This window comes from Misgurnus anguillicaudatus, chromosome 10 (genome assembly GCF_027580225.2).
Source record: "Misgurnus anguillicaudatus chromosome 10, ASM2758022v2, whole genome shotgun sequence".
Lineage (NCBI taxonomy): Eukaryota > Metazoa > Chordata > Actinopteri > Cypriniformes > Cobitidae > Misgurnus > Misgurnus anguillicaudatus.
In genome coordinates, this window is record NC_073346.2 from 25393155 (window position 1) to 25508571 (window position 115417).

The following is a 115417-nucleotide window of genomic DNA, read 5'->3' on the forward strand; positions in this document are numbered from 1 at the left end:
TGCTTTATGGTGAAGCATTATTTAAATACAGTTTTAAATGCATGTTAGTCCAACTTTTGACATTCACTCTTGTACTGTATATAATGTAAATGTGTGTTTGATAGCAGGGAACATTTTATAATGATATCAAAACAGAGCACTTGTTTCTGTTATGTTGTTGTTTTATCAGTCTGCTGGAAAAAATCTGTATTAAATCTTCTAACTTTTCAATGTGATTCAAATTTCAAATCATTTTTTAGTTATTATTTGCAGTAAGTGCTTTAATTCGTAACTTTTACAGACTTTTTCATGTGTTTGATTTAAGCAGGGCTGTTATTCTAAGCTGTTAAAAGGTCAGAATTGCAAATAAATAAGCACAAAGCAAAAAAATCTTTCCACACAACATGATCAGATTTTACATTTATAACCGGTAGGAAATACAAAGTAACAATACCAGTATAGTGAAGTACAGAGATACTAGCACAAACACATCCTAATCCAATCCAGGGTTGTTTCATTTGCCAGAGGAAAACTAAATGATGGTAGAAGAGCTTCTGGCCTAATGATACAGCACAAAGCAACAGTGCAAGTGGCTTTTAAAAAACATTTGCTCGAGAACCATGTTTTGCACACAAAAGCTTGTGTATATATTTGCTTCATTCCATTTATCATTTGCCAGCATCATTTGTGAGCTGTTTTCTCACAACTGTCCTTTTTGTACTCTTCTTCCTTCATTCTCTTTCCCTGTGTCTAGTTCCTCTACTCCCTGTCCTCCATCGGTGCTCCACCTGACTGGTCCCCTCCCTTCTTCTTATGACCAGAAACAATGTCATCAATGCGGAGTAACAGGACGGCCGTCTAAAGAAAGAATAAATGAACACAAACATTTACAACAAAAACAGAGACGACCTTCTTATCAAAATACAGTCACCATATATACGGATACATATATAAACCCTCCTACCTCCACTGCTGTCTTGTACGTTTGGGCTTTAACTGCCAGAGGTTCCCAGATCCCCAGTTGCGCCATATCAGCAAGGGTTCCTGTCTCTCCATTGACCCCCCATGAAGTGCTTCCCTCCTGGGTGTGCTTGGCCTGAAAAAGGAGTCGAGACGCTTAAACATTGAGAAATACAACCTTTTCAAATTGCTTCAATAAAAAAATAACCCTCTTACTCTGAGAGCCGTGAGCACACGTATTGCGGAGGCTCCACAGTTTTGGATGAGTGTACGTGGGACAACCTCCAGCGCCTGTGCTACAGCCCGGTACGGCCACTGCTCTACACCCGTCATTGTTCGTGAACGCTCTGTCAGCCGGTGAGACACTGCCATCTCCACTGCTCCGCCACCTGGCAAGAGATTAGGGTCCAGCAGGACGTTACGACACACCTGCATGGCATCCTGTAAGTTCCGCTCCACTTCCTAATAGAGAAGAGAAAGATCATATTTCAAACTGAGACACAAGTCAATTACTCGCAGTAAGATCTACTAAAATCTGCCTAAAGCCAAAGCAAACTATGGCTAAGTCTATCAAATGTTTAATAAAAGTGACCTGTAATAAAAATTAATACATCTCTTTTCTCCACTTCCGCTAAGATCTCCTTGCTGGCTCCTCTCAGAAGGATGGTACAGGCTTTTGGGTCTTTACACTCTGTCACAAAGGTAAAATACTCATCACCAATCTTCTTCACTTCAAACAGTCCAGCTCCTGTACCTACATCCTCTTCACGGAGCTCATCTGTCCTGCTGGCAATGCGTGCCCCGCATGCTCTGAAGGGCACAAAAACAAACTAAATTAGGTATTGATCACATTATGTGCATACGTTTAGACATCAGATCTTGTTATAAGATGCACCAAGCACACAAGAATATATGGAAATATGATGTTTCTGCACCTTGCAATACGGTTGTTGTCAGTCTTTCTGATGCGACGGATTGCAGTAATGTTCGCTTTCACCAGATAGTGCTGAGCCAGATCTACAAACAGTACAAATATGAAACTCCCATTCTGATCTCACCACCATCATAAACACAACTGTGCTACTTCTTATTTGTACCTGAGATGCCCTTCTCCGTGAAGACCAGGTCAGGTTTGAGACGGATAATGTCCTCACAGATGTGCTGAATGTACTCTTCTTCCATTTGCAGGATGCGGGAAAAGTCTTCCTCACGAGTGATCTCAATATCAGTCTGTGAAAAGCGAATTTGAAGTTCTTGGTTTTAAGTCTGGATGATCCGCATTCACAGAAGCATTCTGGTTTCAGACAACTCACCTGACTTTCACCCTTCTTGTACTCCAAAGAGCAGTCCAGCAGAACAATTCGGGGGTTCTTGATGAGCCTTCGCATACGGGGATGCGTTACATCCTTATTTACCATCACGCCCCTTAGCACGCACGAGTCCTCGATAAAGCCACCAGGTACCTATATAAATGTATCAAATTAGTTATTTGTGTGCCTAAGAACTTGACAAAACAAACAAACAACTAGTGGGTTTTGGTCTATAATGTTTAAGTTGATACTGTCTGTGATTGGAGCTTAAAAACAGCATACAATGGCCAAAGACGCAACTTCTCTAAAGTAAGAGAACAAATAAGAATGAAGTCTACACACAAAGTCCTATTCCCATCTGTCTCCTACCTTTTCAACTTTGGCGTAGTTCTTAATGTCAATCTCCTTGCGCCCGTTCTCCTCCATCTCAACAGTACGAACTGCATCCAGAGCAATGTTACAAGCCAGGGTGGACCAGCGGCTCAGAGCTTTGGTGTTGATGGCTGAGTTTATGATCATCAGCATCATATCCCGATTATTCACATCTACTGGAGTGCTGTAGGGGACAGAAGATATACTTCCTGACTCCAAAACAATCACAGCTAAAGTCCAAAATCAAATTTAATAGATACAATGGATAAACTCCTTCCTTAAAGGGGACATATAATAAAAATCTGACTTTTTCAATGTTAAAGTAATATAATTGGGTCCCCAGTGCTTCTATCAACCTAAATAGGTCATTGAAATTTGGCTCCCCTTGTGATGTCAGAAGGGGATCATCTTATAATAAAACCGCCTCTTAATCTGCACTATCCAACCATGGCACTTCCATTTAGTGCAGAGATCAGATAATTTGCATTTTAAAGGGCACACCCAAAATGGCAAATTTTTGCTCCCCTACAATAATGGCAATGCTATAATAAATGATCTATTTGGTATTTTGAACTAGAACTTCACATACGTACTCTGGGGACACTAAAGATGTATTTTACATCTTAAAAAGTCTTGTGAAATGTCCCCTTTAATGGTAAACGCATCAAATCTTTAGTGATAACTCAAACTTTTAAAACTTTGTGTGTGGGATTACCTTATTTCTTTGAGCATGTTCAACATGTCATCCAGAGCCTGTCTGTATGCACTGATCACCACAGTAGGATGCATCTGCTGTTCCAAAAACTGCTCAGCCACTGACAGCATCTCACCCGCTGCACACACACAATAAACCATCACAACATCTTGAATATGAAGACTCTAACAATAGTCGAGCAGTGAAAGTCACACATTTGTCCACTAAAACTGAATCCCCGTTTTCAAAAACCTAGTGAGCTGACTACAGAGACACAATGTTGAAGGATTAGTCAATTTTCTTAAAAAAATCCAGATAATTCACTCACCACCATGTCATCCAAAATGCCGATGTCTTTCTCCGCTCAGTCAAGAAGAAACCACGTTTTCCGAGAAAAACATTCCAAGAACTTTCTCATTTTAATGGGACTTTAATGGACCCCAATACTTTAAAATTGCAGTTTCAACATAGCTTCAAAGGACTCCCAACGATCCCAAATGAGGCATAAGGGTCCCATCTAGCGAAACGATTGTCATTTTTGACAAGAAAAATAAAAAATATGCACTTCCAAACCACAACTTCTCATCTTCCTCCGGCTGTGTGAGGCGCCCGCGCGACCTCTCATAATTGCATAATGACATCGAAAGGTCACATGTTACATATAAGAAAAGTATATTTGCGGATCATTTTAAACAATAAACTGACACGAAAACATTCATTAGTATCATTCGACATACAACAACGTCGGAACGATCCTCTTTCTCCATATTTGTAAACACTGGGGCGTAGTTTTGATGTGTCATCCGTGACCTTTTTGACGTGATGACATATTACATGAGGTTGCGCTGGCGCGTCACAGTACCGGAAGACGACGAGAAGTTGTGGTTCAAAAGTGCACACTTTTAATTTTTCTTGCCAAAAATGACAATCGTTTCGCCAGATAAGACCCTTATGCCTCGTTTGGGATCGTTCAGAGTCCCTCGAAACTGCAATTTTAAACTGCATTAAAACTGTTAAGTGTTGGGGTCCATCAAAATGAGAAAAATCCTGGAATGCTTTCCTCAAAAAACACAACTTCCTCTCGACCGAACAAAGAAAGACATCAACATTTTGGATGCAGGGCTTAAAGTGAAAAAAAATCCTGAGCCTGAACTTTCTGTGGCTCAACCAGGACTTTTACCAAGCCCATTTTTTCTATAAACTAATTCTATGAGCAACAGCACAGTCATATTTTCAACGCATTAACAACTTATTATGCCAAAAAACTATGCAAAAACAAGCCTCAGGTTTCGGAAGTTTACTGCACCAAGTGCCTAAAGCAGGGGGCTCAAACTGGCTTTGGGCCATTTCTGAGATGGACATCTTGTTGGAGGGACATTTTAACATAAAAACACAATATTTCTGTATATGTACTGCATTTAAATTCTATTATTTAACATATAATAATACATACAAATATAAACAGTGCTTTCAATCTATTTTATAATTTATTTTAAGAGTAAGTAAATCTTTTCTAAACCTTATCTTAAATTAATAATAATAATAATAATAATAATAATAATAATAATAATAATAAATACAAACCTTTTCTATTAAAACCTTGCACTAAATTAACAAATTAAATTCCTGAATACATTTATGAACTATTATAGCCTATACATTTATTTTGGACTTGAATATGTTCGATCTCTGTAAAAATTAATATTACTGCTTCATGTGTAACTGCATAGCAAGCAACATAATGATACATATACTTTATTATTCACTTATATTGAGTTGAGTGAGCTGCATACATAGACTACTGTAGTCTACTTTTATCTTTTGCACGTTTCTCCTAATCTTTCCTCTTTTCAAAACCTGGGCACTTGGCTTTTTCCGCATCCGTAGTTTAATATGCGTTGCATTACATCTCCCGCTTGCACTGCTTATGACGTTTCGCCAATGAAAGCTGTGACTTGAACAAACAAACCCCATGCAGCTTTTCTCTGAGTAACAGTTGGGTAACCCCGAGTTACAGTACAGCTCTTCTCTGGACGAACACTCCCGACCAGATTAACTGATCGCATGGAGACAATGATATGATTAACGTGAGGTTCAGATGAGCAATAAAATCTAATCACGTTTTTTGTTATGCTCGCTGGAGTGAGAGCCGCTCATGGTTGCGTAGCAACGGAGGACGCCCACCCTCTCACGCGCTTAGGAATGAAAAAAAATCGCATTGACTCGCGTTTAACACACGTTTTAGACGCGACATGTGAACGGCCCCTAAAAAGTTTACATCAATAATTTAAAAAATATAAAACAAAGTAAATGAAAATCTTTCTGCGGGGCAGATTATATTATATTTTTGAAAGCAGAACCGGCCCGCATAGAGGGGGAGAGACGACAGCGGGCCGGGAGTTTGAGACTACTGGCCTAAAGCCTTACCGTGTCTTGTCCTCTTTATTCAAGGCATGTCAAGCGTCACTTGTTTTTATACTTTCTCCTCCGAAGCAGATGTATTTTCTTCTGGTTTGATAAACGTCATTCTCCACAGCGTGTGTAGCCTGCAAACTAACTGCGAACTGGTTCACTTTCTGCACAAGACCCACCCACCTCTCAAGCAATTGGCTAAGACAACCTAATATCATGCTCCCATTGGCTGTGACCGCTGACTCGTGAATCAAGGTGGTAGGTTGAAGGGGACCGGTTATTGTTGCCAGTTCGTTAATTCAAATTTAGCCGCGTGGTATGCGCGCTCATAATGAAAGTGACGCGCTCGTTTTTTCCAAGCGCGTCCGTGCCGAAAGTGACTCATTTGCATGTTTTGCCTCCGCCGGAGTCCGGACCTGCCCTCAAGCCGGAAATCCGGCCCCCGGCCGGAGTACTTTAAGCCCTGTGGATGACATAGTGGTGAGTAAATTATCTGGATTAATCCTTTAAGACATCATGCGTGCAACATGAAAGTTGGTCCAAAACATATGCACCTTTATTGTGCTGCCTCCAAAGATCCTAAAAGATTGATGCATAACAAACTTTTCTGTCCTTATTTAAGAGATCTTTCAGTCTTTGCTTTGGTTCATGTGATGCGTGTCAGCTTTAAAAAAGCACATTATCTGCAGCTTGCTTAATACGGATTTAAAGTCACATAATTCAGATCCATAAAATCTATATATTTTTAGTATTATACGGTTAAACACATTACTGACACACAGTAAAACACAGATGACTCTCACCCGCCAGAATAATTACAGAGGTGGTCCCATCTCCAACCTCTTCATCCTGTGTACGACTAATTTCAATCATGGATTTGGCAGCAGGATGCTGGACTTGGATCTGAATGTAACAAACAGCACAGAAAATTTAAATAATCAATAAATCCAGAAGTTATTACAGTTCAGAGACTATAAAGTAGTGTTATAGATTACCTCTCTCAGAATGGCATTGCCATCATTGGTCATGACGATACCACCCATGGGATCCAGAAGCATCTGCACACAAAGAATAAACCATTTGATAAAACATTTTACATAGTATTGCATACTTGCAATACAAAAATCAGAAACAAACCTTCATCATAGCCCTTGGTCCCAGACATGTTCTGATGACATCTGCGATGGTCTAGAATAAAAAAGAGGAAGAAAAAGGTGAGCGATTTTGCTCCTTCTGACACGTCTGTCAAATTTAAAATAAAAAAGCTGACCCACCTTAGCAGCACTGATGTTTCCAACCTGGACCTTCCGCCCAGACTCTCTCTTGACGTTTTGACCTGTTATGATCATCATCACATGTGCATTAAATTAATCTCTTACCAGCAATAATTATTTTTAGTGATCGACCGATATATCGGCCGGCCGATACATCGGGCCGATTTTACTAGGTTTTAGGTGTATCGGCATCGGCCGATTCGCGGCTTGCGTTCGCCGATAGTTTTTCCCCGGCATTAATTACAGACAGGCGCCCACAGGCAGCTCTGTGTTGCTGGAGGCTGCCTGCAGCACGTGCAGTCCCCCTCCCCCCACTAGCAGAGCGGAGCGCTCCAAGCCTGCGCTGGTAAGTTTTAAACTTCAAAGCATCTTTTAACTGTTTGACTGAAATATTGCCATATACCTTGAAAGTGTAAACACGTTGCTCTATATGTGCGTGCAACCATAGCTAAGAAAGTTTGGTGGTCATAATGGAAAACGCGAATGCTTATAAAACTGCTTGCCATTGTATTTAGGGAGCTTCAAATAGCTTTTAGGCTAACCGTATACATACGGCAGCTGTTACGAAAACTGGTCATAGGATTAAATAATGCTGACGTTGTTCCGTGGTATTTGTAGGAGTTTTATTCAGCGACCACCAGTCTGACATTTGGACGCGACGCGTGCTCATAATGCCGCAAGCAAACGCAGGTCATCAGCCGAACAGCTGATCATAGCTGGACATGCTGGGTTTTTAATTCTCATCTCCATAAATATATGTAGTAGTAAAAGGCTAAAAATCAATATCCATTGCTGATAGTTTCTCGTCATTGTGGATAGCGCAGTTCATGGTTGCATACGTTTATGGTTGTTAACGCGGAGTTTCGCGGAATGTTCGTCAGCGAAAAAAAAAATAAGGAATTCGACCCAAAGCACTTAGTTCCGAGCAGTTCCCACATGACTTTTATGTGACCTGAGAAGTGTTATTTTGTAAGTTTTGTCAACATTTCCGTTCACTGGGAGCGCAAAGATACATGCACTCTCTCATCCATGTCTCTCTCACTGCACCTCTCCCACGTGCACGCGCTCTACTATCTGACCGAAGTCCGTACACAAATCCTCATGTGTTTGTTCAGTTTTATGCATTTCAAGCGAGCTGAGGCAAACTAACTATCCCTCGCATTTATTATAGGGCAAGAGGGTGTGTGAGATACAGAAGTGGGGCAATCCGCATGTTATTCAGAATTCTTTTTAAGTTGTTTTTTGATCAGTATTGCTGTTTACATTTTCCTTGTCTTCTTATGAAAGACATTTGCTCTACAAAAGATTAAGTTAAGTGCACTAAAACTTAAGACCTAAGCATTAAATAGGTTGTAAATAGTTGGTTACTTTCATGGATAAAGTAAAGTGTTCCCCTTGTTATGCTGCTTGGTTGCTGCTACTGTGTGCAATGGTGTAATTATTTTATTTATATATTTTAAGCAGCCCTGAATTTTCTTACTTGTTCTACCTCACCTGTTTTTACTATTTGTTAAATATAGTTCAATAAATGTTCCTTTTTTAAATGTAAAATCATTGTGTCATTTTTATGATAAAAACTGAATGAGCAAAAGCAGTATCGGCTCCAAATATCGGCTAAAGAAAATCGGCAGACTGTATCGGTCATCGGCTAAGGCTGATGGGAAAAAATCGGTATCGGCATCGGCACAAAAAAATCCATATCGGTCGATCCCTAATTATTTTGTTTTGAGACAGGTTTATTGACGTAATACGTAAAAACCTAATTTTTAATACAAAATCTATGGTTTAAAAACTATTAAATACATCGTTATCTTCCAGTCTATTCTAATTGTATGGGCAGGGTGCAGCCTTGGTCAGCATTTAGCCTACTGCTAGCTAACACATAATCTTAAAACTGGCATTAAACAAAACCTGCTGCACAAACAGATGGCTGAGAATAAAACAGTGCTAATTTAATTATTCACTGTGTTACTTGTGACGCAACATTAGAATCAATATCAGAGTTAACGAGCAACATTAGCTACGAAGCTAACACAATGACTAATCTCCACACTGACATGAGTTTGTCAGACACGCGAGGCCACCGTGCCACACTAGTTAGCCTAGCATTTCATCACTGAGGCTTTACAAACTCTTTCATTTTAACAGCAAACAAATCCGTCAGCTTGCCACAAGAAATTAGGAGTTACGCATTTATCAATATTATGATAAAATCAGCACTCACTAAGCACGAGAACCGGTCGGCCCATCATCTTTGCTGCGTGGTTTAGCTCACCGGCACCGGACAACGCGCACAACGGTAGAAGGGAGGATGCACGAGGCGTAACTGGGTGTTCCGTCATACAGCGGACCAATAAGCAAACGAGAAATGTTTGACATGCATCCCAATCCACCAATCATAAAGAGGTTGCGCACTCCGTAGAGGCGGGACTACAATGGGCCGCTCTGAAAAGTTCTCGAAAGAAGCCTTATTTGAGCAATGAAGAGAGCGCTTCCACATCCACCACAATGGCTTCAGTTTATCATGTTTTTGTGTGATAAATATCTAAACGAGTTATTTTAGAGATAGAAAGACTTATATTATATTGTATAAAATATACAGTCTACGCTAAGGATAAATTATCCGATTTATGCAAATAAAAAAAATGCTCAACACGTCAGATGTGTTTATTCTCCTTTATTGTGGGTGCAAACATAAAAAACTCATTTAAATACAGAAACACAATTTCAGAAATAAGTGCTAAAAGATTTACTAGCCTGAAAGTTGTTAACTTCCACCTCCACACATGAATGAACGGAGGATCTGATCTGAGATCAGCCTTTAAAGCGTAACTAAACCCCTGGTCAGAGCCTGACTCCACCCACTGGCAATACTTGAAAAAATGCTAGAAAAGTGGGCAGATCCTAACAGATAGAGGGGACGAACTAAGCTCGTACCAAGTGTGTGGTGAGATCGTAACAAGGGCGTGGTAAGCTTGAACCTGCTTACGTCACGAGTCATTTTTTGGACCCAACATCCAATAGGAAAATTCAACTGCAGTAGCCACCGTTCAACCTGAAGAGGGCAGCACTCCATATATTGTAGTATTGAAACACTTTATATCCAAATGTCAAAAAGTTACTAAAACCAATGAACAGCACTAATAAACCATCATTCTTACAGATCAGTAACTAAAAAAAGTTGGATTAGGGTTTAGTTACTCATTAATGGATGTTTTTACTTGACAAGACAAATATGAAGTTGAAAGTAACGTTTACCATTTTTTATTCTTTTCACAGGCTGTTACTGCACAGTTATAAAAACCCAACATAGTCGTACAGATTTGAAACAAATAATTTTATGGGACTAAATGGACCATAAACATAATTACTTAAAATGACAATGTACATTGCAGTAACGTTCACACAGATTGTAAACTAAACATGAAGATGTTTCTAATGTTGTAAAACTGATTCTTATTTTAAACAAAAGCATTCAGACAAAACTACTGTATGATACACCTGTGATCTTGGCACATACATTTTTGACCTATAAATTTAACTAATACTATTGTAAGTGAATGTAAACGCTGTGCAAACATTTGGTGTAATCCATACCCCATCCCAAAATAAATATAAAAACAGCATAAATGTTGGTGAAATGGTATTAAGCAGTGATATACATTAGCATATGGTTTGCATACGGTTTTAGGATGCTACAATAACATGTATAACCTATGAATTTAAATAAACGTTGTAAACACAGTAGGAAATCTGAAAATTGTCTTATATGCAGTGAATTTGCAAATGACTTGAACAAAAATTGTGGCTGAAAACTGAAAAAAAGGCAGCAGATTGATAAATAACTGATTTTTAAAAGACATCAGCACTGAACCTTTTAAACAACAATCCTTAAAGGGATAGTTCACCAAAAAACGAAAACTCTGTCATCATCCACCCACTCTCATGTTGTTACAAACCTGTATACAACTCTTTGCTCTGATGAACACAAAGGAAGATACCCTAAGAAATGCCTGCAAACAAACCGTGGACCCCATTTACTTCCACAATATTATTTTTTCCTAATATAGAAGTAAATTGGGTCCACGAATTGTTTGGTTACAAGCATTTCTCAAAATATCCTCATTTGTGTTCATCAGAACAAAGAAATCTATAAAGGTTTGTAACAACACGAGAGTGAGCAAATGACCACAGAACCCTCGCCTTTGGGTGAACTATCCCTTTAACATATAACCAGTTTCAGTTTACAGTCACTAACACTTTACAAGTGAATACCAGCTTTAGCAGTGGGCCAAATGGGCATCAATAATCCCATTCAATTTCATACTAAATAGCTGCTTTGAGGCTGTGAATAAATTGTTGTACTGACGATCAAATGATCTCTTCAGTGTGGCTCTGTACATATCTCTACCTTAAAGTCAGTCTCTCTATGTTTGTTTACAGTTCCTCCCTTGAGTCGCTAAGGACGAGTGGATTTGTGGCTTCTTTCTTTAAGTAGCTGATGAAGTCATTAACCTCCCGACCACCCTGGAAAACAATGATGTTTTAGTACATAGCAGTATATGCCTTCAATCGAAGTACAATATCTGTGAGTTTTACCTCATATCGCTGTGGCTGCTCTTTTTGTCCAGAGGGTACGAAGTAAATTGTTGGAAATCTATAGTTTAGACAAAATAAGTGATGAATCAACGAAAAAAAAGCAGAATGCCAATATCTGATGCAATTGATTATATATGGAGATTAACAACAGATATATAGAAAGATACCCTTGGACGTCATAATTAGGAGGAACATCATTAGCAGTGGCATCCATTTTGGCTATAACAATGCTGGGGTCCCCAGAAAGCTGGGATACAAAAAACAAAAACATGAATTCTATCACAATAACATTGTTAAAAAAAATATTTTACAAATGCTTGCAAGCACAAAGATACTTGGGATACTATGTTTTATAATATTGATTGATTTCTTAATGCAATGCACATGTTAATGCAAAAAGATGTGCAACCAACAAAACTTGGCTTTAAAGGAATAGTTCACCCAAAATGAAAATAATGTCATTAATGAATGACTCATCCTCATGTCTTTCCAAACTCGCAAGACCTTCGTTTATCTTCAGAACACAGTTTAAGATGTTTTATATTTAGTCCGAGAGCTTGTTGACCCTTTAATGAAATCTACGGAATCCTGTCCATGTCCAGAAAGGTAATAAAAACAATATCAAAGTAGTCCATGTGACATCAGTGGGTCAGTTAGAATGTGTTGAAGCATCGAAAATACATTTTGGTCCAAAAATAAAGATTTTATTCAGCGTTGTCTTCTCTTCCACGTATGTTGTGAAGCGCATGCACAAGACTAAAGTCACGTGACTGCAAGTGATGGTGCAAGGATGGTGCGCCCCAGCTGTTTTTTTTGTGTGCCCGGGCGTCGTTTACAGTCTGAGGGAGACTCACGCTGTAAGTTTGAAAAAAAAACTTTGCAAACATGTCTGAGGATAACACGTCATCCACGTCACTGCAGTCACATCACTGCGCTTCACAACAGACGCGAAGGAGAAGACAATGCTAAATAAAGTCATACTTTTTGTTATTTTTGGACCAAAATGTATTTTCAATGCTTCAACACATTCTTACTGACCCACTGATGTCACATGAACTACTTTGATGATGTTTTATTACCTTTCTGGACATGGACAGTATACCATACATAGATTTTCAATGAAGGGTCAACAAGCTTTTGGACTAAATATAAAACATTCTAAACTGTGTTCTGAAGACGAACGGAGGTCTTACAAGTTTGGAACGACATGAGGGTGAGTCATTAATGACATTATTTTCATTTTGGGTGAACTATCCCTTTAAGAACAACAGATCAATCTGCCAAACCTTTTCTCCAAGCTCCTTGTATATGGGCTCCAGGTTCTTGCAATGGCCACACCAGGGAGCATAAAACTCAACCAACACATCCTTCTGTGGATCGTTTACAATCTCATCGAATGTGTCAGCCACAACAACCTGTGGTGAATTCAAGATTTTTTTTATTTCAAGAAATGTATTAATTTACAAGGCAAACAAGCCTATTCAACCTAAAATGTTGATTTCTCTCAAAAATTATATTCATTTGAAATATAAATTTGTATACAAAAAGATGATACTATTTGAACATGTTCAAAATCAATGACAGACAGAAAGTTCAATTTTGAGTCATATACAAAGTGTTTGATGTACCTTGACAGGGCCATCATTAGAGTCTGGAACAGGCTCACTCTTAACATATCTCTTCAATTTATTATCAAAGTAATCCTCCAAGAACCTCTCCAAGGACTTCCCATCTCTCCTAAAAAACAAATAGAAGGGCTAATTAAACACACAGACTAAAGTTCGGAAGATTTTTGGACTTAGTTTTCAAATGTGAAATCGGACAAACAGTAAGCAATATGTATGGCGGGAGCATTAGCTGTGTTGCAAGACTCTCGTGAATTCCTCCTGCATGCTGTACTTGTGTCCCGCACTGGTCCGGATGGTGATGAGGGGAACGTCTCCTTCCTCTGACAGACCCAAACCAAACTCCTCCTCAAGTTCATCCTGGAACTCCTGTCTATCTGCCACCGCAAAATTCAAACCTCGACCCTGGAATTGTGTCGCCACCTTCATTATTCTGAGATAAAAAGAAAAGTAAAGCTTCAATACTGGTCTGAAATGAGTGATGTTGCACTGAATGGCTCCTCACCTGTTTCTCCAATAGTTTGTGCCTTTAATATTCCGTATATAATCTACATTGTAGTATGCTGTAAGCAGGTCACTTCCCCTCAGACTCTCCCTGTTCTCAGTGGTCAGATGTGGACAGAGCCCTAATCTATGAGCAGAACAAGAGAAATTGGAAAGATATGAGGACATAAACAACAATGAAACAAAAACGTACTGATACATGGAGTAGCGCTTACACATTGTCTCTGATGAATGTACGCAGAGAGGACAATGAAACCGGTTTAGTGTATTTCACCACACTGTCCTCAAACTTGCTGTTCAAGCGTGGAGGACGAAACAGCAGAACACACCTAAATGAATCCGAACAAGAGGGAAGCGTACTCAGAATAACATGTGAAAAACAATATAACAGGTATTTAAACAAAACATACGGTTTTAATATTTTAGATCATACATACTCTTCAACTACACCGTATTTCAGACCTGTTCCCATATCAGTAGAATGAGCAAATCGATAGCTGTCACTCATGGCACTAGATGCCTTCAGAAACTCTGCAAGCTGCTCACTGTCCTCCCCAGAGAAAAAACCTGAGCCATAGGAAAAAAGAGAGAGGAACAAAAGAAAAGAAAGAATTTCAGCCACATGCTGTTGTAAGAGATTTATTCTGTTATTTATTATTTTACTTTTTCTATCACACTGAAGAAAAGATTTATACAAAGATGTATTACAAATTCAACTTACCCACCACACTGGCCTCAAAGTTGTCAACAAAAGAATCCAAATCAACCTCACTGACCAGAGCCACAGAACTCGGCCCTGAATGCTTTTTCATATAGCTGACAATTCCAGCTGTGAAAGATATCACAAAGAAAAAAACAATGTTATGCATGAAATCTATATGTCTGTCTCTCTCTACATATCAAAATGAATTCTTTACATACATATGCAATCATATAAAAGAAACAAAGCACATACCTGCTGTTCTGGGCCCATCATAGGATCCAGCTTCCTCTCCACTGCGAAAGATTTTAAGTGTGGGGTATCCATTTACTCCAAATCGTTCACAGATCTCAGAGTTTGTTGTGCAGTCCACCTGATGAAACACAAGTCATTTAATACATATGTGTATGCTAAAGTTTGAAAATAACACACTTGATATAGGGCTGATGATGAAAACTAAAACTAAGACAAAGTCTCTCTCTCAACTATGAAGTGTTAAAAAGGCAGGATATACAACTTTAACAGGAACTGACAGTGTTACATCTAACCTTTGCTAGAGGCACTGTCCCTTTCAGCTTTGTTGCAGCAGTCTCATATTCAGGAGCCAGCCTCTGGCAGTGACCACACCTGTAACATTATAAACATTAATGTAAATGATACTTTATGATACACAAAACCAGGCAGACAGTTTTAGGTTTAACACACCAGAATATAATTAAAAGCATGCACATGCAGCAAAGATACTTAGACCTAAGGGTTTTATTACTGTTTTTAATGACAGAATCATGCATCATTACATTTAACGACCCGTAATGCATAACGTAGATCTATGCATTGGCAGAATTACGCAGCATGCAGAATACGAATAGTTAATTGCACTTTGCGTGCACAGTACTAACTGAAGTATGCAGGATAAGCCAAGTTCATTCTAACTTACAGACAGCCCCATTCAAATACTAAGAAACACAGGTTCAGTTAACAAGCCCTAGTAGTTAGTTGTCTAACCAAATAGCAAAACAGACCGCTGTTAAACGGACATCGGTTTAGGGTTTATTAAGCATCATATTTGGTACACACCAAGGTGCGAAAAACTCTACCAGCATAGTCTCGTGCATGGCTGCAGTGCGATCAAAGTCTGAGTCTCCAAGCTCGAGCACATCGCTGCCCTCTGAAGATCCAATGATCAGTATGAGACTGATAACAACAGAGCACGCTAAACGCATTTTCACCACACCGACTATGAGCTCAACCTCTGGCAGAAGTGGCACTGAAACTGAGCCGAAGTCAAAGTTAGCAACTCTGCTGCTACGAGTACACTCGAGACTTGAGAAAAGAGTGAGTGGCAGTACGGGAAGCTAGGTGGTCCAGAAAGACAAAAGAGCCGCTCTACTGGCAAAAAGCGTTTGATACATGTTAAAGCGGTATATCACACCGACTAAGTAACGCCATATTACCATCTTTTTTTTATTATATAAAAGTATATAGTTAAAGTAAATGTATTATATACCAAAGTAAATACACATGTTTCTATTTCACAAAAAACACAACTTTTGTTTCGACAAAGTAACCAGTAAAAAATAAAACAAACTAAACACTGCTAGGGGGGTAATATTCCCTACAATAAAACATAAAAAAGGAAAAATGTCTTTAGTCCTTCTTTTATTATTCTTGTGATTTTAGCCATGATTTTAGCAAGCGAGGCACCATTACGTCATACTGATTCGAAACTCCGATGATTCCCCGCTAGGGGGCGTTGATCACATTGGAGGTGGAAATTTGTAAAATTGCATTTTTAGGCATCTTATGGCCAAAATGTATTATCCCCCGAAACCATAAAAAGCTATGCATACTATAAATAACATTAAATACAACTTTAAAAAGTATACATTAATAAATAAATTTTATTTTTAGTAGTTATGATCATCATAAATTCACAGCCATTCAGGACTTCAGGTCTTTGTAAAGATGCTTGACCCAGCATGTGTGCTTATAAATCATGGACTGAAAAACATGTTGCTGCAAAGTACAAAACAACAAGAGAAGATGCTAAAGTTTTCTGAAACAAAGCACATTATCAACAACATTGTGATAATCAGTAATCGACACAGTAATTAGAATTGTAGTGACCCATTCAAGCACTAGGGGGCAGCATTATATATGCTTAAAAAAATAGTGTCTAACTGGGTTTCCAAAACTGTTGACTACTCGTGGCCATCAGTCCAATAATAGAAATATAGAAATGTTATTTTTCTGTACCCTTGTCAAAATAGCCAGAGTAACTTAATTGTACTTTATTGTACTTTAAAGCAGTTCTCTTAATATATGCAAATAAATATAAATAGACCTACATGTGATACAAATAAATGTGTAAACATTGGGATATGGTATATGATAGATATGTAATAGAACAGTTTTATGCATTTGGCCCTTGAAGAAGTACAGTGCACATAAGAAAGATTTCTGTTTAATTTCTTAGAAAAAGATGGTATACAAAGAAACACAAATCATCCAGGGATTGTCAAGACCTACAACATGCAAGTGCAACTCTGGTCTTTTTGATAAAGTGATGCCAAAACTGACTCATCCCATCTTTTGCTGAGTGTCTGAGAGAAACCAGAACTCTGTTTTCCTTCATTCTTTATTATTTCCCATGTCATATAGGGTTATCTGTTAATATGATGTGTGAAGGGAAAATACGCACTGGAACGTCACTTATCATTAAACCCAGCAGGAAACCATAACAGTCACAGACCCTTCAGAACAGTGACTAACCAATGGTCGTTACCCTTTCTTTAGCACAAATGCTATTTTAAGAGGGCATTCTAAATAGTAATTTAGAAAGAGGTCTGCTTTGTTGATGTTTCAGATCCATCTTATTTGACATAACTATTTTTAACTCACTAAAAATAGTTGTGTATAGTAATTTACTTTCAAGATACAGCCTAAAAGAGATGCAAAGGGAGACATTTTAGTTTTATATATTTACACCACCAAATATTATTTGATCTTAAATTGTAAATGTAATAATGGGAAAATAATATCTCTCTTGATTTTTGCAGTGTAAAAGAGCGTTTAAGGTGGAATATTGTTGTTCATTAATAAGGGCAACACAATAATTAATACTACTAATATTTTGCAAATGTGCCTCATTTTTATGAGTATGAGTATTAATGTATTTAAAAGTATTTGTTAAACATACGCTAGCTCAAAAGGGCATAAACAATGGAAGAGAAAAAAAAACAGGCGGCGTAAACGCGTGCCCACTCCTCCTTTCCCACCCAGGGCTTAACGCCGCGCGCTCTCCTGCGCACAACACTACATGATACGGTAGATGATTACGAGCACAACAATTTAACCATCACTTTGGCAGTAAGACTCGGCTACAAACTTTATTTACTGATTCACTTTTACAAAGCATAAAGAAGGACGTCCCTCTGAAACACTGTATCCATTTTCCTCTTGACGGAGCACTGAAGAATTTTCGTTCAAGACATTTCAATGCCACTTCTCCAGTAAGGTAAGCGAGTTTTATATGTTGCGCAACTGATGACAGAACTGAATATCCATTTTGCACCAAAAACTGTTTTATATTACTATAGCAAAAATGTTTGCTAACTTGAACCCACTTCATTTTCTTTTCATTTCTTGAAGCGTTTTTGCATCTTCTTATTTTTTTCTTCATCTTCTGCCCTGACCTACTTCTTGAAGTATTGTTCCTCCATAACAAAGACAAACACTTGTATTTATGATTTTTACCAGAAGTAGAATGATTGATACTGTTTTAACCTATTTTAATGTATTTCTGTGTTATGAACGTGTTATGAAAGCACAATGGTGATGGAGTTCAATGTTCAATTTTGTAGTGTTTCAAAGTCTTTTCAATACAGTTTTCTCCTGGCTGGGTGATCTAACAGTTTTTGAAATGTATGTATCTAAAAGATTATGAATTATAATGTGGAGAGATTGTAACATGTGCTTTTGTTTAATACAAAACAAAGCACTGGACCCCACTAAGTAAGCTGATCTTCAGTATGGAAGACCCTCCTTATTTTGACCTTGACCATGGGTCTAAATGATTCCAGACAACAAAAGTTAATTCATTGTTTGTACCACCATCTGTTTGTTCCTACAACAGTCTAAAATCAGGTCAAGCTTATGAATAGAGGTTCATGGTTTGTACCTGCCAATTGTTCCACATCTGGACTGCAGAGACTAATTGATTTCCACAGGAGGAACGTTTCACCTTGACAGCAGCATACAAAAGCCTTAATAGAAAGCAGCTGTTTTAGATATGGGTTCTCTTTTGGGTCACTAGCGCTGGGTTGGCACTATCTCTTTAAATTAAATTCTTTGGATTACACCAAGGCCATATGCCCAGATATATGCATAATTAGTAACTAACAAACCAGAATTTCTGATGGTACACGACCAAAGAAATAAGGCCAGGGTTCGAAAACAGCATGGAATAAAATGCCATTTAAAAACAATTGTCTAATTCATGTGTCAATACCTGAAATAACTTTTTTTTAAGAAAATAAAAATAGCATTAAAGAAAGAACATATGGAGATTGGTGGTGATGAGATGGGGCCGTTGTGTTAATAGAGAAAGAAGGTGGGTAATATTTCCACCACATGCTTACATAAGACTCTGTAACACATCTCCTCTCACAGGAAAAGGCTTTGGATTTGTTGGGTTCTTCCTAAAGCTCTATCTTGTGCTGTGCCCAAAATAACTTTGAATTTGTCCTTTGGGCAGAAGTTTATTGTTTTCTAATGAAGCATCTTTTGTTAGTATTTGTTTACTTCTGGGTTATATTCAACAGCATTCGGTCAAACAGGGACAAACTCAGCCTTTGGGTTAAATTATCCCAGAAAAAGTTTATATTCAACCCAGCATTTTAAGTTGAAACAACCCAGCATAGGTTAAATATCAACCTAATGGGTTGGGTTCGTCCCTTTTTGATCCAATGCTGAGATGAAACTAACCCACTATTTTTTAAAAGTGTGCACACCTGGGTATTATCATCATCCCTCATGTCACATCAATTCATTTTATTGAGCTGAACTGCCACAGAATGAGTTGCAGTGGGACGCTGGGCCCACAGTCCTGGCACTGGTAGAAGAGAAAGGGAACTTGATGTTGTTTTGGAAGGAAGAAAAGAACGATGACTGTAGGGAAATGAAAAAAGCATAGCTGCCTCTGTGAGATCTTACAGTGTTTCAGTAGAAAACGTTAAGAAGCAAATGTTATAACAGCCACCAGAAGCATGTCTTCATTTATTTGTAATTGTCGCTCTTTTATACTTTAGGGAACCCTTCTTTTTGTTTCATTCAAGTATATAAACCTCATTTTAGACGTTTTTCCTAAACATCTGAACCAGATGTTAAGATAAAGTAATTTTAAACTCAGTGAGGGTTGCAAACAAATATTTGAGAAACTTGAAGTATACTTGAAGTAGAATGCATGTCTAAACTTTAATACCAGACTGTGGTGTCCGAGCATAGTCTATAAGGCAAACTCCAGAGCAAAGAGCGAGAAGCTGCAGACTTAAACACAAGCCTCTATTTGCTCTCCACTTAGTTTTATTGCTGTCTAAAGAGAGACAATTGATTTATTAAACAGGTCTTATTTGTGATATTTCTTTCCTATGAAAGGACTCGGATTTGACTGGAACACCTGGAAAAATGGCCATGACATCCATCAGTAGCACTCTTCCATATTCTGGCTTATTTATGAGGATTGTGATTCATGACAGTAGAAGGTTATTTGTTTAACCGTTTTATCCGAGACGGTTCATTTTGAAGGTGGTACTCCTCTGCATTTGCGTTAGAATAAAGTCATTGTTGTGTAAAAATCACACTTGAACATTATTATTTGCAGCCATTGTTTTTAGAGTTGTCCTCTCAACGTTTCAGAATTGTGTTGTATTTTAAATCAGGTAGACAACGGAGGAAAAAAATAACCCTCCTCGCCTTTTCCTTTTGAAGCACATTACGGAAAACGCATACTTATGCTACAGTTTGTCCCTTGAGATCCAGTCGGAAAATTCATTGTGGACAAATACGAGGTCAGGACAAATTTTTTGCATTTATGTGTGATGCACAAAAACACAGATATTTGTCAATATGGATGTGTAGCGTGAGAACTGTGTGTGTTGGATGTGTACTGAAAGGGAAATGGACAGTGGATGACAGACCTGGAGATTCTGTCAAGATGTTTCCTTTTGTTTTGTTTCTGGTAAACTCCCTGGTGTTCTGCTGTATAAGAGGATCTTTGGTGTCCCCAGAGCACATATGTGAAGTTTTAGCTCAAAATACCACATACATAATTTATTATAGCATGTTAAAATTGCCACTTTGTAGGTGTGTGCAAAAATGTGCTAGTTTTGGGTGTGTCCTTTAAAATGCAAATGAGCTGATGAAATTCAAACACTGATCACAATGATGGTGGTTTGTTGCAATTAAAACTGAATTGTGCTTTTCTCTGCACTAAATGGCAGTGCTGTGGTTGGATATTGCAGATTAAGGGGTGGTATTATTATAATAAGAGCTCCTTATGACATCATAAAGAAAGACAAATTTCAACAACCTATTTTTTCATGTGCTTGTAGAGAATGGTTTACCAAAACCAAGTTACTGGGTTGATCTTTTTCACATTTTCTAGGTTGAGAGAAGCACTGGGGACCCAATCATAGCACTTAAACATGGAAAAGTACGATTTTTATGCCATGGCCCCTTTAAGTTATTTCTACTTTATTTTTTATTATTTATAGCAAGAACGTTGAAATGAATTGTAATTTTAAGTTGAACAAGTGCAACAAGGAGTTTTTATAGTGTTTCTGGAAAAACACTTTATTTTTTTTTTAGGTTTCTATATACTTCCTATTTGTTGCTAAATTGCTGGCAGCAGGAAATTGACTCTCCGTTTCCTCTTTTACTCTCTCTGTCGTCTCTATTGCCCAGGACATCCTGAGTCCAGCATCTGGCAAACTCTGTTTACCTGCCGCCTTTTCTCTTCCATACCTCTCACTCCCTTCCTGTTGTTGTGGAAGTTATAGAGCCTCCTTTACATACCATTAAGCTCTCAGCTTTCATATGATGCATTTGGTACAGATTAAAGATATAGCAAATCAGATGCAGTGAATATGATTTTACTTCTTGTTATTAAACAGTTAGTACCGGTCCTGTCATTGGCCAAGACTATCTAAGTGAAATTTTGATTTTGCATGGGTGAGGAGCAGGTCAGACTGATGATGTCATGGACTTGCTCATGGCCATATTTAAAAAATCCTTTGGATTGGGGTATAAATATGATTTGAACTGTGCCTGGAGAGGGAAATTGAAAATCCCTTTACAGGAGTCACCTGTAGGGCAGACAAAGTGCAGTGCAGCTTTTTTAGTAAAGCCTTTTACGTTCAAACGCTTAGATGCAGAAACATCTGGTTATTTTTCGGCAGTAAAAGGCGATAAAAAGATAGCTTTAATAAGCAGCAGGTTTCCTCTTCAGTCTCCAGCAGTGCTCTACAGCGATGGCCAGTTGAGTAAATTAGAGAGCTTTAGCAGGAATGTGCTGGCAGAGAGTGGACTTCCTCTTGGGAGCTGAATGATGGCAAATGGGTGATGCAGTGATATGCTCAGATACCAGATGCCAATTCCTTTAAAACTTTGTATCTTGATATCTTGGCATTTTTGTCAGAGAGCTAAAAGAGAAACAGCACGTTTTCAAGCTGCCAAATAAAATACAAAACATTTTTGCATTTGAAAAGAAGTTCTGAAAATACGATGAGATCTTCAGTTTCATGATCACACACCTGATTTCCCTCTTACTGCTCCTTTTAGGTCCTAGAGGAGGCTCAGACATCAAACTGTTTCACTTTACCTAATCCAGGTCTGAGCCAAACCTCTGGAAATATAATAATAAATATGGAAATATGGAAATTTTTAAAAATACATACATACATTCAAAATCAGCTTTACAAACGGTTTATCCTGTTGTATTTTGTATCTGTCTGCATGGGCAGTGTGGTAATCTGATTCTGATCCAAATGTTTGCTATTCTGTCTCATAAATAAACGGGTCTCTTAAGGTAAATTCCTGTGTGGGACAGCTTTACTATACCCAGGACAGGATAATAAAACAATGCAGAGAGGACAAAAAGCTCACATATGAAAAGGTCCTTAGCAGCCCAGAATGAGCTTGAGTTTGTATTAGTGTCGGCAAATAAATTTGTTTGTTGATTCAAAACAGATGCTGGGGGAGTCTGTTATCTCAGAGTTGAGTCTTCCATCAGTCCATTAAGCAAAGCTAAATAAAATGTTTTTTATTAAAACACAATACGAGGAAAGTGGTGATAGTGTTGATATGTGATGGCTAAGATAAAATGCTGAGAACTATCAGCACGTCTCTATGTATTGAAGATATTGGAGCATTGACTTGTTCATTATAATTATACTAAAGCCCTGTTCACACAAACACAGGTATTTTCAAATCCTCAGGTCTGGTTTGGGTGTTTGTTCACACGCAAACACAATTTCAGGTCAGTTAAGCAAACCTTTTTTAAAACTTCTGGCATGGTGAAGATTTTCAGAAACTTGGTTTGCAGTGTTGTGGTGTAGCCGGTAAAATCTGAGATTTGTGACATCGGGGTGAGCGCTGTTATCTCCTTTATTTGATGACAGATTATAAACCGCAATCTGCTTTGTTTACATGAGGCAAGTCGGTGCAATGGCTTCTGATTGGCCAGCATGGCTTTACGTTAGGGTTATATATTGCCATCTGTTGGTTTGCATGCTCTTGACAGTGCTTCATAGCGTGTTTTTGCGTTTTCGTGTGGACAGATATTTTTTAAATTAAGGAGAAAAACTCGTAAAATACATTTTATAAAATACATATATGTGGAATAGGCGTAAATGTTTTTAGTGTTTGACATGTGTTAAAGGTATATGATTAGTGACCATATCAATATTGATAAAAATAGCTTTTTTTGTTTATTATTTTAGATGTTATGGCAGCATTGGAAGTATATATATATATATATATATATATATATATATATATATATATATATATATATATATATATACATATATATATATATATATATATATATATATATACATATATACATATATATATATATATATATATATATATATATATACACATATACATATATATATATATATATATATATATATATATATATATATATATATATATATATATATATATATATACACATATATATATATACACATATATATATATATATATATATATATATATATATATATATATATATATATATATATATATATATATATATATATATATATTGCAATTTAAAAAAAAAATGGATTCCGGTTTCAAAACAAGGTTCCCACGTTCATGGAAAACCTGGAGAACATGAAGGAATTTTCAATTATGTGATTTCCAGGGTAGGAAAATGAATTTTTATAGTCTTAAAGTCACTAAAAAGTCATGGAAATTTCTATAATGTTAGTTATGGTCTAAAACGTTTCAACAGACGTTTCAACAGCTCTTTATGAACGCAATCTCTAATAATAATTAATTTAAAAATCACAAACTGCTGGAAAAATCATTGACAGTTCACTGTCCTTAGTATGTGGAAAATCTGTCAAAGCACTATAAATATTAAAATAAGATTGCTACTTTACATTGTTTAGAATGTCAACTGAAACATGTTTGAATAAAGACTGAAGCCAATCTATTTGTATTGGTCTTTTCCTAATCAATGTTATATCAGATGCACGCATCCACTGTTAAGTTGTTATAGTACTGACAGAAGTTAGTTCAGGAAAATGTCCCTCACAGAGAGATTATTCAGATGACTTCACAGCTGTGATTTTGGGTCTCCAGCCTGGATTGATGTTCCTTTGGGTCCTATTGGGACCGCGGCACTCTTTTCCTAAAATTTTCTCTCTCTCTCTCTCTCTCTCTCTCTTGCTCGCATGTGTTCTGACTGCATGCCCAGACTCTTCAGGGTCTCATATACACACACACTGCACTCATGGAAATCTGCAATCAATTTATGCAGAGGGTTGGAGGGGCTCAGATTAGAGACCCCCCGTTTTTGGAGAGTTGTTTGTGTGTATGTGCATGCTCATATGGAAGAATATGCTCATTGGGGTACAGTAAAGTACAGGACGATTGGCTTGGCTGTTTATTTACACAAATATGCATTTGTTCAGCATTTCCTTTGCATGGATTACATGCAGCATGCTTTGTTTTATGTGACAGAGGACATACAGCCCATTTGGTTCTGTACTGGACAGTCATTCATAAATCAGTGTTTGACATGCGAACAGACACTTAATAACACAAACACACAGTAGGAGTCTAAAATTAAACTCTTCTTGTCCCATCACTCTTTCAGCCTTAGATTTAAGCATTCTGACAGAGAGTTCAGAGAGCAATTAACTAAACTGGGTCACAATCCTTAAAGCAATAAGCAAAAACTTATGACAAAGTGAGATCCAAGCTTTTTGAGTATTTCGTTTTTTCTTGTAATGGAACAAAATCAGTCTTACTTTTGGAAACGTGCTTGTTTATGTTGCATGTGTTGGAAAAACAAAATGTGAAAGTAATGGCCATGATGTCATGTTTGGTGTGTCACTGAAATTAAGAGGGAAAACTCATCCGGCCCTTTGGGAAGAAAACTGAAGAATGCTAATTTTTCCCTAAAGCTGTACCAAACATGATGGTTTACTTTACTCTTTTTCAAATGTCAAAAATGGATGGGGCAGCAAGCTGATCTCACAAGAATACGTACATATATTATGAGTTGGCTAATTTGTATGAATTTGTACGAAGTTATTGTCATAACAACAACGAAACCCGACCCCTAACATCACAGGGGTCAAGGCAAATCATACAAAAATATATGAATGTGGTCGTATAACTGAATACGAATAAGCCACCTCATAAAATACATAAAAATTGCCACGAGATATTGGATGGGGACTATTGTAAGCTCCAAAAAGAGTTAAATCAACTATACGATTTGTACTTATTTTGATTTGAGGTGATTATAGAAAAATAATCATGGTTTTTAGTATGGTTTTTAAACTTTTCGGCATGTGTAATGTGCATCCCTTTGCGCCCCCCCCAAAGAAAATTTATGACAGAACAATCTTAAACTTTAAATCTGAATTAAACGAAACATAATATATTATACAATGTAGTGGTTGGCAGTCTTGTTTTTGTGTGGTTTAATTATACAGAAGTTGTAATAAATTAATGTGTTTTATAAAATTTCATAAAACCAGGGTCCCCTGGCACCATCTCATGCCCCCAAATGTGAAAATTCAATTAAAATCTTTTTAATAACCTTTAAATAATAAACTTTTGAGTCACAATGAGTTCACAGTTACAAGTTAAGGTATACAGTTATTTTTACAGTTTTAAGCTTCGTATTCCATTTAGTTAACTAATTCATAGTGAAATACCGAGAAGGACATGTTATAAACACTTATAACATTTTGAAGGCTAGACATAGTGGTTTAATTTATATAATACTTTGTTTAATATATTTTACACCTGGTGCAATTCACAGGCATTACAATATAAACATTTCAAATTACATACCAGAGCAAGAAAGTTTATAAATCCCCTATGCCAGTAGTCTAAGTACTTTAATCTAAACATGATTTTCTAATAACAACAATGAGTATTAAAAGCCAAGTTATGATAAGCGCATATTAAAGTAGTTGATGGACAGTGACTGTACTACTTGATCAGGTCAAATGACTCATTTGTCCAGAATGCATCATTCATTATATTTGTGGATGGACATTTTTGTCTACACAGGAAGCAGAAAGAAGTGACATTAGCAGAGGACGCAGTGAGTTAGAGGAAGAGGTAAGCTAGAAATCATTTCCTGTCAAATACAAATGTGAAGAGTCATGCTGCTGGGTTAATCAACATTCCAGAGGAATTATTGTAAAATTCCTGTTTAAAAAATAAAAAACATCATCAAGAGTAAATACCCCAAAGTCATAGTTTTGAGTCATTCACCTTTCCGCTAAAAACAAAACACTGGCAATGAAATGGCGAATGGACAGCTAACTGTATAATAAGTGGCACTGACTGACTTAATAATTAAAATATAGAAATAAAAATGTTATGAAATTTAAAAATGTGGCTTTGAAAGCACTATATATGAAGAGTTTGGTTCCAAAACGCGATAAATGCCATTTTTAAAAAAAAATCAGTATTGTATGTATTTAGTATTAAAAAGTAAATTCTTCGCAAAATCTGATATCCGCTGTGTTTTTCTGTTATCTTTTCTCCCTTTTTCCCAAAACGCAATAAACGCCAGTCCTCCTTCTCTGCAGAATGCAATAAATCCGCTCAACAAATCACATCGCTCCATTCCACGCAATGTAAAAAACAACAATGGCGGCGCGTTGAATACACACGCAATCCTAGTTTTCCTCATCTACTTTGTACTTCATGATCAACAAACAAACAAAAACAAAATAATACTTTTGATGGCATTGAAAACGTAAGCAACTCGGGCGACGGAAAAATGCTGTTGCTTGTTCTCCCGACAGCATCAAGCTTCTGTCATTGATCCCAGGGGATCTTATGAAAAACTTTCAATTTTTTTACGCGAAGTCAACGAAAATCGAGCAGGATCAAAACATTTTATCGCTGATCGCTGTCAAAAAAGTTCAGCGACGACGTCCCAAGAATGACAGCAGCAATGACAGTGTTCTTAATATGACAAAGTAAGTGTTTTGATTAACGCAATTAATTAATGATTTGATTTTTAATCAGTGTATACAAATAGTCAACTAAATTAATATAACATGGCAAAGATGAATGCACATTTTATATATTGATTTAATAGATTTATAGCATTTATTGCATCTTGCGGAAAAATTGTTAGTTTTTATAATAAATCTTTGAAAATTAAATTATGAATTTGAATTTTTAATGTCATTATAACCCGAAAATGCTATGTGAAAGTTTTTTAACAGAAAATAGTGGTTTTCATCTTGTCACTTTCTTGGTATAGAATTTTTTTTTTTCAAAATTAGTCAAAATTGATTTATTGCGTTTTAGAACAAAACTCTTCATATATTTCTGAAAACAATATCAGCTTTAAGACTCAAAATTAGTTTTTTTCTGCTTCGGTTTTTGCCTCTCCATGTTCTGGGACATATAAATTACGGCCCATGTAATTATGGTGGTGCTTGGTCATGTCTTTTTAAAGAGCACCAACCTCAGAAGTGCCCATCTCTTTAAGTTTTCTGCCTCTGAGGGTTTGGTTCAGCATGGCAACACTATCATCACAGCTGGGGATGTGTGTCTGCATTTAAATGTGAATTTAATTTGATCCTTTATAGTACCTTTACTGTATGTGGTTAAAATATGACAGCATGTGTTGGTAAAGAAATGTGTTTTGTTTGTTTGGCCACCACGTGTCTCAGGCCCAGTAAAGCCACAGTCATGCAGTCTGTGGTTATATGGTCCACAGTGTCTTGAAGAAACCAGCTGTCAAACTCTGAGGTCCCCCACAAGGCTTCAGGAGAACTCTGCTCTATGCCTTTAAATGGCAGAAAACTTTAACCGGCTATAAGGCTGTGAAATATCACAGAAGAAGAAAAAACAAGAAAAGTATCCTCGGTCCATTTTTGGACCTACAGAGTGTGATGTTTAACAGATCTTTCATCACTAAATAAACCCTGATAAGCATGTTGTTTTTCACAGAAAAACTGTCTTTCTGCTTTCAGGATTACCTCAGAAAAAAACTTTTATGGATACAGCGAAATGGTCGTCATGGTTGAAGTCTTATCGCAAATCTTCTGCCTGTAGTTTTTCCAACTGTGAGGTCATGCGAATATAATAGTTATGGCGTAATCCGGCTGATGACAGAACTAGAACAAGTTCAAATTCACCATCGCAATCACACAAGGTCAAGTTTGCCTCAGAGATACATGAGGAAATTAAAGCATGGCCACAGATGGATTTCTGGGATGCAGGTCTTTCATGTGTGTAGAGTGGTCAGGTTGGTGACTGTGGCTCGTGCGAGTGTGGAACAGTGGTTTTTGACCCTAGAGAGATTGAGGGGGTGATAAAGTTCTCTTTTTGGAGAACTACTCAAAGCTTATACCAGCTGCAGAGCATAGCATGACAAAAGCTTGTGTTTCTTAGCCAGACTCAGGGAGGTCAGACGATGTCACTTGTACAGAATTTTAATGTTAGATTGGATGTCAAGAATTGTAGTTTAACTAAAAATATTTAATTTAAAGGTGCAGTGTGTAAATTTTAGCGATGTCTAGTGGTGAGGTTGCGAATTGCAACCAACGGCTCAGTTCACTGCTCACCCCTTGCTTTTAAAACGCATAGAGAAGCTACGGTAGCTGCCACCAGAAAAACATGTCATCGTTGGAGACAACTTCGAAAAAAAGTTGGTCTGTTAAGGGCTTCTGTAGAAACATGGTGGCACAAAATGGCGACTTCCTCGTAAGGGGACCCTCTGTGTTTGTAGATAAAACGCCTCATTTCTAAGGTAATAAAAACAACGGTTCATTATAAAAAGGTCTTTATACACCCCTGAAAATATAGTTTTGTATATTATTTGCATTTCTGTCAAGAGATCCTTCTAAAAATTACACACTGCACCTTTAATAGAGTAATTCACCCAAAAAAAAATGTTTTCCCCAGTCAAAATTACAAAAAAATTCTCAGTTAATTACAAAAAATACACTCTTTGAAATGATGTGTTTTTTTACACATCTTTGTGCGTTAAGCTTTTAACACATTATGTGTAATTTTAACACATTATGTGTCATTTTGTGTTGATTTTGTGTTAAAATAAAACACAAGTTGTGTTAAAAGTAACACAAAATGTGTTTCAATAATATCACAGAGATAGGTGGATTCTGGGAGAACGCATTTAGTATGTTGTCCAAGAAACAACACTAATGTGTTGTTTTTAAGTGTGTAGTGTAGGCAATATTTGTAGGCAATATTTTTTCTATTTCTTTTATTTAAAAGAATACAAAGCACAGAATCCTTTGTTTATTACACATTTATCAGACATTACTGCTTCGCTCATAAACTCATGAAAGTTTTCATTAACCTTTTTAAAGGTTCAACAATTCAGGCCTCACTCACTTTACTTGCATATTAAAGCTTTTTCGCAGTATTTTTCACACAATCAACTTATCTCTATAGAGGGTATGCATGTGACGTCACCTTTGGCAAAAGTGAGTGCGCTTAGGCCCACTGAGTGGCAAAACGTCTGAGCGACAGCATTAGCATGACGTGAAAATTCGTCTACAATAGGAAAAGTAGTTGTGTGATCAACTGTGCAAACAGATTCAAAAAAAATTTGCAGCTGTCTTTTTCCAGACTGGAAAAAACACCCAAAGGAGATGTAAATCAGTAGCAGTAGCCATATCAGATGTAAAATTTTGGGATAAAAAATACACCAATGAATACTCTATTCTGTGTAGCAATTGCAAAGTTTTGTCAGTGAGCCTTCATTAAAAAAACATCCATTATGATGAGCCTTACAAAGCTGGGATGATTTAATCGTGTTAAGCAAGACAAACATATATGTTAGGAAACGCAATGTCTGGCCATATGCCAATGTCCACAAACTACTGGTTGTTTGGCAAGTTGTTAGGGTCAGTGTTAAGGCCAAGCTGATAATAGTCAGTTTAACTGGCGTCTTCGCAGCAGCTGCTATGAAAACCAGCCATTTTGTTGAATGTTTTGCCACTCAACAGGGTGAGCTCCGGCGTGGTCATGTGGAAAAGTGATGTCATTGCATACCCTCTATATCACTGTTTTCACTGTCCTAAAACCGGCTGAAGTCTTCCTTGTTAAATTAAGTCCCTCCTTCAGAAATATGTATCGAGTTCTGATTGTGTAGTTTGTTTAGTGTGTTGTGATTCGACAGCAGCTTAGCCGATTGAGCTTAGCTGGCGACTGACGTATTCCGGTGGGGGGAGTTTAGTCAAAAACTATATTGACATCATTCAACCGGGAAGTAGGGCTGTAGTCCAAACCGGTCGTTCGCTATATTGAAAGGGAAATTCTATTAAAGAAAATATATCGCTTGGCATTGAATTTTGAGCTTTATGATTTAGCATGTATTATTTATGCTCTAACAGCAACATTACACACTAACTAAAGTTTGAAAAATGGCATCAGAAAAAACGTTACCTTTAATTATAGAAAAATGGGCTTGGAATGATGTGAGTAAATAATGAAAGAACTTTGAACCTAAACTCATAAATTTGAAAAAATATTTAACCCATTTGAAAAAAGAATTTTTAAATGTGATTAACAGATGGCTTTCACAAAGCACTCTTTTGGTCATTTAAATATTTTCTCCAGCAGTTTCTTTATAGCGTTTTTATGGTTCCCATCACAATTACTTGTGCATCTTTATGTGAAAGCTGTGCATATGGGTATTTTAACCGAGGTGTTGGCTAAGAGTTGCCAGCATATCACTTCATTTACTGAAATTGTTTGGGTTTAAGACTTCTGTTGCTCAGACTCTGACAAACACTATTAGAAATCCAGCTGGTGGTGTGAACGGCTATTATTCTCCAAGTTCTGTGTTTTGTCTTTCTTTTTAAAGTAAAAACAGAAATCTTGCTGTCGCAGTTTGCACAAAGGAACGTTGAAGTTATTTAACAGAAGCACAAAAACAAAAACGGCAGAGAAAGAGAGAGAGAGAGAGAGAGAGAGAGAGAGAGAAATATAAATAAATACACTCTAAAAATGGCTGGGTTATTTTTAACCCATAATGGGTAAAGATTGGACAGAACAAATGCTGGGTTAAAAATGACCCAATGTTGGGTAATTGTTATGCAACCATGGGTTATTATAATATCCCAACAGTTGGGTTAAAACAACACAGCATTGGGTCAATTTTAACCCAGCTGTGTGTTCTGTCCAATATTGACCCATTATGGATTAAAAATAACCCAACCATTTTTAGAGTGTAGTTCTTAAAAATCATACTAAGTAATTTAAATATTTGTTATAATGCTTCACAAAATGTGTGATAATGATCAGAGGCTGTATCCTGATTAACGATCAAAAATGTTAAACTTTTGAATACCATTTTTTAAAAATGATGAATTTTGCTTAGAAAGTCGCAACGCAATTTATTAGTTCATATAGACCGTTTCATCGGACGCACGTGCGGTGACGCGATACGCATCTGGTCCGAACATTACTTCCGGTTTACAGTTTTTTTTAATGGTCTGACTAGTTGCTAAACTGAACTTTTGAACAAACACCTTGTTGAAAATAACAAATGTTTTGGTTTCCTATGTAATCTACGTGTTGTTTACTTTGCTTGTTATATAAATAAACTACGTTTAAAGTACTTTGTTGTTATTTATTCTTAGCGGAGTTTACCAGACGTTACGTGTTGACCACGAAAGCCGCTTGTTTATGTTGTTACTGCTGAAACCGTATTTACATGTTTACTTTGTAACTTAACCCCAAATCTGCCAAGTCAGTTTCTTCTCTCACAGTCTGTAAAATTGCAAATTACTTTTAATTTTTGCCCAACTCAGTTGACTTCTGAGAAATCTAATGTAAATGGGTCTCATTCACTAAACATGCGTACACACAAATTTGTTCGTAAAATGTGCGTACAGTCGTTTAAACTTACAAATCATGATTTAAAAAAACGTTCATACTAAAATTCCTTAGACCAGTGATTCCCAACCGGGGGTACGCGTACCCCAGGGGGTACGTAAAGAGTTTCCAGGGGGTACGCGAAAGATTTAGATTTTGCTTTGATCTCATTTACTTTTAATAAAAATGTATTTCGTTTGTCCAGTCATTTACCTAAGATTGATTTTTGTGAGGAAAGCATTGTAAAAAGGACAACTTTGTAATTTTAATCTTATCATTAATATAATTAGCCGTCGTGAGTAAATGCGCTGCATGATCCAAAACGCAATAGCGATGTCCAACTCAAGAACGATCTGACTATTTTCAATGAACCTGAATAGTTTCTAAAGACACAAAGTTTATTAACTATAAATAATGTTCAAATAATGTTATAATATTCATTCTCGCTGCCATATTGCATTTTCAAATGATGCAAAATAACTTTTGCATTGTTTTTGGCTAACATTTGTCCCGTATGATTTCTTTTGTATTTATAGAGAATGTCTTAACACAGTTTGTTTCTCTTTATATTTGAACAGAATAATTTAACTTATTTGCTCACATTAATAAACAAATCAGTAACTTAAATTGAGATTTTAGTAAATTTAGGGCATTTACTAAAAAGGACGTGAGAGCTCAATTCCAAATAAGCGCCGGAGTTGAAAATTTGCGTGTGATTCACCACAAAGCGCAAATAAAATACACAGGCACAATAATGACATAAGCACATTTCTCTAATGACCATTACAATCTACTAATAGCAGCGCAAATTAGTACAGGGTCGCAAATAAGAGACCTCGGCAGGACATCGCAATGAAAATGCGGACTGCGGAGTGTGAAATTCCAGTTAAGTAAAAGTAGCCTACATTAAGAATCGGAGGACAAAGATGACAGGGTAAAAGAAGTTTTGAAATGCCTGATTTGACTTCTCATGACTTCTCCTCCTCTTTTCTCCAGCAAATTTAACATAGCATGGCTTGGCAAACTATATATATATTTTTTTAAGTATGTTCCTCTGGCAAAATTTAATACTCTCCTCGCATTAATGTTGCTTCTAAAAGGAAAACTTCCACAAATGCATATGCAATAAGGTCGCAAAAATAACACCTTTTCAGAGCTAAATATCTATTGCGTGTCTTTAGTAAGTTCAGTCGTTATTTAACGACAAAATTATGATTTGCGCAAGCTGTTAGTAAATCTGGCCCTTAAAGGGGTCATATGACGAAAATTTTTAATTTGTAAAATAAGTCTTTGGCGTTCCCTTAGACCACACGTGCACAATAATCATGAACAAGAAAAAAAATATATAAAAAATATATAAAATATATAACACAGATATATAGTATAGTTTTTTTCCCCTTGTTTATGATTATTACGCATGTGTGGACTAAGTTGTTCTTACATTTTTGCAAACATTTAGAAGAAATTTTAGTTGTTGTTGAATCATGATTTGTAAGTTAAAACATCCGAACGCATATTTTACAAACAAATTTGTGCGCGCGCATGCTTGATGAATGAGACCCAATGTCTGTTTTTATTATATTTTCACAGCACTCTTTTCTTCTACACCCATAGACATACTGTACATAGACATCACATTCATCACTGATTTTATGCCACCATACTATATCAGACAGGTCTTCCTTATATAAACACATACAAGTAAACAGGGCAGCGGTGCTTCTTCTGAATACAAAATGCAATAACGTTTACATATCAACCAATTTTAATGGTTTACTGTAGTTGAGATTTTTTTTATATAAGAAACTGTGAAAAGTCACACTAACAGTGATTCAGCTTATTTTTCTCGGTCATCTCTAATATCATATGCAAGTGAAATCAGACACAGACGTGCATGCAGACATTTGCGCACATTCAACACTTTCTCACGCTTACTTATTATTAATTGTCACTTGGTATGCATCAGAACAGCCTGTAGCTGCTAGGTTATGTGTTTTCCATTGTAATTATGGCTTGTGTAGCCCGTAAGTGGATATTTTAGTGGTTTAGAGCCACCCCCATATGACGCCTTCACACAGACCCTCAAACCGATTCTGTTCTTATGTTGCTGAAATGCTTTATGAGATAGGTAAACAAAGTTGCAAAGGTGTTTAAAAACCAAAAGATTTGGAACGTGACGAATCTGGCATCACAGTGTTTTTTTTAGGGGACATTAACATGATTTTACTGCATGAATTTGAAATATACAATATTAAGTCAATGGATTTGCAAAACCAATGCTTTAACCAAATAAATACACACTGCCACAGACTCAAACATTACTAAAGCAGTAAACATGGAAAAATGGGTGGAGTACTGACTCACTAACCCTCGGTTTATGGATGAGGGGTTCACTACCCCACACCCCCACACATGTATATACACACTCCTGTATGTGGCACTGCTCTGAATCCAAACCACAGCTAAACACTCTGTGGTGTGGAGGCCGAATGAGTATTTGAAATTCAGTCCCATATGTTTTACATTACAAAGCTTTTATCCCAGTTTACCGTAAATGGGTTTTACTGGTTTAACTAAAGTTGGTGTGTCTGAGTCAGGACCGGGTTTTGGTCAAATGACAGACAGTTTTTTATTATTAATTTGCTTCACCTCTCTTCTTTTTTCTTTATCTCTTCTTTTTTCTTTATCTCATTGTGTCTCTTTCTGGCAAGGTAAATAATGGTGTGGCAAAAACCATGGATCTGTTCTGCCAAAACGGGAGCCGGTCAGCTGCAGACAATCATGATAATACTGTAGTACTGTCTGTAGTAACTCGTCACTTACTCATTCACTCGTCTGAGATGTTTTTATGTGGTTGTTTTTGCTAAAGCAGACATTCAAGTTGAGTGTGGATGAACTGAGCTCATTGAAATGATGATGTTTTGGCCTGCCTGCTACTGTAAGTGCTGAGTTTTGAGATCAATGTTAAGTGTGAGAAATGTTATAATGCGAAATATATTAAAAATTAGCCACTACAATGGCTGCTCGCGAAGGAAATCCCGCCTTCTAGTTAAAAGAATCAATCATATAATGATAAAAACTAATTCCTTGGGCAAGAGGCTCTATCAGAGTCGTGTAAAGGGGCGGTCAAACTAGACTTGTCATTCCATTAACTTCCATTATACGCATGCGAATGCATCATACTGGAAACGAAAGCTTTTGCAACCATATTTCGCATTTTGCTGCGTACCAAAGTTAAAGTCTTGTTTAAAGGTGCAGTGTGTAGATCTTAGCCACATCTAGCAGTGAGATTGTGAACTGCAACCAACGGCTCAGTCCACCGTTCACTGAAATGCATAGAGAAGCTATGGTAGCCGTAAAAGGACATAAATGTTGTTGTCTAAGACAAAATACAGTAGTGACAAAACACGGTCTGTAGAGCAGTTTGTCTGTTTAGGGCTACTGTAGAAACACGGCGGCACAAAATGGCGACTTCCACGAAAGGGGACCCGCTGTGTATGGAGATAAAAACAGCTCATACTAAGGTAATAAAAACAATACAGTTTATTATGTAAGGTCTTTATACACCACTGATAATATAGTTACATAGATTATATTGCAATTCTGTCAAGGGATCCTCCTAAAAGTTACACACTGCACCTTTAAAGGTTGCTGTGTTTTCTTTGTTTCTATTTCATGTAAAGCTACTTTGGTACGATGAACAATTGTTAAAAGCACTCTTCAAATACAATTTTATTGAAGTCTAGTGAACTCTGACTTGCGAATTCGTATCACATGGATATGTGACCAGTGGAAAATAGGTCAATCATGGCATGACCTTTCTCTCTACTGAAAAGCACAAATGGACAAAGCCAAATAACTTATTGAGGAACCACTCCCCGCCCATATTTGCAGCAATGTTCGAAAAATATTTGCATGCTCAAAGTCTAGTATGGCAGGCCCGGATTATCCATAGATGGGATTGGGTGAGTGCAATAAGGGGCATTAAGGGTTCCAGACTGCGACCAAATAGAGGTTTTGACACAGCGCGAGCAGATAAACAATGGTTTGCGGGCAACCATGACAAAAATACTAAATGCAAAGTCTATTTAGTATTTTTCAGTAAGGCAGATATTTAGGGAAAAAATTGCCCAAAATTTTCTGTCAGGGGTTACAGTGCCCCTAATAACAAAAAAGTTAGTTTGGAGCCCTGATTTTTTTTTTTTTTTTTTGAGGGGGGACTTTAAATGTGGTCACCCCGGGGGCACTACACTGTGTTAATCCCATTGACTTTAAAAAAAAGATGGACGTAGTGTCTGTGACGTCACCCATAGGTTTTTGAAGATCGTTTTTTAAGCTTGAAGGAGGCGTTGCCTGCCGTCGCCATCTTGGCCGCATGTCACCGCGCATTACTCGCGGATATCCGAAAATTGGTAAAAAGGCAGTACGTGGGCTAAGCTGAGGTGACTGGTTGCTGAAACGCCTGCCTAGCTTGCGACTGACAGCAGTGGCAGCTCACCCGCCACTCAAGTGGCCACGCCCTTAATTATGCAGAACTTTAAGGCTTAATTAATTTAAATGGATGAGTTACAATGAAATTCACCCCCCTCACTGTTGTCACTAAGGGCAAAATTAGCTAAAATCACCAAAAACAATTTTTGTACCAGGCTGTAAACATATTATTTTCTACTGTAAAGTTGCCCATTTAACATGAAAGGTCTATAGGGATTAACTCCCTTTTGGAGCCTGCCTCTAGCAACCAGTCGATGAATTGCAGTTTAAATCGCTTCTGTATTGGCTTCATCAGAGAGATCGGAAGGTTGCCCCTTGGTTAATCCGGGCCTGCCCTTAAGGCGCTTGCCAATCTGTGCGCATGCACAGTAGCTGAAACAACCAAACCTTTTTGCAATTTGAGGTTAAGAAAGTAAAAATGCACCTGATTTTAGAAATATCTGTCTATTCAGGTAGATAAAACTTTAATAAAAATAAAATCTAGATAAAAATCTTGCATCATTGAAGTAACTGCCCGGAGGCGTTGCAAACATGGCTGCCTTGTGGCGTGACAAGGGACTTTAGTATAGAGAAAGTTCAAACAAACTTTAAAGAGCAGCAAAAATCTTATTTTGAGTGCATTTATGAACCCTCAGATGAACTTCTACAATAGATTAAGTGTTATGCATCAACAGATACTTCAAGAGGCAGACATATGACCTCACTCAGAGATAAGCTTTCTAGCGGGCTATGTGTTTTCTCAGTAAGAAGTCAGTACTGTTTTATTTCATACTACTAGCTTTAAAAAGAAAAGGACTGAAACAGTTCTTTATACACTTCCAAGCCCTGGTGTCAACTGGAGCAACGTAGCAGTTGTGTTGTTATTATTACAAAAATGACACAAATGTCATTCTCTGTTGAAGTGGGCTTTAAAAACCGCTGATTTAGAAAGTGATGTTGAACGTTGAAGTGTTTATTTTTCGTATTTTTAAGTCTTTTTCTGCTATACTTCACTGCAGTTTTGGCAGTGCGTTTCCTTGCTTGGATGAAAGAGTGTGTTAGTTGAAATCTGTTTGGTCAATGGAGAACTGTGATGGTTTTTATATATAGATGTTATGAGAGACTATTTATGCATGAAGGGTCCATGGGGTTCAAAGTTATTATGCAACCTTTCTGTCTCTCCCTCTGGTTTTTGACTGTCTCTCTTTTTGGCTGTCCTTATTTTGACGGCTCATTTTTCTTTTTATTTTCCTTTTCCCTTCATCCCTCCATTCCAAAGAGTGAGTAATATTTTCGCCCCAAATTAGAATGCAGCCCCGAACAGTTGTGGAGAAGGACAGGAAATAGGGATATTTGATCAATGCCATGTGAAACCTATGCTATATGAAACCCTTACTGTATATACCAACATTAAAGCTCTGCTTTCTGACTTTAATTCACTCCAGCAGAGCTAAAAACAAACTTACGGGAAACTGTGTGAGCATATTCATTTCCTCTCAATTTTTGTTTCGAAAGCAATAATGGCATTACCATAGAGTTAGCTTAGTACTGAATAAGTTGCCCATGGCTTTCCTGGATAAACCATGGCCATGAGGGTGAACCATAGTGCAGCGTTTATAGCTGTAGCCCTTATTTTGGTGATGCAGGTTTCATTCTGGCCAGAAATGTCCAAATCTGTATCTATTAAAAAGGCAAATGCAAACGATTTATGAAGTACTATTACTATCACAATTTCCAACTGTGCATTGAATGACAAACCTACTAGCAGCAACGTGTGCATTTTCACTTTGCTTCATGATGCTTTTAATCCTAAACATGAGGACAGTGCTTTGCTAACCTAGCCAGACCTATGACTCCATCTGTTTTCATTCATTTTCCATTATAATGAAAACCCTCAACTGTGTTTTGGAACAGTGTTGTGGAGCCTTTTAAATGACTGAACATCTTTGGTTTGAGCGTTCACAGCACTTTCACTCAGGCTGCTACCTCCATTCCAGAGCGTTTGACATTTGTGAGCTCCATCGCTGTGCATGTCCCCTAATATCTTCACATATGGAACTCATTGTTAATGCGCCACTATTTCTTGGTGTGAGATGCAAACAAAATGTTGATGAAAGAAATTTCTTTCTCTCTCTCATTCCCTTCTTGTTTGTGTCGTGTAGTACGTCGTCTCCATAATTTGTCCACATGAAAGCAATAGAGTGCAGAGAACAGCCAGCTGTTTGTGTCATTAACATCGGCTCATGGTTTAATACTGCACCTTATATAGCCTTGCAGGGGTATAGCAATCCATTCTAAGATTAGGGTGTTTTTAAGTAAATAATTTAGATTGTCCAAATTTTTTTATCTTATAATGTAGGTCATCATAAAATGTTGCACGCATCTGTGGCCAATCATCTTTAACCAGTGCTAACCAAATCCAGATGCTTTTACATAAAATATTTATCTGATATTTGAAGCAGCGGGTGCACTTTGAAAAACAGTGCACACTTTGGTGTTGTGAGAGGTCGCCTGGGATAAGCGTCATCATTACTTTATCTGAAAGTAAATATATTTTATACTGAACACATAAATGTAGCCTACATGATGGTCAGTGTGCAGCATCCAGTACCTCACTAGATGTCCAAAAAATCATTATGCAAGGGTTTACTTTGAATTAAATGCATTTGACTCTTAGTCAGGTTTGGAGCAGATTTAAACCATTTGTTTGTCACAGACGCTTTGTCGCGGTGCGCTGCTCATTAAACACGCTCCTAGTTTCTCAGCTCACAAGAATCCTGATGTGGTCTCAAGCCCTTTTTCTAATGAAGCACTTAAAGAAAAAAACAGAGCCGAATTGTTATTTACTCCACCCCAGTGAAACCTATAAAGTCCTATAGCGCTTAATGAAAACCTGACATCCATTTGTAGAATGTTCTGGACTTTTTCTCTTTGTCAAGTTTGATCTAGTTGTGTAAGATGATGAACTGACCTCCGTTTACATTCATTCATTCAAGCACATGCTTTTATCTAAAGAGGCTTACAAATGAGAGTCTTTCATGTGACTTCAGAAGTTTGAGTTTAAAAGCAGTTTTTCTTTATTTGTTCTTAAACCAGAACTGACTGGTTATTTGATTCATTTAAATTCTGAGGGTTTTTCTGCACTTTAACAAGTGTAATAGAAAACAAAAAGTTTATATTTGGAAGGTGTTTATTCTTATGGTCTGTTCAAAAATTTCTCATGAATATTTTTAAATGTTTTCTGTTTTCTTAAGTTATGCACTGATAAATGCCGATATACACTAATAATACGTGGCCGATAACTATTTTGAATCGCACAGCCGATATTATTCACAGCTATTTCATGTAACTTACGGCTTTTGATCAGTAAGTCCTTATCGATCTGAAATCACTGTTAGTTTGGGTTGTTTATAACATGCATTTGAAAAAGCAACACTCGTCAAACATAATGATTATACATATTCTTTATTATCATGAAAATACCTGAAAAGGCTTGAAGAACAGCAATATAAATGTATCCTTAAGCCATTTCCTCGAGCTGCGTGTTTATGGTTCTTCGTCTGCAGCGCATATTGAGTTTCTGCACGAGAGTGCCCCCTGGCTTTTGGATGTAGCGGCATTTCATTGTATTTCATTGAGAAGCATAGCAAGCATCATCGGCTGATATATCGGTCAAGCGTGACGCACAAGCCCTGAAAAGTGAAGCAAAACGTCTCGATCGCCCCTCAGTGACTGGTCCCAGTATAGGTCATAAACCCCACCTCCCCATGTTATTTAATGGGAGTTGAGACCAACTAAACATTTCAATTACACTTCAATTATATTTTTTCCGAAGCTGGTTTCTGTCATTTTCTGTTTCTGTCATATCGGGACACCGACGGCTTCACTTTTCACCAATGGAAGAGAGTGAACGGGCGTCGTCCATCTTTTTTTTTTTTTTTTTTTTTTTTTGCTAAATGTGGTACAACAGCCACCAGAAATTGTTTTATTAAGGAGCAATACATGTTGGGTTGATTTTTAGGGACAGTTTTACATTTCATAGGGGTCAGTTTCCCGAACAGGGTTTAGATTAATCCAGGACTAGGTCTTAGTTTTATTAGGACATTTACTGTAGGTAGTTTTTACAAACAAACCTTACAATACTGGTGTGCATCTTGAGATAAACAATGTCTCTGATATATGTTAACTCTTGTGGGTTGTTCAGTTTCACTACTCTTTCGGGTTGTTTGTGTACAAAAAAGGCTACTAAATTAAACGGCTGTAAAAAGGTATCAAATGATACCCTCATATAACTCAATGTACAAGCCAGAAATTAAGCTCTGTTTTTTGCACAGGCCTACTAAAGGGTTAATGGTGCCACATGGTGATCAACAGTAAAAATAACAAATTTGACCTCTTAGCAAAAGGAAAAACCATCAACAACCAAGAATGCATGATAACAAGGTGTCATGGCTTTGCAAAAAAAAGTCATTATAATGAGCCACAAACAACTAAGGGAGAAAAAAATAAAAAATCTGATGCTGCACAAAAACTAAAAATGCATCAAAGCCAACGTTTTTTCAAATTTTTGACAAGCCCAAGACTGTGAAAAAGGTTAAAAAAAAAGGTGAAAAGATCCGGTCCACAATCACTTTTTATATTGAAAATCTGTCATTTTGTGTATTTTTTCCCAAAATCAGTGACATCACTTATGAACTTGGCAATTAAAGAGTTAAAATCATGGAAATGTTGTAAACATTTGGTGGTTTTGATCTTTTTTACAGTCTATGGTTTTGATCTGTGGTTTTGATCTGTACTGAGGGTTATGCAAAAAAAATGGAAAAAAATGATTTGCTACATTTTTACAGCCGTTTAATTTAGTGGACTTTTTTGTACACAAGCAACCCGAAAGGGTAGTAAATTTGCCCACGGTATATTGTTGAGTTTTAAAAAAAATCTGTGTCAATATAAGATTTGTCACCAAAAATCATTCCATTTGCTGAAACACAGAGAAATTGTGGCCAAATTAACACAAACAATATTTAAAAATGGCCAAAAAACACTGCAAAAAATGACTTTCTTACTTAGTATTTTTGTCTTGTTTTCAGTAGAAATATCTAAAAATTCTTAAATCAAGAAGTGAAGAGTTTCGTTGCAAAACGAGATAAATCCATTTTTTAACATTTTTGTCAAAACATGTTTATTATTATGTTATCATGTTATTATTTTGTTTTATGGTGCTACTTAGCTTTATTTTTTAAGTTATAAAGGTTTAAATCAAAACAAACCAACTGCAGTTGCAGTGAAATTAATTGGAATGCACAACCAAAAAACAAGATTTCTGAACAATTAAAAAAACGGTGGTTATCTCGTTTTGCAACGAAACTCTTCAAGTATTTTCTTGATGAGCAAAATGACCTAAGAAAGTAATACTAGTTTTTAGACAAAACATATACAATTTTAGTAAATTTGTGCTTAAAACAAGCAAAAATATCTGCCAATGGGGTGAGAAGATTTTACTTGAATTAAGTGTTTAAGAAATAATTTTTCTCACCCCATTGGCAGATAATTTTGCTTGTTTTAAGGACAATTTCACTTAAATTGTATATGATTTGTCTTAAAACTAGACTTATTTACTAAGGTCATTTGGCTAATCAAGAAAAAGCATCTTAATTTAAGAATTTTTAGATATTTCTACTAAAAACAAGACAAAAATACTAAGTAAGAAAGCCATTTTTTGCAGTGTAAAGATATCAAGGTTGTATTTTCACAAAATGTTGTTTAGATTATATAAGATCATTTTATGTAGAATAACCAAAGCATTGATAGATTTTTGATTCCACTAGCTAGACACAATAGTGAGGTAATTTGGAGTTACATTTTTTTTTCACACAGGAGGAAGAGACTCATTGTGCACATATCCTGACATTGTTCAATAGGTGTGTGTATATGAGAGAGCAAGCACTCATTAGGTTAGTGTTATGGGAGATTTGTCTGGGCCCTTCCTAAGCATCCTCATAAATAAAACCAGATGGCTTCAATGTGTTCTGAAATGGAGAGAGAGCTGTGAATCAGCCCTGAAGTGTCATGTCAACATTTGTCGGGGGGCAGAGTTTTGATGTTTTATAAGACAAGTCGACTGTTTTTATGCTTACAGCAGGATGAAGATGGCGGAGAGCTGTGTGGTCCTGTTTGTCTTGGGCTGTGTGTGTGGACTGTCATTGTCTTTAGACCCCCGAGATCCAAATGTCTGCAGCTTATGGGAAAGGTAAGAATCATCTGCTCCAGTATAATAACCAGGTGCCAAAAACAGCAGGTTTGCTCCACTGCATGCTGGCTACCAAAATGGTAGAGCAATGCATTTACCAGAAATAACAAATCATTTATTTTCATGGCAGTAGGTTTGGTTGAAAAACATTTGGTTCGATATAGTGAGTGAGTGGTCACTTATGCAACCTGTAGATTAACTGATAAAGCACAATGCTAACAAAGTCATAGGTTTCATTCACAGGGAACACACAAATACATATATTTAATATAACCCTACCACTGCCAAATGCATAAACATGCCTGACTCACATTTTCCAAACTAATAGGATATTTGTTCCTCTCTAGTTTCACCACTTCAGTGAAGCAATCGTATGCTCGCCCGTTTGACCAAGTGTATGAAGAGACATGCACCGAACCCTGGAGCCCTAACAAATGTACCCGCCACAGGTGACAAACACGCACTCACTTAAGCATCACCCTCACAGTTACACCGAGTTGACAAAGACTAAACTCACGCATGAATAGTAGAAGTTTTATCCGACTGTGCCGCTGTGGTTTTGGGTCTTTAGCTGAGGTCATAGCTGGGACTGTATGGTTTGGCAGTGAAAACTGCTCTGGGTCCAAGTAATTGTGATTCTGGTGTGCACAAGCACGCTCCCTTTAATATAATGCTGGAAACTCGCTCTCTGGCCGGTCTTATGGCTGTTCCCAAAGGGCTTTTTAAGCTTAATCTGAACTAAGGCGAAGGGAAGGGCATAAAACGGTTCTAAATATTAAAGTTTTTTGTGTATAAAAGACGCCAATAGCTGATTTGGGATAGTTACTGAAACAGAATTGCTGAGTGCATTTAATTTTAACAATTGCTGATCTGCAATAATAAAGTCAAAATTTCTATCGTATGGCTTTGGCTTTTGAATATCCCCATGTGGAAGGCATTAAACTTTGTTTTTCACTTCTCGCCAGGATCACTTATAAAACAGCGTATAGGCAGGTGGTAAAAATGGACTACCGTAGGAGATACCAGTGCTGCCGTGGCTTTTATGAGAGTGGAAATAAATGTGTCCGTAAGTATTAAATTCAGGTTTTACTAAAGTTTGGACTTTTATACCTATGTGCTTAGATTGGAGTCATTTAGGAACCAAAAGAAAAAACTGTATCCTCATGAGGAAATAAAAACGTAAAGCTATACTGTATTTAATAACTACACTCACCTAAAGGATTATTAGGAACACCTGTTCAATTTCTCATTAATGCAATGGGTCTGCTGTATTCCAATTGGGCATCATTAAATGCCACGGTCTACCTGAGCATTGTTTCTGACCATGTCCATCCCTTTATGACCACCATGTACCCATTCTCTGATGGCTACTTCCAGCAGGATAATGCACTATGTCACAAAGCTCGAATCATTTCAAATTGGTTTTTTGAACATGACAATGAGTTCACTGTACTAAAATGGCCCCCAAAGTCACCAGATCTCAACCTAATAGAGCATCTTTGGGATGTGGTGGAACAGGAGCTACGTGCCCTGGATGTGCATCCCACAAATCTCCATCAACTGCAAGATTCTATCCTATCAATATGGGCCAACATTTCTAAAGAATGCTTTCAGCATTTGTTAAATCAATGCCACGTAGAATTAAGGCAGTTCTGAAGGCGAAAGGGGGTCAAACACTGTATTAGTATGGTGTTCCTAATAATCCTTTAGGTGAGTGTATTTATTGGATTTTTATTAATGCTGTTCACATGCACATTTTATTTTGTATTTTTCATGTTTCTCTGTGTTTATTTTTTCTTTCCTGGTGTGGATTTGTGTAGCACGTTGTACCAAAGAGTGTGTCCATGGCCGTTGTGTAGCACCTGATCGGTGTCAGTGTGAGAGCGGCTGGCGCGGAGACGACTGTTCCAGCTGTGAGTTACGCTTTACACAAACATACTTTTTATTTTATATCACCTCAGTATTGTACAAATTTCTCTTTTGCCTTTTTTGTAACACACACACGCACGCGCGCGCACGCAAACACACACGCACGGAGAGATGTTTCGTTAGCGAGTGCTGTGGTTTCATTTTTAAGCGTGTTGTCATCTGTTAGTGTTACTGTGCAAATTTTAACTGGGCCCCATTTTCCCTGTTTTCCTTTTCCTCTTGTTTTCTTTTGCCCTCTCCTCCCTCCTCTTTTTCCCCTCTTCCCTCTCCTTCACTTCTCTACTTTAGTGTCGTGTGTATAAATATATGTATGCATCATGACAATGAAAAACTTTGCACAACTAAAGTTTTTAATTCCTGCCATGTTTTAGAGTTTTTCTTCAAACTAAGACTAGGACCAGTTAACACATCCATCTGAACAAATCCATTTCTGAACACAATGCACAATTTAAGACGATATATTTCCTTTTTTTAAATTAAAGCTTGGTGTACAGTGAAAACTGCATGTTTACAAACAACATAAGCTTGTGTTACAAAAAATACTTACTGTGACGTCACACAGACAAATACAAAAGCACATGTGAATCCATGCTTACGCATCACTGACACCTACTGACCTTCCCGTAGAAGAATGTAGAATAAAATAATGGAAAGTTTGTCTTACCTTTCGCTCTTTTTCCATATATAGCACCCGCTGTCATCTGGTCACAATGCAATGAAGGCTTTGCAAAGAGGTTGTTAAACATTTAACATGACAGCAAACTCTCAGCTTGTGTATAAACACATCAGACAGCCATATTGCTCATATTGCAAGCTAAGGGGGTTTTCTTAAAGGTAAAGCAGACCATTTTAGGTCCAAATGTACAAAAAAGACCATTTTAAAAACGGATAGAAATTGACTGTAAAATGAAAATAAAATGTGACTGTAAGTGTGGGCTTTAATAAAAAACATAATCTGCTTAAAGGTCATGTTCTTATTGATCCCATTTTTAAACCCTAGTTAGTGTGAATGTTGCTATAATAGCATAAATAATACCTGTAAAATGATAAAGTGTAAAGTTCACTACCAGGCGATATATTTTCTTTAAAGAATTCGCCTTTCAAAGCCTACAGCGAACGTCCGGTTTGAACTACAGCCCTCTACTTCCTGCTTTAATGACGTCAGTAGAACAGTTTTTTGACTAAACTCCGCCCACAGGAATAAGTCAGTCGACAGCTAAGCTAACAGCAAGCTAAGCTGCTATCGAATCACAACACACTAAACAAGCTACACAATCAGAACTCGTTACGTATTTCTGAAGGAGGGACTTCATAGAACAAGGAAGACATCAGCCCGTTTTGAGGACAATCAAAACAGCGATATAGAGATAAGTAAATTGTCTGAAAAATACCGCGTTTTTTACATGTGAAACATGAAGACATGTTATATTGCACACTGTAAACACAATCAAAGCTTCAAAAACACAAAAAGAACGGGACCTTTAATATGTAAAAAATGACATAACTACACACACAATCTCAGTCCAAGTTTCTGCTTTTTTGAAAAGTAATAGAAAAGTAAACCAAAGTAAAGCTGTATTCTCAAATACACAGGACATGCTATCAAATACAAATTTATTGATATGCTGGGTTCACGTGCAGCAAAACTGATTTTAAAGGCCCCTGCGGTTTGGTGTAGTGAACTGTTTTCCAGGTTTTTGTGTTTTAGCAGGAATGAAATGGAAACTAGCCTTTCGTTCTAGGCAGAGGGACCTTTTTCTATAATTTGTTTAGTTGGACTCTGAAACCCTATTATTCGCTTGCATTGGCGGAATATGACTTGATACATCCTGAATATCTGTGTGTTTGGAGTTTCGTGGGAAATTAGAGAGGTTTGAGGTTTTAAATACACATTTTCTCACTTTGTCCTCAGGGACCAAGGGCCAAATTACTTCAAACTACTGTTCATGCCTGCTAGCAATTTGTGCAAGGGAGATAAAGAAAATTGAGTGTTTTAAAGTTAAAAACAAATTAAAAGGTCAAAAAAAGTTTTTTTTTAAGTAATTAGTTTGTTCTTTTCAAAACGATCCTTATTGACCTATATCCTGAAAAAAAAAAAGGTTCCTTAATGGTACCTGGTCAGGCTGTATGGTTCTACATCCACAGGACTTTTCGGTTTCACAAAAGCTTCTTAGTAGTACAATTTTTTTTTACAGATAAGTACAAAACAAGTACAGAAAGTTCCTTTAAGGACCCTTGACTGAAAGTTGTTTGGGGAACCAAAAATGGTTATTCTGTGGCATCACTATTAAGAACCGTTTATAGCACCTTTTTTTTAAGAGTAGTGGAATCCTTGTCCCTAAAGGTTAAGTTTGACATTAGAAAGAGTTTCATGGTTGCTGACTATTTATGCAAAGGCTTCTGGGAAAGTGACCTTAGACATTAGACCCTTAACTCAAAATAATATATTTTCTCTTGAGGGCAGGAGAGGAATTTTCTCACATTCCTTATCCAGTGGATACATGGTGTTTGATAAAAGTTTTTTTTCTTGTTTTTAACTTGCACAAAAGAGTCTTAGGGGCGGTTTCCCAGAGAGGGTTTAGATTAATCCAGGACAAGACCTTAGTTATATTAGGACATTTAAAAAGCACCTATTGTCCGATTCACGTTTTTACATTTCCTGGTTTGTAAGTGTGTATTAGTACATGTTAACGATATGCAAAAGGTACAAACCCCAAAGTAAACGATGATGCGAGTTATCATCTCCAACATAAATCACTTTTCTTGGACTACAACAAACACACGGATTGTAGGCAACAGTTTACTTCCTGGGATTGGTGACGTGGACAAGACCGACATTATCATAATTCCTCCCTCTTTGACTCACAGCCTGTAAATAAACACTTGTTAGCATTGATTGCGACTGAATCTTTCAAACATGGTAAAGCGTCACATTTCCGGCTAACGTCAAAGGTATTCAGGCCAGTCACAACATACAGATTAGCTGGCCAATCAGGGACACAGAGCTTTTCAAATCTGTGCATTTCAGGAAGAGAGTGAAATCTGGATACAAAAATGTACGGTATGTGGAAAAAAATTGTGTTTTTAACTATAAACCACGCAAACACATTATATTATACCAAATACACAAAATAACGTTGTTTTGATAGGTGCTCTTTTAAGTTATTTTTTTTAAATATTTCTTGCAAAAATACCATACTGGTGTGCACATTGAGACAATACAATGACGTTAAGATATGTTTAATGTAATTTAAGGCAGCTCAAATGTGCATTTTAGTATGGGACTAAACCTTGTCCGGGAAACTGACCCTTAATGATCATTTATTATGCCAATTTAGGCACACTCATTTTGTTGTTTAATTGTGACTTGACATGATGCGTTTAAGGAACTTTAGGGCAGGAGGCTCGGGAAAGGGACACTTAAAAATTAGGCTTTAAGTGTAGTTTAAAACTGAGAAAATCAAGTTGTTGGGCTTTCTCTTGTCTCATTTTAAAAAGCATGTATTTGCTTTAGAGCTCATGGTTTGAATTGAGACAGCTGGTAAGGTCCGGTTTCAGAGTTTGACTGAGATTGTGGGGAAGAAGAATCATTTACCACATTTGTCAGAATGCATTGTGATTGCTAGACCCTAGATTCCTAAATCTGTGCACTGAAGAAAATAAACAATAACTTTACCTTATACGCACAACCGGCGCAACGTCATAGAATGTCTCTGAACAGGTTCACGCCCACTTTTGGGGGAGATCAGACTAGGCCTTCTATTGGCTTCCATTCAAAATAGCGGAACAAAGCAACCTTCGTACACAGCCGGCAGTCGTAAATAACTTATGAAATCACTCAGATTAAACATGTTGAGTAATTATCTGTCCACCCTGCCTGCCATAGAGCGCGAAAGATACATTAAAGGGATACTTCACCGATTTAGCATTCAGCTTTGTATCTGTAGAAACCCAGCAGTATTACTGAATGACCATGTTTCCCTCCGTCATTTCCCCCTGAGAGGAGAGATATCTGCATTTTGGTTCTGCAAAAAAGTCCTCCGATGATGCAAAAATCGTCATATTACATCATCGGAGGACTTTTTTGCAGAACCAAAATGCAGATATCTCTCCTCTCAGGGGGAAATGAGGGAGGGAAACATGGTCATTCAGTAATACTGCCGGGTTTCTACAGATACAAAGCTGAATGCTAAATCGGTGAAGTATCCCTTTAACACATTTAATTTGGTCAATGTGGGAGCATGTCTCTTTCATTCTCCCAGCGTCAAATTTGTGTAACAACGCTCCCGAGTCCCTATTGGCCAGAGGTGTCTTACCCGGACATTTACTCGTACCTCATCGAGTCAACAGGGAAGCAAGTGAATGATTTTACTTCGTATTTGAAAGTTACTTAGTATTCATATATTATGTCTTTATATTTAGAGTAATGAGTGCACTTTTCTGTAGAGTCATACAACTAACTGGCTTAGCGATATTTCCAGCAATCACTGGATGGCGTTGTTACACAAATTTGACGCTGTGAGAATGAAAGGGACATGTTTTTATATTGACCAAATTAAATGTGTTAATGTATCTTTCGGGCTCTATGGCAGGCAGGGTGGACAGATAAATACTCGACATGTTTAATCTGAGTGATTTCATAAGTTATTTACGCCTCCCGGCTGTGTAAAAGGGGCGGTGACGAAATTTACAGTCAAGTTCCCGGATGTGCCGGTAGCCGTATCCACAAGCATACCGGAAAGTGAAAACACAACAGTAAATTTATATATATATCTGTTTGGCAGTGGTGTCAAAAGTATTCATATTCATTACTCAAGTAGAAGTATAGATACTAGGGTTTAAAAAGACTTTTGTAGAAGTTGAAGTATCAACTTAAGCTTTTTACTCAAGTAAAAGTGAAAAAGTACTGGTTTCAAAACTACTTAAAGTATAAAAGTAAAAGTAATGTAAGGAAAAAATGTCATTACGGAAAAAAGCCTAGGCCGCGCCACAGGGGCCTTTTGTGCACTACCCTATCTCCTCTAAAAAACGTTTCTAAAGGCCATAATAACTATAGTGTTATATTAAAAATGTTAATGTTAAAAAATTTGGGATGCACTAGGGCCAGGGGTAGGCAACGTCAGTCCTGGAGTGCCGATGTCCTACAGATTTTAGCTCCAACCCTTATAAAACTTTGGCTACCTGTAGTTTCAGGCAAGGGCGTAGGTTTGATTCTGGCATTGGTGGGGACATAAATAAAATGGTCGCATTGCAAAAACTGTTTATCACCGTTTACTTGAAATAAACAACAGACAACTCAGTGACATCTGACTTGCCACCCCCGGTGCCATCCCAAATTTAATGTACTACTATAATAAACAATTCGTTATGTCCTAGAGCCTAATAAACAGTTACTGTTAAAGTCTTTGTCAAAAAAAAGAAGATCACAACATATATGAATTCATATTTACTGTATAACAATGAAGAATATGCAATTAATATTTAATTCTTAATTTAATTTTGCCAAAAAAATCCCAGTGTTGAAGTTGGTATGTATATCATGCTGTTTCCTGAACAACGTTTATTAACGTTTCTGTAGTTCACATTAAATCTTCTTTTCATTAACAGACAGTTAATCAGTGTGAAAAAATAGTTTTAAGTTTAAATGTAACCTTACATTATGTCTACATCTGTGCAAGTAATGACCACCACAGTGCAGTAATGTAAAGTATTCAGCAATCATGACATGAATTCATGTTTTTACCATGTTGAGGTTATTTTCTTTCATGGATTAAGGACCCCCTAAATAACCTTGCCACCCCATTAATATAAGGTTGACAAAAGTTTGCAACTCCTCAGGTTAACATGGGATTGTCGTGTATTGGTGAAAACACTGTCCTTGTGCATGAAACAGTTAGTGGGTATAATAATACTTTCTTCCTTACTTACCTGTATCCCGAATAATCACGCGCGTCTTGTTGAGTGAACTTTGGCGCGTTGTACAAAGTGAAACCATCCTATCACACGTAGCGAGTAAAGGCATAAAGTGATGTGAGTTAGAGCGGCGGGACTCAAGAAATGCTAATCCAATCATATTAGCAATGTGAGTTAGAGAGGCGGGACTAAAGAAATGCAAAGCCAATCATATTAGCGATGTGAGTTACGGAGGCGGGCATTGCAGAGAACGAAAGCTGTTAACCGTTTGTGTACCACATAGAGCGTCATTTTTACAGAACGGGATTCCGAAAGATTTCTAATCTCATTTAAATGATTCCTGAAAAAATATAATAAGTAAAAAATAGAAAACACAAGAATAATACGGACATCAGTGGTTATATATAAATACAGATTAATTGTTTGGTCAAAATTATTGCTAGGGACAATTCAGTTTTTCCTGAATATTGCTAGGGACATGTCCCTAGCGTCCCACCCAAAATCTACGCCCATGGTTTCAGGTGACTTTATAAACCTTTATTGGTTTGTTCAGGTCTGCTTGATTAGACCTGGAGCTAAACACTGCAGGACATCGGCACTCCATGTTGCCTACCCCTAGGCTATCTGTTTCAACCACATACAATATATGCCCATTAAAAATGAACGCATTTCAATACAATGCAAACAAATACATTAAAGCAGTGGTTCTCAAACTGGGGGCCGCGAGATGGCGCCAGGGGCCCCAGTTTTATAATATTTTATGAAATTCATTACTTTATTATAAATTCTGTGTAATTCAACCTCAGAAAAATAAGGTTACTAAACAAAGCAATACATTGTATAATTTAATATGTTTTGTTTAATTCAAATTGTAAGTTTTAGAATGTTTATGTCATACATTTTCTTTGGGGGGTCGTGAAGGAATCCACTGTACAGAAGGGAGGCGAAAAAAAAAAGTTTGATAACCACTGCATTAAAGAACCATATATGTGTACTACTGAGCATTAACATGTGTTCCATAGAGAGGAAGATATGATGACTTGTTGCCTATAAATATTGTAATGGTGCAAAAAGTCAAACTTCAAAGCAGTGCCGCTGCTGGCAAAACTTTTACAGTGGTGCCCTCTTTAGTTAAAATACAACAAAATCACACACAACTAGTATGTGTGAGAATAAAAATATGCTATTTGTTATCATTTATAATTGTATTTTGACAGCAACACAAACTACACATATGCAATTATATATTATAGCCTATATTTCTGCATCTGTACTTGTGTAGCTAATGGACTTTAGTATACTTTAGTCAGTATATATCCAAGCAATTTTGGAGAATTACTAAATGTCTTTCTTGTAAGTAAATTAAAAGTCAGGTTTAAGGAAACAGCTGATGTCTATTAACAAAAGCAAAAGTTGGTATGTATGGTTATGTGTTTGATTGATTTAACACTCAAGCATTCAGATAAGTAGGTTTTGTTAATGCAAATAAAATTTAGGGTAGTTATTAGCATATACCAAACAACAATGTCTTTAGCATCTTTGCCATGCTTCAAAACGCAACGCAGCACAATGTCATTTAAGTTGAACAACTGAAGTTACATGATATAAATTGGTATTGTTACACTATTTAAATCACACAGATAAGTTGGTGTCAGCAGCCAGCTATACATTTACACAGGCTTGTGAATGTAAACTGACCTGAAAGTGATGCGCGAGTTTTATTTCGTACTTTTCCATTTGAAGACAGAATGCCGCGTTCTGTTACTGTACAAACGGATGGCGGTTGATATCTAAGCATCGCGAGAGCAAACTGCTCCGCATGCTTTCTAATCGCTCTCGCGGTTCTTTTATGTTTCTCTGTGCAGGAGCATCGAACAAACTTTTGATCATCTGCAGTCAGCTGGGGGGCGGGGATTGCGTACAAACCAATAGGGTGTCGGGATGGTGTATGTTTATACTTCTCATCCAACCACAATCGCATTCATCTGGATGATGCAATTAATCAAGATAGGTTTTTTTAACGATGACAAGCCGGTGTCATGAGCAATCCAGTCCCACCCATAGACAGTAAAAGAAATGGACACAGCGACCCCGTTGGATTCAACGGAGACAAGTGAAGCCAATTAGAAGCTCACACTTCCGGGGGGTCGAGCGTACTGCGCAGACTCAAACTGAGCTTGGTCACGTGAGCAACCTGTCTGACAATTGTAAGTCTTCTAATAGCTGTGCCAAGAGAAATCTGAATCACCCACCGAATCTTGCAGAAACGGCGAGCGTGAACAGGAGTACATTTTGTATTAAGTATATTTAGTATTCTGATTAATTACATTGTCATTTTGCATAGTATTTATTTATTTTAAAGTTTAACGCCAGTACGCCATATTCTATATGCGCTTCTCCTCCTGTCCATACGGTAATTTCTCAACTGTGCGACAGAGAGTCGCGTGGTTATGACGCAATCGTTAGCATAGTTTTACTAAAACGGCTTTTACTGGGCCATAACGTAAGATACAAGGTAATGGAGCCTTTTATACATTTTCGTGTTTCTTTAGAAATAATTGATGCACAAATTGAGTGTTTAAACGCCTCAGATGTAAAGTTATTCACTGTCAAAGTGACGCCAAAATGAATGGGAGTCAATGGAATGCTAAGAGCAGGTGGGGGTCCGCTAGCTAATGGCGGTGCCTAGGGCGGCTTCAAGAAAATATGAAACCCTGCCCCCCTGGTCCCCCCGAGCAATTCGGTCTCCCCTAGGACCCCGATTGGTATCTAGCACTAATGCCTGCTCAAAAATGTGTCATTGCAATATCTCGTCTGCATACGCGGCTAGCAAGCTAATTATGTTGTACAAAATGGAAACATTACATTTTTAAAAAATAAAAGTTAACTAAAAAAACAATATAATAAACTAATATTCATGTTGCAGACACGTCAGTCCTTTTGTGTCACCATCTGCTTTACAAAAACAATACTTTTATTTTTTGTAAATTATTAACATACCTTACAGAATATATATTTTTAATAGTAAAAGTGTAGTAATCATGGCTTATACAAAACATGATTACTACATAGTTAAATCACACATTTAAATTATAATTATAAGTAATTAATGAGTAAGTAATTGTATAAGTAGACAGTCAAAAGTGGAAATGGTACAGTATAATAATCTAAATAATAAAATGACACAAGCAATGTGTAGATCTCTCACCTATAGCCTCATTTATATACTACTATATGAAACATATAATTTAAAAGACATCAATTGTAATTTTAACAACGTTCTAACTACATAAATCATAACGCGATTTTGTAGGAATTGTAATAAGGCGCTAAGAAAACTACCCATGAGGAGTTTTTTCAGCCAATGGAGTCGCGCGGGGTCCTAGGGGAGACCCAATTGCCCGGGGGACCGAATTGCTCACGACACCGGAATGTAAAAAAAAGAAAACAAGCCAAAATAATAGAAGTAACGAGGCGATTTATAAAATGTAAGGAGTAGAAAGTACAGATAATTGCGTGAAAATGTAAGGAGTAGAAGTAAAAAGTCGTCTAAAAAATAATTACTCCAGTAAAGTATAGATACCCAAAATATCTACTTAAGTAAGGTAACGAAGTATTTGTACTTCGTTACTTGACACCTCTGCTGTTTGGCCAGTATACTAGTCAGAAATAGAAGCAAACCATTAAAATAGAAGATATACTGTACGACCAACTGGAATACAAAATCATAGATCATAATCATACACACAATACATTTGATACAGTCCAACAGGCCTGACTCTTCTGCCATATAGGACAACGTGAGTTCCAGTTTGATCCAAACTGATTTATGTTCACTTTAAGAAGCTTTAAGCATCAGCTCTTCTTCTTGACATCCTCCACATGACTTTGTGTATAAATGTGTCTGTGTCAGTGATGGATTCCTCTTTTTTAACCCACAAAGGGTACGTGTCATCAGTTGAGGTTGTGTCATGACTGAAATCCAATCCCTGTGTGAGCGCTGGCCCAAGATCTCTGTGAGGTCCGGGCCAAATTCCCTCTGTAAAATTTCCCATTATAAACTCATTCCTTTTGTTGATCTCCGTGCAAATCCTCCAGTCAATCACGTTATCAATTTGTTATGCTCTGAAGAGACGCTCAACAGGGCCTCCGGAGTGTTTTTCAAAGAACCAAACACAGTCCGATCACCTTAAGACTTTAAGAAAACAATTTAAACCAAAGAAACCCTTTATGTGTGTGAGTTAATAAATATAAACTGTCTAATCAATGGCTATCACTATGATTTAGCTGAATTAATTTGTGTTTTAGCATGTGATGCCCAGCATTATGGTCCAGGCTGTAAGCTGACCTGCGAGTGCCAGAACGGAGGATTGTGTGATGTTCTTAAAGGATCTTGCCTCTGTCCTGCTGGATTCACTGGTCCACATTGCAAGGTACAGTGCCACCAAACACATTTTTGTTTCAAATTTCAAGTTGTGAACATCTAAAATAGTCTATCGCCAACATTGCCACTAACCATTGATTTGACTTTGATCATTGTCTGCCTGTCAGGAGCCCTGTTCTGAAAAGTCATTCGGTCTAGGTTGTCAACAGGATTGCAAGTGTGGAACAGGAGGATTCTGCAATAAAACCACTGGGGAATGTGTGTGCAAAACAGGTTTTACTGGAACATTGTGAGTACTGAGAAGCAAATACTTTAATATATGTGTTTTTACTGCAACAGAATTGTAATGTCTTTTAAGTGTTGAGTTTTAATTATGAATTCACTTGTTGTGTCTCTTATGTACGGAAGCAGAGAGAGGCCATGCACTGTTGTTGTTTTTGCTTGCTTGTTTTCTCGTGATCGCGACTTGGTTTCTCGTGGTCTCGAGATTACAAAAGTTTTTTTTTTCGTGATCTCGACATAACAAAGGTTGTATTCTTGAGATGTGATTAAAGCTTGCGTGTACTCGATAGAACGTGTTGTTTTGTTTGTAAACAGCAAAAGCATATTTTGCTAAATTAGCATGGATGAACAAATGAGATTTTACTTGGATAAGAGATCGCTCAAGCTGAAATAGATTTGTCAATATTTACAATTTTACAGTGGTGAATTTAGGGACCGTCTTTAAGATACTCAATACACGTTTCTACTTTTAACAGCATTTAAATGGAATGACTGAAAGTCAACAAACAGTCACAAAACCAACGTGTTTATGTGGTTGTCAGCTAATGCACACTTTTTAGATTGTTGATATTTATTTAAATAAACGTGTACAGTATTACTTTAGAGATGGTCCCTAAATTCACGAACATGAACGTCCAACTTTATTTATATATTAAGTCTATCTACACATTAGGGTGGTAACGGCGAAGACCCCAACTCATATACATTAGCAGTCCACTTCAAAATAAAATAAATATTATGAACAGGAAATTACATTATGACATTTGTATTATCATGGCAGGATAACGATATCGTTTTTTCTCGAGATCATGAGAAAATTAAGTCGTGATCACGAGAAAACAACTTTCGTTATCTCGAGATAACAAGAAATTAAGTCACGATCACGAGAAAACAAGCAAGCAAAAATAATAATAATGCATGTCCTCTCTCGGCTTCCATACTTATATGAACATATGTGTCTAAAACATTTGTAGACATCTTACTATCTGCTACATTTATTGCATAATGTGACTGCTTTGGCACAAAAAATACTTTACTAACATTAAAATACTTTGTAAAAAACATTTAAAGAGACAGATTTTAGTAACAGCTTGCAAACCATCATTTTGGCAATAAATAACGACAATTTACTAAAGAGTTGCAGTGGATAATTAGCGCTAGTTATTTTGCGAATAACCTTATTTGCATATGCATTTCTAAGAGTTTCCCTTTCAGACGCAAAATTTATGGCAGGAGATTATTTAAATGATTAACGCAAGGAGAGGCATCGCATAGATTAAAGAGCGTGTGGTACAAGGCAGAGGTTTTTTGACACGTAACTGTTTATTTGGAATGTCAGAGGCATTATTCAAAAATATTGTTTGGTATTTTTGTTTGCTAAAGGAAATAAAAGAGTCACTTGGAGAAGTTACACATCTTGTAAACCTTTATTTTTTGTCCTCCACTTCTTTTTAGTGTACTATGGCTTCATTAGCTGGGATTTCGCACCCCAAATTTTCCGCTGCAATGTCCATGGTGCTGAACTCAAGCGCATCAGGCGATAGTAGATCACCTGCACCTCATCAGCTTATTTGCGACCCTGCAGCTCTTAGTAGATTGCGTTGGTCATTATGAAAATCGGTGCCTGTGTTATTTAAATTGGGTCTATTTAGTAAATAACCCACAGATATAACCACTCCCATCTGCACTTTATTGGAATTGAGCTATCACGCTAATTTGCCCCGTTTAGTAAATCTGGCCCAAAATGTGAAATACATTACATACACACAAACTTGTCAAAGTTTATGCTTTTAGAAGTGAAATACAAAGTACAGCTGTATTCTTAAATGCACAGGACTTGCTATCACATGCAAACGTATTGATATCTGTAGGGTTGCAGTAAGGCTGATGTTAAAGGACCCTATGCTTTTAGTTTTTGCGGTTTTGATTTTAGCATGTAATTTTAGAAAACTGTTTTTCACCTTTCAAGTAGATAGGACTTTATTCTTGCATTACTGAAAAACTGCCCATAGGCATTGCAAACATGGCCGCCTAGGGACTTTGAACCTGCTTTTTTATTTAGTTTGACTGTGAAACCCTATAATACCGTTATTTGGTGTAATGTGTGTAAGGTGTGAGGTGCCATGTATGAGACAAAAGTGTCCTCCACGCTGCCCATGTCAGAATGGAGGCATCTGCCAAGGAAGAGGAGTCTGCTTGTGTCCTCATGGCTATATGGTGAGTGTGTTGGATATTGTTTTCAAAATAAAAGTCCAGTCATAACTGTAACCTGAATTACTATTATACTTTAAATCTCAAATGTATTATCTGGAGTTGCAAAACTATATTTCTATAGCAACATATTTTTCATATAATCAATAACTGCATTACTCTTTGTTAGGGTGAAGTCTGTACTGAGCAATGTCCACCGGGCCGGTTCGGTATTAACTGTGCTAATGAATGTATGTGCCATAACGGTGGCCACTGTGATCCAGTGAACGGCCAATGTCAGTGCAATGAAGGCTACACAGGAGAAAGGTCAGTATGTCCTCTCATATTGAACATTTATTTATTTATGCATGGGCAGATGCTTTTATCCAAAATGACTTGCATTGCATTTGAGCTATCAGTATTTGAGAGCCCTGAGCATCAAACCCACAACCTTCGTGTTGCTAACGCAATATTGTATCAATTAAGCTCCACTGAAACATATTACATTATAAACATGCTTGTGTCTCTCCTGTGAAGGTGTCATGAGGAGTGTCCAGTGGGTACATACGGCAAGGACTGTAAGGGTGTGTGTGACTGTGCTAATGGAGCCCGGTGCTATAACATCCACGGCGGATGTCTGTGTGATCAGGGCTTTACGGGTCCCCGCTGTGACCGAAGGATGTGTCCTGATGGGACCTTTGGCATGCACTGTGAACAACGCTGCCTCTGCAACTCACAAAACACTCTCAGGTGTGGACTTTGTTATGTGTTTCTATCTGCTGTAAATCACAAAGAGGTGCATGCATGTTCATATGTTATGGTTGTTACAGCTGTCACCCCCTGAAAGGGGAGTGTACCTGTCATCCTGGTTGGGCGGGGCTGTATTGCAATGAAACCTGTCCACATGGTTACTATGGTAACGGTTGTCTCGAGCCTTGTCTTTGTGTGAATGGAGGAGTGTGTGACACAGTGACCGGCCAGTGCCATTGTGCTCCTGGATACACAGTGAGTAGTTACTGTCACTATATAATAAGGAATGGACTTACAATACTACAAATCTAATATGTTTGAGTGGATTTTACATCTTGTGTTTGCATTTAGGGTTTGCATTGTGAGAAACAGTGTGAGGATGAGTTTTATGGGAAAGACTGCTCATCTCATTGTACCTGTGTAAACTCTATAGCCTGTTCTCCTATTGATGGAACCTGCTTCTGTAAAGAGGGTAAGTTTAAATGAATGAATATACGAAAGAACGAATAAATGAATAACAGGTTTTCATTCTTTTGATGTGTGTCAGTAAATGAGCTATTGTGTGTATAGACGATTAAATTTTTGCTAGGAGTAGGGACACAGTGTTGACAGTGTCTGTTGTAGATACAGTATCAGGCTCACATCAGCAATGATTTCTGGCAAATATGTAAAAACTCTCAAGAGGATAAATTTAGATGACTTTTAGCACAAGAAGTTCCAGGAGAACATTTACAGAATCGTCTACAATAACAGCTACCAAAGACTATTAACAAAACTATAAACTATCTCTCAAACCTTCTTCATCATCACCATTTAAGGCAATAGCAGTGTCGCCAGATGAATTTACAGTACCGTTCAAAGGTTTAGGGTCATTTGCTCATTCTTCATACATTTTTCCCACATTTTTGAATAGTAGTTAGCACATCAATTAAGGATTAACACAAATGTAACTCTGGGAGTTGACCAACGAAATAAATCAAAGTGTTAAACTGTTAAAATGTTATCAATTTTAAAGTACACTCTTAAAAAAAAAGTGCAAGTTCTTCACTGCGATGCCCTTTTCACAAAGAACCATTTAGTCAAAAGTTCTTTAAAGAGACACTCCACTTTTTTGAAAATATGCTCATTTCCAGATCCCCTAGAGTAAAAAATTTGATTCTTACCGTTTTGGGATCCATTCAGCTGATCTCTGGGTCCAACGGTACCACTTTTAGCATAGCTTAGCGCAATCCATTGAATCTGATTAGACCATTAGCATTGCGCTCAAAAATAACCAAAAAGTTTTATTTTCTATTTTAAACTGGACTCTTCTGTAGTTACATTGTGTACTAAAACTGACGGAAAATTAAAAGTTGTGATTTTCTAGGCAGATATGGGTAGGAACTATACTCTCATTCTGGCGTAATAATCAAGGACTTTGCTGCCGTTACATGGCTGCAGGGGGCACCACGATATTACGCAGCAGTTGAAAATAGTCCCCTTAGTATCTGTCAATAGCAGGGGACTATTTTCGGGCACAACGTAATATCATTGCGCCTCCTGCCTTAACGGAATTTTCCGGACTATAAGTCTCTCCGGAGTTTAGACTTTTTTACAGCCCATGTGATCAAATAGTCTGCGCACACATTTTGGCAACGGAAGTGGTGTTGTTCCCCAGTGGTGCTAACGTGTTCCAGCATCAAAATGTCTGGTTGTTGCGTTTGGTTGCAGTAATATAATATACTAATATACGTATATATGTATCTGGTCCCTTTATATTTGGGCATCTGTACTATATTACACGGATATGGTAGCTTTGTTGAAAAAGTTGATAAGTAAACTTTTTAAAATACCTTTCTCTGTCTGTGTTGCTTCACTGCTGATTATTGCCATAATTCCGTTGCATAAATGCGCGCACATACGTTGGCATGTGATCATTGTGTACAAACAGTAAAAGGGTCTATAAGTCGCATCAGTCAAAAAATGTGTCATGAAGAGGAAAAAAACATATATAAGTCGCACTGGACTATAAGTCGCAATTATTTAGAAAATTATTATTCCTTTTGCGGACATTTTTTTTGTTAAGTCTTTCTCTGTTGTTTTTAAGTTAAAGGAACAGTATGTAAGAAATTTATATCAATTAATCATAAAATGGCCCTGATATGTCACTAGACATTAAGAAATCATTTTCATTTCAAATACTTATATCACTGACAACAGTGGTATGGCCAGGATATTGTCATTTAAAAAGTGGAGTTGCAGCCCTCAACTAATGATTATGTTGTCATTTTGTGTATTGGCCACCAGTTGTTTGATTGCAGTACCAGTTTTAGCCACAAGTTTTGTGATTGCAATACCAGTTTTGGCCACAATCCTACTGTAGATGGTAATGTTTTCTTTTGGTTCATGTTAGTCAGTATGAATTAATTTTAACATATAAGTCGCACCTGACTATGAGTCGCAGGTCCAGCCAAACTATGAAAAAAGTGCCCCTTATAGACCCCTTCAATGTTTGTAAACATTGAATGACTATCGGGTGCGCGCGCAGCACGGGGTCGAACTGTTCATACCATTTAGGCTTTATAATTTAATCTAACAGGGCTGAAAAATGATGACTTACCTCAAATGAAGTGAGCACTACAAACACAAGCCTCTTTGATATTTGCATTGTTCCAGCCTGCACGTTAATTGCTTGCAGCCGCAAATGTTATATTTTTTTGTTTTTGAAATTCTGCATAAATCGCGAAAACTTAACGGAAGACCTGGTGCGATTTTCACAGCCCACGACGTAAGTAGGCATTTTTGACCATACCGAATAATACGCAACTCTATCTGCTGTAATGGCTTTTCTGACCCTGACATGCGCAGTGGAAACTGCCTGTGACGTGAACCGTGAAGGGGTCTATAGTCCTGAAAATACGGTAAATGTCAAGTGACCCTAATCGTTTCACTGTAAAAAAAAATTGTAGAAATTACAGTGTAATTGCAGCTGGCTTGCTTGTAACTTACCGTAGATTTAAATTTATGTTATTTACTGGCAACATTTTGTGAACATTAAACATTTTCAAGTCTTTGTCTTTACAGAGTAAAACTAAAAAAATAGCATCAAGAAAAACATTCTGGGAAACAAAATCTGAAGAAAAAAACAGAAATAAGTTGATGATGATTTCTGGTTCCGAGAATGCTTTGCATGAGGCTGTTATTGTATAGTTTTATTCTGTAAAGATAAAGACTTGTTAATATTTAAAATTTATTTAACTTTGAACAAACTGTTGCCAGTAAATAACATAAATTTAAATCTACGGTAAATTACCGGCAACCCAGCTGCAATTATAACATTGCAATTTCTGCTGTTTTTTTTATGTAATCGTTTGACGGTTAGTGTATAAAAACTTAAAATATATATTTAATTTTCCATGTTTTCCTTCCACAATTTCTCAAAAATAAAGTTCCCTAAAAGGTTCTTTGTACGGTTGTATGGTTCCATAAAAAACCTTTAACATTCCCAGAACCTTTCTATTGCACAAAAGGTTTTTGTAATGTAAAGGTTTTATAGCTTATAGAAAGAAAGAAAGAAATGGTTCTTCTTTTAGGAACCTTTAACTGAAAGTGTCATTAGAGAACCAAAAATGTTTTTTTTCTATGGCATCACTGAGAAGAATCTTTATTTTTAGAAGTGTAGCTCCTTATCACTTAGACTAGCTGTGAGTAGAAATGAGATTAATAAGCACTGTGTTTGTTTGTGTATTTAGGTTGGAGAGGTCTTGACTGTTCTGTGGCGTGCTCAAAGGGTGCATGGGGTCCTGGCTGTAACTTCACATGTCAGTGTGCAAATGGGGCATCCTGTCACCCTGCTGACGGGTCATGCAAATGCACTGCAGGATGGAGAGGAGACAAATGTGATGAGCCCTGTCCTGTGAGACACAGATTCACTTCATTATATAATTCTATTTTTTTATTTAGAATAATTCATTGCATGGGAACCTAACAGATTCAACAGATGTTGTGTGTGTTCGGCATATCTGTCTCCTAAATCAGCAGAAATAATGTAACCCCGTCAGCAAAAGTTATAAATCTGATGTTAAATGCATAACAATACGTGAGTGTTACAAAAACACTAAGCAGATATTGTTGAAAGATGAAAATTTAGCTGAAAGTTTTATTTATGTTGCGTAGCTATCATCATTTATGTAAAAGTTGTAATTATGTTGGAGCCGTATAATCTCACTGAGCTGCAGTCTGCGTTACTTGATACTTATGAATCAGGATTTCCATTCTGAACTGCTTCTTTACTTAACAGATAGGCACGTTTGGCCCAGGCTGTCAAGACAAATGTGACTGTCTGCATGATGAGGGATGCCACAGTATTACAGGACAGTGTCTGTGTTTACCAGGCTGGACAGGTAGGGCCTCACTAACATTTTTAAAGACAATCTGTTATACATTATTGCATAACCTGCTTCTACATAGGGCTGTCACGATTATGAAATTTGGCTGACGGTTAATTGTCTAATAATTTGTGACGATTAATTGCCTGTTTTGCTTTGACGTTTAATTCTCATAGATTTTTTTCTCATAGATAATTTGTTCGTGAAATAGTTTTCACACATTGTTGTGATTATTTAAATGAAATCTTTTGCAAGGTTATGCAGGCGCTGAAGCTCCCCCTGGTCCTCATTGCTGTGATCTGAAATCATTGCGATGGGGTCAAACAGTCGCTATGAGACGATTATTTAATCATTGTGACAGCCCTACTTCTACATGGACTTTCTTATTAATGAAACAAAATTCACATGCATATTAAGGGCAATGCATGTGATAACAGTCAGTGGATGAGGTATTATGTTCATGTGGAGGATTTGGCGCTATATGTTGGCGCACTAACAAGGGGCTATTGGCACCAACACATATTAAGAAATCTAAGTGATTTTGTCATACTACACCTAATTAATTGTGCAAAAGTAGTATAATGCATACATAATAACTAAACAATTTGCATGTGTACACTGCATAAGTATTGTTAGTAAAGTTTTCAAGCATATCCAAAACTATTCCTCACTATTAAAGATGCACTGAAGTGACTTGAAGTGCACAGCCTTGTTTAATACTTTGATGTAATTTCCACTGAAACAAGAAGTTAGGGCGGGACATGTTGTGTGGCCCCTCCCCGTTTTTAACATAGCCAATAGTGTATGGTTTACTTCACAACCTGGAAACTGGTGAGAAGCTGAAGTGCAGAATGATGTCATAAAATTGTTTAACTGTATTGGAAAAAGCAAAAATTTTGAATGCTTCAACACATTTTTGGAGCATACTATTTTATAGATATCCCAACATATTCATCTTGAAAGACAAAAATCATTCTGATGTCATGGCTCATGGGGACCTGTTTTTGATGTCAAGTGGTTAATATTTCCCACAATGCTTTTTAGAGACTCTAAATATATAAGCAGATCAAGTTTCAGTCTGTTTTCTTCATTTTTCTGCAGGTTCACGCTGCACAGAGCGATGTCCAGATGGCACATGGGGACATCAGTGCAACCAAACGTGCTCGTGCCTCAACAGCGCCACCTGTCAGGCACACACTGGAACATGTCTGTGCAAACCTGGATTCTGGGGAGCTCAGTGTCAACACAGTGAGCAGATGCACAGGCTTTACACATAAGTGCGTCTCTCTAAGATCTCTCCGGTTAAACAGTCATCTTTCCTCTTTTCTGTAGAGTGCAGTGCAGGTCTGTATGGAGAGAAGTGTAGCCGTCAGTGCCCATCGTGTGAACATGCCACTTCCTGCCATCACATTACAGGCGAATGTCAGTGTCTGCCTGGGTTTACTGGAACACTCTGTGAACAAGGTCTGTTATGCACACACACACACAGATTACAAACCTCTGTTGTATTACAAGTGCATGATGCAAGTTGTCTGATTTTGTGTAGCCTGCCCCATTGGTCGGTATGGAAACCAGTGTAGCAGTGTATGCATGTGCACCAACAATGCAACGTGTCATCACAGGGATGGTACCTGTCTCTGCCCTCCAGGATGGGCTGGATCAGACTGCTCCTCATGTGAGTACCTTACTATACACTCTTAAAAATTAAAGGGATAGTTCACCCAAAAATAAAAATGTTGTCATCATTTACTCACCCTCATGTTGTTGCAGGCCTGTGTGGGTTTTGTTGTTCTGGTGGGCACGAAGGAAGATATTTTGAGAAAAGTTTGTGGCCGAGCTGTTCGTGGACCCCATTTACTTCCATAGTATTCCTTTTTTCTACTGTGGAGGTGAATGGGGTCCATGAACGGTTTGGTTGCATTTCTCGGAGTGTCTTCCTTTGTGTTCGTCGGAGCCACAGGATTTATACAGGTTTGTAACAACATGACATTTCAGTAAATTTTCTTTTTTGGGGGAACTATCCCTTTAAAGGGACACTCCACTTTTTTAAAAATATGCTCATTTTCATCTCCCCTAGAGTTAAACATTTGATTCTTACCTTTTTGAAATCCATTCAGCTGATCTCTGGGTGTGGCGCTAGCACTTTTAGCATAGCTTTGCATAATCCATTGAATCTGATTAGACCATTAGCATCGGGCAAAAAATTAACCAAAGAGTTTTAATATTTTTCATATTTAAAACTTGACTGTTCCGTAGTTACACTGTGTACTAAGAAAGACAGAAAATTAAAAGTTGCGAATTTCTAGGCAGATATGTCTAGGAACTATACTCTCATTCTGGCGTAATATTCAAGGACTTTGCTGATGTAACATGGCTGCATCAAGCATTATGATATTACGCACTGCCCGAAAATAGTCCCCTGCCGTTGAAAGTAACCAAGTAATTTTTTTAATTTTCCGTCTGTCTTAGTACACAATGTAACTACAGAAGTGTCAAGTTTTAAATAAGAAAAAAATATCGAAACTCTTTGGTTATTTTTAGCATAATGCTAACGGTTTATTCAGATTCAATGGATTGTGCTAAGCTATGCTAAAAGTGGTAGCGTCAGACCCGGAGATCAGCTGAATGGATTTTAAAACGGTAAGAATAAAATGTTTAACTCTAGGAGAGCTGGAAAATGAGCATATTTTCAAAAAAACGTGGAATGTCCCTTTAAGGTTCCTAAGAGGTCCCTTAGTCTGTATGGTTGATACCTGTCAACATTGGGATTTGAAAATAAGGGAAATTTCCCGAACCCTAACCTACCCCCCATGAGATTCATGAGTGTGATCAAAAAATGCAAGATATTTTAATCTAGAGGCTTTTAATTGTTGGTTTTCTTCCTAATACCATACTTTTTTAGTTTTCCAAGTTCCGACTTTTTCTTTTAACTGTTTCCATTATTCCAACTTCCAACAGTTGTTTTTCCTAAGGGGGCCTGTGTCCTGGATATGATCTTGGAATAAACTCATGTTGAAAATATGTCTTTGTCTTAAAACAGACTCAAAGCTCCACGTTTATCAATTATTTGCCAAATATCTGTCTTTGTAGTCTGTCAGATGGGGACATTCGGCACTAACTGCGCTCAGATCTGCTCATGTCCACCAAACCATTCCTGCGACCCTCATACTGGAGACTGTACGTGTGTACCTGGATCAGATGAAGACTGCAGACCAGGTATTAGCCTTACCAGTAACCTACGTGCTGTTTGTTTTTCATTATTTGAATTATTTCTAACAATTCAGTACATTTCTAAATGTCTGTTTTCAAAAGATGCTAAGAATATGGCTGTAGATGTCATAAAAAGCACTGAAATTTGACATCTTAATATATACATTTTTTAGGGTTTATACCTAAAAGGGGTCTTAAAGGTGCAGTGTGTCATTTTTAAAAGGACTTCTTGACAGAAATGCAAAATAATATACAAAACTATATTATCAGGGGTGTATAAAGACCTTTTTATAATGAATCATCATGTTTTAATTACTTTAGAATGAGACGTTTTTATCTACATACACAGAGGGTCCCCTTATGTGGAAGTCGCCATTTTGTGCCGCCATGTTTCTACAGAAGCCCTAACGGACAAACTTTGTCTCCGTCGATTACATGTTTTTTCTGGTGGTGGCTACCATAGCTTCTCTATGCGTTTCAAAAGCGAGGGGTGAGCGGTGGACTGAGCCGTTGGTTTCAATTTGCAACCTCACCGCTGAATACCCCTAAAATTTACACACTGCACCTTTAAAGGGACAATTCACCTTAAAATGAAAATTCTGTCATTATTTTCTCATCCTCATGTTGTTCTAAACCTGTATAAATGTTTTTTTTTATGATGAACACAAAAGAAGATATTTTGAGAAATTATGTTAAACACACAGCAGATAGTGACCATTGACTTCCATAGTAGGAAAAAGTAATATGATGGAATTTAATGGGTGCCTTCAACTGTGTGCTTACCATCATTTATCAAAATATTTTCTTCATCATTTATCACAAAACTTACAAAAAAAAATGTCCTACTATGGAAGTCAATTGACACTATCTGCTGTGTGTTTACCATCATTTCTCAAAATATCTTCTTTTGTGTTCATCAGAAAAAAATTAATACACGTTTAGAACAACATGAGTATGAGTAAATGATGACAGAATTTTCATTTTAAGGTGAACTATCCCTTTAAAGGTATATTTCACCCAAAAATACAAATTCTGTCATCATTTACTCACCCTTATGTTCTAATAAACCTGTATAATTTTTTGTCCTGCTGAACACAAACAAAATATTTGGATCAATGTTTGTAACTAAACCATTTTTGAGCACCATTGAGTATTTTTATTTCCTATAATGGAAGTCAATGGTGCTTCTGTTTCCTGCTTGATTACAAATATCTTCTTTTGTGTTCAGCAAAACAAAGAAATGTATACAGGTTTGGAACAACTTGAGGGTGAGTAAATGATGACAAAATTGTGTGGAATGTCATTTTGCTTTGTCTATCATAACACATTATTTGTAACTTCTACAGTGTGTTGTAGTTATGTGTATGCTTAAATACAAATGTGTAATTTAATTATAATATTGCGTGTTTTTCAGGGAGGGAGCTAAATATAATGGTACCAGTGTCTCCAGTAGAGAGGGACTCATGGGGGGCAATTGGAGGCATCGTGGTGCTGGTGATTCTGGTGGTGCTTTTATTGGCTGTTTTGTTGCTTTATCGTCGCAGACAGCAAGACAAACAAAGCAACACACCTGTCGTTTCGTTCTCCTCGACCCGTACTGTCAGTTCAGAGTATGCTGTGCCAGGTATGTGCTACAAGAGACTAGTGGTTTGTTCATCAAGTCATTTTTTTGGATGAACTGTTTTCTGCATAAAATGATCGTACATAATGTAAAGAACATTATGTGATATTCAGTACTGTGCAAAAGTCTTCTTAGGCCACCACCAGCACACTTGTTGTTTTAGAAGTTTTAATGTTCATCCATATCTATTTTTCAATCTATTTTATTAAGATACAAACAGAAGATACAGGAAATATGTACAAAAAAATAAAAAATTAAAATTTCATCTTTAGGCACCATCTGTGTTTAGTGTGACCTCTCTTGGCACTAAACACATCTTGAGCACTTATGGGCAGAATGAAGTAAAAAGACTAATTTCTTTAAAATTATAAATTAGGATTTAATTTTATTTAGGTTTAAGAGATCCTGCAGTTTCCTGCTACTGCTCAAGTGGAAGTGGAGTTTACCCTAAAAACTTGACACATAAGTTTACATTTTTATACTGTTTTAACACTATATACACATTTCCTGTATTTTCTGGATGTATTCTATTAAAGAGACTGAGAAACAATTATATATGATAGCATTGCAAAAACAACAAATCTAATTTTGCCATGGTGGCCTAAGACTTTTGCACAGTACTGTATAACCTTAATGTCTTTAATATTGACTAAGTAAGGTAAATATTGACATAAATCAGTGATTTCAGAGACTTTATCTTGGCTTTCACAGACATTAATATTATATTTTGATATTTTTGTAGATATACCACTCAGCTACCATCACTATTACTCAAACCCAAGTTACCACACGCTGTCCCAGAGCAGACCTCCACTGCCCCACATCCCTAACAACCAAGACCGAGCCATCAAGGTGTGTAATACTTGGTTATTTTCAGACTAGCGTACTACTTTTATTATTTCTGAAGTATTTCTAAGTGTGCTTATTCTAGGAAGTCATATTTTCTTTCCACGTAAGAAAAGTAAAAAGTAATTGACTGCCTATCACCAATAGACAGTATGTCTGTGTCTGTATGTAGATTTAGCACCCCGTTAAACAGAAAGATCTTGCCATGTCTCTCATACTTTGGTAGAACACCAACAACCAGCTGTTCTGCAGTCTGAAAAATCGAGAGAGAGAAAGGAGAGGTCTGTTTGGAGCTGACACAAATGCAACTCTTCCTCCAGGATGGAAACACCAGGAGCCTCCAAAAGATCCAGGTAATGACTCAAAATTTCATCTGATTAACTCTTGATTTCTTTGTAATGTCCTTTACTGTGTGGCTGAAACATGGTCTTGGTCATTTTGCAGGGGCTTTTGGGATTGATCGGAGTTACAGCTATAGCGCAACTATTGGGAAGCGCTACAACAAAGGTGAAAGTTGCTTTGATACGATTGAAAATCTGTCTCTCTCTCTCTGTGAAAACCCAGCTAAAGTCATTTTTTTTCTACATAAAATCATCCTACATAATACAAAGAACATGCTGTGAAAATATAATCTTGATATCCTTTATGCCAAAGATTGAAATGAATGTGAAATCAATGATTGAAATCAAACTTTGATACTCCTAATTTCAAAATTAAATCATGAGACTTTAGCCTGGATTTCACAGACAGTTTCACATATGAAGAGTTTGGTTCCAAAACGTAATAAATCCATTTTGACTAATTTAGGTAAGAATGAAAACCACTATTTTCTGTTACAAACTTTCACATAGCATCTTTAGGTTATAATAACAAAAAATTCAAATCCATAATTACATTTTCAAATATTTATTATAAAAATATATTTTTTTCTCGCAAAATGCAATAAATCTATTGAATGTGCAATCTATTGTATATAAATGTGCGTTTATCTTTGCCATGTTATATTCATTTAATTTACTAGTCGTATACACTGATAAAAAAAACATTAATGGCATTAATCAACACTTACTTTGTCATAATAAGAACACTGCCATTGCTGCTGTCATCCTTGGGACGTCGTCGCTGAACTTTTTTGACAGCGATCAGCTGTAAAATGTTTTGGTCCTGCTCGATTTTCGTTGCCTTTGAGTAAAATAATGTAAAGTTTTTCATAAGATCGCCTGGGGTCAATGTGTTATCATGACAGAAGCTTGATGCTGTCGTGTGAGAACAAGCAACAGCCGGCATTTTTCCTTCACCCGAGTACCTCTCACGTAAATTATTCGATTTTGATGGCTTACGTTTCTTCCCCGCCACTGGAAACCACCACAGGTTTATCAATGCCATCAAAATTATTATTTTGTTTTTGTTTGATTGTTGAAGTACAAAGTAGATGAGGAAAACTAGGATTCCTTGTGTATTCAAAGCACCGCCATTATTGTTTACAATGCGTGGAATGGTGCGCTGTGATTTGTTGAGAAGATTTATTGCATTCTGCAGAGAAGGAGGACTGGCGTTTATCGCGTTTTGGGAAAAAAGGAAGAAAAGATGCCAGAATAACACGGCGGATATCAGATTTTGTGTAAAATTACGAATGTACTTTTTAATACTGACCTGATGCAATACTGATTTTGGTGGCAACTAATTTTTTTTAAATGGCGTTTATCGCGTTTGGAAGCAAATTCTTCATATGCTGTCTTATTTAGTTGTATCTAATACCGTTTTTTGTGGTTGCAGAGCTGAAAGATTCATGCGTGGCAGTAAGCAGCAGTTCACTAAACAGTGAGAACCCATACGCCACCATTAAAGATCTGCCCGGCCTGCCGCCGTGTCCACCAGAGAGCAGCTACATGGAGATGAAGTCTGCGGTGCCCCGCGAGCGATCCTACACTGAAATCAGATCACCGGCTGTGACCTCCTCTTCTCCAGTTTACAGAGGTAGTTTTACTGCATTTACCAAAAGATAATTACACATTCAGTAAACATTATATTTAATATTCATAGATAAGTAAAGATGATAGATTAGGGGTGTCATGCATCACATGTATCATGGTTCAGTATTTATTTCCTTTATTTCAGAGCACTGTTCTATTGGCAACGTTCCGGAACAGGAGCCTCAGAATCACTATGATCTGCCGATCAACAGCCACATTCCCGGGCATTACGATCTGCCCCCTGTGCGGAGACCACCCTCTCCATCACCACGGAGACTGCCCCATTGATCTCCTTACACTTCAGTGTTTACAAACTTTGCTGCTTCTGAAAATTCACTGCCAAAAAATGCCAGTTTACAAAAAGTGGATAATCCATGCATTGATGGTTGGGAGCAAAGACTGTCAGCACAGCTGCACAACACTGCCATCTATTGGACGCCATTGAATGTTAATAGCGCAGAATGCCTCTTTTAAAGTAAATGAACTCGGCACAGAGGTGTTTTTCTACCTGTAAATATTTTCTGGGTGATTTTATGTTTTTTTTTAAACAAAGACAAGAAGGAACTTACATACAGCTTTTGACAATTTGCTGGATATTGTGTCACACATACTGTGTTGTTTAAATCACGCTGCCATTTCTGTGTGTTTTGCTCAGAAACACACGTGGCAAGTGGCAACTTTAGTACTTGACTGGTGGGCAAAACCCTTTATGATCTTAATCTTTGCACATGTTTCTATGGAGATAGTTGCTCATCGCCTGTCACTTAGTGGCCATATTTAAAAAAAAATATGTAAAATACACATAAGATATACAAGGTATGTTCAAATGAAAGATTATGCAAATTATTTTAAATAGGAAGAATCTGTGCTTTGATGGGTTAAATGCTACATATCGGTTTTTAATCTGGTAATCAGGGTTGTAAATGACAAAAAACACTTTAACAGTTAAAGAACAGGCTTCATATGAGATTGTAAATTTGAAAGCACATAAGAGATCGCTTTGAATGTCAGTTGAATTCAACAATAAAATCTGTATATAGTGTAAATAAAATGTGTTCATGCACAACATGTATATGAATTATCCTTGTCAATCAGGTATTAACTAAAACACTTAGGGACAGTTTTCCGGAGACTGGTCTTAGCTATATTAGGACATTTAAGTCGTTTTTACAAACATACCTTACAAAATAGCAATATTGCTGTGCATCCTAGAATTAAACAATGGCACTGATACATGCAAAGGGGCATGTCACAATTATTTTTTAAGATGTCAAATAAATCTTTGGTGTCCCCAGAGTACATACGTGAAGTTTTAGCTCAAAATACCATATAGATTATTTATTATAAAATGTTAAACTTGCCACTTTGTAGGTGTGTGCGAAAATGTATCATTTTGGGTGTGTCCCTTAAAATGCAAATGAGCTGATAAAATGCAAACACTGATCACAATGATGGTGGTTTGTTGCAATTGAAACTGAATTGTGCTGTCAATTATTTTTTATCGCTCTTTCTTTCTCTCTGCACTAAATGACAGTGCCGTGGTTGGATAGTGCAGATTAAGGGGCAGTATTATCCCCTTCTGACATCACAGGGGGAGCCAAATTTTAATATTTTTTCACGTGCTTGCAGAGAATGGTTTACCAAAACTAAGTTACTGGGTTGATCTTTTTCAGATTTTCTATGTTGATAGAAGCACTGGGAACCCAATTATAGCACTTAAATATGGATAAAGTCTGATTTTCATGCCATGGCCTCTTTAAGATATGTCAATGCAAGAGGATTTTAAATTAAGGCAGCTTAAACATGCATTTTAGTCTGGGACTAAATTCAAATTCAATTTAAAATTAATACTCGTTTTTTTTCTGCTAATTCAGCACACATTTGCCTATAGACACCAATTTGGCCTACATACAATCCCACATCAAATAATTTCATTGTAGTCAGTTTTCTCATTAAAGCTCATTCATTCTTCGCTTTAGTAAAACAAGTTTCCCCAGAACTTTTTACAGTTAGCTAGTTAACATGAAAACCCTTAAGCAAAGATTCACCTGTAGACAAAGCACACGTTTGCAAAACAAATGCAGCATCCACATTGCCTACAGGGATGTATCCTTGCAATCTGTTTAACGACAGTATAATAAGATGATTATTGTCATGTTATGGGCTTTTTAGCAGCATGACTGCAGGCAAACTGCAATCAAAATAAACATTTTGAATGGAAATAAGTTAGCAGCATGTTAGGAAGCAGTTTAAAAAGTCAGAATGGCTTTATTTAAATGAATCATTTTAAGGCACAGTTTGAAACAAGGCTCTTGAAATAAAGTTTTACATCAATTCTGATATCTTCACACAAGTAAATTAGATTTAAAGACATAAAGCACTAGCAACAAAAATGTCATGCCTTGCAGTCGGCTTTAGCAAACTTTTTTTTTTTGACAAAACCTTCATGACTTTAGCCAATAACAAAATAAAAACTTTAAAAATACAGGAAAAACAAATAAAAACAAAACAAAAACATCTTTTGGTGTCATGATCTTATACTGTATAATTTAAATCTTTGTTTCATGATGAAAACGTAACAGAAAATGATTAACACATTGGTGTTAATTAAACATTCAAATTCTTTTCATAGGATATTTAGTCAAATTTAAAGATTTCAACAAACAGATTTCTTATAACAAACAACAAAGACATGCCTTATTACAATAATATAATAATACCAATAGCTGTTTAAGCAGAAATACAAAACCGCAAGTCCTAAGTATATGTAGAAAAAATAGAATGATACTATCCCAAATTTTCCTTTAAATATCCAAAGCTCTGCAATGCAATACAATAAAGTAATATATATACTGTAATGTGCCAGTAATATCCAGTCCTCTGTCTGGGGAGCTGCGATAGCTTCACTGAATATCTGTTCAATACATTACTGATCTTTTCATAACCAATTAATCTTCAATTTCTGCACCACTTTTAAACTTAATTCTCAGTGCAAAACCCCTTTATGTCTCTGTTTCTGACATGCACTGGTAAAAATAACTCTTATTACAGCTGTCCAGATGAGGAACTGGAATATCTACTGTAAGAGAGGAGTGACGGGAATATCAACACGCAGCCCATAGATATACTACAAATAAAAATGATTTAGTGTAAATGCGTATCTGATGTTTAACAAAACTTAAAACATAGCAAATACCACCGAAAAAAAATAAGGGAACATTAAATCAGGGAATGACGGTGGAAATTTTGCATATTTAATTATTTTGCCTCTAGGGCCCCAAACAAAAAACGAATCACTCGTAAACTTGCGACAGTTCCTTTCAACATCATTTTCTTTCCTCTGCAATTTAACCCTACAACAACAAAAATCAGCTTTTGTTTAAAATGCAGGCAACTTCAGCTTTATAGTTCAAGTCTTTCAGAAACCTCTTATTACTTATTAAGACAGCATATTTTGCAGTCCAATAGGGGTTTGTAACAACTTCCCCTAAAAATAAAAAAACACAGTACCAATTTAAATGTGCAACTTTATAGCACTTTGCATCCAGACCATCTAAATATAAAGTTTTATAACCTAAAGTCTCACCATAACAAAACTCATGATTCTGACTGAGATTCGGCTCTATTGTAAATTTGTGAGCACTTGCTACTGGCGTACATAATTGATAACGGTGCGTCTTTGGCGTTGTCATGTATGTTTCCCTTTAGCAGGTGTGCATAAAAACTGCAAGAGGTAGCACAAAAATACCATAAAACAAACTTTTACACATCAGTCTGGGATGGTCATTAAGTAAAGTGGAACCAGATAACCAGCCTGCGGTAAGAGTTTCATTAGAGTTTTGATACAACAAATGGAGAAGGTTTTTTAACTGTGCGTGTTGCATTATGACAGCATTCCCGTGTAGAGTTTATGGAGCGAGTGTGAAATGCGCCGTTCGCCTCTCTACCTGAGTACAGTATGCTGAAGCTACTGCCAACATGCAAATCTATTAGAGTATATTGGAGAAAATATTATACAGCTACAGCATATAAGTTACTATGAAGCCATACCAAAGCCAAAATCTACCCCGCAGATTATGAAATATAAAATAAGAAAGGTACAAAAAAATAGCATGTCTTAAGAAGAACAATAATCCAATAAGGAATTAGCAAGGAACAAATTCTTCCTGCCTTGTTAATGGAGGGATGTCCACAGCTGTCTACATAATAGAGCAGCTCTCTAGTTTGGGCCCAGCCTGAGAGAGAGAGAGAGAGAGAGAGAGAGAGAGAGAGAGAGAGAGAGAGAGAAAATTAATGTTACAAAAAAATAAAATAAAAACATCTACACAAGACAAAGTTTCATACTTACAATTAAGTAAAACGTGAAATTCAATCCAAATAAATCTGAGATTTTCCATAAATTATAATATGATTATACTCCAATATTAAAATATAAATTAAAAGATATTTAAAGTATGAAAAGATAAAAAAATATTTTAAAATGTGTATTAAAATTACATTTATTGTTGTGTTTGTTATGTCTACTCATCTGACACAATGTGACGTCTTTACATTTGATTAATTTGCCTTTCTATGCAAAAAGTGATTTATGCATTTTTCAGATTAGTTGATTCAATCTACACATCATGCAGCTGATGTCACATGTAACTCATAAGTCATCACAAACCTGTCTGGGTTTGTCGTTGCCCACAATAAAGTGTGAGGGCGACACAAAGCTGTCGGGCAGCCCTCCTCCGCTGCTGAACGAGCGGGACGCGCTCGACACTCCAGAGCTGGTCGTCATGCAACTGGTGTTTTTATCCGACGGCTGTCCGCATGAGCCGCAGACCACCGTGCGACTGCGCAGGTTATACTCGCTTTCTCCGCATGTGCTGTGGGCGGCCTGCAGGGGAAGACAGCGAGTCAAGAACAAGGAAAGCAACTTAAGACTCAGAATGGTAGTGGATCTTAATATAGACAAAGTGCTTGCTCTCTGTTCATTTTAGTACTATGATTCATTGCGGAGAAACTCACATGCGAACCTTACACACAAACTACAAAGCTTGTTAAAGAAAGAAGATGTTGTTTATGAGTTCAGTGCTTATGTAACACCAGACACTTAAACGTCTAGAAATCTAGAATTTTACTAGAACCAATGAAATGCAAATATACCATATCATCATCTTCATCATCCTGGAAAAGGGTACGTGTCACCTTCCTCATAGCCATTTCCTGAAGAAACGCAAATAAAGAGGGAGCAAATGAGTCACTTTTGCCTTAATCTTATAAAGCCAGACCTTTGACTAAAGCATAAGGTGTGGTCCACAGCAGTTTTTTTTGTCCAGGCACCACCCGTTTAGGAAGTGTCTGACCGGGCATTTAGGGCTGTGTTATAGGAAAAGACAGTTTTTCAATATTTTACTATGTTCTTATCTCAACTTATACAAAGTAATACATCCCTATCTTTTTTTCAATGCGTTCATTTTATCTTTGTACAGCATGTCGTGAATGTGTTAGCATTTAGCCTAGCCCCATTCATTCCTTAGGATCCAAACAGGGATGAATTTAGAAACCGTCAAACACTTCCATGTTTTCTCTATTTAAAGACTGTTACATGAGTAGTTACACGAGTAAGTATGGTGGCACAAAATAAAACGTGCCGATTTGTTAAGCAGATAAAAAATGAGAACTATATTGTCTGGCGGAAGAGCACTTAGTTTGCAGCACTTCGACCTAACTCGTGTAAGTGTCCCCAAATAGCGAAAACATGGAAGTGTCTGGTGGCTTCCAAACTCATCTCTGTTTGGATCCCAAGGTATGAATGGGGCTAGGCTAAATGCTAACACATTCACAACGCGTTGTACAAAGATTAGGTGCACGCATTAAGAAAAGATAAGTATGTATTAATTTGTCTAATTTGAGGTAAGAACATAGTAACTGTGGGGTTTTCATTTAAACCCACTACTCTAAGTCCCTTTAACAAAGTTTTAGACCTCCTATTAAATCTACTTGAATGAAGGAAGACTTATATCTTTTAAAAAGGTCACAATCAGACAAACTATTTCCAACCTACAATTAAAGTAGGTTGACAGTACCATAAATTATGGTTCTTAAAGGGATAGTTCACCCAAAAATAAAAAAAAATCCAGTCATCATTTACTCACTCTCATGTTGTTACAAACCTGTATAAATGTCTTTGCTCTGATATTTTGAGGACTGTTTGAAACCAAGCCGATTCGAGGCCCTATTGGCTTCCATAGTAGGAAAAAAGAATACTATGGAAGTTAATGGGGTCTCTGATCATGACAGTAAGTAAACGATGACAGAATTTGTATTTTTGGGTAAACTATCCCTTTAAAGGATTAGTCCATTTTCTTAAAAAAAAATCCAGATAATTTACTCACCACCATGTCATCCAAAATGTTGATGTCTTCTTTGTTCAGTCGAGAAGAAATTATGTTTTTTGAGGAAAACATTCCAGGATTTTTCTCATTTTAATGGACTTTATTGGACCCCAACACTTAACAGTTTTAATGCAGTTTAAAATTAATGTTTCAAAGGACTCTAAACGATCTCAAAGGAGGCATAAGGGTCTTATCTAGCAAAACGATTGTCATTTTTGGCAAGAACAATAAAAATATGCACTTTTATGCACAACTTCTCGTCTATCTCCGGTCCCGTGACGCACCTGCTCTACCTCACGCAATACTTCATCACGTCAAGAGGTCACGGATGACGTATCGAAACTACGCCCCAGTGTTTACAAGTTTGAAGAAAGAGTATCGTTCCGACGTTGTTCTATGTGGAATGAAAATAATTAATGTCTTTGTGTTAGTTTATTGTTTAAAATGGTCCGCAATTGTGCGTATTAGCAATTACGTGAGGTCACGCTGGCACGTCACAGGACCGGAGATAGAAGAGAAGTTGTGGTTTAAAAGTGCATATTTTTTATTTTTCTTGCCAAAAATGACAATAGTTTCCCTAGACAAGATGCCTCATTTGGGATTGTTTAGAATCCTTTGGAATTAAAATTTTAAACTGCATTAAAACTGTTAAGTGTTGGGGTCCATTAAAATGAGAAAAATCCTGGAATGTTTTCCTCAAAAAACATAATTTCTTCTCGACTGAACAAAGAAAGACATCAACATATTGGATGGCATGGTGGTGAGTAAATTATCTGGATTTTTTTTTAAGAAAACGGACTAATCCTTTAATCTTAAATTATGCTAAAAAAAAAACTTTGGGCAGGCTCCAGGTCATTTCAGCTACTCCACATGGGCAAAGACGGTCAACTACTTCACAACACTTTGTACACAGCCCCTCTCCTAGAGAATCATCAGTGTTTATTGATTAATGATTGGCACTTTTTATTAAAAGGCGGGATGGTTGGCACTTTTCATTAAAAGGCGGGATTGGCCATATTGAGCTTTGCATTATTCCCCATTCATTGTAACAGTACTGTGACATCTTTTCAATATCTATAGTCTTTAGTTATTCTTAAACTGAGACTTCAAAAATCTTGATTGCAGAAACTAACTGACCCAGAAATACATTTAACATGATCTCACCTCTCCACTGGCACTGATCAGAGTGGTCTGAAACAGATCTCCACTGCCCCACGAGTTCTGGGTCTTCCACACCAGGTCAGATGGGGGGTTGTGGGATGCACCAGCTCCTGCGGCCCAAATCTGATAACAGGTTGGGACACTTAAGTTATCGCAGGAATTTATACAATTAAAGACAAATGTTACAGATAAAAATTCATACGCACTGTGACAGTCTGGCCCGCCTTCAGGGTAAATTTGGGTGGGAACTTGTAGACAATGGGACTACCAGAACCAATCTGCCTCTTCACCTGCCAGTGTCCCAAATTTTGATCCTGGGTAAAACAAAAAGAGATACAATTAATAACAATTAAAAACTTCATTCTTTAAATTATTTAATTTTATTGATCATTTACACTTACACATTTGCATTCAAGATATGCAACGAGATATGCAATGATAAAGCACTGCATTAACACTGCAAAGGTTTTCTTTTCTCACCTGGTCAGATTTGTTACTAAGGCGGACGTATTTTCCCTCCATGTCCACTTCATCCACAGTCACGCGGCCACTGGCGGAGGCCTGCTGGGAGACGCGTGTACGTGTGACGGTTCCGCCGACCACGCTGGAGGCATCGCTGTCGTTATCGTTCAGTCGCCGTTTCTTCGCACTGCCGGATGCGGTGCGAGTGGTGCTGCTCTGTACCACACGTGCGTGAGTACCAGAACCAGAGGTGCGGGACACAGTTACACTGCGTGTAGGAGGAGGACTCGGAGAGAGACGCAGCCTTAACAAAAACCACACGAGACAGAAATATTTGTGTTGTCAGGATCAACAGTACATGTAATGTACAATATTTTAGGAGCAGGTGAGCATGGACTTCTCTTACCTCTCCTCCTCGCCCTCCAGAAGCTTCCGGTAGGCACTGATCTCCATGTCAAGTGCAAGTTTGATGTCCAGGAGTTCCTGGTACTCGTCCAGCTGTTGCTGCATGCGTTGTCTCATTTCAGCCATCTCTTTCTCCTTGTCATCCAGGCGACGGCGCAAGATCTCCCTCTCTCTGGACAGACCCTCCTCCAGCTCGCGGATCTTCGCATCACGGGCGGCCAACTAACAATTACAGGAAGAGGAATTTCTAAGCAACGCTGGCCTTTAAGCACTGCAATAAACATTTGAAATGCACGGACGTGTGTGTACCTGTTTCTGCAGTTGAGTGAGCTGAGAGGTCATGCTCTCCAGCCTCACACGGCTTTGCTGCAGTTCCTCATGGGCGGCACCCACCAAATGACTGTTCCTGTCCGCGGACTGGCGAGCATTCTCAAGCTGCAAACATAAAACAGCATGACATTGAAGTATTGTATATCCTAAATCTCTGACAAATGCTCCTGGAACTAGATCACTCCGCAATTATGTATAAAGGGCGGACAGGTTAATCCAAGGTGCCTCGGGGAGATCATAAAGCAGCGGAAGTTAATCCAGCACATTCATCGGCTCTTACATTGATGGTTGTGTTACCTTAGCGTTGTAGGTTTTCTCGATCTCCTCTTTGTAGATACGAAGCTGCTCTTCGTGCTGGATGCGGAGTTCAGTCAAAGCCTCGGCCAGTTTACTCTCAAACTCCTGTGGAGAGCCGCCGTCGATTTCCACCATACGCGACTCATGCCTGCGTTTAGACTCACGGATCTCCTGTATAAAAACATCAGGGTGGTTTACATTAGGTCTACCGTATTTTTCTGACTATAATCCGTGGTTTTTTTTCATATCTTGGCTGGTGGTACATCTTACAGTCAGGTGTGCCTTGTAAGTCAGTATGAATTAATTTGGACATTTATGAGGCAAGAGACAACATTACTGTCTGCAGTCGCAAGAGTCCACTATATGCTGCTCCTGTATTTATGTATTTCAGTGCATTCAGTGATGCGGTATGATGAGTGTGCGAACTTCACGCTAGTTGGCTTGTTCGGTTAATTTAGACTATTCAACATTCCAGGTAAGTTCTGTATGCTATGGTTTATCGTTTAAATAACTGATAATATTACTTTAACGTACAGACATCTATCCAGGCTGCTGTTCTGTCTGCTATTGTTTAGTTTAATAACTTGCCTTTCCAGATTAAATGTCTGTTCTTCGGCTTGGATTTTGTGAAATAATTTTCTAAATAAACGCGACGTATAGTCCACTGCGACTTATATATTTTATTTCGTCTTAATGACGCATTTTTGAATGATGCGGCTTATACTCCGGTGCGGCTTATAGTCCGGAAAATACAGTACACTGATATATGGGCTACTATTCATGTAAGCATACTTAAAGGGATGGTTCACCCAAAAATGAAAATTCAGTCATCAGTTACTCACTTACATGTTGTTACAAATCTGTATTAATTTCTTTGTTGTGATAATCACAAAGGAAGATATTTTGAAGAATTTTTTTAACCAAACCGATCATGAGCCCAATTGACTTACATAGTAAAAAAGGCAGTGAGGCTCCTGATCATTTTGGTCACAAACATTTTTCAAAATATCCTCCTTCATGTTCATCAGAACAAAGAAATGTATACAGGTCTATAACAACATGAGATTGAGTAAATGATCGAATCTTCGTTTTTGGGTGAACTATCCCTTTAATACACCGTGCAAAAATGTGCATGAAGCAGTGTAAACATTTGTAGGTGTGCGAGACCTCTTTATAAATGTTCTTCTGGAATTCCAGTTCCTCTTTCAAGGTTTGGATTCGGTTCTCAGCATCCACACGCCTCAGCATTTCATCCTGTAGTTGCTTCTTAGCATCATTTAGACTTCCCTCCAGCTGTAACATACATATACATTCATTTATTAAAGTTCAACACACACTTAAACAACCTAAATAACACTCGTCTTTATATTATTTATTATATTTATTAATATTCAGGGTTCCCACACCTTAGTTAACTTCAAATTCAAGGACCTTTTAAGGACTTTCCAGATCCAATACCCTCAATTCAAGGAGTAAATGTGGGGACACATTTCAAGTGAGAGATACATTGAACATCAAGTTCAAGATACATTGTTACAGTTCCCTTTCAAGGGAACTCGTGCTGCGTCACTGCAGTGACACTTTGGGGACGCCTCCAAGCGTAAGTGCGTCTGAATGTGTATATCAAATTCAATCAATGGTGAGGCTTAACGACAAAAACAGGGTGATGCGAGAGCCAGGAAGTATATCGCTATCTGAAAAATTGCCAAAGATGGCGTTACAGGGATGCAGGAAGTATGGCAAGGGAGACGCAGCGTCTCGTTCCCTTCTCACGGAACAACAGTTACATACGTAACCCAAGACGTTTTCATTTGTCAAACACAACTATGCAAAAAAGCATTTTGGTATGAATCAACATTCGCATACAGAAGATATAAGCATTTAAAGCGAACAGTTTAGCACATGTGCTTAAAAAGCTAGAAATTTTATGATATTATCCTACACAGGGAATAATGTGGATTTTTTTCCAGAAAACTTCTTGCATAAAATAGATTCAAGCACTTTCAATGGCCTGTATCTATGTATGTATATTTCCAACAACTTCCCAGGGCCTTGAATTATTTTTCCCAGATTAACAAACTTTCAAGGACCCAAAAAATTCCTGTTCCAGTGTGGACCTCAACAGGTATAAACTGACAACCAGATCGTATTGGTTCTTAGCAAACACTGAATTTGTAACCACTACACTACCCATGAATCTGAAGTTTTATAAAAAGTCATCACCTTGGCCAGTTGGGCTTTCAGATCTCTGACTTCCACCTCCAGGGATCTTTTCTCTCCAAGAGCAGTGGAGAGGGCAGCATCCTTGGAGTTCAGCAGAGCTTCCAGATCTTTCAGCCTGGCCAAAGCCGTTTCAAGAGCCGCCTCTTTTTTACCGTTCCTACAGTTACAAACATAAAGAGATAGAGTTAGAGCATTTTTTCACCCAGACACAAGGAAGTACAAGGTAAATTTGCTTCTCGAGGTCGTAGAAGAACCATTTTTGGCTAAATGATTGCATTGCAAAAACCTTTAACATCTAAAGTACCAAGGCAAAGCTTGTAAAAGTGTTCATGTAGCTCAAAATTTGATTCCCAGAAAACCCATAGTGTTAAAATATGTACGGGTATATCTTGAATGAACTGTGAGTGACTTTAGATAAAACCATCTATGCATAAATGGTAAAATGCAATAATCAATCAAATGCATATTAACGTCAGCCTGCCCAAATTTCCCAGGCTCATTTTGTACCAAAACCCAGGACCCTTTAAAATCTATAAACACTAACCCCAATAAACCGCTCTTTAAAAAAAACTCCAACCTCCAACAGTGAATTTAAACCACATGTGCAGGACTCGGGGTTGTTCAGCTCCAAAACATAATAAGAACCACACAAAACCCTTATATAACACAAACCAGCTGAACATCTTGGTAAACAAATCAGTGAAAGAAAAATGACTGGCTGATTGTACTGAATGAAGGTTCAAGTCTGCCAAACTCTTATTATCAAAAATGGCACAAAGCCCCATAAATTGTAGGTGTCTTAGTTTCTAATCCTCTGTATACATCTCATTCGGCTTCAAATGTACCACCCAGACATGCAGTACAATGTATACACAGTATGTGTTCTTTCCAAATCACTGTAGAGTTTAAAGGACTCCTCTTTGCTCAGATCACATTTCAAAAGGCTGGTAAAATAGTTGAAGCTCACTATTATTGACGTGATTAACGACCAAACAGGGCATAAAACTATTTCAACTGTCATGCTTGACACACACCACCCACCCACACACAAACACACACACACACTTTTCTACTTCGAGACGATTGTATACTTGTGTTTCAGTGTATATAGAAACAAAATTGATTGGATTGGATTGGATTGTAGATGTCTGCTGTTGATAAAAAACTAAAATAATCTAGCTCCAATTTCACATCACTGGTTGAGCAATCATTGATATCTTGGGCTGGTTCTTCAATAAAACCCACAGAGCTAAAGTGTTTAATTTTGGGGAAAATAAATCTACAATATAAATGGCTAAATTTAAGTTGTCTCTGTATGTTAAAGGTCACGTTCTTTCTGATCCCATTTTTTAAACCCTAGTTAGTGTGTGATGTTGCTATAATAGCATAAAGTTCACTGCCAGGCGATATATTTTCTTTAACAGAATTCGCTTTTCAAACCCTACAGCGAACGGCCGGTTTGGACTACAGCACTATATTTCCTGCTTTAATGATGTCACTAGAACAGATTTTTGACTAAACTCTGCCCACAGGAATACGTCAGTCGCCAGATAAGCTAATGGCAAGCTAACCTGCTGTCCAATCACAACACACTTAACAAACTACACAATCAGAACTCGATACGTATTTCTGAAGGAGGGACTTCATTGAACAAGGAAGACATCAGCCCATTTTGAGGAAAGTGAAAACAGCACTATAGAGATAAGTAAATTGTGTGAAAAATAATGAACACGTTATATTGTGCACTGTTAACACAATCAAAGCTTCAAAAACACAGAAAGAACAGGACCTTTAGACTGAGATTTGGTGTGTGAGTGCTTCCTGAGGGAGGGAATTCAATCAACTTCCCATTCAAAACAACACAGGGTCTGTTAGGAATCATTCTTTTCTTTTCAGTCACATTATGTTCAATAAAAGTTTCACAAGGCTGTTACTGACACCTAGCAGTATAGATGCTGCATCATCCATTTCATGCGATTAAATATATTATCAGTCAGCCAAACTTAATGTGTTCCACCAGCAAACATTTACAATAACTGGGGATAAGAAAGATAAAGACATTCCTATTAAGCTAGTATCTGCTTAAACTATTCCTGAAATTTTTTACAGGGAAGAAACTGTTTGCTTAAAAACAAAAACACTTCTGAAGAACTGGTTATGGAAGTTTTAGTTTCATCAACGGCAGTTCAAAAATGCCTTATGATATTTAAATATGGTTTCAACAAACTAATTGCAATTCTTAAATATTTTAAGAGGTTGCAAGCTAATTCTTATGAATCCGTGAGACGTTATTCGAGCACTGTAAAAATTCCTTGTTGCACTTACTATACGTTCACACTGCTGCCGACTTGAGCTTCCAAAAAAGCTCAGGCCGCCCGGTCAAGGACGCTTGTCAACAGTACAGGGAAGCTTGCTGACACTTTGGCCACTCTCAAGTCAGCCAGCGAAGAACGTCTAGGCTATATTCCAATTGGTTGCTGGCGTTTTGCGCTGCTTGCCACTGAACCGCGTCATAGCTCATTACCATAAAGTTGAGCTTCTTTCAACTTTCTGATTGACGCTCTGGTCGCTCAAAACGGCGATGGATTTGACGCTCCTTGCAGCTGAGAGAAGCCAGCTTCCATTGTAAATGAATGACTTACGGTAACTTTGGAAGCTCAAGTCGGCAGCGGTATGAACGTACAGTTACATTTTTAAAGGAATAGTCCATTTTCTTAAAAAAAATCCAGATAATTTACTCACCACCTTGTCATCCAAAATGTTGATGTCTTTCTTTGTTCAGTCGAGAAGAAATTATGTTTTTTGAGGAAAACATTTCAGGATTTTTCTAATTTTAATGGACCCAACACTTAACAATTTTTTTTTAAGTTTTAAAAGACTCTAAATGATCCCAAACGAGGCATAAGGTTCTTATCTAGCGAAACGATTGTCATTTTGACAAGAAAAATAAACAAAATGCACTTTAAACCACAACTTCTCGTCTATCTCCGTTCTGACGTTGTTGTATGTGGAATGATACTAATTAATGTCTTTGTGTCAGTTTATTGTTAAGTGTTGGGGTCCATTAAAGTCCATTAAAATGAGAAAAATCCTGGAATGTTTTCCTCAAAAAACATAATTTCTTCTCGACTGGACAAAGACATACATCAACATTTTGGATGATATGGTGGTGTGTACATTATCAGGATTTTTTTAAGAAAATTGATTAATCCTTTAAGTTTAATCAACTTGAAATAACAATTAATTAATTAATTAATGAGGAGTTGCTGTAAATTATAAAAATAAAGTTGAAATAACTTAAGCTAATTCAACTTTGTATTGTGTAAATATGTACAATTTATAGCTCCTCACTAGTCAAGAAAGTTGAAATGAATTGTAAATTCAAGTTGAGTAAACTTAAAAATGTAAGTGCAACAGTTTAAGATATTTAAAGATATTTAATATTAACAAGATGTGTCACTGGTTTTGATATGAATGGGGGAGATCGCAATGGTCAGTATGGCCGCTCTAGTCCCGCCTTCAAGTAAAAAGAGCCAATCATCAACCATTAAAGAATGAAATCCTTTGTGCCCCAGCAAAACCTGAAGGCGTTGCAAATATGGTGGCGCACAGGCGCAGTGATGCAACATCCTTAGAAAAACTTTGGTACAATCTGCTTTTGCCACAGTGCAACTGGGTTTAAGGGTTGCAGCTTTATTCTTGCATTTTCCTGATCAAATGTTTTTGGACGATTTTTATGAACTCACACAAATCGCCACCTTGTATAATGCTTTCATTTTTCCATGAAATTCTCTTAAAAAATCAAAGTCTTAAAAAAAATGCACCACAAATCAATCTGTAGGCCTAGCTTATATACCTCGCATCAACAGAGCACTGCATTTATGTGGAAAATTCTGCCCAAATCACATCATTATAGTTGTTTTAATGGACACATATAGACTTGAGCTTGTGCCGCTGAAGTTAGACAACACACAAGCAGTAACACAACAAGCTCACAGTCCACTGAAACACTGCACACTTCTCTTTAGCAAATAGAAACCAAGCCCATTCCTGTCAGCACTAAATGCATCCTTGTTTAATTTTATACTTTATAACACAATACCTGGCAGATCTTTGAAATACTTGTTCTGCAGTAGTGTTCCTTTGGAGGACACATTAATAGATTAACAGTACCCTGAGGTCGAAATTTTAAAAGGATACTTTGTTTAACCAATGAGTCAGTGTTTACAGTTAAATTCACATCAGCAGTTCATTCCCTTATTTGGTTTCTATTATCTTGTTATATTTATCAGCATTTCGCTTTTTCTATTTTATCTTGTTATATTTATCAGCGTTTCACTTTTTCTATTTGTTTAGTTTCCAGCATCTCAAGGATCTGTTCACAGGAAGTCAAACGAACCAGAGGCTCTTAAAACTACACAATAGGACAACATGTTTTAATGTCCCCTCTGTGCCGGTTCTCTATGTTGTTGACAGAACTTGTTGTCTGCCCAAGCCTGGTCAAAGTTTAAACTGCGATTGGTCAGCGTAAGATTATTTGGCTAAGCTTTAAATCATGGGAACAACTGGAAAAACTGTATTATATGGTATATAGTTTTTAAAATTACAGCATTTGGCACACAGGGACTCTTCGGTATAAGCATCAGTTCCAGTAAGTGTGCACTTTGTGTGTTGGATTGTATGCGTGTGTGAGAAAAGGAAAAATGGGTTTGGCTTGGCATCGTAAAACCATTGGAAACATTTTAGGCACAATGAAAACTGGGTAAAGAGAGAAAAAAGGGCAAGCGAGAGAGGAATGTATCTACTCAGCCTCCAGCTCCTCTGCAAATCACAACTATCTTTGTTTTCTTGTGTGACGAAAATGAAACCGCGAAAAAGCCCTCTTAATGTTTGCTGTATTGTTACTATGGCAAAGTGAGTGGGCCTCATGACTAAAGGTGAAAATATGGACATCTTTGAGGGAAAAGACCACTAAAAAAAGACAGAGAATTGGGTTTCCCCAAACCACTTACTGTGTGTGTAGTTAAAACACTGCCAAATGCACATTTTCCAGTGGATACTGTTAGTAAAACTCATAGCCATTCATTATAATGCACTTATGATTCCAAAACCACACTTAAAAGCCCATTTATCTCTTAACCTTGAATAAAACAGTGGCTCTCATGAACAGTGTTGGGGTAACACATTACAAGTAACGTGCATTAAGTAATAATATTACTTTTCTGAAGTAACGAGTAAAGTAACGCATTACTTTATAAATGTACACATTAATATGAGAGTTACTTTTTTGCAAAAGTAATGCAATTTACTTTTCAGTTTAATTAATTTTATTTACAAAAAAATAATGTACTGAATTAGTCTGAACCTATTCATGTAGAATAACGCAGTCTATGCACGCTCCTGAGCAGGAACCGTTTGAGACAGAAACGGAGATGGCAGGCTCGACATTTTTGCGATGAAAATATGCAATTTCTGAATGCAGAACGTCTCAGTCATAAAAACACCTGCAAGGCCTGAAAGAGATCAAGCCTCAGCCAAGTAAGAAAAAGTAACGCAAAAGTAACATAAGGATTACGTTCCATGAAAATTAGGTAACTAAGTAATGCAATTACACTGAAAAAAATGATTCATTGAATTTAATCAATTTTTTTAAGGTAAGTGGTTGCAATCAATTTATTTAAGCTACATTTAAACAAAAGTTTTATACTTCATTTTACTTTACTAATCTTTTTTGTTTAAATGTAGCTTAAATAAATTGATTGCAACCACTTACCTTAAAAAAATTGATTAAATTCAATGAATCATTTTTTTCAGTGTAGTTACTTTTTGGGGAAGTAACTCTATATTGTAATGCATTACTTTTAAAAGTAACTTTCCCTAACACTGCTCACGAATATAGCCAACGATGTCAACAAAACAATCACCTAAATAAACAAAGTCTTGTTTAAGTGCACATTCTCTGAATTTTGGTCATTGTCTTTCTCATCCTGTATTTACTGTGAATACGGCAACCAGATGCTTGTAGCAAACAGTACCATGTAACAGCCTGAAACAGACAGCTGTTACCTGCAACAGCTGGAAGGTTTTAAGAAAGAAAATGACTGCAAGCATTTATTAAAAGCTTTGTATAACAATAAAGAAACTAAATAGTTCAACCATACTATAGGACACAGCGCATTATTAGTCTAATAAAGGACTGGAAAAAGGACTTGTTTACATTTACATTTTTATCCAAAGCGACTTGCTGTACAAAAACGAGGTGAACCGCAAAGGGAAACAATAACATGAGAAGTGCTATTCAAAATTGACTGCTATACAATTCAATTATTAACGCGTATTAATTTCCTCTTCTTTTTTTAACTCGTTTCTATGTTGAATTAAAACAATTTGCAATCATATCACCAAGCAACTCCCCTTCTTCATTCAGCCTTACAATCTTAAAATACACCCATTCACAGCTTTTGACGTAAACGTGACCTACACTTCTATTTTCCACCGTGCCTGCATGGGTGCAACACATGTGTGATGATCTTAAAACAGAAACATCTCATATAGGGCTTCCCCATTCACTCACCGGTCAAAAAATAACTCTAAGTAACTGTTGAGACGACTCTGACTCACTCTCACCAATAACCCAAATACGTCTCCATGGAAACCAAATGAAACATACAGAAGGGGAAACCATATGGTCAAGAGGAAAAAAATGGTAACAGGGTCCTATAATTCACTCGACAAGTTGAAAAGAGCTCCAAGTAGACCACGACAGAACTAAATTTGGAACAGTGTATGGGTTCAAAAAATGTAAAATCTCTTAAGGACATAAATCCTTAATAGTGTTTAACAGCTATCAAGATGAGAAAGATTATGCAATACCTATAATGTTGATAATATCTATACAGATATTAATCTTATCTTTAATCTAGTCATCTATATATGTTAGTCAGTGTACTCCTAAATGTTGACAAATTTACTTTTAGCAGATATGTGCAAATCTACAGCTTCTCTCTTCTAAAAATTAATACCAAACATTTTTATGACTCACACTGCCCTCATTATGGTCACTAATGTCCCTTTCCCTCACTAACTTTTGTTCTGACTAGCAATAGCAAATACCAAATCATGCTCATGGGCCATGGCTATGATGTGAACTGAAGGCTATTCAAAAAAAGCAGGAGCAGCTTTAAGGGAAATTATACTGTAACATAACAAATATCTGTATTTTTGCTGACTTTTTAATACTGACATGCATTTGCAAAGCAATTACAGTTGCATAAAAAAGATTAATGTTTAATATTAATCTTTTTTTATATTTTTATGAATATAAAAATATTAATGACATTATATTATACATGCAACTAAACATGAAGGACTTAATAAAAAAATCTAATTGCAAACAAGTAGTTCAATAATTCAACAAATAAACAATCCATTGGCATGGACGTGAAAACCACTGGAAACAACAACATACAAACAATACCCGACCAAGAACAAAGAAAAAACTGGGGAATTTATACACATGACAGTCAAGGGTAACAAAACCTGGGGCCCTGAATGTTAACCCTGAAGTGAGGAAAACCGAGTTTTCCGTTTCAGATTGGGAGGTATGGGCTGGGTAAGTCAAGACTGTTTCAAAAGGAAAGGGTAACTTATAAAGGTTATGCACGTGACGCCACCTTCGGCGAAAGTGACTGCGGTTACGCCCCCAAGTGGCATTCGCATAACGTGGAAAACGCATCTGAAATGCGAAAAGTAGTTGTGTGATCAACTGTGGTAACAGATTCAACAAAAATTTGGAGCCAAAAAAATTCTTTTTTTCAGACTGCAAAAAAACACTCAAAGGAGAAGTAAATCAGTATGTCAGGTATGTATAATTAAAAAAAATCATATAAAAATACACCAATGAATACTCTTATTCTGTGTAATTGCAAAGTTTTGTCAGTGAGCCTTCATTAAAAAACATCCATTATGATGAGCCTTGTGTGCTACAAAGGTGGGATGGTTTAATAGTGTTAGGCAAGACAAACATATATGTCAGGAAAAGTAATGTCTGGCCAAATGCCAATGTCCACAGACTACTGGTTGTTTGGCAAGTTGTAAGGGTCACTTTTAAGGCCAACCAATTTCAAGCTGATAATAGTCAGTTTTACTGGCGTTTTAGCAGCAGCCGTTATGAAAACCAGCCATTTTGTTGAATGTTTTGCCACTCAACAGGGTGAGCTCCGGCATGGTCACGTAGAAAAGTGACGTTGTTGCATACCCTCTATACTCAAAGTATATGTTTCCAGGGTAACTTACTCTGTGAACTTATGCTCAGGAGCAGGTTTTATTCTGTAAACTCCAGAGTTTCTTGCAGTCTCCTACCCCGTTTAGCAGTAGCAGTGTTTAAAGACCTTGTTAGTTTATTCAGTACATTGATTCATTGTGTACATTTTTATTACATACACTGTAAACATTTTTTACACTGTCAAAAATAAAGGTACAACGCTGTCACTGGGACAGTACCCTTTAAAAAAGGTCCTAATATGGGATAAAAAAAATCCCACACTCTCTGGGCACTCTTTGGGTACAAAGGTGTACCTTTTTGAAAGGGTACTGTCCCAGTGACAACTTTTTTGCCTTTATTTCTGTGTAGCTGACTTTAAGTTAAGCTGTGTTAAAAAGTCATTTTAACATACTATATTTTATATATTTAGTACACAAAAATTTAAAACTAAATTGAAATGACTGGTAAAGCTAATTTGATACTTGGGTGCAGAGACTGTCTAAGTGATGTCATAATTTCATAGAGGATCCTGTAGATGATGACATGGCATTCATTTGTAGGACTTTACGTTTATGTCGGGAGAGAACTTTGAGAACCCGAGTGAATTTTTGTCATATCCATGTGCATTTATTTGAGCTGTATCATTTTTCTTTGCAGACATTTTAGATATATCAATACACATCCTTGTGGCTTGTTATAAATTCACTAATCAGAGCAGCTGGTCTAGTGCAGTGGTTTTCAAACTGGGGGCCGCGAGATGGTGCCAGGGGGGCCCCAGTTTTATGACATTTTATGAAATACATTAATTTATCATGAATTCTGTATAATTAAAACAAAAAAAATAAGGCTACTAACCAAAAGCACTAATTTTTTGCATAATTTAATGTTTTCTTTTTATTAAAATGTTGAGTTTTAGAACAGTTTTGTCACAAATTTTCTTTGGGGGGCCGCGAAGGAATGCACCGTACACAAGGGGGTCCGCACGCTGAAAAAGTTTGGGAACCACTGGTCTAGTGGGTAGTGCTGTGCACTTTGAGAAGCGTCAATATACTTTCGGCTATCTGAGTTCGAATACCGGCTTGGCGTATTTCGATTTTATTAATGTCAAACATTTGTGAAGTCCGTAGCCTTTTATGCCAAAGACTTATGCCTAATTTTATTTTTAGCTGCGGTTATGTTCTTTTTGTCCATTAGATTTCATCTGCATGAAAATGAATATATAGTTTATTAACCTCTGATAGTTAACAGTGATAAAAAATTAAATGTACGCATTTACGACTCAAGCAGCAATCTCCCACAACAACTCTTTTTTGTGAATATATGCTCGGAGTTGCTGTACACTTGCAGCAGCACTTCCAGGTTTTCTTGTAAAAAGTATCCGGACCTCTATTTCACATGCTGTTGCATGGTGAATCAAAATATTGGAGCTCCATTCATAAAAGCTTTTCATAGTGGCTGTTATGGATGCACCGATACCACTTTTTTTGGAATACGAGTACTTGCATTTCAGTACTTGCCGATACCGAGTACTTAATAAAAAAAACATGATTTAAATTTACAGGTAACAGGTTTAGTCATATAATTTAACAAAGAACAAGGGACATGTTTTCCAGTTTGTTGTAAACTCTGCCTCTTTGGACAACAAAAGAGGCATTAACCCCTTACACGCCCCTCAAACATAGACATTTCTCAGACCGTTGTATCGATCCCCGGTATCGGAGGACTTTTAACGAGTATGAGTACTTTAGAAAATGTGGTATCGAGGCCGATACCCGATACCAGTATCGGTGCATCCCTAGTGGCTGTGCATACTCTTAACTCGGAGTCAGGCTACTTAGAGTCGATTAAACCGATCTCAGCTGTTCTGTAACTGAAAACTCAAAAGTTTCCCATCTCAAAGTAAGTCAATTCAGAGTTCAAGTTTTAACTCCGAATTGGTTGAACCTCCTTACTGAAATGGGCCCCAGGAGACAATTTTGGCAGAGTAACACAAAAGACTAGAAGGATGATGAACAAAGTCTACAAAAAACATCTTTAAAATAAGAGATGGAAAACTAACATGAAACTAAATTATAACATTATGAAACCCAATGGTTTAGTAGGTTTTAAAGGAACAGCATGTAGGATTGTGGCCAAAACTGATATTGCAATCACACAACTGGTGGCCAATACACAAAATGACAACATAAACATCAGTTGAGGGCTGCAACTCCACTTTAAATAACAATATTCTGGCCAGACCACTGTTGTGAGTGATATAAGCATTTGAAATGAAAATTATTTCTTAATGTCTAGTGACATATCAGGGCCATTTTATAATTACATTTCTTACATACTGTTCCTTTAATAAGAAATACTGTAACACTACCAGTAAAGTAACACTTCCTGTTCGTTTAGATATTAGAAACTAAACGTATGCTCATTACATTAAAAAGAAAAATCTGAAAAATTATTCCGGCATAACCACATATTCACATATAACCGCATTGCTAAGCTTAGGCGTTCTGTTCCAAGTAAATGGAAGTATAGTGCCACAAAAATGATCAAAATTAAATGTTAAGAATCTTCTTAATCTCATTGGTAGATCTGAAGGTGTGACCATCGGGACATGTCTCTATCTGTAACAGAAGCAAAGAACCTAAAACAAACAGTACATTATTCCCTCTCTCTGATTCAATAGCACATGACAAATGCTTACAGACTTGTCCTTCATAGTTTAAAACAGCCATCATTTATTTAATCCTTCTGTCTAGCCAGGCTAAAAAGCAAGACGTGTGCAAAACCATCCAGCTTATATATCAGTGACAATTATGGCACAAATTGCTGAGCGCAGTTGTACAACAACTGGGCCTCATCTCTACAATGCCAAATCTGTCTATGCTCTCAGACTGGAGTTAGAAACATGCACTAATACTAAATCTACCTGTACAATATGCTTTAATAAAGAGCGCTTTGTTTCAGAGTTTGAATCACAGAGATTCAGTTAAGTCCTGCCAGCGTGGCAGCATTGTGTTTAGGAGCCGGAGACGCCGATGGTGACTCACTCTCTCCCTTACACCCGTAGACACCGCCAGAAGATCGCCAATTACAGTAACCCGCTCCACCCTACGCTTACACGAACCCGGACTAACAAAATCTCAGCAAACTATGAGGATCTATGGCCGTGTGATATAAACAGTTTTCCAGTGACTCTTTAACATAATAAACATAACCAGATGCCTTAAACTGTATCTCCGTCCACCCAAAAATAATTCTTGCATGTATGCAGCTGGCTTTGGTTAGGCATGAAACAGAACTGGTGTGTTTTACTATGTGTGTATGCATGTGTAGTACTCTGCCAGCGTTCCTCATTATATGTGGTTTGGATCTGGCAAAGGGCAACATCAACTCAAGCTATGAGTCACATGGCACCACCGCGTGACTCCACCTCTTCTCTCTTTCTCTCTATTCATGAATAGTTTGCAGACTTTGATGTGCTAAAGCTACTGAGCCATTTTAGCAACACTACCAAAGTTTCAGCACATCAGTGTTAAATTTAACCTTCAAAAGTTTGTTAACAGCTTTGATCCACCAGACAAACCAAATAGATGTACGCACAAGATCGTACAGGTAATGTGCAATTGTAATGAGCTGATTGGCTCTTTTACCTTTGGGTGTGGCTTGCATTCAAACGACTGCTATAACAAATGTTGTCCTATTAATTTTTCTGTCTCGTTTCCCTTTATGTGGTCTTTGCATAAATGCATTGTGTTTAAACAACGGTTACACTGAAACCTGTGAGGGAAAGGATTCCAGCAGAACCCTGTACACAGGTTATACTGATTTCTAAACAAATTACTTGCAAATGAAAAACATGTTTGATCTTTATAATTTAAAGATGGCAATTACATAACCGACCGAATGAGTCAGTCAGTCCACAAGCCTTCCGGATTCAACTACAACCAAATGGAACTGCATGTGCGCTTAGGAAAATTTTTTGATGTGCATGTGCTTTGTACTTTACAATTTAAAGAGCACCTATGGTCTGATTCATGATTTTACATTTTCTTTGGTGTGTAAGTGTGTATTAGTAAACATTAACGATATGTAAAAGGTACAAACCCCAAAGTAAATAATGACGCGAGTTATCGTCTCCAACGTAAATCTCTTTTTTTGGACTACAACAAACACACGGATTGTAGGCAACAATTTACTGGGATTGGTGATGTAGACGAGATCGACATTATCATAATTTCTCCCGCTTCGGACTCACAGCCTGTAAGTTAACTCCTGTTAGCATTGCGATCAAATCTTTCAAACATGGTAAGGAGCGTCACATTTCCAGCTGACATCAGAGGTATTCAGGCCAATCACAATGTACAGATTAGCTGGCCAATAAGGGACACGGCACTTTTCAGATCAATGAGCTTTGTACAAAATCAATGCGTTTGAGGAAGAGATGGAAATCTGGAGCTTTAAAAATGTACAGTATGTGGAAAATAATGTGTTTTTAACCATATTAGGTGCTCTTTAAGAATCAAACAACTTAAATACTAAACTGAGAAGTTATCAGCTGCTGTGTATCTAACCAAATATGTATTCATGTCTAGACGAGTGTGCAAAAGAGTTTTTTTGCACATCATTTTAAAATCATTAATAAGTGATGACTCAGAGATCTTAGGATAACTTTGGTTTTGAATAGGGCTGTCAAGTAATCGCAATTAATTGCATACAAAATAAAAGTTTGTTTTTGCATAATATATTTGTGTGCACTGTGTGTAATTATTTTGTATATATAAATACACAGGTACATGTATACATTTAAGAAAAATGTTATGTATATATTTTTTAAGCTCTATATATCAAAATTATATAAATATATAAACACATGTAAAAGTTTCTTAAATACATACATGCACAAAATAATATATGCACACACATATATTATACAAAAACAAGACTTTTATTTTGTAAGTGATTAATCGCTATTAATCTTTTGACAGCCCTAGTTTTGAATAATGTAAAATAAATTTCAAATAACTGGACACATAAAAGTACACTTTAAACACACAGCCTTAGATAGCCATCAATGGACGAATAACATTTTGAATATTTATCATTTTTACATATATTTGACCTAAAATATCAAGAGAATGGATAGTTTTACAGACTGTATGCATGGGGAGAATAAGGAGGCTCTTTAACTTTTATACAGAAAATATTTCGTTAAAAGGAAATAATCCACATCTTTGGACCTAAGCAAAAAGAAAGTCGGTCTATGCATTTTGTTAAAACATTTAACAGAGGTGGAATAAATGTCTAACTTTCGGCAAAATTCACCCCAAAATAAAATGACAGATGATGTTACAATTTACTACATTATTATGAGAGACAGAACTTTAAATTTTGGATGATTTATTCCTTTAACATGATATGCTTAAGAGAGTTGATCTTCAGTGAGGTCATGAGAGTAGCTGAAATTGTCCTGAGGCAGCAAACAGTGACAAAAGACAGAGATCTGTACACCTTTTACAATGAAATTCCGGTCCTCACTAAGAAATAAGAGACGTTTTTCTTTTCAAATGTATATGATGTGGCGAACGAACATAATGCTTTTTTATATGGATTCTTGCAAATTAAAAGATTAAATAGAGTGTGAGAGAGTTAAAAGGATGAAAAACATTTAAGTGAATCTTGCTTTTTTTTAAGGCAAGACAATCTTTAACCAAGCAAGAAATTGGAAGTGGTACGTAAGATCAATAAGATTTGATAGTCACCTGGCATTTTAAGAATGTAACCATTTAATATACACTAGTTGGTTGTGAAAGTAGATATTAAAACACACATAATGCCTAAACCACAGAAGATTCTCTTATCTTAATGTGATGTGTGTGTCTTCATAGGAAGCGTTTATTGCCATGTGTTAGTTTTGATAAAGCCAGAGGATGATGGGAGAAAATAAACACTTTTGTGAAATTTTCTGCATAAACAAACAACCCAAAAACTAAAGTGGTCCTGTTTAAACAATATCCAGCTGAAAGAGGTATATCAATGCAAGCATGTTAGCCTTACAAAAAGCACTGTACTGCAGTTGTAGCGTGGTAGTGTTGATAGATTACTATTGTATTTTATATAAACAAACTGCAGTAAGTATATCTCTGTAAGTATATCTGTAGCCGGTACAGTTGTAACTTTGCACCATTGAGGATAACAGGTAAGCCAGTCAATGGCAAGAAAAGAGGGAGGGCCAGGAAATGACTCACCAGTCAAACATAGTAGTATTTTTTTAAGGCTGAAAGCTGCCCTACTTGTGTTCAGTTTGCCCTAAAGCAATGTACAGTACAATGATCAGAATGCAGTTTACCCAACCATTACAACCACATACCAGGAAAAAACAATGTACTGAATTCTTCATTGGCTTACAAAAAGATCCAAATATTAATCAACTACAATCAGGCAGCATAAAAAACACAAGTATAGAGAGGCAATGGGTACACAACTTTAACACTATTGAAACAAGAGATAAGCTCACCTTCTAAAAATCAATACTTTAATATTCAACACTTCCTCTTGAGATGCTGAAATGCGCCCAAGATTACTAGGATTAAACTAATACTCAACGAAAATTAAAAACATTTAAAATATTATGCAAATATGTTCAGAATTTTCACAATTCTCACAAAAAAAACCATATACAAGCATAAAAAATAAGTCAAAGGGCAGTGAGAGATTTTTTTCTCAATGCTGTTTGATTAACATGAGGGACAGACAGGAGCAAAATTAGGTAACTTCTCATTTAAGACCAAAGTCCAGATCCAATAAACTGTTACACATGCGTTTTCGCTTTCACCAGTTTACTTTCTCTTACAATCTAAATGGTCTTGTTCATGAGGACACTTGCAAAGATGGGCATTTTGACGCATATATGTTTTTAAGGCCAATAAAGTGGCAAAAAAGCTCACAAGCTTAATAAGCTTAATTGTTTGTGTTTCCCTTGTTTTAATATACGTGTACAATGTTAAGTTCTTGACCGCGCGCACAGCAACGTGACATGGACGCGTAACCTCAATAGAGACGATAGTCCAAAATCTCTCACTGAGAGAACTGTTTGGCACTGTTTGCACAAGGCTGCACACATGCACTTTTTAGTACTGACCTCTGTGTTTTATGTAGTCAGTTTGAAACATTGTTCATGTTTTTTGTACTGTATTGTACACTATTTAATTAAACTACAATCAAAAGATTTTCTCTTTAAGTCTCCCCACATTCATTCTTTTTTCACAACATTCCTCAGTGAGCCATTAGGGGGTTGAGTCTCAGTTGTGAAACACATCAATATTCATGACCAACGACCCTCCCTCGCATATTGCCTTTACACTGCAAAAAGTGTCTTACAAAAGTTAAATCAATGTATTGTTTCATGTGAATGAGTGGGTAAAATGGTTTTTACATCTTTTTGTAGCGAATTCTCAATTATACAAGAGTAGAGAACTTTATTGTTTGTGAACAAATGTTAAGGATGTGTTCCTTAGCCTTATTTCAGCAACTTTTCTTTTTTTACTAACACGCATAAACATCATTTACTAAACATGTACATACATTTTACTTACATATTATTGTAGCACAGTTTGTGCCGAATATAGTGTTATGTGATATTAGCCATTAATATGTTGTAAAGCAACTGAAAAAAGACCAAATGTAAGAGCATGTCAGAACCTCTGCCAGTGTCCCAAAATGGTCGGACCTCAGAGGGTTAAAGCTGTACAAAAATCCTTTATTGGCTAGCACAAAAATAACCACTAAAAACATCTCATTATCTTTCCCCGATTCACAACAGCAGCCTATAACAATAATTTATAATTAAACTGTCAGGTATGATTTCGCAGATTATGTCAGTTTGATCTTATTTGACTTCAACCCCTATCAATAAAACTTCACATTAACTTGCCATTTTGCTAACAGAGATTGCGAAATAGAGACAAAAGTTATGGATTAAGACAATTACTTTTACATTATAAAATGTAATATAAGGTTAAGACTAGAGATAGACCGATATATTGGGCAGCCAATATATCGGGCCAATATTTCCGAGTTTTATGTGTATCTGCATCAGCCGATACGTGGCTGCCGTGTTCGCAGTTTTTTTCTGGCATTATTTACAAACAGAGTGCTGGAAGCCGCAAGCGACTGCAGGTCATGTGACTAAAAACAACCAACCTTTCCATGACAACAGCGAAAGCTCGGCCTAACAGCTGATCAAAGATGAACAAAGCGGGTTTTTGTTCAAACTAGTTATATTTCCTAATTAAACTAACCTCTAGTCCTAGTTTAAGATAATTCCTGTCCGGGAAACCACCCCTATATATTTGTAGTAGTAAAGTGCTAGAAATCAATATCCTTTGCTGATAGTTCCTCGTCATTGTGGAGAGTGCAGTTCATGGTTCCATAGCACCCTCACCTGTTTTTATTATTTGTGAAATACAGTTTAAGTTCAATAAATGTTACTTTTTTTAAATTGAGACTTGTAACATTTGGCATCATCATTGTGTCATTTTTATGATGTAAATTGAGTAAGCAAAAGCAGTATCGGCTCCAAATATCGGCAGCCTGTATCGGTCATCGGCTAAGGCTGATGAAACAAAAATCGGTATCGGCACTGAAAAAATCCATATCGGTCGATCCCTAGTTAAGACATCCAACAATTTTCCTTTAAGAAACTGCAAAAGCAAATAATTTCTAAATAAATTGTCCTCTGACTTTTTTCCCTTTCCCTGACTTTCCTTTTGAGATGCACTGTAAGTGTATGTAGTTGATTATATTGTCTAAATTTGCATTTTAAATTCTAGGTGATGATGACATGTCGCTCTTTCAAAATTCATTGACAGACATGTTTCATCTGCTCGGTCCACAGCTGCAATCTTTCCACATATGAATCCACTGATCACACACTCCCACACTGCACCTGTCTACACACACACACACACACACACACACACACACACACAAAAGTCTTGTGTTTGGTAATTACCACAACAGCCAAATGGTGTCATCCAGAGCCAACAACAGAGACCAGAAGCACATGTACAGTAACCACATGCACACACACACATCTCCTCACAGCCAAAGATGTGATCTGTCTGACACTTCAAGAATCCGGCTGACACCTTAACTATAGTTAAAATGTGCAATCTGTATCTTGTCGTCATATCCTGACCTGAGCTACACCAAAGGACACATTTTAAATATTGTGAATGTAAAACATGTGTCAGGAGCTTCTCTTTGGTCACTAGGGCCTATTGTAGCAAGCACTGGGTCATTTTAACAATATGTGCTGTTTGTCCAGATATGTAATGCAATCTTTAAAGCACAATTTTACTAAATGTTTAAAAGTATTATTTGTCAAACTATATGACAATGCTAATGATTCAATATGGACATAAGGCTTTTTTCTTGAGGCAAGTCCCTTGCAGTTGCTAAAAGCTCATGAGTCACTACTAAGTCCACTCATAAGCATCTCACACATCCTGGCAGGTCTGCGTGGTTGCTGTGGAAACCAAACACTTCCAAACAGCTCTGATCCAATCTGCATTACAAGATGAACTGTTACAGGAACACATTAAAAGACTGGGAGACAAATAAAGACCATCCATGTCTGCCCGCTTCCCTAATTTAACCACAAATCTTATCAAAAAGCAAAACGTGAATGATAATAACCCATAGCACTGAGTTTTGAAGCTAAAGGCAATTTCTCTGAACTTTCTAGTTTTAGACGGCTGTACTAGAATGTTGCTGAAATAATTTGGTAAAGGCATGTGATTGGCCATGATACAGTATCTGTGTGTCTTAAAGGGAAAGTTTACCCAAAAAATCATTTACTCACCCTCATGTTGCGTTTGTATGAGTCTTTTTTCACTTTAACACAAAAAAAAACTCATACAGGTTTAGAACAACATGAAGGTGAGTATATGATGACACGATTTTCATTTTTGGGTGAACTTTCCCTTTAACATCACACCCTTTTGGGTGAGAACACACCACTCACTTAAACATGACTAAATGTACTGCCATAGAGACCGCAGAATAAACAGTCTGGGAATATTAATAATTACTATGACTAATAACTAACAATTACATCACGATCATCAAATAAAAGTAGACTGTAAAGCATTCTTTGCAGAAAACCTGTGTGCATTTACGAAATAATCGTTTAATAACCATAATTAATTCTTCTGTACAATATATACTTATTTAAATATACCTTCAAAGTCGTATTTATTATATTATAGATATTATTCAATGTTATATGAAAGAGTCAAATTAATTAAATTAACTTTTAGTTATCTCCTCAATTAACTCATTCACCGCCATTGACGAGTTATCTCGTCATTTATGAGTTCATATTTAACTAATAAGTATGCCTTTCTGGACGAATTTCAAAGTGAAAGTGTAATACCAAAACGCATTTATCAAAAACGGAAGTTAAAAAAATATAACGTTTTATTTTAACTCTCTTTATGTTTGATAGTCATTCTGAGTCTGATCTCTAACATAAATTTCTTTACAAAAACGCAATTTTTTAAGCTTTTTGCTCAAAATGTTCTATTTTTGAAGAGAAATATCCATATTTCAGTGGTTAAATTAAGTAGAAAAAGTAAATATATAATGAAACGTTTTTTCCCCATTTTGTTTGTTTGTTTGTTTGTTTATTGCTTGTTTGAAAGCACAGGGTGTGTTCGTTAATTTTATATAATTTGTATGTTTATATATTTATAGAAAATAATTTTTCCTGCAAGGAATTTTGTGAAAATTTTGTTAAAATCACAAAAATGCAGGTGGGCAACTTTTCTCAAAAAGGCTGGCGGTGAATGAGTTAAAGGGGATCGCACACCGGCCGCACAGCTCAGTATCGCACCACGTCGAGTCGCGCCTAACTGTGGGTTCACACCAACCGCGGAAGAGGCGGCAAAAACGCGCTATTCGCGCGTAGTTGGACGCTTGAACATTTGAGTTCACTCGCTTAATCCACACGTGAAAGCCGCGCGTGAAATTCTAGTAATTCGAGAAATTCACGCGGAAATCCGCGTCAAGGGAGGGGCTTCTGCGACTCCGCGGAGACTACACCACTCCGCTCGCTTCCTGTAATCACGTCACTACTACAGCAAGCCCCTGATTGGTTAACGCGGCGCGGAATTCCGCCAAAGTTCAGATTTTTGAACTCGCGCGTTTCCCGCGGCAACGCTCAATTCGTGCGGAACGCGCGGAACGCCCCGCGCCTTCCGCGCGTTCCGCACCCTCCGCGCCGCGGCTACCGCATGTACCGCGCCGCAGGATGCCTAATCGCGTGTTTGCATTGACTTAACATGTAAATCATCCGCGCTTGCCGCCTCTTCCGCGGTTGGTGTGAACGCACAGTAAGACAACTCTAAGGTATCGTAAACCGGAAGTGCACATTAAATAGCGCAAGCTTCGTCAAATAGCGTCTACTTAAAAATGCAAAATATACGTTAGCAGCCAATGTTGATCTTTAATGATTTGGGACAAATATGATGTTAATTAATGTTAAACTATGTGAGTGGCGCTGTGTGGCACGACAGGGATTTGAGAAACTTCCTGAGTCAAAGCTGGGTGGCGCTGAAAGGCCCCACCTGGTGGTGCCGGTGTGCGTATACTCATAGAAAACAATGTGTTTGGTTTTTCAGAACGGCTCGGCGCCGAATTGCATGTCCGGTGTGCGATCCCCTTAAAGGAATAGTCTACTCATTTTCAACATTAAAATATGTTATTACCTTAAAGGAATAGTCTACTCATTTTCAATATTAAAATATGTTATTACCTTAACTAAGAATTGTTGATACATCCCTCTATCATCTGTGTGCGTGCACGTAAGCGCTGGAGCGCGCTGCGACGCTTCGATAGCATTTAGCTTAGCCCCATTCATTCAATGGTACCATTTAGAGATAAAGTTAGAAGTGACCAAACACATCAACGGTTTTCCTATTTAAGACGAGTAGTTATACGAGCAAGTTTGGTGGTACAAAATAAAACGTAGCGCTTTTCTAAGCGGATTTAAAAGAGGAACTATATTTTATGGCATAGTGGCGCTTTTGGGAGTACTTCGACTCGCCTGAAAAGTTTGCTCCCCTTCTCACTCTCATAATGGGCGAGGGAGGGTGTTACTGCGCCGAGTCGAAGTACTCCCAAAAGTGCTATTACGCCATAAAATATAGTTCTTCTTTTAAATCCGCTTAGAAAAGCGCTACGTTTTATTTTGTACCACCAAACTTGCTCGTATAACTACTTGTCTTAAATAGGAAAAACGTTGATGTGTTTGGTCACTTCTAGCTTTGTCTCTGGGTGGTGCCATTGAATGAATGGGGCTAAGTTAAATGCTATCGAAGCGTCGCAGCGCGCTCCAGCGCTTACGTGCACGCACACAGATGATAGAGGGATGTATCAACAATTCTTAGTTAAGGTAATAACATATTTTAATATTGAAAATGAGTAGACTATTCCTTTAAGAGAAAACACTTCCCTGCCAATAACAATTTTTTACGGCAATCCCAACTTATAAAACACTGAAACATCCACTGATCCAAAAACAGTAAAAACTCTGTGTATGTTTTGGTTATCGTTCTGAATCCTAATGCTGGCGCTGGTGGGGAAAGAGTTAATGATGACTGTGATCAAACTTTATACAGTAAAAACTCTGTATATGTTTTGGTTATTGTTCTTAATCTGCTCTCTAACAAAAGTCTTTAAAAAAAAAATTACCCATATTTGAAAGGTGAGAAAAAAATAACAAATGAAGATATGATTAAATGCTTTTATATATGTTTATAAGAAAAATTTCTGGAAGGCCTTAAACTTTTGTGAAAATCATAAAAAATGCTGGTGCTGGCGGAGAAAGAGTTAATGATGACTGTGATCAAACTAATAATCAAACTTTATACTGCATTCTTAGTAAAGAAAACAAATGTTTCTCCAAATGCATTATTAATGTGTATCCGCAGGCTAATTGGTTAAACTTGCGTGTCGCTATAATGTTTACATTATAATGCAATAAAACTGCAGAACAAAAAGCTTTATTTATTTATAATACAAACCAGCTCTAACGTGGAAATTAATTTCATTGGTGGACCAAATAAACAAAAAAACACAATGAATCTGTTGTAAAGGGTGTGGTCCCAACAGCCATTTCTCCACCAAACACACCCACATCTCACACCCGTTCACACCTTTCATACCGGAGCAGAAGAGCACACTATACTGTAGAAGAGCCAGAATGTGTTCATGCACCCATATTTACACCTCGTATTAGATCCCATCACAAGATTTAATCCATCAAACACTGCATTTAAAGCAAGGGTACGATGCTTTCCAGTTATGTGTGGCTTTTACATTCAGTCATGACAGTCACAGCATAATACTGAACCATGCATGTTGTCTAGCTTTTGTCCATGTCTATTCTTCTTCATAATATGATGATTATAATCTTTAACCATAATTGCAAATGTGTTTAAGATAATGCTTTACAGGAAAAGATGTATCATGGAGACTAAAGCGGAAAGCTGTCAGCTTTTGTGACAGGAGCAAAAAGCAGACACACCAGGCAACGTCGTCACAGTTCAGCTAAAAATAGCAGAGGACTAGGCTAAGTGCCCAGGGGTCGGCACCGTTCTATTTCTTGGGTTAAACTTATCTCCTGAATATATAAAAGAAATTTTAGAGAGGAAGAAAAGGCGACCACTGATACCAGCCAGTGCCTGCAGTTCTTCTATGCGTCAGCAATTTGCACATGTGACGTGCTATTGTATACAAACTGAAACTAGGGGGAAACTGAAAAGGAGTCAGGTTATTGGTGGTAGGAAACCCCTTATATACCAACTGGGAAAGCCCTCATTTGGTGATTTTGGTTTACTGAGAAATTAAACGTTGGTGTATGATTACTGTGGTGTAGATTGCACTTTATATCTTTTTTAAAGCCAAGGGCTAATCCTAATCGTACAAGTTAATCGTACACCTACCTGGCCTTCAGCTCCTTGTAGTCCTCACGTACTTTGCTGAGCTCCAGCTGCAGTCGGGCTCGCTCCTTGGCAACCGAGTCCAGAGTCTTCCTGGCGTCCGCCAGCTCGGCCTCGTACGCCGCTTTCATGCCACCCATCTCTCGGCTGATCTCCGTCTCCGACTCGGTAATGCGCATTCGCAAGGTTGCGTTCTCCGACTCTAGAAATCGCACCTTGTCGATGTAGACCGCCAGACGGTCATTCAGGTTAGACAGGTCCTCTTTCTCCTGCAGCCGTGAAATGCGGGTGGGAGACAGGACGTTGGTCACCCCTCCACGGGTGGTACGTTTTTGACCTGGGGTCTCCATAGCTGCACTACTGCCCTAAAACAGCACAAGAAGGAGGATTTACATTTCAAGTGAGATACATTTGAAACTGGTTCATAAACTCATTTATGGAAATCAAAAATACATGTAAGTTTTTCAGCCCACATGTTCCTTCCCTCAGCCTACCCACAAACCTCTCTCTCTCTCTCACTATGTGACTTACCTTCTCTGCCACGCCCAACCACTAATCATATCCAACTATGTTCACATTTCTGGGAGTAAACACTCATTATTTTTTAGACAACCTCAAACATCCCCTCCTAAACAAATAAATGTAGGATCTGCATGTACTGCAGCGTATCCTAGACAAACTGTCCAAACACCTGCACTGGATTTAAGACTGACATGCATACGGCAGCTTTCATCAGATAGATATTTAGTTTGGAATGGATCCTGAATGCAATACCAAACGTTACAATGTGCCGAAACAGGCCTGTGCGACACTCCCCCTAGACACACTTAACTGAGCCCAAACGTGCCTCTCCCTCTGCAATGCTTAACAGCTATAAGCAACACAACTGAAAGGAGCTTACAAAAAGCATTTATAATCTACACCACACACAGCTGTAATCAATAGACTGTAATATGCCAGAATCACTAACCTGGTTGATGAAAGCGATGATAGTTTGTGTTATTTAAGCTTCCTAAAGCTTCTGTGTCCAGAGCAAACTCTGCAGTGAGTGTCTGGTGTGACTTACGCTCCAAGCCTCTGGCAGAAACTCACGCTGTCGCTCAACCCTCTTTTCAAAGGTCGAGGAAGAGAAAGAGGAGGAGAAGGGGAGAAAGGGAGTGAGAGGAAGGTGGAGCTTGTAAAGCCTGGTTTAGTAAGTCCACACAAGGGAATACAGAATTTACGGTGCTTCACAATGTTAAATCTTGGTACTTATTATATATTCCAATCTGTACCCTTAAAAACATTCACTTTAATCCTAAACTTTTATCATTTATTATATTCGTAGAACTTAAAAAAAACAAAAATATGCAGCATTTCAAAATAAATAATAATATTTCCACCAAATCAGAGGTAGTCCACAGGGCTTTGCCCAAAAAGCTTCCCAACTAAACACATACACCAGGAAAAACATTTCTGTATTCATCTCTCACGAAAATCCACAATAAAACCAATCCTTGCTGTCCGAAGCTTTAAATGGGAATGTCAAAGAACGCTGGTGGAGATACAAACAGCACTTCTTGTATTAAAACCCAGCCTGTCAGGGAAGGACATACTAAAAATAAAGTATCCAATCAGGTGTCTTGAAGAAAAAAGAGAAGGAGTAAATGAGATCCTTTTTAGGAAGGAAGGTTGTGCTTTAGTTTACACGCTACTCCCCTTCACTACATAGTGCACTTACAGTGCTTGCTAAACAAGTAAGGACATATTCGTATAAAAACCCTACCCGTTTCATCACACTACAGAACATGTTAGGGAATGGCACCAAAGCTACTAGATGGGGCTCTTGAAGAAACAAAGATATGCATTTATGCCTTTGGCAGATGCTTTTGTCAAAAGCATTCCCTGGGAATATGTGCATTCCTTGGGAATCAAACCCAGGACTTGGTGTTACTAACATTATGCTAGTAACATCACACAAATTAATAATTATGATTTTTTGTGTTAATCACTATGTGCAAAGAAACTGTTCGGGAAACATCACTGGATACTGTGACGTAAGGTGCGCTGTAAGGAAAATGACATGGAATACTGGAAAAACCGTAGGGGTAGATCAATGGAAAAGTCGCAGCCGTCTGTGAGAAAGGCCTGACATCCAGAACACACACACTTCTGTACTTTCTCCTTTTCCGATGTTTCTGTCTTTGTCTATTCAAACTTTCACTGCCTCGTTTTAACACACACACAGCATTCCAACACAACAATAAAATTCCCTAGTCTCTCCACCCAAAGTGTTGCAACCGCTGGGAAGTCAGGTTATGGGAGACATTTACATATCTCTTATGACAATTAACCATGGTTTAACTATAGGCTAGTAATCAACCACAGATTTTTTTTAGTTTGTAGTAAAACCACAGTGACCACAAATTTACAATAGTCTCACTACAGGAACATATATAGTTTACACATGATATGTCTAGTTAACTCCGTTAATACAAATTTTAATCAATCTGCCTTTTACTATCACTATCACTAAAACTATAGTTGCTCACACTTCCCAAGAGTGGGAGCTATTTTGCAAGGATCCTTAAATACTTAAAATGTCAAAGGGTGGAGTAAATTTGGGACAGATGCTGCAGGTTCCAACCAGCCAGCATGCTTTTTACATCACTCGTGCACTCAGATCGTGTTACAGACTTCCAGAACCATCCTTAAATGATACTGTTGCCTGTTCATATAATTTTCATCAAGTACAAATGGTGATTAATATATGTAACCCATTATACAAAAGATTAAATGAAAGCATATTCTATTGCTGTACAAAAGACTAATTCATTTCTAAAGAATATAATTCACATGAACAACTGGGATATATTTAAGGAAGATTACAGGTTGTTAAAACTGGTGAGTCATGCATTAGGAATTGAAAGTCTGAGTCTCTCTCCTCATAAACACCACACAAAAATGGCGTTGCTATGGACCAGAGTAACCACCGCGGATGAAACGTTTAACCAACGACTCAATTGTGGAAATAATGACTCACGTCACGGTTCTTCTATCCCAAAATCAGGAAATGTTTGAAGGCGCGTTCATGCTCCACCATAGCCTCCTGACTCTTCTGCCAATGCGCAGAAGGTCTGTAAAACGCCCTCTAGTGGCCATTCCTTAGACAAGCAATGGCTTCATACATGGTGACCGTGGTTAAATTAGATTATTAGACAGAGGCAGGTTTAACCTCCTAAAACCCGAACTTTGGTTTGGCTTGCATTTTAGATTTCTTCCAGCTATTTGGGGTTAGGAGGAAACAATAAATATTATAACCAAATATTTTTCTTTAAACATGAACGTTTTTGTACAACAGTTTCCAGTTACAGAATTACACTCTAAAAATGGCTGGGTTATTTTTGACCCATAATGAGTAAATATTGGACAGAACACACCGCTGGGTTAATTGAACCCATGCTTGGTTACAAATTACCCAATGTTGGGTTGATCTTATGCAATCATGGGGTATAATAACCCAGCAGTTGGGTTAAAACAACCCAGCATTGGGTCAATTTTAACCCAGCGGTGTGTTCTGTCCAATATTTACTCATTATGGGTCAAAAAACCCAGACAGAGTGTAAGTTTTATGGTGCAAACAACAAAAACGCCATGTCTTAGGAGGTTAAATTTAAAATTGTTTAGCTGTTTTCAGCAGGATTTCCCTGATCATATGCCTGTAGAATAGATAGAGGCATTTACATTTTAAAATATAAAATTCTTTAAAATTAAAAAATTGTTTAAATAAACATATTAATTCATAAATGTAAATGTACCATAATACAAAGACAGCCTGCATTATTGTTTTATTATTGACCAGGAGTGACTGGTATGTCACAAACTATACTTTTTCTCAGGAGTTTGTGTTCACTGTAATAAAACCAATGTTAGGATCATGTCGACTAACATGGTAGCTTTTGTCTAGATTGCCTTTTAATTTCTTAAATTATCATACTCAGGGGGGCTGGATATGGTAGAAAATTCCCTGGCGAAACTGGGGTAATTTAGATTAGCTACTTCTTGTTTGGTTTAAAATAACTAATAGCATTACAATTATTTATGTTGTATGTTTACTTGAGTAGTGTCACACACGGTTAAAGAAATATTTTGTAGAGTGTGAAAAATTGGACATTTAGATTATGGATATTTTAAATAAGATAAAAATCTGAAATAGACCCGATACACAAGTCAGTGCTACAGTGACTGTGAAGTGTCATGTGGCAAGCGTGAATGACACATTTTAAAATAACTGTTGAAATACAAAAACTCATCATGGGGAGTCATTTTTAAATGTTATTAAGATGTTTAAATATTATATCTTTTCAATTCCCCCTCTAAAATTCACTCCCTTTCATTTCTAGCACTGGGAATTACCCGGCAAATCCCATTAAAGACCACCGAAGTGACGTGTAATGCACAGCTTTGTTCAATGCGTTGACAAATTTCCACTGAAACTGAAAGTTGGGGCTTTCCCTTTTAAGAAAAAGTGTTTCTTTTTGTCTTACAACCTAGAGTCCGGTGTTAAGCTGAAGTGCAGAAGTGTCATAATGAAAGTAGAAAAAAACTTTATCCTGCCAACGAAAGCGGCAACAACTCCTAAATTCAATTTCAAACACAGTAATAAATGTGATGACTATGATGACACTCTGGTGACCTCTGCTGACCATCATGAGTCAGTGTGCCGTGCATCGCAATTACGCGAACTTTGAAGACAGCAGCCTCTGAAATGAGACGGTCTATCCTACGGAGAGAGCATAGAATCTTGAATCATTTTGACGCTGCGCCGTTTCTCAATCGGAAGGCTGCAGCCTCCGGAGGTCGCATTTGTAGGCTGCATACGTTTTATTTCAGACAAATATTTTTTTAAGTTGACTAATATTCTTAGTTAATCTTAATTTGGTGTAATATGCTTATGACTTGTTAATGTAATGCTTAGTTAACTTAAATAAACCATGCTTTATGACGTATGCAGCCTGCATATGCGACCACAGTCACACAGTTTCACAGTTTTCAAAAATATTAGAAAAACTATTTGAAATGAGATTAGATAGTTTCATTAAAAAATATAAATTGTTAAGTGATCATCAATATGGTTTTTAAGCAAATCGATTATGTAATAGAGCTGGTTGAAAAACTGACCTCTGCAATAGAAAATAAAAATCATTCAGTTGGAATTTTTATAGACTTGAAAAAAGCATTCGACACCATTGATCATAAAATATTATTTAAAAAACTTGAAATATATGGCATTAGGGGTGTTGCATTAACATGGATTAGTGACTACCTCAGGAATAGATTTCAGTTTGTGCAATTTATCAATGGCAGGTCTGACCTACAGAGGGCTACTTGTGGGGTTCCACAAGGATCAGTCCTTGGACCAAAGTTATTTTTATTATATATTAATGATATTTGTAATGTGTCTACTCAATTAAATTGTGTTTTATTTGCAGATGATACAACTTTGTTTTGTTCAAATCAAATTTGGGACAGCTTCTGGTGGAAGCAGAAATGAAAATGTAAAAAAAAAATGGTTTGATGTAAATAAACTGTAATTCAATTTAAATAAAACTACATTTGTGTTATTTAGTAACAAACAAATAAATACAAAGTCCAGATTAGAATTGACAATTTTGAATTAGAAATGATAAATGAAATTAAATTTTTAGGGGTCATTATTGATCATAAGATTAGTTGGAAACCCCACATAACTTATATAAAGTCAAAGATTTCTAAGACTCTGGCTATTCTGTCTAAAACAAAACATATTCTTGATTTAAAGGCCTTAAAAATATTTTACCAGTCTCTAATAGTGCCGTATATGACTTATTGCGTAGAAATTTGGGGAAATACATACAAAACAATAATAAAACCAATTGTAATTCTGCAAAAACGTGCAATACAGATTATAAATAAAACAGATTATCTTCACCCAACAAACAAGTTATTTACAAATTCCAATTTATTAAAATTTGATGACTTAGTGGAATTTAAAATAGATAAAATTATGTTTAAAATATTAAATAATAAACTTCCTGACTGTGTCCAGAACTTGTTTCAAGTGAAATCAATCTCCTATGATCTTAGAGGAACTCTTATGTTAAGTAAACCCCAAATTAGAACTAATGTTAAACAAAGAAGTCTGTCAGATCAAGGAGTTACACTGTGGAATAGCCTCGATAACGAGATGAAAATATGCAAATCCATTAGTAGATTTAAGAAATTATTATTTTTTAAAAGATTACACTATATAAAGCAGATCGAATTTAGTTTCTTTTCTTTTAGTCATTACATGCAAGATGAATTTGGATCTTTGTGTTATGTGTAAAACAAATGATATGTAAAAAGGATTGGCGTAATAAGCATAAGCTTCAGCCAATACCTTTTCGGTCAATCTTTTCTTTTTAATATTGTTTACATTAAAATTTAATGTTTGTGTTTATTTTTGCTTGTAATTTGTCTTTTTTTCTTTTCTTTTTTTGCAATTGACCGAAATAAACTTTAACTAACTAACTAACATCCGGAGGTTGCAGTCTTCCGATTGAGAAACGGCCTAGATGTCAACGAGCTTTCGATTTTTCGTCATCATTGGCCTTCAAATACGGCCTTTGAAGGACGCAGCCCCTAAAAAAAGAAGAAGGTGGGATGCACCCTCAGTCTGGGCATTTCTCCTCATACAATTACCACTTCACCCACTTGGTGGCACCATTAACACAGATTTATTACCTAACTGTTGACATCAACCTTAAAACTTACACATCTGTCAATTAAAAAATTAAACACAGAAGACTTATATAATATGGCATTTCAAAATGGTTAAGTTCTGATGAACGTTTATCATGTCTAAATTGTAACATACGCCACAATTGAATGTTAGCCATTAGGAACGTGTTTGTAATTTGTAGGTGTAGGGCATCACCCCACAAAGGAAAATTACCTGCTGATTTATTTTATACTTCTTTTGAATAATTATTCTTGAATACACCCTCGCATAAGTTTCCGTTTCGATCGTGTTTTTACAATGATTATAATTATGTGGTAGGATAAAGTTTTCAAAGTTCAGGTAACTCAAAAAGTTGAATATATGTGTTAAGTATAGTACTGAAAATAATAAAAAGAAATGAACAGGTGCAGAAAACATGACATTTTGTACAAGCAGAGGCTTATCTGAAATGTTAATTATGACCGAGTGCTGAACTAAAAAGTTGAATTTATGCCTAGGCAACCGTAACCTTAAATATTTTAGACTGATGGTGAAACGTGAAAGCAAAAACTCTTTTAATGCTCTTTAAAAAGATCAAGGTCAAGCAACCAACCAGCCACTTACCCCTCATTTGTTGAGAGCAGACCCACTCCACATAAACACAACCAGTGTAACAAGGTTTGATAAATAGAGGGTGTTAAGAAGTAAAGTTAGATTGGCCTTGTGTTGTGCTTTGTTTGTTGTCAAAAGGAAAGTGGGCACAAATGGTTCACACAGCCTTGAACACTCAAGGATACACAAATAGACAAGCATGTCCACATATGCTATCATGCCCATAAGCCATTAATTGTCATACCAGTGAGGGACCACTAGTCTGATGTCTTCGCCATTCCAGCTGAAACAGAGAACATTTTTATTCTGAATATTTAGAGTTTGTAACACTCTGTGGATGTGTTTGATAAGAGAGACGGTAAGTGAGTTTGAAGAATACTGAGTAATTGGAAACTGAATTCTGAATAGTGTATGCTGTTTCTTTAAATCCGTCTGGATTCTAGGGGTCTTAAACTGTCCAAAATTGGGCACGGGTATTAGTCTCGGTACGGATCAATAGACTTTTAATTGGCAGGAACGTTAAAGTCGTTGTCAACATTGGAGCTTTTAATCTCTGGCTCTGTTCTGGCCTTTTCAAGTTTTAATTATGGTTGCCTTTGTACTTACAACACTAAAACTGTAGAGCAGATTAATGAGGAAAGAAATACAACGACAAATAATGGATTACACAAAATGAATGAACCTTTGTGTTTGATGTTACTTAATTGATCCTCAGTATGAAATGTTGTACTCTGTCATGTTCTTACAGGTGTAAAGGCTTAGATAACAGGGCATTTTTTTATTTTTTTTACTAAGAATATGAAGATCTGCAACAATGTACATACACAAGAATAACAGCAACTGAATGTAAAAAATATTCATGTTGTTAGCAGACAAATATAACATAAAAATCACATATAAATGCTTTTGTAGAAAGTGATGTTTTTTGCATAGCAGTGACACGCTAGTGCATGTATAAAGCACATTATTATGACTGAGGGCACATTGTTACACTGGGAGGTATTGTTGCTAACAGATTGACAGCATTCTTTCATCTCTCTTATCAATTATTTTTTCTCTGGTTCATAATTCAATTGCTTTAACATTGAGATGGCTTTAGATGTTCGGTATGCATTATACACATAAAACACAGCTGATATGGTTCATTTCACCAGATTACATCACAACTAGCTGCTTTAATACAGATTTTTTCCTGATAAAGGTCTTAAAGGTGCAGTGTGTACATTTTAGTGGCGTCTAGTGGTGAGGTTGCGAATTGCAATCGACAGCTCAGTCCACTGCTCACCCCTTGCTTTTGAAACGCATAGAGAAGCTACTGTAGCCGCCACCAGAAAAACATGTCATTGACGGAGACACTAAGCAAAAAAAAGTTTGTCCATTAAGGGCTTCTGTAGAAACATGGCTTCCACGTAAGGGGACCGTCGGTGTATGTAGATAAAAACGTCTCATTCTAAGGTAATAAAAACATAACGGGTCATTTAAAAAAAGTCTTTATACACCTCTGATAATATAGTTTTGTATATTATTTTGCATTTCTGTCAAGAGATCCTCTTAAAAATTACACACTGCACCTTTAAATGGTTAAGAAGTGAAATGTTTCTCTATTTACAATTAAAAGACACATTTGAAATAGTTCAAAAGATCAAAGACTATAATTTAATCAAGAGTTTTTTCTTGTTGAAAGAAGAAAAATATAAAATATTATAATTAATTCTAATTAAGTCTTCTATAAAAAATACAGGCCACATAAAGCACATTCTGCCTGTTAAAGGAAATATTTATATTGAAATATTTATATTGAGAAAACCTTAATGTAGATAATCATACAGAGCTCTGGAAACGTCAAGACATTTTAAATTTGCATTAGATATGTTGCAGGGTGAGCAGAGACAGGCACAGTGGGTGTTAAAAATCAATAAATGTTCAAAAATAGAAATTAAGTGTCCAGATGCATTATCGAGAAGCTCCAGTCAGAAGCCTGACTGAAGGGTGGCGATAAATAGGACTGCGGTCCCGTTGACATCAGGGGAGGCGAACTGGGGGTAAAACCGGTACTGATTACCAGGGCCCCAAAGAAAGAGAGGGCCCTTTAAAGGTCTGGAATATATTATGGGGTGCCTCTGAATAGTTCTTGTGCAACGCCCCTGATAAAAACAAAAACAAAAAAAAAACATGTCATCTACTAACACATGATGCTAGGCTTTTTCTCAGCCTTGATTCTTGTTGACTAATACCACTGACATCTTGTTATCCAATGCATTGCCCTTCGTATATTGCACGTGTTGGGATACTTAGGTGTCCAAATATTTTTGTCATACTACAATAGCTACATAAGACTTTATTATACTGTTTAATCTATTTTGTGATACGTGAGATTAAATGTATCATGTAATGAATGAAACTAAGAATATTCACTTTCTAAATGAAGATGACATCCATCCATATTATCTTCATAAAAGCAACACTTTGTGTCTTACAGGTCAGCTCCTATCAAATCTTTAGCTCATGAATCACCATCTATCTCAGTAAAAGTGTCATCTGCATATGTTTGGTTCTAGACACTCATCATGAACTCTAACACCGAAGCTTCGTCTACAAACCAAACCGACTGTGCTGAGGTCCAAGTGCCCATGGAGGTTTTTATGGCCATCACCATGGCCAGCCTTAGTGAAAACATCTTGGTGGTTGTGGCAGTGATCAAAAACAAAAACCTTCACTCTCCCATGTACTGCTTCATCTGCAGCCTGGCTGCGTTCAACACCATCTCTGGACTCTTCAAGACCCTGGAGAACATCTTGCTGTTGTTTATCGATGCTGGACAGCTGAACTCCACTGGTAATTTCGAGCTGAAGATAGATGACATCATGGACTCGCTACTCTGCATGTGCTTCCTAGGTTCATTTTTCAGTATCCTTGCCATAGCTGTGGATCGATACATCACCATATTCCACGCGTTACGGTATCACACGCTCATGACCATGCGTCGAGTGGTGGTTATTTTGTCAACCATCTGGGTGATGTGTGGCATCTGCGGGGTGCTCATGATTGGGTTTTTCCAGAAAGCCATGGTGATGATCTTCTTTGTCGTGCTCTTCTTCATCGCTCTGCTCTTCATCCTTCTGCTCTATGTGCACATGTTCCTGCTAGCACGCCACCATGCCAACAGGATCGCATCTATGCCAGGTGCCAGATCTCGTCACAGTAGAAGCGGTATGAGGGGGGCGCTGACGCTCACCATTTTGATTGGGGTGTTTCTGGTCTGCTGGGCTCCATTTAACCTTCATTTGCTGATAATTATGATCTGCCCAGAGAACCCGTACTGTGAATGTTACCGCTCTCTCTTCCAGCTACATGTTGTGTTACTGGCGAGTCACGCAGTTATTGATCCAGCCATCTATGCCTTCCGAAGCGCAGAGCTGAGGAACACCTTCAAGAAAATGTTCTTGTGCACGAGTTCAGGGATCTGTAAAGAGTGTATCTGAGAGGGAGAAACATGTCTGACCAGTAAGGGCCAGATACCTTTTCAAATGTGGAATAAAGTAGGTGGTACATGCAGAAGGAAAAATTCAACTCACACGTGCTAAAAAATCAAAATGACATTTATTACATACAGAAATATGCATGCATTCATTAACTGTAGCAGCTAATTAACATAAGGTAGGGTAAGATATTACCCTTAACATTGCTCTTCACAAAAATTTGACATCTTTTCTGCAGTACAGTCTTTCACAGATATCATTACAAATATTTGTAAACAACACAAAGTTTGTAAAGAATCACCAGCAGCTTGTACTTTTCCAATAGAGGGATAGATCAGGCATCTACATGCATATATTTTTATACACTTGACATTTAAATAACACACAATTTTACACAAATATCCTTTGTTTTCTTGACATGCATTTAGAGTTTTGGAAATGTTCTTAAATAATTTTTTCTTGTATTTTTTGCATGATTTTTAACTTGCACTGTAAAACTTACAACCTTTAAAAATGTCTTTAGTTGGTCTAACCTGATTAAGTCAGGTTGACTTTGATGTGAATAAAACCATTTAATATTTTTCTACCTGACTAAATGTTTAATTTAAGACACGTGACCCCAAATGTTAGTTTTCTGCATATGTGACATATAAAATTATAAAACAACAAAATGACATTTAAATTTCTCAATATACAATACATTACTTTTAAATTTTTCTAAAGTGTAGTTTATACATTTGTAGTTTCAACACTGAAAAAAATTATTCATTGAATTTAATCATTTTTTTTAAGGTAAGTGGTTGCAATCAATTTATAAGCTACATTTAAAATAA

The 115417-nt window shown here is 37.1% G+C and overlaps 5 protein-coding genes across 8 annotated transcripts; 2 read left to right on the top strand and 3 right to left on the bottom strand.

Annotated features, from left to right (window-relative positions):
• Positions 1-387: 387 nt before the first annotated feature.
• cct3 (chaperonin containing TCP1, subunit 3 (gamma)) lies at positions 388-9373 on the bottom strand. Its single transcript, XM_073872215.1, has 14 exons — positions 9226-9373; positions 7002-7063; positions 6865-6915; positions 6723-6785; positions 6525-6630; positions 3337-3445; positions 2619-2805; positions 2253-2402; positions 2037-2169; positions 1875-1956; positions 1560-1749; positions 1156-1392; positions 944-1075; positions 388-837 (listed from the first exon to the last, which is right to left on the bottom strand). Exons 1-14 carry the CDS (start codon positions 9341-9343, stop codon positions 739-741), a joined length of 1719 nt encoding a protein of 572 aa, XP_073728316.1. The 5' UTR covers positions 9344-9373; the 3' UTR covers positions 388-738.
• Positions 9374-9663: 290 nt separating this feature from the next.
• On the bottom strand, positions 9664-15800 carry pdia7 (protein disulfide isomerase family A, member 7). Its single transcript, XM_073872216.1, has 13 exons — positions 15507-15800; positions 14978-15056; positions 14685-14802; positions 14451-14558; positions 14167-14296; positions 13945-14058; positions 13731-13856; positions 13471-13658; positions 13229-13332; positions 12887-13015; positions 11768-11847; positions 11601-11658; positions 9664-11528 (listed from the first exon to the last, which is right to left on the bottom strand). Exons 1-13 carry the CDS (start codon positions 15650-15652, stop codon positions 11439-11441), a joined length of 1470 nt encoding a protein of 489 aa, XP_073728317.1. The 5' UTR covers positions 15653-15800; the 3' UTR covers positions 9664-11438.
• Positions 15801-17700: 1900 nt separating this feature from the next.
• On the top strand, positions 17701-72742 carry pear1 (platelet endothelial aggregation receptor 1). 3 transcript variants are annotated; one of them, XM_055210290.2, is made up of 25 exons: positions 17701-17946; positions 26259-26309; positions 42673-42783; positions 43131-43232; positions 43749-43849; positions 44604-44696; positions 54934-55058; positions 55177-55298; positions 57403-57508; positions 57672-57808; positions 58019-58231; positions 58312-58486; positions 58583-58703; positions 61963-62126; positions 62511-62613; positions 63700-63846; positions 63931-64062; positions 64145-64273; positions 65689-65814; positions 67223-67432; positions 68172-68281; positions 68502-68628; positions 68720-68782; positions 70052-70252; positions 70394-72742. In XM_055210290.2, exons 3-25 carry the CDS (start codon positions 42677-42679, stop codon positions 70534-70536), a joined length of 3057 nt encoding a protein of 1018 aa, XP_055066265.2. In that variant the 5' UTR covers positions 17701-17946; positions 26259-26309; positions 42673-42676; the 3' UTR covers positions 70537-72742. The 3 variants fall into 3 exon arrangements, with proteins under 3 accessions (XP_055066265.2, XP_055066264.2, XP_055066267.2); XM_055210289.2 differs by lacking the exon at positions 26259-26309; XM_055210292.2 differs by lacking the exon at positions 26259-26309 and having other exon boundaries at positions 42676-42783.
• Positions 72497-106941, bottom strand: lmna (lamin A). 2 transcript variants are annotated; one of them, XM_055210293.2, is made up of 14 exons: positions 106795-106927; positions 104743-104880; positions 103776-104137; positions 81510-81666; positions 80454-80579; positions 79287-79457; positions 78969-79094; positions 78661-78881; positions 78273-78558; positions 77999-78106; positions 77796-77915; positions 75400-75459; positions 74915-75130; positions 72497-74483 (listed from the first exon to the last, which is right to left on the bottom strand). In XM_055210293.2, the coding sequence occupies exons 3-14, from the start codon at positions 104120-104122 to the stop codon at positions 74448-74450; spliced, it is 1974 nt and encodes a 657-aa protein (XP_055066268.1). In that variant the 5' UTR covers positions 104123-104137; positions 104743-104880; positions 106795-106927; the 3' UTR covers positions 72497-74447. The 2 variants fall into 2 exon arrangements, with proteins under 2 accessions (XP_055066268.1, XP_055066269.1); XM_055210294.2 differs by lacking the exon at positions 104743-104880 and having other exon boundaries at positions 106795-106941.
• Positions 106942-110999: 4058 nt separating this feature from the next.
• On the top strand, positions 111000-115168 carry mc2r (melanocortin 2 receptor). The gene is made up of 2 exons (XM_055210871.2): positions 111000-111463; positions 113585-115168. The coding sequence occupies exon 2, from the start codon at positions 113673-113675 to the stop codon at positions 114585-114587; it is 915 nt and encodes a 304-aa protein (XP_055066846.2). The 5' UTR covers positions 111000-111463; positions 113585-113672; the 3' UTR covers positions 114588-115168.
• Positions 115169-115417: the final 249 nt, after the last annotated feature.

Coding starts and splice junctions, on each gene's coding strand:
- mc2r (XM_055210871.2), top strand. CDS start 113,673: ATGAACTCTAACACCGAAGCTTCGTCTACAAACCAAACCGACTGTGCT.
- cct3 (XM_073872215.1), bottom strand. CDS start 9,343: ATGACGGAACACCCAGTTACGCCTCGTGCATCCTCCCTTCTACCGTTG. Junction 6,631..6,722: donor GCAATGCCATTCTGAGAGAG/GTAATCTATAAC, acceptor TGTTACATTCAG/ATCCAAGTCCAGCATCCTGC. Junction 838..943: donor CGTACAAGACAGCAGTGGAG/GTAGGAGGGTTT, acceptor TTCTTTCTTTAG/ACGGCCGTCCTGTTACTCCG.
- lmna (XM_055210294.2), bottom strand. CDS start 104,122: ATGGAGACCCCAGGTCAAAAACGTACCACCCGTGGAGGGGTGACCAAC. Junction 80,580..81,509: donor TGAAAGCCCAACTGGCCAAG/GTGATGACTTTT, acceptor TGTATGTTACAG/CTGGAGGGAAGTCTAAATGA. Junction 75,460..77,795: donor TGATCAGTGCCAGTGGAGAG/GTGAGATCATGT, acceptor GCGTTTCTTCAG/GAAATGGCTATGAGGAAGGT.
- pear1 (XM_055210290.2), top strand. CDS start 42,677: ATGAAGATGGCGGAGAGCTGTGTGGTCCTGTTTGTCTTGGGCTGTGTG. Junction 42,784..43,130: donor GTCTGCAGCTTATGGGAAAG/GTAAGAATCATC, acceptor GTTCCTCTCTAG/TTTCACCACTTCAGTGAAGC. Junction 57,809..58,018: donor GAAGGCTACACAGGAGAAAG/GTCAGTATGTCC, acceptor TCTCCTGTGAAG/GTGTCATGAGGAGTGTCCAG.
- pdia7 (XM_073872216.1), bottom strand. CDS start 15,652: ATGCGTTTAGCGTGCTCTGTTGTTATCAGTCTCATACTGATCATTGGA. Junction 14,059..14,166: donor AAATACGGTGTAGTTGAAGA/GTATGTATGATC, acceptor GGATTCATTTAG/GTGTGTTCTGCTGTTTCGTC. Junction 13,857..13,944: donor ACATTCATCAGAGACAATGT/GTAAGCGCTACT, acceptor TTCTGCTCATAG/ATTAGGGCTCTGTCCACATC.